Below are 135,039 nucleotides of genomic sequence, written 5' to 3' on the forward strand. Positions count from 1 at the left end.
TTCCACACCCAAGAGCCACAGACCTCCAAAGAAACTAAAAAATGACTCTGCAAGAGGCATCCAGAACTAGACTACACATGAGAGCAGAACAACTGGCTTAAGTTAACACCTCTTCCCTGCTTGGGGCGCTTTTCTCAGTTCCCAAAAAGAAATCTGAGACCACAGACTGATAAATAAAATAAATCAATAGAAGAGGGAGGTATGCCTAGTCCTCAGAGACTTCAGCTGTCTTAAATCCAGTGTCACACAAAGAAGTAATTCTCTCTTCTGTGTCACCAAAAATAAAGAGGGGGGAAAATCCACAAAGAACTGCCAAATGTGTTAAATACATAACTTAGAGCATTTTAATTTAAAAAAGCAAAATACATTTCATTATTCATCGGCTGGCACGACGTATAAAAACTTTTAAATAGCAACTTTAATATTAGTCACAAAATACAGCATGTTTTATAAAAATAGCTATATGCACTGATATTACTGATAATGTAAAACCACTCTGAATAGGCCATGCAAAGACACTCAGCTTTGACCTTTCAACTTCCAAGTGCTTGTTGCATCTGCTACTTTATTCCTTCTCAGTCTGCCTGGGAGGGTTTTGTGCTGGCACCTGGAGGTCTCCTCCTCCCCCCCTGCACAGAAAGCCCTGGAAAAAGATTTCAAAAAGGGCTGACAAGTTAAGGTGCATCATGGGCATTTCAGTGGCCCAATTTTCACAGCTTATGTTTCACAAAGTGCTCAACATCTGTGTCCTTCTTCATGGACCTCCCTTTGGTCACTTAAAATCTTCAGCTTTTCAGCCAAAACCCTTCCAAGTTATTCTTGGCTGTGTTGCACCACAGTATTGAAACTGAAACCAAAATCTAGACACAGCCTGAGTTTACTACAGGAGGCAGAATTCTGTGGCTGCAGCACCATTTTTGTACAGCTGTACTCTGCTTGTGACATTTCTAAATTATTCACACACCAAAATTCACTGATGTCTGTCTGTTCACATTAGGAAGTCCAGGTAGGACACATAAAAGGTCATGGAGAAATACAATTTTACAGAAAGGAAGGTTTAGCTGAGGATAGCATTGGTATAATAAAACCCCACATTAGTATTGAAAAGCCTAATAGTAAATATAAACTGTTACATAAACAGTCTGTTACACTGCTGTTATCAGATTTAAGAATGTAACTGTTCCAAGGGGACATAATGGACATCAAACTCCAGAAAATTAAAAAAGAGATGGTATGGAGTACATTAGAGTTAAGGGCAAAGATATGTCAGATAAAAACCCCACCCCTCCCAGTTTTCACTCCACATGCTGACACACAAATTATCAACAACATAAAAAAGCTGCAGAGCTCTCTCCATCTCTAGAAATAGGAGCACCTTTACAGTACCATCTCATTCCATATAAGCCCAATGAATGCAATGGAGACAGAGATCCACCCAGTCATCACCTTCATTCCTGAGTCTACAGAAAGAGAGGAGGGCACTGCTGGTTGAGAACAATCCCTACTGCTGGCAATAACAGCAGCACCTTCAAAATGTGCCACCAAGGAGAGCAGCCATCAGCAGGGAGAGACTTGATGCTCTGCCTGGCAAAGTCTGGGCTCTTCCTGATATATTCAAGTTTGCATTTTAAACTGTGCTCTTCTAAGAAAATGAGGAAAACTTAGTGATTTATCATCTCAGATAATAACACAGCAGCAAACTCATCTTCTACAGTTTAAAAAAAAAAAAAACGTTAAATTCTCTTAATGCATTAAATCTGACAGGCAAAAAACATTCCCATAAAAGCTGTCCCCTTTAAGTTACAAGTCACATCGCAAGAGCAAGCTCCTAATCAAAGTGTCGGAAGCAGAGCAGCTTTTATCAGCGCTGAAAATCCAAATAAGAACACAGACTCATCCTGCCCCCGCCACAGCAGCGAAGAACTTCAGAAGGCTTTATGGGGAACTGGCTGGAAGTCGCTGGTTTTGGTGGCGTGTGCCATGGCCCTGCGGCGGGCCAGGCGGGATTTGGAGGGAGGGGACAGTCTCATGGAGCAGACCGTGTGGGCGGCGCTCTCCTGCTCGGCGCTCAGCTCGCTCTCGTGCTGGGACAGCTGCCGGTTCAGGGCGATGGCCTCGGCAGCAAACAGGGTCAGGTCCTTGGTGCTGCTGTTCCTGGCCAGGGGAAGAAAAGCAGGAAGCAGTTTCAATACAGGCACTTCACCCACTTGCCCTCACAGCAGAATATCTATTTCCAGGTGTGTTTATTTCTTCTACCAAATCACTGAGACAGCAGGCAAAATGATCAGTAAATATTTGCATTTATCCTCACTCAGAGGACCAGCAGTGCATGACAAAAGCACTCTGGGATTTTGGAAACAACCACAGTTCTACTCCTCTTTCTGCTAAGGACTTCTGATTATAAACCCAGGAAGCCAACTCAGATGTCATCCTTAATTTCTACCTGCTCTCAAAGGATGGGCATATGGGACCATTCTGCTGTCCTTCTCCAGACAACTGCACCTGTGGCTTAAGGAAATGCTTTTCTGATGGGAGAACCACCTGAAATCACCAGCAGCAGACACAGAAACAGATGTGTGACTCAGGCTCTCTGGCATACAGAATCTCCCATCAAATCACCTCCAATGAGGCTTGCCCTGCTCACAGTAAATGGATATTGTGAGTGCCACCAACTACAAGGAAATTCAGATCCAAGTCTGTGTTTATGATGATTATTCACCCATCAGAAAGCAGTCTCTTTGGGTAACACACGCCTTCATGCCTTTTTCTGCCCCTCCTGGGCAGCAAGCTGACAAAACCATCATTATTTCCTGTCTAAGATGAACACTGCCCTGCAAGAATTCCCTCTAATGCTTTTCCCACAAACAAGCAAGATTAGATCATAAAGAAAATTCAGAGCTTTAATATTTTTGATGTTCTTAACAAAATTAGCGTGGCACATTTATGAAGCTCCATTCTCACCCAGGGATGTTACCTCCTAATTTGTCAACTCCTTTCTCCCACCCATTCTTTCAGGAATTATTCTTGGCCTAGTTTACAGATGTTTAGAAAATAAACCCTACCTTTGAAGGACTTGAGGGGTGGGCAATCCCCTTTCAGGAGCCTGCTAGAAGAAGCATTGAAGAGAAGTTAGTTACATATTAGCAGCTGGGAACCAAGCTTTCCCAAGAGTGACAAAAAGACAAGTGACTGCCCCAAATCTTACAGATACTGCAAATAAACTAATTCACTGTGGGCAAAGCATATGTCATAATCTGTCTCCCCTCACAAGAAGATTTCACAGCTTGCAGGTATAAGACTACAGCTTTGGAAGTTCTCCAGAGGGTCTATTCCTTCTTTCCTGAACAGAGAACTGAAACATAAGAGGACACTGCTGTTCTTTTACCAGCATTCTGCATTACTGTAATAGAACAATAATTTGTGTACTGCAGTACTTGCTATTCACAAGAAAGCCATTTAAAATGCACAAAGCAATAATTACACAAAACAAAACAAACACTTAAAGGCTGACATATTCATCCAAATATTTACCACGCAGAAAAAAATAAAGCCACTGTGTATCATTTAATTAATCAAGATAGAAACACTGAAACACACAAGGACTCAAATAAAAAGTTCAAGACAGGGAACAGCTTATTTGTCACTCTGGAAGAAGAATAACTCTTTATATAAAGGGAGATACATACTCCTTGAACCCATGAATGTTGCAAAACTTGAGCAGCACTAAGTCGTTCTTTGGCATCACAAACCAGAAGCTTTGAGATGAGATCTTTGGCCTCAGAGGAAATATGTGACCAGTCCTTGTCAGGAAATTCATATTTGCCTTCCTGAATGCTCTCAAAAAGCTTGTTCTGGTAAAGGAAAAATTACTCAATTGAAATATACTGCAACCAGAAGGTTTCTCAGGTAAGAGTTCCCACTCACTTTTATCCACTAATGTGGAGGACAACTGAAACCATCCAGTGTCCTTATGCAGACAATGGAGAGTGACAGGCAGCTCCCCGAAGTGGCTCAGTGCAGCTTAAGATGGACACAATACACTGTCTGCTGAAAACATTTCCCCCCACCCCTAAGAGGGCAGATAAAATACTCCATTTTTAGAAAATAAATTCAGGCCCTGCATGGCAAACCTTTTTGCAGAGTGGGGAAGAGGGTGAGGAGAAGCTCTGAGATCTCACAACAGGAGGAAGGAGAGTTGCCCAACCTTACTTTAGAAACTGGTATCACTCACCTTCTGTACTGCCACCCTCACTTCTCAGTGACAGCTCATCCTCCCAGCTACCTGCCAGCATCAGGCACAGCTCTCCACTGCTTACACTGCAGCACGTTCTACACCCAAAGCCCAGGGGAGTGTCCCCACACACCCAGGACATGCACACTCACCTGGCAAACCCTGCAGACTTCTCCTCTGTCCCAGCCACAGTCCGTGCCACAGTTGCCCACGAAAGGGGGGTAACCACTGAGCATGATGTACAGAATCACCCCCAGGCTCCACAGATCACACCTCTTGTCATAGAACGTGGCCTCCTCCATGAAGACTTCCACCACTTCAGGTGCCATGTATTCTGCAGAGCCACACTAAGAAACCAAATTCCATCAAGTTTTCAAAGGGAGAGTCACATCGAAACAAGAATCAGGTTTATCATTTTCCACTCTACACCAAGTGGCTTGGTGAAAAAGCAGAAATTAGGCATCAGTGAATACTGAAGTTCCTACAGTTCTTTAGCAGCACCACAAGCTGTTCTATGTGGCTGTGAACCTTTAATCCAAGGTCAAAATATTAATTTGCACCTTTCAGGTTTTTAAATCTTATCCATTAGCTATCAGACAAGTGTATCAGAGGAATAGATTTCTCTAAGACTTCTGCAACACTGTCAGATTTTTCTTTCACAGTAATTGGCAAAAGCACAGGACTGTAGCTTTTCAAACTAATGTGTATTATAAAGCTACACACTGATTACAGAGCTTGCATTCTCCTTAGCTCATTGGCTTGGCTACAGAACCAAAACATGGGGAAATTAACACAAAACTAAGGTTCAAAGTCTGTCCATAAGCACACAAAAATGGGCACAAAAAGTTTCTCCATTTGATTGTGTAAGAGATAAGCAGGATGAATGTGTCATGTGCTGGCCAACTGGAGAATTAACACTGAGCTCCTGTGCTTTTGTGTATTTGTTCTGTGATTGGGAAAGCAAGACAGCATTTAACAAACATACACTTGCTTGAAATGAACTGCCCAGCACTGGGTGTAGTGGCAATAAGCTCTTTGGAATGTCTTCTCTGGAAATAAGAAAAATTGCTTTATAGTATAACAAAGAAAGCACAAAGCCACAACAAGTCTCTCACCGGCGTTGTTAATTCGGGAGTAGTTATTGGAGTACACGCACTGTTCAGCTTCACCCCACTGCCAAGATCAAAGTCACATATTTTTACTGGTGATATCTAAAAAATATAAGAGGTCAGGAAGACTTGGATTAATGCAAAATTTATGAATATGCAAATACGTGAAGTAGAAAACCCCAGGACAGAACACAAATCCCTAGTGAGACCCAATCCCTTACAGCCACCTTCTACTCCTTGCATTCACCTGCCCCAGCTGCACCCACACCACCTGCACCTGATCCTGCTACATTATTCTTTTATTTGGTTAGGCAAGCGCCAGTACACATCAGGGCACTTTGAAAACTGGCCATATAATGTGACCAGCTGGCCTCTAAATGCTGCTTGTCTATCTGGGTACCGGCTCAGAACAGATGAGGCACCAGGGTGTCACTGCTGTCCCTCTACAAGGCCAGCTGGCTTTTTATCTCTTAGCCAGATGTTGACATTTTCACAGCTCAAAGAAGAATTTAGTCTCTTTTAAGCTTCAGTTCTGTTAAATTTAGTTGAAGTTCACTAATGGGTTCAAAAGTTTTCAAGAAGAGAAAAAAACACAAGGACTGTTTTTGGGAACAAAGTTTAAAAAATTCAGTTTGGAAAGTTAAGAGACCAGAGCAGCACCTTTTCTGGAGATTCACACAGGATGTTTTCAGGCTTCAGGTCCCTGTGAGCAATACCTAAACAGAGAGTACAAATGTTCATTAGAAAGGATACTCTGCTGTTTTATTTCTCATAGCTTCTCTTTATTAGAAGGTGGCCTGGAAAATATTCTAAGTCTGAGCCTGCTACACACACCTGCCCCTCTTAAATATAATAATTTAGTTGTAAAGTGCAACTGTTAAATGTCACTGTTGCATCCTGCTATATCTTTATCATCCTTAACTGTAAGAGTCTGTCAAGCAAGTAAGAACCTAACATCAGAACATTTTGTTAGCCCAAATTAATTATATTCCTTAAAACCAGCTTATTGAGAGGACTTACATGTAGGAAAGTTTAATTCTTTACACAGCTTAATAATGAATAACAATGAAATTATTTTAGTCCCTTTTACAGTGAAGTTGTTCTTTCCAGATGGATCAACTGGCTTGCTGAACTCCTACCAGCACAGACAGTACTTGAGACACTCTCCTCTGCAAAAAATCCCCCGACTCCCAGCTGAAAATATCCCTTTCAGGTACACACTCATTGCTGAAGCAAATGAAAAATTAAAGCTTCAGTTAGAGATGCAAAAGAAAAGCTAAAGGAAAACAACCAAAAGGCTTCTTCATTTGACTCCTATCAGAACAGGCAAACCTAACAGAGAAGCACAAAGTTATCTGTGTAATCCACATGCAAGGTGGTTCTCTGTTGTCAAAGAAGTTCTTCAAATGCCTAAAAACACAATTTCTGGAAGTTTTTTGTTTAATATGATCAAACTCAAATGGAAAGTAGAAAATGAGAGGCAAAAAAAATCAAATCAAATTAGCAACTTGTCTGTAATGTAACTGCAGTCTAGTCTTGATTTAGAAACTTACACTCCAAGAACACCTTCTATCACTTCAGAGTACAGGAAAGAAAATTTCCCCAAACTCCAGGCAAGGGAGCTCTTAATGTAATTTCTTCAGCACACTCCACAAGATGTGGCTTAAAATATAACAGCAGAGCCCCAATCTAAAGGAATCAGTGTTCATAGTGACACAGTGCACATGGCTTTGGCACAAAAGATGGCACAATGAACCCACTGAGGTGGCCTGTGCTGACATTTACAACAAGGCTGACCAAACTCCCAGGGGTTGGCTTGGCTCACAATGGGAAAGCCAACAGTGTCTTTTTGTGTTATTGTGTGAATTCAAATGTCTGATTATGTAACATTTGATTTTGCAGTTGCACTGAGAAAACAACTGCCTTTAAACACCTCTCCAGTAGATTATTAGCAATAAAGCACACACATCCCAAGTGGGTGTAAGACAGGATTATCATCCAGCTGAGTTTTAAACTACTCCTGTCAAAAGAATTAGTTGTCCTCATTCAAATTTTTTTAAAAGCATTTAGCTATAGGACTTCACCATTAAGCTGTGCAATAAAACTGCTTTAATTTCCTGTTTACTTTAGTGTTCTGTACCCTACTTACTAATTATTTTAATGTCACACGGAAGAACCATAAAGAGAACAATAAAATGAAAAGGGGATGTAGCTGATTCTGCAAGCTATATCCCTGCTGTCCCAGCTCACAGCAAACAACAAGAAAGCAGAGTGCTGCTCTACAGCTATTTCAATCAATCACCCTCCTCTTGTTTGGGAAAAGGGGAATTAAAACTAAAAGCTGAGAGAGACCTACAGAAAGGTATTAGCTCAGTTGATGTTAAACCTCTTGAGTGGAGTACCTGGACTTGCAGCTGTTAGGAAATCCACTACAGCCTTGCACATCAAAAAATATTTTTCCATGTATTCAGCCTAAGCTCCCTGCTTCTTATATGTCCCATTTCTCAAAGTCAAAATCTTCTAAACACAGGTATTCAAGAAGCACATTCTCTGAAGGTTTAATGTTGAATTATCACATTGGCTGTGAAGATTGCAAAAACTCTTGATCCAAACTAAGTTTGGTTTCACGTTCAAATTAACTTTTTCCAACAGTCAACATGTGACAAGATCCACATTCATCAGGTTTACCCCTTTTACTCCAACCATTGATACAATTTTCTTTTAAATGGGTTCAATTTGTTGAAAAACCAGCACTGTGATTCCAACTCAGCATATAAACAGTCCTGTGACTTGAAAGTATGGACTACAACTAAACCTTTATTGATCCAGAGTCAGTACTAAGCAATTTAAGCAGCAAAAACAAATCTGCTGAGATCTACCAGGCTAATCAGAACGGCAGAAAGGAAAGAAAAAATGTATCAAAATAACCCATAAACAGTCTTTTCAGAGCTAGTCACTGTAACAGTAAATGAAGCTGCAAGGCCAGAAAATCACAACCTAGGAAAAATTTCAAATGCACCCATAATATTGAGCCCAGAAATATACTCTGGGATGACCATAATGCAGAGAAATTTTTGAATTTAAACCAAAGTATTCCCAAGTCAAAAAAGCAGCAGAAAGACACTAATGTAAAAAAAATAAAATCTCTATAAACATACTGCTTTAAATCTAAGCAAATTCCAAAGGAATTGAAGACACCTTCAAATAAAGACACTGGTTCACTTAGGTCTCTCAATTTAACAGTGAGAGTCTAAATGTGGGGGGCCAAAAGCTACTGCAAACCAACAGGTCTTGTGACCAGCAGAAATCCTGAGTAATTACAAAGAAGTAATTACTTCTGTTGACCTGAAAGACGAGGAAATTAAAATTTTATTAGATTCCTTTTGAGTAACCTTTATATGGTGGCTTGTGTAACAGGAACAAATAGACTCAACCCTAATGTTAATTCTCTCTGGATGCTGATTCAAGTTTTCTTCTTGGAATGCCTGTACCATCTTAACACTCCAGTTACTGAAAATACTACAATATGAAAATAGCATCATAGAGGAAAACAGTTTAAGTCATCTGGCATTGCTGTAAATGGGAACACTAGCAAAAGGTGGCTACTTAAGATAAATGAGTGTACAGTATTAACCAGTAAAGATGGAGGCAGCCCTCTCTCACCTTTTGTATGAAGAAAGTCCAGAGCAGAGGCAATGTCTCTCACCACTTTGCTTGCTTCTCGTTCATTGAAGTGCTTCCTCTTTTGTATATGGGCCAGGATTGAACCTGTCAGGGTAACAGGTGAAAGGGAAAACCTCAGTCTGAATGCTGAACTAGTTCCAAGCATCATGAATCTTTAATCTCATTTTCACACTTTATAGAGGCCTTTCACAGCAGGCAACTTCTGTGGAGCAAAGAGGGGAATGACTAAGAAGAAAAGGCACGTAAGTGCGCTAGAACATAATTTTCAAACAGTGCAGCTGTCTAGTTTAAGCACAGCATGAGAGGCAATCCCTTTTTACTGCCCCAGGACATGACTGGCCTGTTTTCCACACACTGGGACAGTAGAGATTTGCCAACAGTACCAGTAAAACTCAAACATCAGCTAAGGAGATCCATAAACACTTCAGCAAAACCCAACCTACCCCACGCCATGGGTAGTCATACTCAAACTCTCCTCATTTTCTATGTCACCACTGAAACCCTGCACTGAAAGTCAAGGATACATGTTTTGTGCCTCTACACCATCAAAGTAGAAAGAGCTTTGACCTTTAAATACACATCAGACTCCCCACAGGCGTCAAGGCAAGGCTTCTGCACTGACTTAAGGCAAAATTTGCCCAGGGATATAAAATCTGACAAAATACCTCTAAATTAAAACATACTGAAGGACTGGCAGCTTGCAGGCAGAGCCTCACTGGTATCCCTTTAACAAAGAATAAAGGAAGGTTTGATTCCTCCTTTTCTTAAAGTGAATTCAATCAAACCTCTCAAAAGATTAAAAATGTCTATAAAAAAACCATGTAGTCCACAGAGATCCCAGCTCCCTAAGGAGCCTTACTATTGCCTTCTATTTTCATATTCAGAGATGTGTATTTGTAAAAGCAAGCAGGCAAAGAAATTCAAGAAGTAAGTACCATTTGTTATTAGCCCCAGTGCACTCAATATTTTGTCATTTTGTATCTCAGGTGATTTCACTTTAGTTCTAAATGTGGAAGGAAATTTCCTACAGGGTAATTCCTATTCTAATACCATCAATGCTACTGCCACTCCTCCACAGTGAGCATTCAGAGAGGAAAGAGGACATTCAAAAAGAAGAGAGATATGCTCAGATATGCACAGCCAAGCTGTGTCAGCTGGGTGGAGGAAGGCCACTTTGGACAAGGCTATCATATTTCAAACACAGACATTTTCCCTTGCCAAAACCAACACCACCTAGTTTGCTACAGATTTCTTGAGTGCATGGAGTTCAAAGGGGTTTCTTGGTGTAGTTGTTCTTTGTACCTTTAGAAAACAGTAGAAGTTCTTCACTGTTTCCAGTCCTGTGGAAAAGACCCCACACTTCGCAGGAAACAATACTGAGCCAACTGAAGTGCTCGTTTCACTCAGCAGGTTTATCTGAAATTACCTTTCTGAATAGAGCTGATGTTCAAACTCTCTCAGATAAGAATTATATCAATATCAATAAAAACACACTTTAATGACTTTATATCCAGCCCACGTAGAGAATTCTCATGAAGAAAGAATAGCAGGGCACTAGTTGTTCCTACCTCTCCAGTACTCAGAGAGAAAGCATCATACAGCACCTCTCAAAATGCATTTCAGAGGAGAAAAAAGAGAGGAAAAAACTCTTAAATCATGCCAGTTCAATCTAATCAGCTCAATTTTAACTCAATTACAAAATGCTGTCAGACAAGGATAAAGGGACTCTGGACATCACAGTGAACTGAAAACAGATAAAACAGGAGCAGAGCTCCTTCAGTTACCACAGCTACTGGAAGGCAAAGTTGAAAATAGAAAGCCCAAATTATGCTCCAACACTGCAAGTCAGAGCAGCCTCTGAGACTGGAGTTACTGAAGTAAGACTTGCATTGAAGATGAATGTTCTCATTCTTGCCAGCCTTGCCACTCACATCAGAATCTGCAGTGCATCAGATCTGACCCTAATTCCCATTCTTCAAACCACATATCTAACCCTTTAAATACTGAATTTTTTTAAAGAGAAAACTAGCCTCAGCCCTAGCTGAGCCTGTAAAATCAGTAGCTAAGAGGGGAATATCATTATTTTCCTCTCAGCAGCCATGCAGGTACAGTGACAATCACAGACTCACAAAGAAGAGGGTTAACTAATGGAAGAATGTGGAGATGAAAAAAAAAAGACAAATGCAGATTCTTCATCTCAATCAGGCCCTATTACAGCTAATTTGTCAGAGACATCTGTGCATTAAGAAAAGTGTTATGGGAAAATACAATAAAATGATGCATAATTTTGAGAAAAGTTAAACAAAAGCTTTTACTCAAGAAATATACACATCCCTCTCCTTCAAAAATAGTTCTGCATCTATGCAGAAAGATTTTTTATTCCTTGCACATACAGTTTTCTCCTGGAAACCTTCTTGACCAGAGACAATAGATGATGTTCTCTGGGCAGCAGGACAGTCCAGATGCTCACTTTTCCTTTGAAGGATTGGCCACACTAATTCCTGGTTTTGCACAGCCATGCAATTAGCATGTACTGTAATTATATTCCATACAGACAAATGTGAGAAAGTCCATGAAGTGCTTGCTGCAGCTTTCTCATTCCCCAGGTGAGTGGGAAGTGCTGGAGCCCAGTGACCACTCAGGCTCACTTGATGGGCTCTCAAACACCCACAGGCACAGCTGGGGTGTTTAACATAACAGCAACCCCAGGCACAGGCAAGATGATTTTCATAACAGAGTTCCACGAGTTCCAGGCAATGAAGTCAATCCTACATCAAGGGAAAGCTCTGTCAGAGTACACAGATGCTGCACTAAATTCTCAAGCATATAAAATAAGTTATTCAATTACTACTTTAAAACAGAGGCAAATAGGAGCCAAAATGATTCAATGAGCAAAGGCACAGTTTCTGCACGGTACCTCCTCGCAGCTTCTCAAAGACCAGGTAGTACCTTGTGTCATCTTCAAAAAATTCTATCAACTCCAAAATGTTCCTTTAAAAAAAAAAAAAAAAAAAAAAAAAAGGGAATAAAAAGCATGGACATGGAGTGTACACACAGCAATGAAGAGCTTCAGCATGGATAACCAGGAAGTGCCAGAAGTAACCAAAAATACAAGTTCTAGTTAAACAAGTTGCTTTGGCTGTCTGTGGCATTAAAACCACATTTCCAACTCCCACTGAAATTTAAGCATGGGAAACAGGCCAAACACCACACTCAGGTGAGATTGTGAGAGCTCTGCTACTGCTCAATTGACAGGAAGATAACTGGTAGTAGGTTGTTTTTAATAATTTAAAACACTGCATTTGTGCTGAAGGCAGAAATAAAGAAAAAATAATTAAACTGGCATTCTTCCTCTCTGGAAATCACAAAGCAAAACACAGAGGGCTCAAAGGAGACAGGCATCTGTCAAGAAGATATTAAATCCAGCTCCTTAGTTGCCATTTTTAGACAACTCCTGTTTAGCTCATGTAAATTCTTTGCAGCACAAATATCCCAGGTTGCTTTGAGAATGTCAAACGTGTAAGTCAGAATTTTTTACATTTAATGGTACACCCAACCCTCGAAATTCTGAATGTGGTCATGTGAGTTTCTCACCAGTGGTGCACTGGATGACCATTTACTCTTAACCTCACAAAAGAAGAAAGACATGGTCTACTCCTCTACAGCACAACATAAGCCCATGAGTTTGGTAAACAAGTTGGTTTCAAAATTATTTCCGTATGTTATATTAAGTATTTGTTCGAAAAATTCAATATAAGCTGCACAATTGTAATATATATACCATCTGTTGTATATTGTATACATTCTAGATTAACAGAAACATCTAAAAGTAGCTTCAGAACTGCCTCAAATCCATCACAAAACTCCCAGAGCATGCTGCCAGTGCCTGCACAGCTTTTCTTCCTCTTCAGTCATGAGTAGCAGCTTTACAGTTGCCTCATCCTGTGGCTGCATGAAGTCAGCACCCAACCAAATGAGAACTATGTTAGCTTTCTGCTGATCTAAGAGTTCCCGTGCAAAAGCAGGAAGGCTGACACAAGGAGGAGGACAAACCACACATCAGGGAAAGGAATGGTAAGATTTCCTTTCCACAGCAGCTGGTATCATGTCAGCTTTTGCTGATGGTGAAATCACAGGGGAGAGTGTCAAAATGTTAATTTCTCATCTGGACAAAAGCCATGCATCACTGAAGCACAATCAAGCTACATTGACCTGGCTGCTAATTGAGTTATGTAACTATTAATTTGTAAATAGTTCCCCTAAATTTCACAGGTAAAGAAGGGGAAATTCTTAATCTGAATAAGTCAAGTCTAAATTTCAAAGTGGTTTTGAGGAGACTAGTGCAAAGCTTCTAACCTTGTCACACACAAAAATTTCAAAACAAATAATCAAAACACTTTAAATAAACAAAGACAAGACCATACTTACTTGTTACCCTGACACTGGTACAGAGTTTCTATCTCACGAAAAACCCGACTCCGACTATGCCCAGCATTTTTTTCAATGATCTGTGAAAAAGAGTTTTAAGAACTCATATTTGAAAAATTACTGCAGGATGTATGCATATAGCTCTGGAATTAGGTAACTGTTGCAAGGTTTGAACTAGGCATGCCCACTGGAGAAAAATACTCCACCTTTGTTTGTTTGTTCAATTCCTCATCTAGCATTTGTTTACAGAGCAGTGTCAGCAGAGCTCTGGAAGGCATTGAGAGGACAAGAGAAATTAGGGCAGGAAGAGAAGAAAGGGATTAAGTCCATATGTTACACAGCCAATGGCCAGTTACCACAAGCGTTTTCTTGCATCATTTTAACTTTGCAATGTGCAGAACAGGATATCCTCTTGAGTTCTACCAAGAATAGATTTGAGTCACATCACACTGAACAGTCAAAAAGAACAGATTTGTCATTAGAGGCATCTAAGCAACAAGTACCAAATTCAACACAAAATTAAAGTTCATAGTGTAAACTTTATGGAGACCCAATAATAGAAAGAAAGAAAACATACATTCATTCTCAGAGCCATCAGAAGTCACCTTGCTTCACACCATCCTCAGGCTGAGCCTGAATGATTGCTGCATAAATTGAAAGCTCATGACATTACCAAGCCATCACCACCATCTGTATCCAGATGGTTTCTTATTTCTGCAGCCTGAGCTCTCTAGTGCAGAACAGGCAACCATTCACCAGAACTACACAGGTCTCTGCATCTGATCACGTCAAATTCCTAATGCAGAGCTCTGTTTATTTCAACCTTTAAACTTCAACAATTTTACAAAGTACAGAAAAAAATTCCAGTATCTGTAGAACTACATTTTTAAAGGGGCTTAAAATTTTGTGCCTATTTTTGAATAGAATCAAACACAAAGCTTCCCTATTGCTGTTATTTGTGTTTGCAATTAGATGGGAGACTCGGGATAACAACAAATTTGTAAATGGACTTTTCAGTGATATTACAAAAAGAAGATTGGCCTTTATCAAAAAATAAAGACAGTTTGACATGAATCATTGGCAGCACCCGATGCTCTCTGAACAGCACCCAAAAGCTTGCACTATTTTGGAAGGCCATGCTGTATAATGACTCAGCCTCTTCTTTCATAAGAGGAGACAAAGGTAACTAAACTAAAGCAGGGCATGAGAGGAAAGCTTGCCCAGAGATCCAATCACAGTGATTTACTGTTTGTGATTTCTATCTGCAGCTGATACACCAGTTCACTCTGGAGGCACAACACTTAAGATGACAGGTTTTCTCAAGTTATAAAACAAGCTCATTTCAAGCATCAAAAATTTCCTAGAAGGATTTCCTATTACCCACTATATTGCAGGTTTTCCCTGAGATACTCAGAGGGAGAAGACACATCACAAACAGAAGTGATGCTGCTTTTACTCTCTACTTACTTTGACTGCATATTCTTTCCCAGTTTGGAGACTGACAGCACCCTGAACTTTAGCATATGCTCCCTCACCAAGCAGCTCAGCAGTCAGCTTGTACAAGTCTGCCAAAGAAATCCAGAAGAAAGGACACATCCATCAAAGCGAATTTTGACAGCGAAAGTTATTTTAACAAATAACACCAAGACAAGCTCTGTATCTATAAGCATCCCTCACATTTATGCAGTATTAAAGCAGACATGCCAGTCTTAATTACACTTCCTTTTTCACCTCCCTCTTTCAAGTTCCAGAAAAACTAAGAAGTAAACTTTATTACAGCATCAAAATTGCTGAGATATAAGACATTGCTAGTGTGAACAAATGTGTAACCTCTAGGATCTCAGCCACTATACCTGTCTTCATGTAAAATTCAGAAACCTTTTTTCAGGTGGAAGACAATTAATTCTTTGATCAGAAATGCCTACCATACACAATCTACTCACAGACATGGTGTTTTAAGTATAACAAACTTGAACATTTAAACCTAGAATGCTACTACCATTTTTATTTGAAATATACCTTCCACTGCTACTTGCCCACTAAGAAGTTTTATACTGCTCAGTTTTCTCACTGAACTATATTTTACTTACAAAACTTCATAGTATTTTTGCACACATTCATTAAATAAAAACATTTTTACATCAGCACTGTTCCTACTAAAATAATGCCATGTTTAGCTAAGAAAACCGAAAAACAGCAGAAGCAAAGTAGACTGTAACAATTAAAAGCTTTTGAATTGTCACCAACCTTCAAACTTCCCAGGGACCTGATCTGTGGCTCTGGTTCTTTTCTTCTTTTTCCTTTTCCCACTGTCTGCTATGGGGACAGGCTGGCTGCTGACCATCTCTGTGGGGCAGAACAGAGAGATGACTTTAACAATCAATTACTTCAAGAGAAAATGCACATGCTCTTGTGGGTTTATGTTCTTATCCAAAAGTTTCTCTGCTTTTCTTCATCAAAGGCTGCCACCTCTTTTCTAAATATCAGAGGAAACCTAAAAAGGCAATTCAGGTGCCAATTAATAGTTCAGGGGGTTGATAAATAAATGTAAAAACAGGAGGGAGCAATAATGCATCTATACTGAATCCTTATCTCACAGCAGAGTAAGGCAAAGCACAGAAATAACCCACAACAGAACACGTGCCCTGATACCAGACAGCACTTGCAGCCCTCACAAAGGCACTCCTCTGAGCTATTCTACCGTTTTACAAAGAGATTTTTTCCAAATCAGCTCAAGGAAATGAGCCCCCAAAACAGCAAGAAGGTGTGGGGAGGTTTCAAATCACTCAGTGAAACAAAGCAACCACAGGAGTTAAAGTATCACAGGAGCAATCTAGGTCAGTTGATGCTGCCAAAAGGCCATAATGAAAACCATTTCTCACAGAACCATAATGTACCTTTCTAAAGCACAGATCAGTGGGTAATTTATGCTCCAAAGCAAGAAGTGTTTATGGCATTATTTTTCCCTACCTTACTAGCTGCAGATAGTCCAAGAGCTTAGTCAGAGGTAACAACTCACTGATGCAACATAATACAGCAGAAAAAAACACCTGTACATTGTTATTGAAGGCCTAAATAAAAACATGGCCATATTTGCACAGCTGACCTATCTCCAAAATGTTAAATGATTCCACACTGAGGTTCTAGGCAGGAGCACTTCACACCAATCACATCCAGCTAAGTTTGCCTCAACAGTTTAAAATCTCAGCTGAAGATCTTCAAGGCAGCAGCAAAGTGCACTTAAGACATTTTACAGCCATGAGGAATTCTGAGTAAATTCACTTTTAGTTATCTTGTACTACAGAAAAAGGTAAATCAATAGAAATAGTGTAATTATGAGAATGCTGGTAATGAAAGAGCAAGTCCCAAAAACTTCTGTCAATTCTCTTTTAACAGAGGTTGTGATGAGCAGTTTTTCTGCCTTTCACTGTTTCTTAAGTACTCAAAACATGGGAGAAGCTCCAAGGCAGAAAACATTCCACAACAATCTAGCAATACATGAAGTACTTTTTCTTTGCTTCATTACATTTTTCTTGTTCTTATCTGTCAGCAATAGCTACTGTGACACATGTCTGAAAATTCAGGATAGGTGTTATTTTGAAAGTCCTTTCTCCTTAACAACTTAGTGAAACACTTAAACATACATCACTCAAAGCCTCAAAACAATAGTAAATCCTCATTTTCAAGTCTTAGGCAGAGTGTTTTCAGAAATCATCATGATGGATGTTCTATGTGACTTCTTAAATACAGTAGTATAAAGAACATTTTACCAGTTTCTGAAGAAACATATTCCTTTTAACTCAAACTGACACACATACAGCTTCAAATTTGAACACAAAAAGAAGGCGAGCCTTTGGCAGCAAATTCCAGCTCTCCTCTTTTTCAGTTCTACCTGCATCAGGAGTTATTCAGAACTGGGACTAAAATGGCACACGTGAAGCTGCTCAGAGATAGGGCTGCTCAATTTCCACAAGGTGTCAAACAAGTAACTTTAATGACCTCACCTTCCTCAGAACTGGGACTAAAACTAAACTGGGCACACGTGAAGCTGCTCAGAGATAGGGCTGCTCAATTTCCACAAGGTGTCAAACAAGTAACTTTAATGACCTCACCTTCTACAAGCCATAGCTAGACAGATTCTATTCCATTTTAAATATCACAACTTCAGAGCTTGAAACTAAAAATCTAGCTTTGACTAAAAATCTAAAAATACTAGCTTTGACTAAAATACTAGCTTTGACTAAAAATCAGCAGAAATTCCAGAATATGAATCCTGTCTCTCAGCACAACTGACAGCTTCACAACCAGCTCCTGCACTCTACCAGCTGGCTCTGATATTTACAGTCAGCTGTTTATTAACTCACTACATTATTTCAATTCCCTTTAGTCTGACTGTATTCCTAAATTACAGAGAATTGCTTCCCTGAAAACAGGAAGTTCACTAGTTATGTATACAGAAACGAAATTGCTGAAAAGTTGACATTTTTAACCTATAGTCTTGACTAAATTTGCCATCACACTAAAGGATGAAACTTTAGCTGTATTAGATTCTTATTGCTGTTCTGGTCTGCTATTTCACATCATTGTGAAGCTCACTTCTGTCAACACAGCTCATCCTTTAAAGGCATCACAGCTTCACTCCCATTACTCATTTATTATAATGAACCAGTACTTAAGTAACAGCTGGTACTACAAGAAAATGCCTTTAGTCCAGCCAAACACTTTAGAGATTTTTCAAGCTTTCAAAGAAATGCTTTTTTTTTCCTGCAACTGTACAACCAAAAAAGTTTCTGAAGACACTGAAGGACAGTGTGCCTCAACCATCCAAGCAATGCTGAGGTGTTCTGCGTACTGCAGGAGTGCTTCTGGTGACAGGCACACCGTGGGCTCTGAGGCAGCTCACCCTGCCAGACAGAGCTCAGGGACTGGATGGACTGCTCTGGAAGGTGAGTGTCTTCAAATTCTGATCTGTCCTTCACCAGTCAGGTTAGGATTATTACTCACAGGGTAATGTTACCAGTAAAATCCACACTGTAAGTAAAATGAGAGCAAGTTTCTGTCTTAGCTGCAGTTTTGTTGAAGCCCCTGAATTTTATTATCATCATAACTCAGTGTTGAGGCAATATTTAACACACATACTATTCAGAGCCTGTGTGGGAAGGTAGTTACAGCCTTTCTCTTTTGCTGTAAAGAAAACTTGCAAACAAAGCCAAGAGAAGAAGAAAGGGAACAATTACCACAAGTTTCACTTCATTCAGACCTTAAGTCATCTTTCATCTTGCTTCCTAACGCTCTATATATGAACATGCCAAAATCCACTACCCAGACCTAACTCCCCTCTCATTTTAATCTGCTTCCCAAAGGAAGGAAGAGTATATTTGGAAAACAAGCACATGTGTGTAACAGGAAGCACTTGGAGAACACAGAAGAGGTGCCTTTTTCTACTATGAACAAAATACCTTGTTTGTGCTTTTGAACTCAGTGGAGAGCAGAGCCACTGCACCAAAACTGGGTCCTGCTTGAGCCAAGCTGTTCTGGAGCTGAAAAGAAACACCAACACATTACCACTCAGAAATCATGAAAATGTTTTTTGTTTTTCCACACATTTAGGTAGTGCCCAGAGCCTAAAGACATTGCAAGGACCTGTTGTGCTGGGCTTCACGTGAACACACAGCGAAAGCACACCCCTACAATTTCACTGGAACAAAATGAAAACAGACTTCAGTCCAGTTTTCCTCCCAGCTCAGTGTCTCACACTGTTCCTGGACCCTTCCTCCTCCATCAACACTGATTGCTACAGATGTGGCTCATAATGAAACTGGACACACTCAGCAGGTGCTGATTCTGCAAAAACCATCTAGTTGCAGGAAGCTCCGAACAACCCAAGCTGCCTTTATAAAGCAGCTACATAGTGATTAATTGTGTTTGTAATGTTACACATCAAGAGATACAATTTGAAGAGGAAGAATATGCAAGGATGTATGACAGTCCTGTGTCAAATCAGAGATATTATTTTATACTCATTCTGTATTAAGTATATTAATTTCAAATTGTAAGAAGTGAATACTCTTACTTGATTTTTTGCACTAGTTTTCCACAATTCATTCTTATCTGTCAGAGTTACCTTCTCATTCCACCTACAATACAACTTTTTGTTTCATTTAATCTGAGTTATCCATGAAGGGAGAGGAACTTAAAAACATTCCATCATCTTCTCAATAATATACAAGAGCATTAACATTTCCAAATGAACACCTGAAAGTTCACAGGAAGCCCAGGCAATCCAATTTCATGAAAGAGCAAGTCTGACAAAAATTATTGATCCAGCCTTATCACAGCATTACTGTAACAATGCACAGTGTCACAGCTGACACCACCTGCCTGAAACCCTTCATACTGGGGAAAAGGTTACAGCAACCTTTCTCTTTATGTCCATGCTTCCCCCTGCCATTCCCTCTGTCACATTTCCAGAAGATCAGTGCCACATCATCTCCTGCTAGAGCAATTTGCAGAGCAACTTCTTGGTACTTTCAGCTAACACTTCCATTGCAAACTAAGAGGGGTTTTCTTACATTCCCAGTCAAACCCTCCAGCAATGGGTGGATCTCACTTTTCAGGATAGCACATCAAGTTATTTCAGATAGATTCCTCCCATCTCAGTTTCTTACTTCACCAGGATTACTGCTGGGGAAGCAGGGAGCCCTTGATGGAGAGGACAGCACACAGATCTCCTTTCCCTCTCGTGTTGGAGAACCAGCATATTTTAACACACATGCTGCAGACATGAGACTTGCTGAAACCAGCCTGTGTTTCCCCAGGCACACCTGCATTTCTTTAAAAGCATTAGTTACCATTCAGAATGACAGCAAAAGCACTCTTATCATCCCCACTGGACAGACAAAGGCAAACAAGAGAAATGTCCTGATCCATATAAGACATAACAACTAAGGAGAACATCTTAGACTGAGCGTGGCTTAAAAACACTGTAATCTTTTTAATTTCTTGTTCAAGGACAAGGTGTCTCCAAGGCAGCCAGCCACATGGATGGGAGGATCTAATAGGGCTAACAAATAACTGGGAATGGTGAGCTCTGTTGGGAACAACATGGCACACACGCTGCTTATTGCGCTAAAGAACCTCCTCTGTCCTTCCACACCCAGCAGAACAGGCAAACAGAATATTTTCTGCTACTGACCACTGATAGATAGCTCATGTTTATAACCTGCCATCACAGGGCAGTAAGAACTTAGCAGCAAAGTTATTTTAAACTCCATCACACACATTCTAAATGAGAAAACTCCTAGCAGTAGTGTGTTGACTCAACTACTTAAAGGTTCTCCAACCCCTAGAGCACTTTTAAATTAAGGAGATATCCAATGTAAGTAGGCTCTGAGGGGCCCTTACTAAACAGCAAGGTGTTTACTCTCTTCTGCATCTAATGGCATGAACAACTCTCAGAAGACTGTCTCTGCATCACCAAGTAGCTCCTTTAATCCCCCTCAGCTCCCTTGTTAGTGTAAACCAAAGAGAAAAACTTCTTCAAAGACAACTTTTCTTTTCATACAGATACAAGATAAAAATTTCCTGCTCTTGCTCCACACCCCACAAATGATCAATCAGATAATCACATTTGTCACTGGAAAAAAAAGCTACACAACATACACCTACACCAGCAAGCAGCCTTGTTGGAGAAGCTAATCTAACTTAATGTTTTTCTAAACCTTGAAGCAAGACTGATTTTTTTTCTTTATTTTCCCCTCTCTGTGCTTTCAACTCTAAAATTAAGTCATTAAACTCCACTGCATTGTCACATTTGATGTCACATAAGATTTCTGCCAGTGTTCTAACATTTGTTACCAGGAAGGTACTAGGAGAGAGGATATTCCTCACAGCAGTAAATATTTTTTTTTGAAAGCATTACAGAGTACTGGTACCATGAAATAATGTCACAGAAGCATTTGGTTGAAAAAGACCTTTAAAGAACCAAGAAATTTTCAAATTCACAAGGCACCCCACTTTACCTGGAAGGTTGCCAATACAAAACACCTTTAGAACTGAAGTGAAAGAGGTTCAGCTCTGCAGGAGCGTTTTGCCTTGCTTCCATCCGGCATCTGGGAGGCATGAAGAGGAGCTCTGTTTAGGTTAAAAAAAAAAAAAAAAAGAGTCAAACAATAGTTCTTAGAAGTTATCAGAACGTACTCCAATCTTCCCAAGCCCAGTTGTGAGTCATAACATTGTATGACAGAAGCTTTTAGAAGAGGTCAGCTTGTAAATGGCAAAAAAAAAAAAAAAAAAAAAAAAAAAAAAAAAAAAAAAGTGGCTTATCTTCCAACAAATCTGACACTTCACAGACAAGTGCCAGCGGTGTCAGGGAATGGGCTGATTTTTGGCTATCACAAGTCCTGCTGATGCCAGCAGCCGAGCTGTCACCCAGGGCTGTCCCGCTGCTTCTCTCGCCTCAGAAGGTCACCCTGCTCGAACTAATGCCACAAAGTACACATTAGGCAGATTTTCAGTGTTCCTCGGGGTTCACAGCTCTCGTTTTATGCCAGAGGAAAAACACAGGAACGAGAAGATTTCCCGTGATCACACCTAGAAGTTGGTCCGCTCGCCTTTGCCTGCTGTTTTCCCACTCCAGCAATGTCCTCAACAGAAAGCAGCTGCCGTAGGAGAGTACACACTTACCACTCTTTATTGAAAAACGCACTAGGTATGAAACACAGCACTTTAAACCTTCGGGGAATAGATTTCCAGCTCCAGACACGAGGAAACTCCCGCATTCCCTGGCGAGGGCCCCCAGACCCAAAGCTGCCAGCCGGAGGGCTGAGGCACCTTCCAGCCGCCCCGAGCAGCCGGGGCTGCCGCCGCTCCCGCGTCCGAGCGCTCAGCCGGACGAGCCGCAGGAGCTCCTGCGGGCACGGACCGAGGCCCTGGGGACTCCCCTCCCTCGCCTCCCCTCAGCTGGCCAGCCGGGAAGCGCCGCGACCGCAGCCCCCCGCCCTCACCTCCATGGCGGCCGCGGGTCCCTCCTCGGCGGGGCGGCACCGCCCGCCCCCGCCCTGTGCCTGGAGGAGCGCCGGGAGCGCGCCTGCGCGCGGCACCGCCCCCTGCGCGCCCCCTCACGGGAGCGGGGCCGCGGCTCCTCTGAGGGGACGGAGCGGGGAACGGAACGTCGGTGGGGCACAGCGGGGAATGGAACATCAATGGGGCACAGCGGGCAGCGGACCCTGCTCCCCAGGCTGGCTGGCTGCTTGCCGTCCTCTCCTTCCCCCATGAGCGATGTCACAGAATAGCTTCGGCTGGAGAACCGAAGATCGTCGAGGCCGGTCTATGAGCGAACACCGCTGTGTCCAGGGAGTGCCGCGTCCCGGCTTTCCTTAAACACCTTCAGGCAGGACAAACTAAGAACGGAAAGGAAAAGTAAGACAACAACCAAGCGCTTGGATAAAGCTAGGGAGGCACAGCATGGAAACCCTGCTGTTGGACAGAGAGTCCAAAGGACTCGGAGAAGGAGCTGAAAACCTCTCAGCAGCAGCTCTGTGTCCCACCCTCGCTTGCTCCCATCCCCTTCGGGATAACCAAAGTCCTTCTGCATTTTTTTTCTACTCTTCCTTGAATAATTTAGATACAGTCTATTTTTCTCCAACTAATTCCTTACCTCTCCACAACTGATCTCTTTTTATATTAGCAGTGAAACATATGTTCCCTCTGTGTCCAATACAGCTACAGAAGAGAGACAGCAGTGTAACAGCAATGAAGGAAAGACAAACATGCCACTCAAATACTTTAAAAATATTTTTTTTAACAACTACGATTGAATTAGGCTTTTAATCTGTCAGTTTTATCCTTTTTTAAGTTGGTATTATTGCCAGAAAATATATTTGATTGGAAAAACAATCAGGTTTTCTCAGCAGAGACACAAGGCACCTGCCTTGTACAATAACTCCAAGAGAAAAAATAATAGCAGAAACCTTACTTTGGAGTTCACAGATGAGTACAGTCTTTCAGTCTTACAAAGAAAAGTTCTGATTTACTTCACAGGTATTAAAAAGGCTCAGGAAGAGACAGCCATCAGTGCTATTTTCCTCTGTAAGGCTGAGCAAGAAAGTGGATTCATTTATGGAGAGGATGACAAGAAATAGCTCATTTACACGTTAACTCATATTGGCATTTTATAAGGTTATTCACAGTTTGGATGACATTTCAGCTTTAGAGTTTGTGTTAAAAATTTTAAAAAAAGTAGATGAACTCCTGTGCGATACTACTCACTATCACTCGTTTGTGATATAGTATCGTTTCCATAAGGATTTCAAACATCCATGGAGATGCTAGTTTTGCTGGGAAGTGGGAGATGTTGATGTCTAGAGACTGCAGATATCAGAGCAATAATGGGAAACTTTGAAGCAGAACCTGAGCATGCCTGGAAAAAAAAAAATCAAAGTAAATTGCAAGTTATCAAGTTATCAGAACTTTGGAAGTCATGTATAGATGTTCTAGCTCATTTGAGTTTGCGCTTGTGAATATCTGGGAATTTTCACACTGTGTTACCCCATTTCACCTGGGAGATGGAAATTGCCAAATAGCAAAAATCCTGTAGGAAAATGGATGGCGAAGGGAAATAGCCCTTTACACCTACAGAGCACCAGGAATCATCTTCAAGATGCCACAAAGTGAGAACAACTTTTAGCTATACTGGCCCAAACCTTTCAACTCTGCTGCCACACTGGGGGTTAGTAACTTGTTGATTACAGTATTTTTCACCCAAAGCTGTTCAGTTCCAGTAGTGTTTGCTGTTGTTGAGGTGGCTCAGGCTGAAACACAAAATTCAGGTTAGTTAATGAATTACAGCTTTAACCCATGAGCATCCCAGCGCTGCACTGCTTCTGGATATGCAGCTTGATATCCTCAACTCTCAGAGCCACAAGCTCAGCAAACCCAAGGCAAGTTCAGGTATGTGTTACCTACTCTTGCTGCCTTCTCTGCCAGGGGGCCAGGAAGATGCAGCACAGTTTGAGAGAGCTGCCAGTTCCTCCCCTGGGTTCAAAGGACACAGCTGAGAAGCAGAGCAGTGCCTGAGACAGCCGAAGCCCACAGGTCCCAGGGTGGGATGGGGTTAGTGGCCATCAGCGGTTCCTCTGTGGGATCCTCTCCCAGGATGAAAGCATGCTTTGTTCTTGCCTCCAAGCTGGCAGTATAAACTGCAGAAGCATTGAAGCCTGTTTTCTGAGGGATGCACTCGTGCAAGTTGGTGCAGTATCTGATGTCTAACAATGTGCAAGCCCAGGAATATTTCTGCACAGCAAAGCCAGCCCCAGCAGCTGTTCCCCACAGGAATCTCTGGTTGCCCATCCAGGCTAAGGATGCTCCTGTTTCCCTCTCTCCCCTCAGGGAAGGGATTAGTAATCTTTGCTCTCCACTAGCTGCCCACCTATTTCCACAACACCTCAAAACCTTTTATCCTTGTACAGGTCAGGACGCAAGTCTGTACAACTTCTCATGTTAATCTCCACTTGAATAGAAGTAAAGGGTAGACTGTGGTAAGACTGTGGGAGTAGCTCAAATCCAAGCAACCACATACAGACTCTCAACATCTAGAACTGTATCAATTCAGGAGAAGTAATGTCAAACTTTTGTAGAGTATTTTCAAATTGAATTAATTGTGGTTTTTAATTCCCATTCATCACTTCTCCTTCCACCTTTTTCTGCTGGGTTAAAGGGCTCTTACAGAAAACAGCATCTTCTTACTGTGGGAGCAGATGTCTGTTCTCAAAGCAAGGTGTATATATTTGAGTTTTTGTTTTTCTGTCCCTTTTGTTCTTTGAAAGATAACCCAGCTGCACAACACACTTAACCAGAGGGCAAATCTTGTTTCAATCTAGTCTGTTATAAAGCAGGAGGGGAAAATAAAAAATGAAAAGTGTTTTGGCTTTCATTTTGTTGTTTTTAATAGAATAGGCATGGTATTTCTGGGAAATGTTTATGCTAATATTTTAGGGGTAACTCCCATGTAAAGTGAAGAAGAAAGCTCCTCCTCAAATGGTATAATTAACTTATTAACTACAATAAGTCGTTCTTCCACGTGACTTTTCCTTTTATTTTTTAATGGCTTTTCAAGTGCATGGCTGCTTTTTACCATGCAGCATATGCAGCATAGAAGAGAAGGAGCCATCTGTGTTGGCTGTTAGGTAAAATAAGAAGTACTTACCAAAGCTACTTTTGATTTAGCAGTTTTACAAATGGATCACAGTACTCTGGCCTATGTTTTACTGCTGAAATTATTTCAAGCCTTGACTAGAATTATTCTGCTCTTATCTGCCCACAGCCAAGCACCTGAATCTATATTTAAGCACCTGCCATCTATTCTGATTTTCAGGACACACAGAATGTACTGTTCCCTCTGCTGTTCAAGGAATCTGTACAGGCTCAGTTTCTCTGAAAATTTAGGCAGTTAAACCCAGAGAGGCTTATGCAATCACATTTGCCAGGATCAAGCTTCTGGCTCATTCCTTTGTTGTGAATGTCCCTTCTTCACCTCCACCCCCTAAAATACACCAGAAAAAAGAGATAAAGCACTGTTCCTTGCAGGAAACCTTATGATTCACATGTAGTATATCAGTAGCATGGGATATCTCTACCCCTAGAGACCAGGTTCCAGTGTTCCATCTGGCAAAGCTCTTCACATCAGGGTACAAGGTAGAATTCTCAAAAAGGGAACTAAAAATTTCCATGTAGATGTGAATGCCAGGCTGAAACCTGCTTTTCCTGTAGCCAAATCCATGAGGAGTACTCACAGCTTCACACACTGCCACCCCACTGCCATTTGGGACAAACATCCTGAATTGACTCTGTTTAATGGAGAGTAACATGGGACCTGGAAAACATGTGGCCTTCTGGAGAGCAACAAATCAAACCTCTTGGACACAGGCAGCAAAAAGCTTCTGTCCACTGTACAGGCTGCTCATCAGAAGCTGTTACTGTGCAGCCTGAACTGCCCCATCTACCCCCAGCAGCTTCCCAGCAGCAGCAGGGACTTCTACCAGTCCAGACTGCATTTCATCCTCAACAGTTCCTCACTGGACAAAAGGGTTGAGATCTGCTGATGTTACAAGTGGTGTTTGGATGATATATTCCTATTAGAATGAGCAGGGCTAAGCTGTCTCATGTCCTTGGGCTCCCTGGGATATTACCCAGATGAGTAACAACCTCTTTGGCCAATTTTTTTGGATGCTGCAGTATTATCCCATGGCACTGTACATGCCACATCTCTGAGCTATCCAGAGGCTTAGGCAGTATTTGTACATAGACAGAAGTCTTGGGGCCAGGGATGACCAACAGTCCAGAAAGTCCATTTGATAAGTGAGGGTTGATAACTTCATCCTTCCCAAGTGGGTTCCTCAGATGGGAGAGATGCTGCTGTACAAGTGATCAGCACTGAAGAGGGAGGCTTTCAGAGTCTTCTTTTTTGTGCTTGTGCAGGAGAAGGAGCTTCTTTAATCCTCCTATTGCTATGGTCTTGTTACAACATAGTGTAATATAAAAGTGTCTGTGAGTTTTAATGAATTTGTAAGTCATAGCACAAAAAGGGTGTCTTGGGAAGAAGATCGTTGTCACTGCTGGAAACAGAAGTGGGAAGACGATTTTCCCTCTGAGTGGTGACATTTTCAAATGCAGAATCCCAGTTTCATCTCATGTTCCTCATCTATTTAGGTATTTATTTTTGCATCTGAGAGCCATAATACCCAGCAGATTGCTGCTGGAGGATTACCCAAATAGCTTCTCCTTCTAACACAGGCTGAAGAGTCGTGCAAGTTGAAGAATCCTGGAAATATGGATCCTCTCTCCTCATAATTATTGTTCCTGGCAGCAGATTATTAAATGCATACCAACACTTGCTAAACATGGAGTAACCTGTGTCCAGCAGACAGCACCTGGACCCAGCTGTTCTGTAAGAAAAGCCCTACAATCCACGATTCCTACAAAGTCCCGAAATTCCTTTGGGTTTACGGCAAAAGACACGATTCTGGAGAACAAGTGCCAAATCCATTTAAAAGCAGCAGTTGTGGATCTGGTGTACTCAGTATCCAATGGGTATTGCCTGAACAGTGCTATCCCAGTTATCCTCGATGCTGCCAAGGAGCTTGTGGCTGGCACCACTGGTGATTCTGCTTGGATGGCTTGGATGGCTGGGTGAGCTCAGGCGTTGGGAGAGACCGGAGATGATGGGGCAGTCAAAGTGTGGCCAGCACTGAGTGACTGCACAGGCAGTGAGTCCCGCCCTGGGGATGTCAGTAGCAGATGACATCACCTGGAATCCCCAATGGATAAACGTAAGGTGCCTCATTGGAAATGAATGGATTGTGCTCCACTGAAACCTTCAAGAAATTTGCAGACAGACCACTCTTTTGTTTCCCTCACAGACACCTCTACAGCAAGAGATGCCATGCAGACATGACATTTCAGGGTCTCTTCACAGCAGGGACCTGGCAGACCACTCTTTTGTTTCTCTCACAGACACCTCTACAGCAAGAAATTCTCTTGTGTGAAAGACCTCATGGTGCTCTGTTCTCCGTGCAGACATGACATTTCAGGGTCTCTTCACAGCAGGGACCTGAACACTGTACTCTTGCTTCAGGGTTTTGCTGACATTTATGAGTTGTTTGTTCTTCCCTGACCTGCATGAGGGAGCCTGGCTGACCAGGCTATGTTAGCAAAGCCATCACTCTCCAGAAAGTAAAAGCTGTACACATTCAAGAGAAGCACTCTTGTACTTAGTTGTGAAAGTCCTTTGAGTCATGTTATCTCAGTTCCAAAAGAGTGAGCAAGGAATTAGTAGTGTAGTAAGTGGAATTAACCTTACCTAGGTGTTATTAACCCATCTCATCCCTTTCTGATCCTGAGTGGATTCATGGTCATCTTCCAGCATGGATGGATTTTGAACCCTTGGAAAAAACAGACTCTAACTGTCTCTTTTTTTGCTCTTCCCCAGACTTCTCTTACATTTCACAAACTTTTACCAGAAGAGGAGTATCTCAGCCCAGATCATGTCATGGTTATTGTGAGCATTTATTCAGGACTGTCCAGCCTTAGCTTAAAACTCAGGAGCCACCACTCAGACCAGCAAACTCTCCACCACCACCCCATGTCCTGTCAGGGGAGGTCAGCCTTGATCCCTGCCTATGGCTGGCCAAAGGCAGTTTGCTTCACTGGCTGAGCCCAAGCCCTCTCCATGCCTGTGGCAACTGGGACAGCAGCCATTATGTTCCACAAAGCTCTTTTTCTCCCATCCAAAGCTATTCCTAAATTCCTTAATGTCTGCAGATACTGCCTAGCACAATCTGTCCCATGCCAGCCTCTACCTGACCTGGTGACCAGCACCACAGCCTTTTGATCTGTTCCAAGGGAAATGTTGGCTGCAGAGACAAAACCCAAAATCCTGGCAGTAGCACATCTGCCCTTCATCACAAGAATCCAGGAATTCTGTATAGGGACAGATGAGTCCAAGCACCTGGCAGGCAGCTGAGAAGATGAGTCATTTGAGGAGCTGGGGCTGACAAGTGATATGTGCATATTTAATGTGTCCCAGGATTCCTGTCTGCTTTCAAATTGCTCAGGGATGTTTGTTGAGGCTCTTGGGGATGTTGGAGCTTCACAGGCACACTTGAGACTCCTGAAAGGAGCCGTTTGACTCTGATACTTATCTCAGCACTTTCTGCTTCATAAATATCTCAGGCCTTAAAGTCTCCAGGCTGGGAGGCACTCAGATGGATGAGGACATTGGGAATAGTTCAGTGTCTTGGAGAGAAACAAAAATATCTTTCTAGCAGTGAATGATCTCCCTGTCTCCTTTCTAAACTGCTTCCAGAATTACTGAAGACAGTTGTCACAGCATAATCATGAGCTTTATTTCTTTGGGTAAACCAGATTAAAAAGGGAGAGAAATGAACAAAAAAAACACAACAAGACCTTTGAGATTCTTTGTAAATTGGTGCTTGAGATGAGCCTGTGAGCTGATCTTTCAAAAATAGTGTTTTCTGTTCCACAGGAATCTATAGGAGCTTCATGGTGTGGAGGAGATAAACAGGAAGCACTCCCAAAGCAGCAAGGTTGAACTCCTCAGGCATGGGTTTGAAGCATACTTCCCTTTTGCAATTCATAGTGAATAAATTACTTGGTGGAACTCATTGCCTCAGGACTATGGGAAGGACAAAAATAAAAGCAGGCTTCTGTGCTTCATTTATTTATGGAAATTATTTACACCAAGTCTTGTCTAACCAAGGAAGGTTAACACTTTCTCTCTGGGTACCTGTTCACCGACGGCATCATTCCCTTGGATTTTGTTTTCCTGCCTACTTTGAACCTCCCAAGCTGCAAATTGTTGCTCTTGGTCACCGTCTCACAACATTCCACTGCTGAGAAGAGCTGGACTTTGTCATCCTTGTACCTCAGCTGGAAGTAGCTGTAGGCTGCTATCAGTTCATGCCTTAGACCCTGCTGTTGAAACAGCTTTTCCATAATTCCCAACCTTCCCAGCTCCCAGAGGGTGTTGTACATTGAGTCCAGCCAGGCTTCACTCCTCAGGAAAGCAGAAGTTTCTTGACAGAGCTGCTGTCGGCTTGTGCCACACAAACAATTTGTGCCTGCAGTTCTGATTTATGTGAAAAGGCAGGAACACGGATTCCAGGATCTACAAAAAATAGTGATTGAAGCTCACCACCATGAATTGCTGGGAAAATGCCTTCAGGGGAATTCTGGTGCAGAGCCTGCAGGGGGAGGATGCTGGCCAGCAGCACTGGCCTCGGTTAAGCTGCTCTCTGAGATGCAAGCTGGGGTCTCAGCGTGGCACTGAGATCCATCAGTGCTGCATCTCTCAGGGGAAAACCACTCTTCAAGTTACCCTTGTTTATTAGGCCTGTTTAATACAGAGGGATCAGGGAAGAATCAAGTACAGCAGGCTTATTAATGTTTCTTTAATTAGTAACAGAACAATTATGTTTGGACTTTGATTATTTTACACAGAGAATGTTGGAATGATGCATCAGGTGGTTTTGTGTCCATTTTGCTCTGTTTTATTACCATGTAAAAATATACATCTGGTACACAAGATTAAAAAAATATTTTCACAACAAAATAAGTGCTTTGAGCACTAAAAATTCACTTGTGCACTTTAATGTTGGTCTAAACATTTACATTTTCTAGCCACATCCCCTCCCTACCCCAAAAGTGGGCAAACCCCAGACTATAAATATTATCTGTGTCAGATATAGAAAACTTTCCCAGAAAAAGAACAGGAAACATAAACATAACAATTCTGTGGCTCAGACACATTGATTTTCACTCCCCCAAAACAATAAAAAAGGAAAAATAGAAATATTTTTGTCAAAATTAAAATGGCAGAGGGAGCACAACACTAATTATCAGACACTGCAAGGAGAAGGGGAGGAAACTTTGTGACATGATACCTTTCAGGGGAGTAATGGCACAGGAAGCAATAGTATGCTTGCAGATGGTCAAAAAGACTTAAGAGTCACAGAATATTGGGTTGGAAGGGGACCTCGAGGACAGAGTAGAGGAGATGTCTCTTATGAGTCCTTGTTCACCTGCTGTAAGGTTGGGTTATGGAAAACCAACAGTTTCTACAACCAGCATTTGCCCATCTTGAGCCAAGACAACACCTCAGGAAATGCCGACGTGTTGAAAATAGTTTTTCTGGCAAAAGTTTCTTTTCACCAGTTTTTGAGACTTTCTCAGGTAGTGTGTGCTGATCACACTGAACAGTGACCTAGTTCAGCTCTTTGGTCATGGGGCCACTTGCCATTAGTCCAAGCAGTATTGGATGCATCTTAGAACATCATCAAGTCCCCTCTTCCAAATGTGAAAAATCCCTTGAAGGGAAAAATGGTCCCTTTGGTAAAGCATGAATTAGGGCAGAAGGAGACATTCACAGCTCATGGTTAAAAACAGCACATTAACAACTAACCCCGTGAAGGCAGTGGGCTGAAATGCCACCAGCTTTGCAGGGCTGATCTCAGGTGTTTCCACAAACCTGTGGGAAAGGTAACACCTGGTAGCCAAAGTCACACCTGCTCATGCTTATGGGCAGGAATCCATAACGAAATATTTGGAGATCAATATAGCTGAGGACAAAACAAGAGGGAAGATTGCTGAAAATCTGATGTCAGATTGAGTCTTAGAGTGTGCAAAAGTAAACCAGACTTGCCTCATTCTCCAGTACATCAGTGGCTTTCTGAAACAGGAACCATACAACAGAGATTGGGATCCATTAAAAGAAGAAATATCTGTCCAGAGGTTCTTGGAAAACTTAGAATTCACTCATGACCTGAAGAGCACTTATGCAGTGTTCATAGGTCAGTGAGCTGGAATGCCCAGGGCAAGTCCTAGGGAAGAGGTCTCCCACCACAGGGCGTCTTGTCCCACTGGACTCTGAGTGAGCCAGCTGAGTTTGTCTGCCAGAAGTCTTCAGTGGCAAATTCGTTCTGTCATTTCTTTCTGCATTGAAGGGGGAGAGAAAAGAAAGAAACAATAAGTGCAAAAGACAGGTTGGAGTAGCGTGACGTGCCAGGCAATTTGGAAGGTGTCCAAAACCAACCCAGGGAAGCAACCGTGGGAGTCCTGAGGAGCCTTCTTCTGTTTCCCATGACAGTCCTCCTGGGAACTCAGCTGCCTCAGCAGCTCTGTCCTGGCACTCTCCCCGGTCTCTGTGGCACAAGGTTATTTTGGCTGTGCCCTAGCCTTGAGAGCAGTCCAAGGAAAGAGCTTCGGCTGAGATATTGAAAGATGAAGGTTCTGCTCCTGGCTCAGCTGCAAAGCAGCCAGACAAGGTGATGACACTCTCAGAGCCCCTCTTTGCATCCTTAGGAGATGGGACATGGAGCAGCTCCCTGCTGTCACTCCAGGAGCTGATCACAGCTCAGCCAGAGGACCTGTGGTTTCAGCAAGGGATCCCACAGTCACACTGCAATGCAAATGCGTGCTAATAACAGGGCCACAGGAAACCTCCAGCTCTGTTTAGAATTACAGACTTTTCTTTAGCCGGAATGGCATTGTGCCAGCCACATTAGGAAGGTGTCCACCTTTCAGCTGGTGGAAGATGGTATTTATCCTTGCCTTGAAAAGCTCAACTAGCATCTTATAAATCCTGCAGTGAGAAAAGTGTGATTCTGGCTCATTGGGTTCATGGCTTGTGAATCTGTGTGCCCACAGCTCCCCTCGTGCACCCCAGAGGAAGGTTTGCACATTAAAAGGTACTCCCAAAATAGATTGGAAGTAGGACTGGTCCGTGGAGAAGGAAGAATGTAACTCTGAAAAAAGAAGAACTAGGAAAGGACGACGACCCTTCAGTAACCCCATAAAAGGCTCTTTAGTTATATAAGCAAGGGAGACAGAAGCAGCAAACTCTGATCTTCAGTGCTGAGAACTTTGTTTTTCAAATCCATCAGGGACAGTGGCTAAGAGAGGGTTTTCCTGTAGGAGTATCATGCAAAATCACTTGAGTGCAGAACGTGGGCACCAAATGAAAAGTTGATGCTCTGCCACAAAATCACATTGCAAACAGGAAATGTTTGCAAACATCTTGGAAGGAAAACAAGAGGGTGAGAGGATTGTGCACATCCTCTTGCAACAGCATTGCACCCACCCCACTAGCACAACACCAGGCACAAAAGCAGGAGGGACTGCAGTGACCAGTGAGCTGATAAGTCACCAGTGAGCTCCTCCAACCGGCCCCAAATGTCCAAGGCTTTCCTCACATCCAGGAAATCCCCACAGCTCTGCTTTAGTGTGTAACCAGTGGACCCCTGCCAGTGCTGCAGCTCTGCACCACAAGCTGCCCTCGTCAAGGAAGCAAGTGCATGGCTTTTCTCTGACCCCATCTTCCTTGATTTACTGAGAGAGTGAATCACTGCCTTTTGCTAGTTCTGCTGTACAAAGGATCTCATTCTCAGTTCCCCAGATTTGCTGCTAAGAAATCACATCCCACAGAAGCTTGACAAAAGGGAAATTGAAGCAGCAAAGGGAGATTCAGCCAGAGGAAAGCTTAGAGGTCTGTCATGGGATTCATGGGGACTAACTAAAGGCAAGGTTAGGAGAGCTGACTGGGCTGATGAGGCAGCCTGGTTGCAGGACACTCATACACGCCTAAAGCAGCTCAGTGCCTGAGGGAAGGAGGCCCTTCCTCCTCCCTGGCCCTTCCTCTCAACCCTGTGGTTGGTTCTGCTTGAGGCTTGCATGGCAGGCAATGAGACACAGACAGACCAGGGGCAAATGTGTCTCATTTCCTTGTAGATTCACAGTGCTGGCATCACAGGGAAAGAATCTGTTCACCTGAGATTTATGGAGACCCATCAGTCATCTCATGCTGCATGTGGGTCACTGGCATTGAAAGCCTATTTAGCAAAGTCAGCCTCTGCTTTGGCTGCCAGGTGTTAATTATTTACATAATTAAGCAAGCAGCAGTCCAAGGGGATGACACTACTATGGACTGTATACCAATGCTGAGGAGGTTTGTCACGAGGAGCACCAACAGAGGACAGGCTGATGCTGAGCTGCCATTTTCTGGAGCTGAGGGCCATTGTGGTAATATGTGTTACAACTGAATTCTACAAAATAATTAAAGTCGATACTGTTGTCATTCAAGTCTCCCCTGATTAGATCATCACCTCTTCATCCCCTTAAATCATAATTGGAGCAGATAGGCAGAAAATTGACTGAGACAAATGAAAGCAGAGGAGCAAAGTGCTCAGCACGTAGGGGCAGGGGCTTGCAATGAACTGGGACTCTTCTCAGCTCATTCTTGGATTGTATCCTCTTGGACACTCTCTGCTGCTGGATATGGCCTTTTCTGTAACCCAGCCCTTATCACAGCATGCAAACTACTGGGTTTCCTATTAATTCTTTCTCCACTGCAACATGTCCTCCCTAGGCCAGACTACACTCAACCTTGTCTGAGACAAACTTGCTTCTCTTACAAAACCAACTATGTGCATTTTCTACTTTATGAGACCTGGGCTGTTTGGCCTCTGCTTCCCACAAATCCTGCTGTTGTCAAGGACTCTCACCTTCTGCCTGGCTAACTGGTTCTCAAGGGAGGCTGTAGGGAAACTGGGAGATCCAGTGAGGCCTCTCCAGCATGGTCTTGACAGCTGTTGTCTGCAGCTGTGTGTCCTATCAGGGCTTGCCTTCCCACAGCCTCAGTGTAAATCACACTAGGATCTCAAGGAGGGAATGCTAAAAGAAAAACTGTGGAGAAGAGACTTTGGCATAAATCTGACTCCTGAAAGCCACGTGAGCACAACTGGCTGGAAACAGTTTGATGTGCAAATTGCATTAGAGCTACCAAGTCACTATGGGGACACTACTCTGTGGTGGTCCTAAGGATATTGAAGTTCAAGTCACAGACATGACAACAGAGGCAAAGGTTAAGAAAGGATCAATGTTTTCCTTGGTGCTGCTGGGAATTTCTCTCTCAGACCACCAAGGCTGATGGTCCCAGGCCAGAAAACATGACTGTGTGTCTGAGGTAGGGTGACAAGAGAGTCCAGAGAAGGTCAGCCCTGATGTGACCAGCACATACCACTCACCCTCCACCTCCCCATCCCAGGGCTATCCTTACCAAAGGCTCCAGCTCCCTGTGGTCAATGAGGCTGAACTCCCTGATGAAATAGTAAAAGTGCTTGTAGCAGGTGTTGACGTGAGCCTCAGCACCCATGCTGATGATGCTGTCAAAGTGGTGGATGTAGACATGGACAAAGACACGGAAGAGGCGGGTGAGGATCTTGGTGCAAACTTGCTGGAACTGCTTGGGGAAGGGAACACCTGCAAAGCAGAAGCAAATTGGAAGCCATTTGAACATTTCAAAAAAACCCAGCATTTAAATGTCATGCTTGACAGGCAGTCATAGATGACAAGGAAGGACACCCTTGGCTAATGCCAAGAGTGACACTGGGGCAGTGTGCCATTGAGCTCTTCCCACATATTCCCTCATTGCCCAACTTGCAATTTCACACAGGCATGGGCTCAGGATTTGGAGAGTTGCCATAGGAGAGAAAAAAGGGTTTTTTTTGAGGAGGCTGCAACTCTCCACATCTGGCTCAATCCAGAGCAACCTGACAGAAGATCCTTCTGCCCTCTCTCCCTGCCTTTCCCCTACAAGCCTGCCCAGGCACGATGTCAGTCAAATTGTATTTACCCAGGTCCATGAACAAAGCCAAACCATCTCCCACCAGAAAAGACACCTTCCTCTGAACCCAAAAGCATGGCTTGTACTGTTTCCCTTCCTCCTCACACCCTCAAACATCACTTTGGATGCATCAGCAGAAATGAGTGGGGTTTCTACCGTTTTCCTGATCCTTATTTCAATAAAATATCTCATTAAATCAGGAAGAGAACTGCCCATCTTAATGATGTTTGGGTTTCATTGTGCCTGTACAATCCTGAGATATCCTCATAGGATGGGACCCACCACACCTGGCTCTGTACTTTCAGCTTTGTCCTGCACAAGGACACACAGTGTGGGATATTTCCATCCTTTTCAAAATACACTGCTATCACAATGAAAATGTCAGGGTGTGATACCATCAGTACCAGCAACCTTGGGGTAAATCTCTAAAGGAAACATGGCTTTGAAACACTAAACTTTTTGAGTAGGTTGTTGGGTTTTTTTTTTGTGAGCAGGGGAATGAAACAACTGATATTTGTTTTCCTGAGGCTTCTTCCTCTCCCCAGAGCAATTCAATGCAAATACACAAAGAACAAAATAAAAACCTCCCTTCCCACGGTTATACCAGCCTCCTCCCTTAGCTTCTTATTAATGCAGCACATAACCTCTTGAAAATCCTTCCAAACAAACTCTGCTCAACCATGGCCAGCTCACACATTTTGTGCACAGGAAAGCATCAGCAAATCTCTTAGCTAAAAAATTTAAAATGGTAATTTTATCTTTGAATCTTTCTCACCAGCCTTGCTAGGCAATTAAAACTGGGTTGTTTATTGGTTTTTTTTTTTCCCAAAGGCTCCTGGCAGTTTTGTTTCCCAGCAGCAGTGCCAAGCCCCTCTCCTCTGTGGGTGGCAAACGCAAAGGTTCCGTCCTTCCCACATCACGTGTGGAGCCTGTTTTCAATCACCAGGGCTGGGCAGGTGTCGGGTTTGGAACTCATAAAAGAATATTATTTTTGTCTAAAGCAGAGTCACGCTGAGCACAGCCCAGCCTCCCTTTCCTGCATGCACAGTGTTGGAGCAGAGGGCAGGGCTGAAGCTCTGCGCTCGTGCCACATCTGGATGTCCCAGCCACCCCTTGGAGCAGGACACAGATCTTGGCTCAGTGTCACACAGAGGTGGTTTTGAGATTGATTTGTGGCCACTGCTCTGCATAACCACGAGCACACTGCAGCCCCAGGGCTGCTCCTGCACAGGGACCTCAGCATGACCTGTTTCACCACCAGCTCTGACAGATCCCATTAGGACTTTTCAGGAAAGGTGTTCACATCTGGCAAAGTACAACCAGGCTGTCCCTATGCCAACATCTTAGAGATGTGACTGCAGATCTGCTTCTGCTCAGCACTCTTGGCTACAGAGCTCTCCTTGCCTGCTAGTCTGACACAGGCAGGGATCAGAGAGCTCTCCAGGCTCCCCTGCAGGCAGGAGGGACACAGCACTTTATCATTGGCTTCATTTGAGCTTTCTGCCCTGAGTGAGGATTTGCTGAGCAAATAAAAGCTGGAATCACCAGCTGGGGACTCAGGCATGCCGTTAGGGTGGTCCCTGCAGACCAGCTTTGAAGAACTGGTTAAGAAACTTTTTTTTTTTTTTAATAAAGCTCATCACAGCAAATAATTGCTGGTGAATGCACATTTCTGGGCAGTGGCTGGGGAATACACATTGTTATGGACAGCCTGTCATCTCCCTGGGACCAGAGGCAGCTGGGATCTCAGCAAGTGCCCAGGAGCACAGGGAGGCATTTGCTGCCTACAGTTTGTCACCTGTCCCAGTCACCAACTGCCTCCCCAGTCAAAGCACACAGTGAGGGAGAAATCTGAGCTGACCATGACTGGGAATTTATTGCCAAACTGCAAAGAATGATAGTGAAGGAAAGCAGCAACCCTCAACCCAGTCCTGAGCTGAGAAGGAAATAAGCTCAGAGAGTGAACAGCAGATCAAGCAGATCTCAGGCTCCCAGGGCTGACAGCACCTATGGTGCAGATCCTGCTGTCAGATGGGCCACCTCCAGACATGGCAGATGGTGACAAGTGGCTTTCCACAGCTTTTGTCCTGAGATTAGCCAGGAATTGTCCTGTCTCATACATCTGTCACCAGAAGTCCTCATGGACATGCTGGCAGCTGAGAGACTTAGAGAAGAGACACCTCCAGCTACATTCTGGGTTCTCCAGAAGCAGCTTTTGTATCAGGGAACAGAGATTTAGCTTAAATCACAGAATCAAAGAATTGTTTGAATTACAAAGAATCTTTAAAGTTTAATTAAAATCTCACAGTCATCAGCAACTATGGGAGTTGTTGAACTCCTAAACCTAATGATGTATGGAAAGATACCACCAGGCTGCCAGGACCTCCAAGCTCACTTGTGGACTAGTCAACCACTGTGTTTCCCATGAACCAGGATCATTGGAAGCTCCCGGGAGCTGGGGCTGAGCTGCCCTTCTTTGTGTCCATCACCAGGTGTCAGTGTGTGGCCGTCCCCTCCAGGCATGGCCCGGCTGCAGCGGTGGCTGCCTGTCACTGACGGATTTCCACAGGTCCCATGCCAGGACAGCCCCCTCACCGCGGTCCTTTGGGATGGCTCGGGTCCGGCTCTGGCTCTTTCTCCCCGCAGCACCCTCGCTTGCACACCTGCCCAGGGAGGCACAGCAGGGTCCTGCTCCCTCTCCCCGTGCTGCAGCCATGTCTCTGTCCTGTGCCAGCACCCTCGATACAGGCCAGAGATGCTTGACTGGACCCTGCATCTGGCACAGGGCTCTGTGATCAAAGCACTTCCCCTCGGGAAGGAAGCAGGGTGGATATCTGACATGCAGATTGCCTCTGCCAGCAGTGGTGCCTTGCTGCTGATCTCCAGTGACTTGGAAAGAAACCCACAGCAGGCACGGCAGGCACTGGCCATGCTGGTGGGGAGCTGGAGAAACACCCCACCCCTTGCCCAGAGCTGAAAGAAGAGGCTCTGCAATAAAGGCTGCATCTGAGAGCAGCAGAAGGATCTGCAAGGATCCAGCTTGCCCTGGGTCAGTGCTGCTGGCGCAGCGGATGTCCAGCAGACAACACATGTGACATCCTCTCCAGCCCGGGAGGGGACACAGCCAGGGCAGGCTGTGGCTGCTCCCTACAGCCGGGCACACACTGCAGCCAGCCAGGGGACAGGGATCTGTGGCCACAGGTGCCTCTCCTGCCGCTGCAGGGACTGAGATTCCATTGACCTCGCTGCCATTCCCACCCGGGCTGTTCCTGCTCCTGGGAGGGGTCACTGCCACAGTGACTGCAGAGCGATGGGGACCCTTCCCCACACATGGAGGGGGGCAGCTGCGCCCCCCAGGGCTCCCACCTCCATGCCAGGCTGGGCCAGGCTGACTATGGGACAGGGATCTGTGGCCACATGTGCCTCTCCTGCCGCTGCAGGGGCTGAGATTCCATTGAGCTCGCTGACCTTTCCCACCCAGGCTGTTCCTGCTCCTGGGAGGGGTCACTGCCACAGTGACTGCGGAGCGATGGGGACCCTTCCCCCCGCATGGAGGGGGGGAGCTGCTCCCCCCAGGGCTCCCACCTCCATGCCAGATTCAGTGAACTTCGTGATGAATTGTTGTTGTTATTTCTCAATTTCATTTTGGCCACTGTGGCGTTCAGTGATTCATTTTTCCTAAAAATAAGTATTTAAAGCCCTGTTTAAAACTAATGGCATGATGGCAGCTGCAAGCTGGTGTGGTATTAATTTTGGAAGAAAAAAAGCAGGGGGAAAAAAACTCAACAAATTATGTTAAAAAGAGCCAGCTGAGAGAACACCAATAATTAGCTGAATTCTGAACATTTTTCTCCTGTTGTTATGGCAAGAAAGTATCAGATAATTTCGCACCAGGTTTTCTCTGGTTTTTATAATTGTTTTGGGACTATGCTTGAATGACAGGCTTGAGTTTTGAAAAGCTTTCCAAGAACTGTTATAAAACCTCCTGTGGCCGGTGCTCTCTCGAGCCACAGGCAAATCTGGCAGAGAGCACGGGGCGTTTCCGGCGCTGGGGCTGCTCCAAACCCTGCACTCACCTAACACCAGCCAGGCTTCAGCACCTGATGCTGCCGATGCAGCACACCTGGCCTTGTGCAACCTGCAGCCTGATGCTGGGCTGAGCAGTGCAGACACAGCCATGGAGCCTGGAGACCCCAGCCAACCATCCTTCCTCCTCAGCACGGCTCTGCCCAGCAGCAGCTCCCTGAGACCAGGCACCACAGGGCAGAACGATCACTGGGAGGAGAGGATATTTTCCAGGTGGTAATTTGTTCATGGATGTCCACTCACTGAATAAATCTACTGATATAGTTTTACCAGCTGGTGCAAGTACACCTGTAGAATCATTTATTCTTCTCCCTGCATGGGAAAAATGCTTACTCTCCATTTAAATGTATTTTTCAGGACAGCTACATTGGTTGGAAGAGTGGAAACAAAGCACTAGCACACACCAAATGATATGGGTTGTCTGGGAAAGCTGCTGCTTCTGTAGATTTATAGCCATCAGGCTGGCAGAGCTCATGCCATGCAGGGATTTATCTCATCTTAACTGGCTGACAAACAGGTTCCCACTCCAGAGAAAGGATTAGGCAGTGGGATGGAGCCCTGCAAGTAGATTTCCCTGGGCATGGAGAAGACACAGCATCTCTCCCAATCCTAGCTGCGGAATGCAGGGGGCTGGGCAGCCCCCCCAGACCTGCTAATAATCTCCACCATAGGATTTTCTTCTGGTGCCATCTGAGGGCTGCAGTCCTGCTGGTTAACCCTGCCAGGTCACAAACTGTCTGCTGGTGTCGGGCTCCCTTCCTGCCGTGTCGGATGCCAGCTGTGCCTCTGGCCTCACTGCAGAGCTGGCAAGAGCTCTGTATCATGCAGCTTGGCCAAACCAAAGGTGTTTGTCACTCTGCTCCCCTCCCACCTCTGACGAGCTGGAGGAGCAGATGCTTCAATGTGCACATCAGCCCAGCTCTGCTCTGGCCGCTGCAGCTGTGACCATTTACCCCAGGCAAGGTCTCCCCTCCCCTGTGATGCCTAAGGACCCTGTGAGCCCACAAGTCAGTGAACCATCTCTGCTCATTTCTAGCTGAGCCTGTCACCCCAGGGTGAAAGATTTCCCCCCTGTGACCCATGAGATACCTCTCAACTGTCAGGAGCCTACCAAGCCCTGCTGAATCATGTGCTGCTTCAGCCTGTGTAGCTCTTGGATGGAGGAGGATGCTGAGGTTAGCCTCCAGCAATGTTTCTGAGTTTGGGGAACACTTGCTGCTTCTAAGAAAAACAAATTTTAAAAAGAGAAAAGTCTGTTTTGTCTGTTGGTCAGGTGGCCTTAGCCAGGGAAATCTGTGCTGGGACAGCTTTACTGCACATGGCAAAGAGGGGCCAGGAGGGGAGGCTGAGATGCACACAGCTCATGAAACACCCACTGAGACAGTGGGCAGCTGTGCCCAGGAACCTCTCCAGCACAAGCAGGAGTGAAACAAACCTTCAAGCTAAATCCTATCTCTACTGTTAACATCCAAGAGTCTCACCACAACTCCAAAGCATGACATTTGTAATTTCCCCTCATCAAGCTCCTTTCCCCTCCTTAAAACAACTCACATATCCTCTGTGTCCTCTCAGTGCCTTATTCCCCTTGTCCTGGGTCTTTTCCCAAGGGCTTGCTCTTCAGGAGAGAGGTTAAGCACCTCTGTTTGGTCACCCTGGCCACTGTCCCTGAGCCCCACATCCTGGCCCGCCTCCCCTGTCATCCAGTGCATTTCCCTTCAGCCAAACATTCCATCTTCTGAAATGCCAGAGCTGCCAAGCAATTACCAGTGAACAAGGCAGGCCAGTGAAAGGCAGATAATCGGGGACACACTGATGACAAAGTGCCACCAGCTCCCTCCTCCCGCTACCTCCCCCAACAGCCTTTCATGTGTTTTAGAGTGCAACCTCAGCCTGAGTTCCTTTCACTTGTGTGAGGCCAAAACCACCAAGACATGTTGACAAAGGGCCTGAAGTCATTCAGGGGACACAAGGGTCCCCACAACAAACAGGTTTGGAAAAGGGACCCCAGGAACAGCCTTGGAAGAGAAAAGAATGGATTTGACCCATATTCACCTACGGTCATCCTGGATCTCACCCAGAACTGCCCTCACGCTGAAATGAAAGGAGAAATGGAAACCAGCCATCCCTCCCCACATCAGGATGAGCTACAGCTCAGAGGGAGAAGTGCCAAAAATGAAGTGAAACCACCAGGACCGTGACTGTATTCAGGTTTTGCACCTCAGAGAGAGAGATGTGGGAGAGCAGAGGATGCTGCACTGTCCCTTCCATGGCTGGCAGCTTTTTGAGGTGTTAAAAGTCCCTGTACACCTTTACTTCCCAGAGCAGAGTCAAGCAGCATCACATCCCAAATCCTACCTGAAAGGCATGAAATTGGATCAGGATACTCCTTTCTGGCTGGAGGGAAAACAGAGTAAATCCATGCTTTTAATGGCATGCAGATCTTCTCCTTGGGGACAAGTCACCTCAGGAAGAGGAACACCTCCCCTGCTCCTGTCTGCTGTCTCACCCCTCAGCAGCAGCAAGTCTGAGCAGCCAGAATGACCAGGGACTTTGCTGTGCCCAGGAGAGCTGGGACTGCTGGCCCAGGGTATCCTGCACTGACTGTCAGCCAGCCACACCTCCAGCCTCCTCTGTTCACCAGAGGGCATGGACACCACTGTGCCCACGAGGGAAAGATGCCTCCACAGCACAGTGAATGCCCTGGTGAATCCCAGGGACTGCCTCTCCCACACACCCCAAAGGCATCCTGCCTGTCCTGCAGCATGAGCAGCTGGCACTGTGCTACCCTGCCTGCCCCAGGCCACCAGCAAGGGGAAGAAGGCAGCGAGTGCCTGCTGGTCTTGGTTTCAGGGACTTGTCCCACCTCAACTCCAGGCAAAGCCAGAGCAGACAGATCAGGTCAGGGGTCTGGGGGAGTCACCCCATCCCAAAGCCAAAATAGTTTGGCACAACAAGGCTGCAGGCACTGTCTCCCCTCTTGCTGGCAGAGACCCATGACCCCTCTCAGACTCCAAGGGCCAGAGACTTTCCTTAAAAAGAGACACAACTACATGTACAGCACAGCCAAATGGGGCTGCAACAGTCAGTAATGCCAGTAATCCCACACAGACCATTTTCCTCAATGTTTCCCAGCACATTAATGAAAATCTTGACCATAAGCTGCACTGATTTCATAAAGTTCTGTCTGCTTGGCAAACAAAAAAGGTCAAGCAGACTCGCAAAGCTATGCCTTTCCAGCCCCAAGCTCCTTAAATCTTTTTTTTTTACACTCAAGTAGTTTCATGTTCCGTCTGAAAAACAACCTCTCCAAGGCATGACCTGAGACTCTGGAAGCCCCATCAGCTCCAACCCTTGAACTCATCTCCCCAAATGACAAAAAGCAGCTAAGTAGCAGCTAATATCAGCCCTGGCAGCTGCTGAGCATTGCAGGTCAGCAGCAGAGGGGTTAGCATGAAAGCTGTGCTACCTTTGGCAGCTGCTGCAGGCAGCTCTTTTTGAAGAGGTGTATCATACACCCTGGGCTTTGGCAGTGGCAAGGCCACATCCTAGGGACATCTCTGCTCAAGAACTGCCTCAGCTACCTAGCAAAATGAGAGCAATAATCAGGGCTGAGATGGAAAGGGGCTGAGGAGCAAAGCAGCAAGGATTGGATCTTGGGACCGTGAACCTACATGGAAAACCAGAAAGAAACTGAGTTGATTGGTTGAGAGAAAAGCAGGGATGTGATAACCACCTCCAACCAGCTCTGCAGCTCTATTTCTCACAAACCTACCATCCTTCATTTCTCACAAACACAGAATAAGTTCATGCACAGAGAAGAACATTGTGTTCCACATCCCCTAGTAGTAGGATGAGAAATCCCAAACTCAGTTTGGAGCAAAAGGGTGTGGGACAGACACTGAGAAACACCTGGAAAGGGAAATGCCACAATACTTTGAATCACAAAGTTCACCAATACCAACCCTGAGGTGCAGCTTGGGAACCTGCACCAGTTACTGGCCCAGCCTTCCTGCAGGGAACCAGAGCCCACTCACCTATCCTGGTGGGGAAGACGTCCTCGTTGTTAATGAGCATCTCGATCCAGTCCATCAGCATGCACATGTACTGTGGGGCCGACAGCTTGGTGGGCTTCTTGTACTTGCTGTCATCCTGCCACCTGTACTCGTACTTGAGCCCCCCGGACATGATGGGGCAGCTCCTCTCGGTGCAGTACTCCGACATGGTGCCGTAGATGAGGTTGATGCGGTTGAAGAAGTCCACCACGTGCACGGCGATCCAGTCGTTGATGCTCTCGCCAGGCGGCAGCTGCACCACTGCCTTCAGGTCCAGCCCGGACTTGAGGGAGGCCTGGGCTTTCTTGTACAGCTCAAAGCGCTGCGTGCCCGGCTCAAACTTCTTTCGGGGACGGAACGTCTTGTCTTTGTTGAAGACTTGCTTGAGACACAGGGCCATTGCGGGCAGGGCCAGCCAGGGTGAGGACAGAGGCTCAGAGCAACATGAAACCCAGGGCTGGGGTCTTCAGGGGTGGAGGGTTCTGGGAGGAGAAGGAGACACATTTCAGTCACACGTGAGGACAGCTGCATGCGTGGACACACTTGCAGGGGTTTGCACCACTGACCCCAGTGCTCTGACAGCACATGGGGACACAGATTTGGAGTGAGCTTCTGGCCCCTTCACACCCACCAGGGTGACCTGGAGCAGCTGCTGCCACCTCACACAGCAGCTGCTGGCACTGGAGAGGGTAAGCCCTGCCACAGGTGCCCCATGCAAGGCTTGACGGCAGACAGAGCCCTTCCTCCCTCCTGAGCACCCCAGGAGCTCACCAGGCTCCAGCCAACTTCTTCCTTCCAGGCTTTTACCAACAAGTGCTGCAATAAAGTGAGAGCCGTGACATCAGCAGAGGTCACCAGTTTGGGCAGTCCCACTCTGGTGGCCTTTTCTTCTCCTGGCAAAGAGGAAGCATCTCTTTCCCAGGGACTTGTCAGTACAAACACCCCCTGACCCTGCAGCAGCGGCTGGCAAGCGAGGCCCCGGGGACCACGCTGCGACCGCAGCTGGCTGCTGGTTCACACAGCCCCAGCGCCAGGATCAGGGGGAAAAGGGGGGATTATTTTTGTTGTTCTGCCTGGTGTGTTTGTCCAAAAGAACAAAACCCACATCCGAAGAAGGGAAACGCAGCCCAGCACAGCAGAACAACATTGCCAGGATGCTGCCGGCTCCCCGGCATGCACACAATGCACACGGCAGCCCTCGGGTGGTGCAGCTGATGCTCCGGGTGACTCCAGGGCTCAGCAAAGTGCTGAGCTCACCCCTTCCTGCCCAAGAGTAGCAGCACAGATGAGGGCTGTATTTTCCTTTTCCTCCCTGAAATCCAGTGCAAATCCCATCCGCCCAAGGCTGTCCTGGACAGGCTGGAATTGTGCGTTTTGTCACCTGCATTAATCACCAGTGGTGTTAATGTGGAGATCAAGGCCTCCTTGTGCTAAATGCCTTGCTGAGGCTTAGGGAAGAGAAAGTCTTCCAACAGCCTCCCCCTGATGGGAAGAGATGGAGAAGCAGTTAAGAAAAAGGAAGGAAAATATTTATGGAAAAGGGAAGTAACTGACCCAAAGTCACAAGCAGGAGGCAATGGTACACTTTGGATGGACATTCAGCATTAAAAAGACAACCTTAGCCAAAAGCTTAAATTCTATTTTCTAAACTCAGTCCTGAGCCCAAGGCAGGTCCTATTTTGTGATCAGCTAAACATCTATCAAGTTTAGCTGTTGAGAGAGACCTTTGCTCCCCTTAAGGCTCCCCAGGTCACTGGGAGGGAGCAGGACCTAGTGATCATCCTAGTGCCTGCAGGATCTGCCTGGCAGGGATTTCTGCACTGCACGTGCAGAACCCTCTCATGGATGCAGACCCTGGTGTGGGTGGGAAGCCCAGCACGAATGCACAACCACAGCCTTTCCCACAGGCTGGAGCCAGAGCTTTGCCACCCTTACACAGCTCACAGCACAGTGTGAGCCCCACCACGTTCTGCTGTACCCAGGTACAAAAACCTGTGTGTTTTAGGTGTTTTCTGCCCCACAGAGGGGGTCACAGCCAGCACACATTATGCAGTATGACTTCAACACCAGGGTATCTGCAGACCTTCCCCATCTCATGTGGCTGGGTGGGATTTTAAGGGCCACATTGCTGTCACCCTCATTTATTTTTGGGCAATGACTGGGGGCTGTTTCTTGGATGCTTTTTCTTCCCTGCTCCAAGCAACTGGCTCCAACTATGACAAAGAGCTTGTTTCCCACTGCAGAAAAGAGCACGATCTCTCCAAAATGCCAGCCAATGAAGCCAGCATGATGTCACGACTCCTATCTGTCCCTCAGGAATGGCCTGTGCTACAGCAGTCCTTATGGATCCCATGGGAGTCCAGGGGACTCTGGGCACAGTGAGGCTCTAAAGAAAAGCCCTTATCCAGGACTTCCTGGATTCCACATATTCAAGCACATCCTGTTGATAACACCTCTAAAAAAAGCCTTCTGGGGAGTTTGCTAACACATAACGCTTTCAAAAACATGTATGCATACATACATATATATTTATATATAACCACTGCAAGAGGGTTCCTAATTTGGTAGTGTAGGAAGTGCTGGGATATGCTCAGGATGAGGCACTTTGCAGGCTTTGCCCGTAGTGCAAAGTAGGAATGGTGGGGCTGAGCAGTGCCTGGCCCTGCAGCCAGGCTTCCCTGGAATTTCAGCAAGGGAAGTCACACCAACAAACTTTTCTCTATGTCACCACTTCTGCTGGCCTTGGCTCCATCTGCTCTGCTTCAGGAGCTGTTGCTGTTTGCAGACTCCTCCATGCAGAGCCTGGGCTGTTCCATGGTGATGAGCAGCCACCCTGGCAGATGACATCCCATCAAACATGTCACTTGCAGGGGTGACAGCAGTGAAATCAGTTCTGTTTTAGTGCCCACACTGCAAGTCCTCTGCAAATATTGAGCCACTGGGAAATAAACATCTCATCTGCTGAAGCCAGACCTGTAACTCATCTACAACTACATCCCTGCATCACCCACAGCTGGATCTCTGTGCTACCCTGCAAGCTGCTCTCACTCATCAGGCAGGTGGGAATGTGCTTTGTGGTTTAGCACCATCTGAATAAAACACCAATTCAAAAAAAAAAAAAAAGAGCAATAAAATTGCTAAACGTCTGCCAGGTGTTTTTCTACCATGCATCTATTTGAGTGGGAATGGAGAGTAAAACCCATTGCTGCCCAAGTGCTTGCAGCTGACCTGTCCCTGAACCTGCAGGATGCCAGCACGGCACCGCAGCCTCTCTGCTCCCCAGGCAGCAGTTTTCTTTTCAGGATCCTCACCATCACCACTACCAAATCACCAATTCATTAAGAGACCTTGTTAATCTTTACTGGAGGAAAATGTTCTCCAGAAATTACATTTAGCACAAAGCCAAAAATACACCCTGGGATTTATGACCTGAAGAAGCAGAGAGAGGCCCTGAGCCAAAGAACACATTTGTTCTCTACCTCGCTTCAGAGCTTCCACTGCCCAGAGAGATCGAGGTAGAGGGAGCAGTGGTGGCCAGGACCAGGACATGGGATCCCAGCTCTGGCCTTTGCAGATGGGGCACTGAGATGGGATGCACCAGCTTGGAGAAAACAGGCTTTGCAAAGTCACCAATGCCTCAGATTCCCCTTAGGCAGAGACTCAGCACCCACCTGTTTTCTGGGAAGAAAAGCAAAATCCTTTGTGAATGGACCCGGACACATCCAGAGTCTAACTGGTGGAAAAGGGCTTCAGCCAATGCACAATCAGATTTTCCAGTTTCCACCTTTATGCATCCGACCCGACTGGTGCTCTTCCATCATTGACTAAGTATTTGGGGCAGATCCATGTAAAGAGATGGAAAATGGGAGATCTTCCAAGGTTTATGGTGCAAAGTTCAGCTGAGTCTGATGTTCAGGGCTGTCGTGTTCCTAGAAATCACGCCGTGGTCCGCTGGGGCTTGGGGTGGGGCAGGAGACTAGTCCAAGTCCTAATCTCTGCTCACACTGCCTGTTTTGGGAAATCCTAAGGGCAAAGTGTTATCCAACAAGCTTAGGCAGCAACTTCCTACAACATGATCCTACAGGTCCCGCCCCGGCCGGCGCGGCGGGGCCTGGGCCAGCGCCATGGCAGCAGCCTGCAGCTCTCTGCCTTCAGTTCCCACGTGCAAAATCAAAGCTTTCCAAGAGGAACCTTGGCAAAGGCTGCAAACCCTCTTCCCCACGCCACAGTTCCCATCACAGGGCGCTGCTGGCACTCCAGGGGTCCACAAATCCCTTTCTGAAGCATCTGCAAACCCCCAAATCAAACCTCATCCTGCGCTTGGGAGTGCACAAGGAGTGAAGCAGGTGGAGCTGGGGACTTGCCCCGCTGTCACCCTGTGTCCCCACAGAGGATGGTTGGAAGAGGATGAGCGAAGTTTCTGGGAGGAAAGAGACTGACATTTCCCATGGGACATCCATGCTGTGCTGTCCTTAGTGCTCACCCCCATCCACGCTCCCAAAATAGCCTTGCCTTTGAGGAGCTTGGCTACAAACCCAGCTGAGTGGCCACAAATCCCACCCCTGTCCATGAAGGCTGCTGGGCTTCAGTCCTACCCCTGTTTTTGCTGCTGGCTTCAGTCCTGCTGGTTTTAAAAGCAGCAGCAGAAGCAAAACTCAGGAACCAGAAAAGCACAGGGTTCAGCTGGGCAAGGACAGGCAGAACCACTGCTGGGGAGGTAGCAGGCACAGACATGTGAAAAACTGATGTCCTAGATTGCTGGCAAGCCCAGAGATGAAAGGAAATTAACTGGATGGGAGGGATACAAGTTCAGGGTCAGACTTAGGCGCTAATTTCAGGTCTGAGGGTTGGTTTTGTTTTTTATCTAAACTAGCTTGCTTTCTTTCTTACTCTCTTTCTTTCTTATCATTTGAAAACCACAGAGGAACACAACAAGGCAAAGGCTTTGTTGTAAATTAAAAACAACTCTGAAAGATTTGTTTAGAAACGACAAAACCAAAAGGAAGAGCAGGCAGAGCTGTGGGAGTGTGGCTTCCTCCTCACAGTCCTGCAGGCGTGGGGGCAAGGTCACCAAAGAAAACCTCTGGTTTTGAGCCCAAATAAGCTTTAGTCAGAAAACCAGCAGGAAGGATCAGACAGATGCACTGCCAGACTCCAGGATGATGGTCACAGTGCTGCTCCCTGCCTCAGTGTCCCTGGTTTAAAAACTGATCTCCCTCCCCAGGCTCCCTTTAAAGTGCTGCAACAACAAAGGCTTCAGGGGGAAAAGTGCTTTGTAAGGGTCTCTGGGAAGCACTAACAACCATGAAGGGCAAGGAGAGAGGAAAGCTCTGACACCAGCACCTCCATGCTCCAGTGCCAAGTGCATCCTCCCTGGATCCATCCCCAGACAGTGACACCCTGGCAGAAGCAGCTGCCTGGAAACTGCTGCATTAGCAGCACACCCCAGCCCTCGTGGGCAACCACTGGGGAGCACAACGAGGGGTCCAGCACTGTGGCAACCTGCAGGGAGACCCCAGCTCCCAGTGCTTTGGGAAGAGGCCAAGGAGGCAGAGCGCAGACCTGTGCAGCTCCAGGCACCTTGGAGCAAAGTGCAGGTTAATTACCACCAGCTCTGCACATCCCCCTCGGGCTTCCCTGGGGGATCTTGCCTTTGGGGCACCCAGATATCTACTGCTTCTCTGCTTTAGGGGATTCCCTTCTCCCCAACATAGGCAGGGTCAAAGTCCCACCCAGCCCTATCCCAGATGGAGGAGAAGGACAGCATCGTGTCAGAGCCCTGAGACAGCCAGGCAGCCTCCAGATGGACAGTCTGCCCAGAAACCTGTGGGCCACAGCTGGCTTTTCACTGCTCTAGGAAGCCTCACTGCCTGGCTGAGGAGCCAGCAGCCCTGTCTCTGAGCTTCTCTTCAAGCCCCAGAGAAGTCCAGATGCAGTTTGGTCTTCAGCCTGTCCTAGAGCATCTCTGCAACCAGGGCTGCTTCTTGGGACTCATGTCCCAAAGACTTCTCCAGACAACCCCAAAGTGCAGATACTGCAGCCCTGACCCAGGGAGGGACTGTGGGCAAATGGGGCTTCCAGGGAAGGGAGCACATTCCCTCTTTTTTAAGCCTTTCCAGCCTTGGAATCATCTAAGGAAGGGGGGGGGCTGCAGAAGGAGGGTGCTGGAGAGCAGAGTCCTGGGGCACTGGCCCCACTCCCTCTGTGCTTCCTGCTGGAGCCAAGCCCCAGCTGGGCTGTCCGTGAGAACGGGGTTATTGGCTGCTGGTCCCAAATATAACCTAAACGATAGAAAATTCCAGGAAATAAGCCAAGACAAAACGCTGGGAGGGGGATCAAGGCCCAGCACATGGGCTGGGGGAGCTTCAGAGAAGCCCTGGGCTCTCAGCAGCATCTCCCTGCTGCCAAACCTTCCTCGTGCAAACTACCCTGGTGCTGCAGAGACCCACGAGAGCATCCATGAGCACAAATCCCTGGAGCAGAGCAGGACTCAGGCCCCACGCTCCAGCTGGGGACAGCTGCCAGCGGGAAGCTGTGCTGGTGCTTCCCCCAACTCACATGGTGCTTGGAAATCCCCAGCTCGTGAGAAACGGTCCTGGATGGCTTCCAGCAAGGGGACTGCTTACACCCGCCCTACAGATGTCCCCTGCTGTCCCCCTGCTCTGTCCTGCTCCCTGCCCTGCCCTCCCTGCCACACAGAGCAGCAGCTCTCTGGCCCAAGGGCACCAAAAAAAGCTTTTCCCAGATCACACAAGACACCTCCAAGCAGAAAAGCAAAGCAGCATCTCTCCAGGTTAGAGGCAGCACGTCCCGTTCATTTTAGGTGTGATACCCAGTGGGGCTGGGGGCTTTTTGGGGGTACCTCATTCCTGAGAGCTGAGATCTCACTGCTACTAGTGGTAACTTGCTGCGAGCCCTGAAAAGAAATGTACAGTGGCCTCAGTGGTGTCCAAGAGCTCTGGTTCAGTCCCAAGGGTGATTATTCCGTTGTCAGAGCAGTAATTCCAAACACCGGGAGCTCCAGCCCTGCGAGCTCAAGGAAGAACACGAGAGGAGATAAGCCAGCTGCGCAAAACTTATCTCCACCGCTTGCTTTCACCCAGTTCCCCCGCCCACAACTTTCCACCCTCCCTCCGACACCGGCAGAGCCGCTGCGGGGGCTGTCCCGGTCGGGAAACGCGTGTGCTGCCTTCCCCTGCCTGTCCCCTGCCCCCGAGGGACCCCCTTTCCCTGCGCACGGACCCCCCTGCCCCGCATCCCAAAAACCGGGGATCCCTGGTATTTACACACTGGCTGCTGAGCTGGGACACCCCGGAGGAAGGGGAAGAGCCTTCTGCAGGCGTCCATGGCCCGGCTGGGTGAAGAATTGCTCTTTCCTAGGCTAATGCCAACCCAGGTCTCGCCCATCCCGTGCTTAAAAGCACCCCAGGAGCATCCTCAGGAGTGCGGTGCTGGCTTTTTACCTCCCAGGACTCACCTCATCCCCCGGCACGGCGGCTTCCAGTCTCAAATCCCTCCGCTGCACTTTCTGCTCTTATTCAGGAAAAGGAAAAAAAAAAAAATTTAAAAAGATACAAAGTCCAAGCCAGGCTCTCTGTCGGGACTATTGGCAGCTTGGGGATCGCAGCAGCAGCAGCGGCGGCAGGGAGAACCGCCTCGCTCCAGCGCCCACGGGGGTTTCGTTAGAGAAGCCGGGGCCGAGGGTTTTTCTCCGGTCAGTGATGTCACATCCTGACCCTGCCGGCAGCTCCAGCTGTCCCTGGAAAACCCGCTTGGAAGCGGGCCTGCCAGCCCCCACCATCCGCCGCCGTGGGCTCGCAGGCTCCTGGGTGGGCGCTCACTCACACCCGCACCCACGCTCCATTCCTGGATGCTGAGATCCTTCTTGGCGAGCAGTCCCGTGCCGCTGGCTGGCTCCGGCTTTCACAGGACAGCAGGGAGCTGGGGAAAGGAGATGAATTCCCGGAGTGTTTTCCCCTCCTCCCCCCATCTTTTCACAGTCCCTCTCCCTTCATCCTTCCCCGCTCCGCACACACGCACAAGAACAGCCGGGGTTTCCATGCCAGGCCAAGCTGGATGCCATCCAAAATACGGGAGAGGGGAAAAGAAAGAAAGAGAAAAACTTTCTCTGCACAGAGCACTTACTTTCCGTTTCTGTCGGAGGTGGGGTGAGTTCTGAAGCGCGCTGCGGTATTTAAATCCTGCTCAGCAAAGGCAAGCCTGAGCCAGCACGCTCGGCGCCGGCAGGAGCGGCCAGCCAGCGTGGGACGGCTTGGCAGGAGCCGGGAGCCGCTCTGGGGTCGGAGTCCCGGCTGGGGCCGGGACAGCGGTGTGCACCCCACGGGTGATGCTGGTGGCTGTCGCGCAGGGGGAGTGTCAGGCCCGGCCACTCACGGTGCCCTTCCCGGCGCGGTGACGTGTCGCTCCCCGGGGATGAGATGTGTGATGCTCTGGCCTTGCTGAAACTGCCAAATTGTTTGGCACCGGGACAGTTCTATTGAGGGAAACGTTTCTAGCCCTTCTTACGTGTGTGTTAAACTCGGGTCAAGCCAAGCGTTTGCGGGTGATGGGGTGAGCTGGGGAGTGGGGCACAGGGCAAGGAGGATGTGGCTGATGGGCACGTTTGCATAAAGCTGGAGGGTTTAGGATGAGGGTTTGATTCCCTGAACCCTGCCTGCATCCCCTGGTGCTGCAGCTGTGGATTTATCTCCCAACCCCATGCAGCCTGTGCATCCAGCAGGACGCATCCCTGCAGGATCCATAGTCCTTTTTCCAGAACACAGCTTCTCAGCTGCAGGTGATGCCAGGGTTTGCTCTTGAGGCACAATGGTCAGAGGCAGTCTTTAAAAATAAATTCATCAAGCAGCCTCCCAGACCAGCCAGCCACGAGGGAGCTCAGCCTAGCCCTGCAAGGCATTTACTTTGCTTTCCTCCCCATTTCTGTGAGGTTGGTTTGGTGCAGGTGCAATAGGAACTCTGGCACCTGCAGCAGCATCTTATTAGAAGTGAAAAAGACACTGTAGGGCCCATTTCATCAGGCAGCAGCCACTGGTGGATCAATTTGACCGGAGCTGAAGGGAATTGGAGCCTGCACACCCCAGGAGCCCCTTGCTTTTCTGCCTGTTCCCATCTGGGATGTGGCTGAAGGGCAGGTCCTGACCCAGGTGACAGGAGAAGGACACACCAAGGACATGCAGGATTCATCTGTGCTCTCCATCCACTACAGCATGAGATGGCTGAGGTGCCTCACATCTGCAGAAAAGGTAAAACCTTGAGGTGAAGTGCCCTGCACAGCTCTTGAGGCAGGGGGGAAGCACAAGCTGTGAAATTCATCTGTCCAGCCGCTTCCCACCACCACCATCATCAGCTAACCCAGTACAACAGCCATAACCTCAGAGCTCAGCTCTGTGTGTGCACCCTCCCTGCACCTGCAGGCTGAGCCTTTTCCACATCAGCCTTGCCCTGCTCATGAGTAAATCTCTCACAGTCATTGCAGGTAGATCCAAGTAACACCCCTAAAATCAGGATCAAGCTCAAGTAATCCAGCAGACTCTTCCTGGTCACCAGCAAACCAGCCACATTCCTGACTCCAGCAGGTTCAGGCAAAGTCTTTTCTCATCCCCAGTGCTGGATGCTCCTTAGGTCCCAGCAAGGGCTGAGCAATGCTGCTGTCCTCCATCCTGGGGACCTGGGATGCAGGAAACAACAAAATGTCCTCAGACCTTGTGACCGGGAAGTGGAGGTCTGTGAAGCAGATGCAATTCCCAAGAGCAAATGCCAAGCCAAGAGGAAACTTTCAACTGAAATCCCTGCAGAAAATGGGCAGAAATCCAAAAGTGAGGGGGCTTGGCCAAATAGCAAAGATCCCAAAAGCAATCATAGCCAGGATTTACATCCAGGCAAGATGGAGCCAAAATACTTGGAGGGAAGATGGGGTCCTCCCACCCTCAGCAGTCTGGAGCCAAAAGAGAGGGGCCAGGAGAACAGCAGGAGGGCTGGAATTACATCAGCTGCAGCCCCACAAGTCCACAGGGGTGAGCAGCACCCCTCCTGCTCAGGGACTTCCCCCTCACGTGAGGTTTTGGAAACCTCAAAATGCAGAGAGCCCACAGTCCCAGAGCCACCCGGTATTCCAGCTGTGGGGAAGGGAAGCAGGAGTCACTTGGGAGAGAGGAAAAGCTCCGAGGGACAGCTTTGGGGAAGGAGGGATGCGTTATTGTGAAGAGGGCATTTGTCTGCCCTGGAGGAAGGAAGAGGGGAATGCTGGCCTCGCTCCTGAAGGCAGGTGCATGGCTGAATTTATCGGGGGAAGGAAGCAGGGAAGGAAGCAGGGACGGAAGCGAGCCCGGAGCACTGGGCGGCTCCAGCGGAGCTCAGGGGCAGGCACGGGAAGAGGCCCAGGGCAGCGAAGCAGCTTGGCAAGGCTTGTCAGGACACGGCTGCACCGGGGGGAAGGGGGAGCCCCCTGCCAGCCCCCAGCACTGCGCTGGGCTCTCACACAATGCCCGGCACCTCGTGGGCACTGCCACTTCAGCAGCCGGGGAGATGCTTGTTCCCAGACAGGGCTGGAAGGCTGTGAATGCCTGTGCAAACCAGAAGACAAAGCAAAGGGAGCAGTGGGTTTGCTCTGGTTATTCCCAGAGGGGAACAGGACGTGTCCAGAAAACAGCTGTGCAGTGTCGGGAACAGTCAGTTCCCCTGCTCTGCCCTGCTCCACCACGTCCTGCACAAACTCAGAGACAGGGAGTGAGAGCTTCTTCAGCCGTGGAGGGCTTCTTCAGAGGGCACTGGAGTCTTGCCATTTTCTAAGGCAAAGGGGAAAAAGCGAGGCACAGATGAAAAAGCACTGGAGTCATCATTTTAAGGGAGGGTAATATGTCATCCATCAATCTGCACTTCCTTGATTGCCTCGACTGCCACCTCCTCCCCTGGGAGCAGGACGGGCTCTGTGTTTATCTCCCCAGGGTGACAGGGCTGGATGGGCAAGCCAGAGGTTTGGGATGCTGGAACAAAGAGCCTCTGCCTGCAAAACTTGCTCCTCCACTCCCAGCGGGAATTCCTGCCACATCCCTGGTCCTGGGCTCTCCTCCAGCAGGAGGCAGACCACAGCCAGCACTAAGGGGGCTCCTACAGCACCTTGCTGCAGGATGCTGCAGAGGCTGAAGTTCACATGGAGACACTGGGAGTCTTGGACTTCTCCTCCCTGAACGCGCCCATTTGACGGCTATTAAAACCAGACACATCCATCTTGGGAAGGTGCTGGCCCAAAAAAGACTGGCGAACAGCAAAACATGCTGGGAAACTACTGCAGGACGTTTGCCCTCCCGAGGCAGCTCAGGTGGGATCTGGGACACGGGGCTGGTGGAACCATGGGCTAAACTCAGCACAGCCCAGCTCGTTATGGATCACACAGGAGCAGCCTGAGCATCTGTATGGTTCTCAGCACACAACTCACAAAGTTCACAGAGCTGAGCAGACAGGCTCAGGCAAGCTGTGTGAGTGCCCAGAGCTCAGAATCAGGAGACAAACCTTCCCTCTAGTGGCTGCATGGCACATGAATCCCACAGCCACCTTCTCCCCCTGTTACCTCTCTCCCCATGCCAAGCCTAACAGCATTATTTTTCACCAGCCCTAAGGCTCAGCACAGCTCCTAAGGGCATCAAATCTTACAAACTCCATGTGAGGTTTTACTGGCTTAAAGTTGGTGCAGCTGCTGATTTGCACAAAGCCAGACAGCCCCGGGGGTCTGTGCCTGCTCTGCAGCTCACAGTGCCCATCCATGCCCGTGGCCAGCCCGTGCCATGGCCGTGCCAGGCAGCACAGTCCATGCACAAATGTGTCCCAGGCACTGGAGAAGCCACACAGCCACAAATCACCGCTGGTTTCTGCAGCGAGGGTGGTTTGTAGGGGCAGTTCTTCAGCTGGGTTACTCCCCCTTGCAGCACTCATTCAGTGGGGCAGAGGATGAGATTCTTCTGGACCTTTTTATTATGGGTCTTCATCCCAGTTTTAGGCTCATCACTGGCCATTTCTGCCTTTTTTAAAGCCCCAGAAAAGTTCTTAGGAAAAAAAAAATCACATGATGGGTTTAGGAAAAAAATACCACTGAAAATTACAGATAGATCACTACAGACTTATACCTGAGAATTTGATCTTTTATGCTCAGAAAGAGGCTGAGGTGTAGATTTGAAAGCCTTAGATTTCACTCTCAGGGATGTTACATTGTAGCTACATTAAAAATGAACACAGCAACTTCGACTTTTTCAAAGCTAGAAGTAAATTATTAATCAAAACAGCCCTTCTATCAGCTAAGGAAAAATGATAAATGGAGCAGGAACACCATAAACCAGAAGTAGAAATGCCTTTTAATAAAGGTGATTTGCTGTTCAGATTATCACAGCCCTATCCATGCCTCCTCTGATACATTATCCCCCTGCTCTGCAGACTACTCTGTACACAGTGAACAGAAACCAAAAGACATTACTAGGGAGCAGGACCATCTCCTTTGGGCAAGGCCCCAAGAGATCTGCCTCTTCTAGAAACATCCTGCAATTTCCTGAATGGACAGGAGTTCACGCCCAACATCTAAGAGTTGGTGATAAAATAGACTTCAACATAAAACTACACTGTGTAGCTTTAGTGCTCAGCTGAAGTATTCATGTCATAAAATCAGAGAATGGGCTGGGTTGGAAGGGACTTTCAAAGGCCATGTAGGGCAAAGAACAGGCAGAGAAAATAGAGTGACAGTGGGCATTACAGCAATGGGCTCCTACAACTACACAGCAAAAAGATGCTGCAAGAAACCTTCATTACTCATCACAGCTTCATATCAGGTTGTGGTTAATGAAGACAATTTATACCAGCCACACCCTCCAACAGACAGACAAACTGCAGGTCCTTCTTTCCCCCCAAAATGCTTGCCAGCTCCAGCAGGCTGACAAGGCGCAATGTGGCCCAGAGCTAATTAGTGCTAAGGATGAGTTAGTGCTGGGGTCTGATGTAGACATGGGAAGTATTTCAGAGTGGCTCCTGGAAGCTCCTGGCTGTCCTGTGTCCCCCTGTGCAGTGGTGGCAGTGCTGATAACCCCCACAGGCTGCACATCACACCGCTGCAGTGTCCTTGTCCGTGGATGTGCTGCCTCACAAGTTTCTGAGCTTCACAAGAGAAGCTCAAAGCATCAGTTTTGGGATTCTTTTGCTGGGGGCAGGTTTAAAACCCCCAGCCTACTGCAGTCTGTAAAGCCAGGCTCTTACCAACACTGCTGTGTTAAAGCAGCTCTGCGTGTTCATACCAAGACATTTTTTTCACTTGACAAACAAGAAGCTGGCTGGTGACTCTCTCTGTCACTATGCCAGTCCGTCTTTCTTTTATTATGGATAGTGCCTTTCCTGAAGTGGGAACAAGAGTTATTTTTTGTTCCTTCAAATGCCATTTGTGAGTTGGTTGACTAGATGCCAGCCTGAGAAAAAATAATTCTGTAAAATAGGCAATGATTCCCCTACACTGTTAAAAATATACTAAAAAAATAAAACCATGTTCAAACAACATCTCAAATACAGAAACATCACAACAGGACACAATTAATAAATCAGTTAAGAAGCAGAAAATTCCCAGAACAAATCTAGTGACTGTTTTTTTTTAATCCTGAGAAAAGCTCAGACCACAATATACATCTGTGTAAGAAACTTCACAAAGAAACAAAGAGGTGTCTGTCTTAGACCATTGCTCCTATTCTTTCTTCTTGATGGACAAGCCTGTATGAATTCCACAGATTAAAAAGCACTGAACCATGCAATTATAATGGTGGAGGGCATTTAAAATGTGTTTACTGAGAAGAAACATTGGTTGTCATCTCCTTCCTGATGTCAGCACAGCCCGTTACATAGCTCCCCTTTTGTCATTTTATTTCAGATTTCCACAATCCAGCAGGCAGCAGGAAGTTACAAGACTGGGAGAATGGCTCTTTCTGATGAAGTTACACTGAAGTACTGGGCTCCATTTTTCAGCAATTAGTTACTGTTGTTCAAATGGCCCAAGTCCTCATCTTGCAGCAGTGCCAGACAGGCCTGACTGTCACTCCCAGGATGTCTGCAGACTCCTTCTGTGGCCAAATCCAAGCTGTAAAACAGAAGACACTGGACCACCCCTCCTAGGACTCCCTGCTTCTGCTGGCTCCTTTCACCACAGGCCAGGCTCTATGACTTGTCAGAAGCCTGCCCTGGTCTCAGTTCTCTTCCAAGCCCACTTTGCTCAAGCTCTGCTATAACTGACATGTATTTGAATTCACTGGATCTGTGGTTGAAGGTCTCCACTAATCCGTAGGTCTCGGAGCGATCCGTGGCGTAGAACAGCTGCACCTGGTTGGCCAAGCACTGGGCATCATGGACCACCTGGAGCGAGAACAGAGCTGTCACCATCGGGTGGGGCTGTGCCAGTGCCCCACTGGAAAAGAAATGCCACACTCCTCCTCAGCACGTGGCTCAACTCTGAGTCACCTTACTTCAGCAAATCTCTTAACAATCCACCTCCCAGTGGCTCCTGACCTACTTAAACACTCCAGCACCGTGTGTTTTAGCAACTGTCCTGCTGTGCATCTGCCTCAGAGGTCAAGTGTGGCTTTTGTCATCCCTGCCCACTCCAAGATGTACCATTTTTCCCTTCTTACAGCTGACCTACTTGCCAAGATTGATTGTTTGCTCTCAGATCCAACAGGGAAAAAGAAAAGCATTACCAATTACTGCATTCATTGTTTCAGAAGGGGTGTCAGGAGGTCAGCTAGAGGAGGGCCATTCTAATCATTCTGTTCCACCACTACAGTGCCCAGTGCCACCAGTCCAGGCACTGGCACAGTTATGCCAGTAATGGTGTGCCCACACAGAGGGAAAGAGCACAGCTGTGCACAAACTGAACACACAACTCTGCAGTCTCCTGCTTTGACAAACAGGATTAAGCTTCAAACACCGTTTTAACTTGTTTGCAGGTAGCAAGAGCTTTCATTTAAATTTGCTTCTGTTAGAAGGGAAAACAGCAGCTTTATTCTTTTACAACTATCACCTGTAATACCCAAATTAAAAAAAAAAAGAAAGCATGAACTGAAATCACCAAAGACTGATGATTCACTTCTGACTTTCCCTAGCCTTAAGTACATTAGTTTAAAGAAAGAGAGTGGGACCGCTCTTTGGCAAAGGGTCTTTGAAAGGCTTCACTGCAATTCAATTGTAATTCAAAACTGTAGGAGGAGTTGCAGCATAAAATGAAGGAAGCCAATGAGCAGACTTCTCTTACCAAGAACTTGGAGTCCATTTCTGCTGTCATTAGTACTATCCCTTTCTCCTTCTGCAGATCAGGATAATGGTACAAGACCAACTGGCTTGGAGCAGTTTCACCCTGGGTCTGAAGGAGAGAAAGAAACCTGTCAGTATCCCATAAAAACCTTCACTCCACTGCAGATTTGGGTGCTTGATTACAAAACTTTGAGCATTGACTGCCACAGAGGCAGTTCCCAGGGCTTAAGGGTCAGTTCTAATTAGAAGTTCATTATTCTTGGTATTTACAGAAAACAAGGGATTTGCAGTAAGGTTGTTTTTTAACTTGACTAAAGACCATTTTGCATTTAAAAGAACCCACAATTTTTAGGAAGATATTTAATCTTACAGCATATATTACTATTTTAAGTAGCTTGCACAAACAGTTCTAAAAAGCTTAGCCCTTGCTCATGTTTTGAGTCTACTGAATTTCTACCTCACTATCCTCTACACTACAGAGACGCTTAATACCCATAACTTTACTAATTTACCTGTAACTAATGTACAATTAAACCATAATTAATAACAGCTATTGTCATGAGAATTCTTTTCAGGTTAAGCTAGACAACCTGTTGGCTAAACTACTTAGTAAATACCATATATTGCAATATGCTGATACTATCTATTTCTGGATCATAAGTAAATTTTGAACTTTTTATCTCAAACACTTACCTGAACATTTATCAGGGAAGTGAAGTGTAATTCTGTTCCAGACCACTGCCCCACAAAGAACTCATAGCCCTCTTTTCTTGGCAAAGCATACAGAAACTGCAGAGGAATGATAAAAACAACAAACAAATTTTCCCTTACATAGAACAAAATGATGCCTGTGTCACACTGGCCTCCAGCATTAATGCTTTAGTGAGAGAACCACAACAGAAAAAAGAGTTTCTTTGCCCCACCACAAGTGACAGGACAGCAAGAATCAGACTTTGAAGCACACAATAAAGCAGAATTCTCCTATCAGTATTAATTCATTAGCAAATATCTTGACAAATACTTTTGTCAGTATTTTGAGACATAAAAAAGAAAGGAAAGTGGAGAATATTCAGACTCTGACCTTTTTTTTTTCTCACCTAGGAAACTAACAGCAGAAATGGTCAAATACAAGGTAAGGAGCAGAGTATTTAATCCTGTCATTTTATCAGCTGCTCCAGAAGAGGCAGCAAGCATCTCCTCTCTAGACATTTACAGCCTATCCAGCTCCACAGGCTACAGACTTGCTGGTTTTACCCTACCAAGGGAAGGACAACATAGGAGCAGAAAATCTTGCAGGATACCTGACTCAGTGCCAGTGCAGTGTACAGAAATGCACTTCAGGCTATAAATAACTTCCCCATTTCCAAGTAGCTCGGGAAGCCAGATACATTTGATCTTGCTCTTGGCAAGTGAAGTAGGTAGGACCTACCATCAACCCAGTAAAGTCTCCATTCCCTGGGAGATTCTGTGCTGCTGCTCTCTCAACCCTCCATCTCTTCTATCTAGATCAAACTGTTTCATACATATAAATACACACTGAGCACCAGGACAAGTGTCTGAACACCTGGATTTTACTAATCAGGCTGATACAATGGGTACAAACACAGGAGGGTCAGAAGTTAATGGATCGGGCTCTGAAGAGAAGCATTACAGCTCTACAAGCACACACTGCTGTACATACCGATGGACACGTCTGGGCTCTCTTCCACATCAAATCAAACTTGTCTGCCTTTGGGGAAGGAGAAAGAGAAGTTCAATTTTCATAACACAACGTGGATGTAGAGCTGTTCACAATCACCTCATTAACCTTTAGTACAGCTTCCATCTGGAGAGGTCCCACTGCGGGGACAGATGGCAATGAGTGCCTGGAAAGCTGCATTCAGTTCTTATTTACCAAAAAGTCATCAGCATCCTGTTTTAACAAGGCTGTCTCTAAGATGCAGCAGCAAAATCCTTGGATCCAGAGCTTCATGCCTTGGATGTGGGGCCCCAGGCCTGAGGCTTACATCCTCTTTCAGTAATTGCTCCACTGTATCATGCAGTGTCAACAGCTGAGCGAGACAACACTTCCCTGGCTCCAAACTGTGGATTTACATCATTGTCATCTGTTCTTAGTATAAAAATGCAGCCCATCTATACACTCAATAACACACTTATTGCTGAGGTTTAAATTACAACCACAACCCTATTTCAGCCCTGATGAAACCTGGCAATTTCATTCATGTGTTCTCTGTGTTTCCCCAAATGTTTTGCCTAATTTTTTTTTGCTTCCTAGCACTGTATTAATATCTACTCTTAGGTGTTCAGGAACGAAAACATATGCCATTCATCAAGAAGAAATTCCTTCATGTTTTGAGCATGGGAGAATTATGCAAGGCCTTTCTTTCAGCCAACAGAAAGCTTCTGGCAAAAGACAAAGGGGATTTTTTTCCCCTCGATGACACCATGAACTGCTTCCTAATGTGCCTGGGGTCTGGTTTGCACTGAAGTCTTAAAAAGCTTCCAACACTCCTCCTAAAACAGTGCACCAAAGCACACTGCCAGCCCCACTAATGAAAGACCTACATTTTAACTGGAGTCCCTGGCTTTGGCCCTCTGCTACAGTAAAAGTGCAAATCAAACTATTTTCACAACATCCACATGTTGGGAAAACTGAAACACGAGGCTGACTTCAAATCCCACACTTCCACTTTCAGAGCATTCAGCACATCACCATCTAGAACACTGCCTCCCACTGAGTTCAGCTGCACCAGAAAGGGCCAAATACAACGAAAAATCAGACCCCAGATCTAAATGAGGCTTCGAGAACTCAAGGAACACACAGTTGTGAAAAGAGATTTAAGAGATCGCAATCACGGAACGACCCTGAAGAAAAGACTAAAGAGAAATCCCCAAAGTGAAAAACGTCTCCTTCAGCCTAATGCAAACTAAGAACAATTAACATCTGGAAAAGTTATCAGGAGTAAGAAATATGATCTTATCTCAGGAAACACCCTGCAATCTCAAGAAAGACAGTGCTGCCAATAACTGTAAATGTATGAAAGTAAGTCCTAAGTGATCAGCCACATGCAAGTTACCAGCCAAGTGCTCTTGGACTGCCACATTAACCTTGAGGCAGCTGCCTGTGCTGCGGGGAAGAGGGCAAAGAAACAAGCAACTCTGACAAAAATAACTCTAAAAATACAAATGCTACTTAATAAACACTAGGGCCTTGCAAAAAGTGTTGGAGGCTTGTATTAAAATAAGCCTGTAAGTTCCAGCCAGGTGTGCAGAAAAAGGTCCTTGATTTATTGAGACTCCTCTGAGTGAGAAAAAAAGGACTATGCATTTCTGAAAACAAAGGCCTTTGTTTGGGGCAATAAAATCACTCAACCTAGAAAGTAAGCTTGTTCTTGAAACCTCACTTTCCTTTAATGACTGCTTTTAAAAGCAGCAGAATCTCAGCTGGAAAGAAAAGCTTTGCATGCTGGCTTTTCAAGGGCAGAACTATGGAGGAACTACTTACAGGAATAACAGCATAAACTGTGTCTTTCGCAGAAAAATACTGATTCCAAATCTGTAGGAAACAAAGAAGGTGAGATACAGTTCAAGTCCAGCATTTAGCAGTAATGTTAAATGCTTTAAAACGTCAGCTAACCTTTGTAAGCACTTTGGGAAGTCATTTTTCTACCAAGCCTGACAGACTTTCCTGCTAATGCAACACACTTCTGCACAGGCTCCAGATGTACCAAAGGACAGATTCCAACCAGGTAACAGGAATCAACAGTGGGCTCAGAGATGGCTCAGTATTTATTAACCACCAGAAGTGCTTCTCACACCTTTCCCAACAATCACACTAATGATTTTTGGTTGTGTTTTTTGGTGGTGGTGGTTTTTTTTTAATAAAGAACATACAAAATATTTTCAAAAGAAGACAAGTCTTTGCACGATGCTTCTCTGTTTTCTTCACCCCAGCAGGATGGCAATACCCAGTGTACCTGTACCCCTCCTTCCCAACAATCACACTAATGACTTTTGGTTGTGTTTTTTGGTGGTCGTGGGGTGTTTTTTAATAAAGAACATACAAAACATTTTCAAAAGAAGACAAGTCTTTGCATGATGCTTCTCTGTTTTCTTCACCCCAGCAGGATGGCAATACCCAGTGTACCTGTACCCCCTAGCACATCCTAGGGGGACTTACCTAGATGGAGAAAACTATCTTTTCCTATGGATACCCATGTGAATATGCTTTTTGCAAATATACATCCACAGCTGTGTTTTATTCTTCAGTCTAAGTAAAATTTCCATCCTTACATAGATTACTATTAAGCACAGATGTGAAGCAAAGTTTATTCCATTTAAATCCATCACCTGTGTTATCTCCTCTGCTGATTTTTCTTTCACCATCTCAACATTAAGAATTGAATCAAGTGTCTGCAAGACAAAGCATAAAGAATCTGGCATGAGGGCAGTTCTCTGACCTTGTAAGAATCCAGAATGGATGCATGCAATTACAGAGAACAAAATCAACCTAGAGGAACTCTATTCAATTTATAGTGTTACTTAGTCCCTCTAATTGCCAAATAAAATACAGCAGCAACACACTGAGAAGTGGATTCACACACTGAGGCAGAATAGATTCTTTCAGGACACAGCACATGCTTTGCTCCAGTTGTGCAGATCTCTGCTGAAGCTGCAAGAGAAGCTGCAGCCTTTTGCCTTCAGCCATCTCAGAGACATGCTCTTTGGCAGATTTACACTGAATATTCACCGAAATAAAAGAATGTGAAATAGAATTCTCTTGTCCCTGGGCTGGCTGATCACTGCAAATGTATTTCCATACTGTAAAAGGAGCTTAACCCTTTCCATTTAATGTTCAGAACAGATGCCCCAACTGGAAGGAATTTCCAGGGTGTCACAGAAAAAGGACAGGGCAACAAAAACCCAGAGTGCCAGGAGTTTTAAGGTTGAATGGGATCCCAACAGTAAACCAAGATCTTACACTCAAATGCAGCATAAGGAACACCAGGTTTATATCAAAGTGCTCTTGACTGAAACTGGCAATGCACCCTTGCCTTGCCACTGTCCCCTCCTAACACTTGGGTTCATTTCTTACCTTATCCTTTGTGAATCCTCCCTTTGATGTCTTGCTGCCCAAGCCTTCTGCCTGCAAGAAAACATTCTTCTTTAGTTTTACAGCTAATACCACTGATTTGCCTTCCCTGCCACACATAACCTGCCTGCTGACAAAAACTCCCGAGTGGGAGCTCAAGATACTTGAAGATCACTGCAGTGCATTTTTAAAAAAATAAGTGATTGATTAGGTGAAATAAATAAGATTAATAACCTAATGTGAATTATGAATTTTAAGGCTGCAAAGGATTTGTCAAAAGGAAACTATTATGCATTTTGGATCCAATATTATTGAACAGTTTTATTGCTTTCACTGAAGAAATAATAAATGCAGGATTGTGTCACTCTTCTGGCCAAACTAATCTGGAACTAATTAAACTTAAGGTTTCAAGCAGGGAATTCACAGTCTAAAAAATAATAGAGAGGAGTAGAGAACAATGCTTTTAGCCATCACAGTGAAATTTCAGAGCTCCTACTGATAGGGATACTTCAAGTTTGTAGCATTACACTGATCCCACAAAAATAACATTAGAGCTTCAAGGTATGTGATTTACACAGAAAATGGGCCTTGCCTTTTCCTCCATGCATCTGATAAACTCTCCTTGTTTGGAATGTCCCACGGGCTGCTTTTTCACTTCACTTCTTTTTTCCATACGGGATTCAAACACATCTGGATTGGACCTGAATTGGAACAGGGACTGTTAACAGTACAACAGAGCAATAGAACAGCTCGAGTTGGAAGGGACCCACAAGGATCATCCAAGTCCTCCTCCCTGCTCCTTGTCCAACTGGACATAAATTCATACAACTAAAACATTCCAGTTTGCTTTTAAATAACCTCAAGTTTTTAATTATGACGACAAACAGGAAAAATCAATACACAGTTAAGAAACTGTGAAAGCTGTTGCACAATATCTCCTATGACCCAAGGCTTTGGATTTGTTTTTGGCACTGCATTCCAACAAGACCAGGCTGGATGGGGCTCTGAGCAGCCTGTCCTAGTGGAAGTTGTCCCTGCCCATGGCAGGAGGGTTGGAAGTGGTTGATCTCTAAGGTGCTTTCCAACCCAAGCCATTTCATGGTTCTGTAAGTGAGTCTGTGAAGCCTTTTGCTTCACTGATTTATACTGCTAAGTAAGGTAATCCATCTTTATCAGAATAATTCAAAACCATGATTCTTCTATGGGCTGTTCTCATTGTGGCCTTGCCAGCAGATGGACTTACACCTAAAGTAAGCCTCAACTTCTGCCTACTCATTTTCTGTTCAAATCCTCCTTTATAATACGATGAAAGACCATAAGTTGGAATATTCTTTGCCTGCTCCAATGGTTTCCAAAATTGGAGTACTCTTTGCCTGTTCCAAAGGTTTACAAAGGTGGAGAGCCTTGCTGGGTGATTAACATCCTTTGGCCTTTTAAAATGTTTACTATGATACCGATTCATGTTCTTAACTTAAAATTTTAATTTAATCTTCGCAGAACTATCTCTCATCAAGCTGAGCACGCTGGGAGACGATCCTCACTGACCTGGTGCCAACTGCTCGTGAATTTCAAGGCAACTGGCCTAAACTAATCGAGTTTCTCAAGAGGGTGAGAAGCTGAAATAGAAGGACATCCTTCCTTCAAGAAAGCGCTCCCCAGACCCGCCCGCTTGGCAAAACCCAGCCCGCCCACCCCGGTCCCGCCGCCTCCCTCCCTCAGGGCCCACCTCCGCAGCTCCTGGATCTTGTGCCGGTACTTCCCGTAGAAGGGGTTCTCCTCCAGCGCCGCCTCTCCCGATCCCGCCGTCGTTCCCGATCCCGCTGCCGGCCCCAGCACCCCCCGTGCCGGCGGTGCCAGCACCTCCCGTGCCGGCGGTGCCAGCAGCCCGAGCGGCCGGAGCGCGGCACGGCTCCGCAGGGCCGCCCCCAGGCCCCAGCCCTGGCACAGCGGGCCCGCCATGGCTCCGCTCCCCTCTGCCCGCTCCGCCCTCCGCTCCGCCCTCCGCTCCGCTCCCCTCAGCCCGCCCCGCGCTCCGCCCTCCGCTCCGCTCCGCTCTGCTCCCTTCAGCCCGCTCCGCTCCGTTCCCCTCAGCCCGCTCCGCCCTCCGCTCCGCTCCGCTCTGCTCCCTTCAGCCCGCTCCGCTCCGTTCCCCTCAGCCCGCTCCGCCCTCCGCTCCGCTCCGCTCCCCTCCCCTCAGCCCGCTCCGCTTTCCTCTCAGCCCGCTCCGCCCTCCGCTCCGTCCCATCTCCCCTGCCAGGAACCGGCCGGAGGCGCACGCTGGAAAGGAGCTTTTATTGAGAGCAAAGCCGCGTTACATGCGGAGCGAACAAGCGCGGTGGGCACGGCCCCGCTCCCGGCGCAGGTCGGTAACCGCAGGGGAAGGGACACAGTGGTCACCCAAACCCACAGGTACAGCCCGATAGCGAACCCAGGAATCACGGCACAACAGCAGTCTGGGCAGGGCAGAGCTCTTTTCCTGTTACAGTTTGCTCTCACAGCGTCATTGCTTTTGATTTCACTCAGATATCGCATTTTTCTCAAGGACTCGCTGCCCAGAGCATCCAGCCGCCCCTCTGGTACCCCACCAGCAGCTGCACGAGTTAGGGGATCCGTGTTTAGTTACTAAACACTCGTGTAGTAAATAAACGAGTGTTTATTTACTACACTCATGGCTTTTCATCTGCACTGTGACTGAACACGGGAAAGAACCCTGCCCACACCTGGCATCAGGGCTTTGGGAAGCAGTGGCGTAGCAGAAACCTCACGGGACAGGACCGGTGCGCCCAGGCTGCAGCACAGAACAGACCACTGTACTTAGGGATGCTCGGATTTTGTCTGACTGACAGCACAAGCCCATCCTACAAGTGACCACAGCAATTAGCCATCGACTGTGCCCTCGACATGCAAGTTAAGAAGCAGCCCTGGGCAGCTGTGTCCCAGCAGTGACCAGCTGAGCTCCCCGGGCACAGGCAGCGAACAGCAACATCAGGTCTAGCTGCCATTTTCACTACTGCTGCTTGCTGAAAAGCCTTCTAAAAATAAAGCAGACTGCAACAAAACAAAACACTAAAAGATTCACAAGGCGGTACTATAATCTTTTAAATTTCAAGGTAAATTTCATACAAACTTCCAAAAATATTTTGCAAACTCTGGCATATGGCTATGATACAGTATGTACAAATAAAATATCAGAATGGTTACATTTTATTGCTTTTTTTCTTTATTTGGTTAAGGATTTATACAGTAATGTATAAAAGGGTATGGGAAGTGGAAAGAAGCAAGTGTTGGCTTCTTCTTGTCCTCTCTGAAGCCAAGGGTGGTTGGTTTTGCTTTGTTTTTAAATACGGCGTTTTCAAATGTCACATCAAAAGCATTTTGGTACTGGGTGGCATCTGCATTACCCAAACAGGATAGAAGAGCAACAGTGAAAGAAGCCTAGGAAATGGGTAACAGGGCTCCAATTTGTACATTCCTTTGCTGATTCATACTTCCAAAATACAATTATTGATAAAACATCCAGTCTAAAGTTATATAAAAGTCAACAATTATGAACTGACTTCCTCATAAGCTGATGTTTCAGCGAGGTGGGCAATTCCAACTCACTAATCATGCAAAAAACTCTTAACAAGATCAGTGATATTTGTGAGCAAAATCACCCAACTAGGCCCTGATCTAACCTGTAAGAGAGAATCCCCTCTGCAAAAATATTTTTTTCTATGTTCTGTGTTTAGATCCACTACTATGAACAGATCTTTAAGTTCCTCCAGTAAGGAAACCTCACTTACAAACCATGTGTCAGTACAGAATGATGATGCGATTGCACATGCCTACACTAGCTTTTTACATCCTTCTGTTGGCAAGGAGACAAAAAATAAAGGTACCAAGAAGGGATCACGGTCACAATAGTCAGGAAAGAGCTCACAAGTGTTCTCTGGGCCTTCCCACCCGCTCACACTCCTGGAGTGTAGCAGAGCACCGCTGAGATATGAACTGCTCAGGTGCTGCTCAGCAGGCTGCACTGTAGGCTTTTACCTCTTAAGCATCTATTAAAGCTATTAAATATGTTCATTTAAAAAAAATAAATAGACAGGCTCATCTCACAAAATATAATCTGAATGCAACACAGCAAAGCCTAAACAACGCTGAAGTGAAAACTCAAGCACTCGGCAAGTTAATTGCTCCTGTAGGCTCATGATACAAAAACACTTTCAACTCTTCCCTTCAAAAATACATCCTGCTATAGATGGGCATGACTTACCCCTCCTGCTCTCCTCTGATTGAGGCCAAATTTATTCATGGATATAGTTAGTAAAAATCAGAAATTTAGCTGAATCTCTTAAACCTCATTCCAGGCTCAGTCTCTCATTATAAACAGCTTACTACCAACGCAGCCCCTGACACAACTTGTCCTTAAATATGCATAATTTACTCTATCTCAAATATTTACAAGCAGAAGCAGCCCATCTTCACAAGACAGATTTTCCTTCTGCTCTACATAAAGTGCAGCTCTCTAATTTAAGGCAAATTTCAGTGAAATATAAAACCATAGTTTTATTTTAGTATGTACACATTTTAAATTATAAGCAATAACTCCCTTGAAAAGGAAATAACGAGAGGAAAATGTTTCCAAGTTTGGGAATTTTCTGGATTTTAAAGTCCCAATATTATGTCCTATCGACATATAAATTTGTAAATTTCTTTTCAATAAATGCAACTGAAAAAAAGAGGTGGCAATGTGTACAGTAATTTAGCTCCAAAGATCAGTAAAACACTGGGAAAGTGCAGCCATAGTTTTTCATGTCCTGTAGCTTCCTTTAGCTACAGTAACATCCACCAATATCACATTTCTAAACATATACCCTATACACCTAATGCTAATCTCAGTTCTTTTAGCGTGTATTTCTCATCTCCATCTGTGTCAAACTCCTTAAAGCTCTGTGATTCTTGGGCTGTGGAGCCAAACAGCTTTTGAAGGTCTTTGTATGAGAGTTTTCCATCAGCATCCGCAGGTGCTTTTTCAAACAGTTTCTGAAGATCTGCAAAGAGAACAAGGACTGAGAAACGGCTCCTCTAAGTACCCAGGAATATCCCATAAGCTGCTTTCCCAGTTTTACAGCACTGTTTCTTGGCACCCAGTAATTACATACAGCATCCCTGAGTGAGGAGTTTGCCTCCTATGTTGTCACAAGCTGCTGGTAACAGTTTAGGAGAGAAAAGCATGAACATTTCTGGATTAAATGACACTAAATCTGAAGAAAGTAATCCCTATTTCTGGCTACAGCTAACAGCCCATTTTACAACCACTAACTGCATGCAGATGCAGTTATCCCCCACAAAAGCAAGCTCTGAATGACTGTTGCTATACCAACAGGACAGATGATATAAAGGGAAAAGTGTCTATTCACTTCCTGAGTTGCCCTTTCAGGAGCTGAAGGGACTGAACAGCAAGATCCAGAAACCATTCATCTGACCAGGCAGTGTTCTCTTGGAAAAAGAATACAGAACAGAAAAAAAGCCCCAGAACATACACACTCATAGCTACTACTTTATCCTTCAGCATGTTAATTCTGCCCTTGACTTATCTCCCAGTCTCTGGGGCACTCAATGCAATACTTTGGTACTCAAAACAATTACAATTCACTAATAATGCACACTCCTGCTTAAATAACACTTTCTTTTCGTTTACATGCTCTTCTTTCAGTTTTTTTTCTTAACTGCTTTTATTTTTTTAGGAAAAAAACCTTTTGTCCTCAAGCTTTTAAAATTGACCTCACACCTCCCAGAATGTTTATACTTATCCTCTCCTAAACATTTACATGAAATACTCAGAAGAAAAGGTCAGCCTAAAGAGGACATACCTTCAATGCTGGAAATTCCTGGTAAGGACAGATGGCTCAGCTGCCCATTTCTCTCTGTGTTGTCACCAGCTGACCTTGAAGCCACCCTTGAAAGGTCTGTGGGCTTTGCCGTAGTACTCTGACTACTCTCAACTGTTACAAAACAATTTCTATTAGTCTCACTGATTCCACAGAACTACAGCTATCAAAATGAAACAAAAAATCCAATGAAACTGATTTTTTTTAATCACAGTAGCTCTATGGGATAAGAATATGTAAGAATGTAGCAATACTGTAGCTGCCATATTTCAGACCGTAGTGTAGCAGTGTTGCCTCTTTTTACTCGAAAGAACAGTTTTGGGACAGTCACACAGCTTTAATCTTCCATTCTGTACTAGGAGGTGTGTATTTATAAACTCCCATACTTGGGAGTGTTTCCCCACTCTGAGGGTGCTGAAGAAGCTTCATTAAGCAAATTACATCTGCCCACCTGGGTTGCTTCCACCTTATCAGCACCAATATTCCCCAACAACAAGGTATAAGTTTCCAAGCACCTGCTTGGAATGAACAAGCAGCACAGTTCTATTGTAATGAAGTATTTAAAAATCTGATGTTCAGCAGAAGTGCAGAACTGAAGTCAGCAGAGGCAGAAACCTTTCCTCTCTGGTACACTTATATTTTGAAAAAGCAAAACCAGATGTTACTGGGTATAAAGTTCTACAGTTAATCACTGCCTGCCTTCAAACACCAGATACTGATCCATGTGAATCCTTCCATGCACGTTTTAAGTCACCTTCAAACTTTTGGAATCATACACAGTTTTCTGTTTTAGCAACATCCATTTCCTACCACTTTAACTAAAAAAAGCCTTCATCAAAATCTTAAGGAACAGTCTAACTATCCACCTTAATTAGTTACTCTTTGAATTACACAGGGAATCTCCAGGTTCATGGATTACTGTTACAGGACATCCTTACCATTCTTTGATGCCTCAATAGGTCTGTCATTTTCTGACTTGCCTGTGAGAGCACTGATCAGCTGAAGAGTCTCTTTTAGTTTTGATACCTGAGGATCTCTAGTTCCTGCTTCCTGCATATGTACAAAAAAAAAAAATAAATCTTAAAATGCACCCCTTCAGTAGATGTAGAAGATCAGAAAAGGTAGTAATTTAAAATATGTCAGCACTTCTGACTTGAGTTTGAAGTATCTAGGCTGATCAAGTTTAAAATTATAAACAAGATTTTAAAACAATAAACAAAGAAACAATCTATAGGAAGATACAATGAATAAATTCACATGGTCTGTAAGAAAACAACAGAATCAGCACCTCATCCTGAAAAACAGGCAATTATTTTGCATATACTCATTTCAAAAGAATCTGATGTTTACTTTCTGTATTTCCTACAGAAAAGAGAAAGACACTGGAAAGCTACAATATAAAACAGTAAGGACACTGGGAGTGAACACTTATACATTAATTTAACTGCCTCATTGCTTCAAAGGTTTGTCTGCGGTAGTAAATACCTTTGTGCAGAAGCCACTGCATCTCTGCTAAAGTAAAACTCCCAGATTTTTTAATCTGCAGCTCCCTTACTCTATTCACTGGTACATTCCCAAGGACAGGTTGAGCTCACATCAGTACAAGCCCAGAACTGACAGTGCAGCCTGTTCACTCACCCACCTTCTTTCCAGCAGATGGATACTAAACTCAGCAGCATTCCCTCCTATCCCCAGCCCCATTTGGCCATTCAGTTATACTCACTCCCAGCCAGTGATGGACCACTACTGAGAGGGGCTTTCAGCAAGTCCCTCACTCCATCACTGCCTCTTTGCAGACCTTTGCTCAATTAAGGTCCATTTAAAACATCTTTAGAAAAACAATTGCATACTCTAATAACCAGTGTAATTTGTATTTCCTTACTTTACCTTCAGTTCTTTATTTGACTGAGTTTCACCATCTAGTTGATCTTCATTTTCCATTTTTAGAGAGGTAGTTGCATTATTCCCCTAGAGAAAAAAGAGCAGAGTTTATTCAGGTGCTTTTTATTTTCTACAACAGTTTTGTTCCTTCAAATTTGGCAGACATTAAACAGAGATAAACCAGGGCAGAAACATTATAGAATAAACATGAAGTCATAAAAATGGGCTATATAATTTACCACAGCAACGTCAGCATGTGCCTTTATTGTTAAACATACAGAACATGTTGTCACAGACTTACCCCCTGTGGCAAATAGAAAACACTGGAAGAATTTATGAACTTATTTAGAAGGTTTTTTTAATTATTGGTGTTTTTTTAGAATTTAACCACTGTTGAACAAATGCAGAGTCCCACTTAGCACCTCGGTGGGTCTTAAGAGATCTATGCCAGAGTGATTCCTAACGCATAGCTCGGTTTGTGAATCCTGCCTCATAAAACAACCTCCCAGCTCTTAAATGTCACAGTGTTTTGGACACTTTCCTGTAGATACTGCAGGAAAGAAGTGAAATACTGCTTCTGAGACACTCTTAATGCTGGTTATCTGATGAGGAACAAACTCCAGCCTTTTATAAATGAACTCCCAAGTATCTCAAGTTTCCCTCTGACATTTTCTTGAGTTAGCTCTGAAAAGCTGTATCTGCAGTGAAAGGGAAGTAGTAGCCTGAGGAAACACCCTGAGCCATCAAACTCTTACCAGGATGGTGGATGAGTTCTCTCTTTTGTCAGGATTTTTCACAACCAGGGGAGAGTTTTCCAACAGTGTAACTTTCCGGCTGAGGTTGCCAATGGCTGAATCCACATTTAGAAGCTTGATGTCATTCAGCTTTTGGTACACCACCACAGTATTATTTAACTGTTCCAAAGCTGCATGCAGTGCCTGGCTTTCCTGAAATATCAACAGGGCACGTGTCAGTTTACCCAGCCTCTGCAGCAACTCCTGCTATTAACAACACGACTGACCCAGTTTAACTGGGCAGAATTTGGGCTGGCTCTCCACTGACACCACTGAAAACATCCAACTGGGAGCTTCCAGAAAGTTATTCTAACTTTCTAAAAGTTTGAAACTGAGATTCTTCCCCAGGGCTAACCTCTTTGTTGCTAATATAATCACTTCAGCTGTGCAGTGAACACAGAAAGCCTATTCATCTCATTTTCCAGGTCAAGCTTTGTAAGCACAACGGTTTTTCCCAAGAAAGCATGTACTGGGCATATTTATATACAGGATTCATTTTTGAGGAAGATATTGACTGTATTAAATGCAAATAAGTGCAGTCATTCTGTTCCAACCCATTCAGCTAAACACCTACACATTAAACTTTTTATTTTTTTTTTGGTTGCTGAATTACTGTTTTCCACACCTCATTACAGTGAGAGTGACTCAGTACATGCCACTCCCAAGTTTGCTCAGATTAGCAAGTACCTACCATAAAATCCACTCCACTAAAAACCTTTAACTTATTTCCATTTACTTTAGCAAAGCACACCTATAATTTGTCAGATATTGGTTTCACTGTTTTTACTACTCACCCAGCCAGAACACAAAAAAAACCCCTCTCTCAGACCAGGGCACTTTCCTGTTTGCACATACACAGGAACAAACTAGGGCAAAATTATCTTATTATTTGCTTTAAAGCATGCTATCTACATTGTCTTGATAAAAAAACATTTTTTTTGCACACTACAGTACTGCAAAACACATGGGTAAGTTACATATCCATGACACTTGTACCAAAATTCCTTATGCAAGGGAGAAAAATACCTTTTTGCAGTATTCTGTCTGATTTCCCTCAGTCTTTGGCACAACAGTGGAGGGAAGTGAAGGCAGCTGTTTTAATTCCTTCTAAGGAAAGAAGTAGAAAATTGTGTTACAAAATCCCTGTGAATAAGTGTCTGGCAGACTGCAGCTAAGGATGTTTTGTTACAAGTACAGTCACTCAGGTCTGCTGTGCATGCAGTATCTAAACTAGGCTAATAGTTTTCTCTTTCAAACACATAAGGTCCAAATTTATTTTCATTAAACCCTCCTAATTAACTCCTCTCCATTTAATGAAGTATTATGATACACATTTCACTGCTACCATACACGCTGCCATATCTGCAATGTTTTTAGAGCACCCGCTGACTGAATCAAGCTTTATTATGTGTCTAATTTAGATATTATCTGCAAGAATTCTTATATTGCAATTTAGCTGAAAAACTGTAATTATTGGTTTAGTTTGTTAATCCCAAGTGAGAGGTCAGGATAAATACAGTGAGTAGTTTCTGCTGAAGACAGTCTGTAATTTCATCCTTATATAGGCTCTTAATTCAACCAACAAACTATATCAATATTCTGATATCCCCAAACTTCAAGCATTTCTTTAACTTGCTTCATATTAGGCAGTGTTAAAGCAGTGCATTTTTCTTACCACATCATTCTGGAGTATTTCTATGGATTTCTTGTATTCCTCAATAGCTGTCTGTATATTTTCAACATCATGAGCCACACTGGTAAGGGTGCTACCTATGTTGGCTACAGTCTGCAATAAAAGAGATGACAGAAATCTCAGCCTTCCCCAAACTGCACTGTCCCAAAGTACCAATCAGCTAAACACAATGTTTTGTTAGTGAAACTGCAGGCAGATTGCCACAAACTTTCAGACACATGAGTTTGAAGAATTTTTTTCAGTCAAAACTGCAAACTACACCAAATGCAACCTGTGCCCTGGAGGATGTCAGGACACCTTCAGCACCAGGAACAAAAGCCACTGCTCAAGAGGAATTCCCTCAGTAATCCTTCAGGATTTTAACACCAGCAGGCATCCTTACTTCTAGTAATAGTACCTACAAGGAAAAAAGGCTCAAGAAAACCAAATCCCACATAAGAAAGGCAATCTTGTCATAGGATCACTGAGGTTGGCAAGGACCTCTAAGACTGAGTCCAGCTGTTAACTCAGCAATGCCAAGTCTACCACTAATCCATGTCCCCAAGCTCCTATCCATGTCCTTTAAATACCTTCGGGGATGGCAACTGCAGTAGCTCCACGTGCAGCCTGCTCCACTGTTTGATACACCATTCAGTGAAAAAATTTTTCCTGTAATCCAATCTAAACCTCCGCTGGCACAGCTTTAGGTTATTTCCTCTTGTCCTATCACTTGTCACTTGAGAGAACAGCCTGACCCCCCACCTGGCTGCAACCTCCTTTCAGGGAGTCGTGGAGAGTGATAAGTCCCCCCGAGCCTCCTCTTCTCCAAGCTAAACACCCCCAGCTGCTCCTCCTCAGACTTGTGCTCCAAACCCTTCCCCAGCTCCACTGCTCTTCTCTGGACACTCTCCAGCCCCTCAATGTCCTTCCTGAATTGAGGGGCCCAGAACTAGGCACAGGATTTGAGGTGTGACCTCAGCAGTGCCCAGTACAGGAGGACAATCACTGCCCTGGTCCTGCTGGCCACACTCCTCCTGATAACAACATCCCTTCAGACTTGCTTCTGATCAGGACACAGTGAAAATCCAGCCTGTTCGTAGCAGCAAGTAAGGAGCTTAGGAAACAGCTTTGTACTCCTCCCAGAAAAAGAAATGCTGGCAGCCCCATCAGCCACACCACACTCAGTGCTTTGCATATCTCTACCTTGTTAATTATACATTAACTTTATAGGGATAGGAAATGAGATGTGGCAACCCATAATGCCACAAAGACTGGACTAACATTAGGTGTTAGCCCAACATAAATGTGTATTGCTGAATAAACAGAACTGCCATGGAATAACCAGGCATGTTTCAAAAAGCCATTCTTTTAACCTAAATAAACAGGACAGTTCTTTGATAAAGAATGCTCAGTAAGGCACACAGTAAGACATCATATTAACAGAAAGCAATACATTTCATTTTCCAATTAAAAAAATTAAACAGGCCGCCTATTTGCATGCAGTTATAAAACTTTTTCCAAGTGTCTCACATGATATTAAGATTAGAAACTTGAAGGAAAGTAACCAGAAAGATCAGCTCCAAGGTACACATGGACAGCACAATACAAACAAATGCATCTCCAAAAGGGATAAACAAAGCCTTTAAATTTTTTACCTACTACACATTACCATAGGACCATACAATTTATGAAGTCAAATTTTAAAGACAAGAGAAGCAAATATGCCTTGCAACTCAGGTAGCTCCTGCTGTCAGTGCTGTCCCCAAGAGCCCAGCTGCAGCTTAACACACAGAACACATTTAGTAATAGCCACATTTACACTACTTACCTTCTGAAGTTTCTCTACTGTGAGAGGAAGAGAAATCAGGTCAGCAGCAGATTTTATATTGTTTTTGAGATGATTTACTGTTGAGGTCAAGAGTGATATCTAAAACCAAAAAAGAGTACTCAGAATTAGGCAACACAATCCTGATTCTGATCTCCCCCAATACTGATGGCTTAATGTGTAACATTAAAACATAAGGCAATACAAAATTATACATGTACACACAAAAACCACCCCTGTCTCTAGGTTAGAAATCCTGCCTAAGCTACATTAAAAATATTCTTGAAAAAGAGCAAGTTTTTGTTTAACTATTTTTTAAAACCAAATGAAGGCCACAGAAAACCCTCCTTTTCAGTAAGGTACCCTCTGACAGTTTTACATTCACTCTCTTACAGAGAGACACTGTTGCCCAAAAAACACTTTAAAAATTGTGCAAGGAGTCTTCATGTGGAGGAAACCATCACCCACTTCTGTATTTAGCAATGAAACCTGTCTGGCAAAACCCAGCAAAGCCATGCAACCTCTCCAGCTGAGTGATGGGCAAAGTTGCACCTATCATCCAAACCCTCTGCTACATGGAACAGAGACTAAAATTCACTTTCTTCTGGTTAAAAAACAAAGTTGTTTTGCAAGTTGAGGAAAAGATCCTAATTTTACATTAGGTCAATGTAAACCAGCTGGCATGCAGACTCTCCAGCTCACAGCTGTGAACATCAGCTGAGATTATTCCCAGCAGCACATCCCAACAATTCACAGATAAAAACAACAGCAAGAAAATTTTGATCCCCTGAAGATCTGGTTCAGAGTGTAACCAGACCCTGAAGTAACCTGAGGGCCTGCAAGAACCACGTGCAAGTATCTTTAACAGCCAGGTGCAGATAAGAGCATTTTAAGTCTCATGAAGAGCCTGAGTAACCGTGGCTAAAACAGTGAGATGCTAAACAAAGCAAATCAAATTTTCAGATGTGCCCCAGTAAGCACTTCACCACCACAAGGGACTGAAGAAAAATCAATCTAAGCAGGCACCTCAGTACTCTAACAAATTAAACCAGAGCACCTGGGTCAAGAAGAGTTCCTCACACATACCCCTCCATACCATTCACTGTGAGCAGCTCTGAACTTTTACCCTCCAGGGCAGAAATCTCAGTAAAAGCCTTGTGGGATGCTTCATTTGCAGTGTGAGTTAATAGAGCAGCTGAGCAAAGAGCTCTCTGGTAAGTGGCTTAGCTCTAGCCCCATCAACAGAGCCAAGATTTACACCAGCTCAGAGGCTAGCAGGTTTTATATTCACAGGACACCAAGCCTTAGTTTGTAGCAACAGGAGCTTGCTCTGAGTCAGGTAACTCTTTTCCACACTTAAAAAACATTCTCAGAAATTTTAAATGTCAAATCTCTCATCATGAACATCACAACTATTCGGCAGGAAAATTAAAAATTGCACAGTTCTCGGGTTCTTTTAAATTCTGCCTGAACTGCCTCTGGTTATGCAATTTCTCCTCTTATGATCAGTTTCCAGCCCAGCTGGATCCTCAAGCTGTTTTTTGCTTGTTTATAATGAGGTTTATACTCTATTTGAACTTTAAAAATAAAAGCTATGTATATGGCCACAGAAGTCCTTAGATAAAATTAACTTCCATTAAAAAGAACTGAATGGGTATTTTATTATTTTTCAAAACCAAGGACTGATTCCCTCACCTGTTTATTGATCTCTGTGATATTTATCCAAATTTTACTCAGCCCCAGTTCTCCAGTCTCAATTTGTTCTAGCTGCTTTTGGTTCTGCACCAAATCTTCATTCAGTTTGGGAATTTCTTGGAATGATGTCTTTTGATTAGATTCCACTAAAAGAATGAAAAAACAATTAAAAGCAAATCAAAACAAAAATCCAGGTAAACAACACTAAAAGGCATAAAGCAAATTACAAACAGCAACATCTACAACAGTAAAAGAAGGCAGTAACAGTTTCTACATACAGATTTATTGCCAGTCTGGATTCAGTGTTTGCTCAGAACGACAGCTCTTTTTTGTTTTAAGAGTACCAATATCTGCAGAGAGAACCCAGAGAGACTGTACTAAATTTAACACTTTGCATAGTCCTGTCATTCTGGCAAACCTCAGCAGGTCTTTATTTAGTGCAGTTATTCTGCATTACCTCCACAGGGGAACATGAAATAGTAATGGGCCTGTGAATAAAGAGTTGCCAAGAGTCCCAGGGCAAAGGAAGCAGGTGAAATGAACCTCAGTGCCCTTTTTCAAGCCTGCAGAGGGGCTGCTGACGGTGAAGTGAATTCCAAGGAGATTAATACAATTAGTTGCTCTGTGTGACAGAAAGACGACTAAAAAAATAATGTATAAGCTTATGCACTAGTACCTGTTGGTAAACAAATCAGTAAACAAGGTGCTTGGAAATTAAGTCAGTTATTACTGCAATTAATATTACAGGAAGGGGGAAACATGCAGCTCAAAGCAATTCCAGTAAGCCTCAGAAATGCAGCTCTTCCAGATCTGCAGTGACTAAGCTGTTTAGCTGTGCTGTGAGGCAATCCTAAATCCCTAGGTCTGAAAAACAAATAAGCAAAGGTTTTGAGATGAAGATGACAGTTCTCCAAAATCTGCTCATCCACCCTGTAAGGCAGCACTGGAAGGCTCCACAGCAATCGGCCCTCGTTCAGAGCAGACTGCCAAGAGCAGTGCGACCTGTGTGATGTGTAGCTGGCACATCCCAGAACAAACTTCCATGTGTGACCCATCCAGTCAAAAGGAGAAGCCCAAACACACAAAACTGGAAAGCTGTGCATATTCAGAAACCCACCTCACTTCTCCTTAAGCAAGTTCTAAAAATACTTCCTAGGTGCAAAGAAATCTGCACTGGATCACCCAAGGTCCAAATGTTTCGGATAGGTAAAGACCTTGGAAGGTGTACTTTAGCCAAAACAGACTGAGAACTAATTTGTGCATTTGACGCAAGCAGCTCACACTAGATCTCACGTTTTCATAGGCTTTTGTAGACAAAATATTTTCCATTTTGTCACTCTCACTGTGAACAGTGGGACTCCACTTGAGGAGTTTTTTGGAGCACTAGGAAGGTTAAATGCCCCGTGCTCTTAGCATCATTGCTGACAACTGAAGGGAAAACACTACATGACTTCCTCCTATTCCAAAGATACTTGATGCAAAGATGTCTTGTTTATAAAAAGCACTCATCCCATGCCCACTTTGTGCAAAGCGTGGCAGAACATACCAAATACTGTCACAAACACCTGCTCTTATGGGGAAAAAAGTCTGGATGAAGAGTCAGAGAAAGATTCCTTTCCCAAACTTGCTGTATGACAGATGGGTCACCTGCCTTTGTTTCTCTGTTCACCCACACATTTCACCGAGGCAAAATGTTACCTTTGAGAACCAGGCTGTTCTTGCTGCCTGTTCTTTTGTTGTGGTATTTAAATGCTGTGCCTCATTATGAGGCTCCCATCCAACTCCTAGGCACGGTATTATGATGGCAAGGAAATTTGACACATTTATCACCAGGCAAAGCCTTTAATGCACAGCTTTTCTATCAGATCTATTAAGAGGAAAACAGGGCCCTCTGTAATTGCCAAGCAGGGAGAACAGCTGCTTTAACAAAGAGCTCTGTGTTGAACAGGAATGATGAAACTTAACTACACCAAAGCCAACAAATGCTGTCCTCTTGCAAAACTTTTGCCACCAGCACACCCTTAAAGGGGAGCAGTACATGAAGAGCAGCAGTTCCTGACCCAGAACACAGAAACAGCCACTGCTGGGAACACTCCCAGCCACAAAGCAGCACCTGGAACTGAAGGTATCCTCCAGAACTGGTGGACAGCAACTACAGCTAACTTTTAGAGTTCACTATCAGTTAACACAAAAGCACACCTATCAGCAATTCTCTCACACCCAGCCAGCCTGTTCCACCTTGGCAGACAACTCCCACCGCACATGCCTGAACAGGAACACCTGAACACCAACACCAAGAATTCCTACACGCACTTCCTCAACACCTCTTTTATCACAACCAAGACAACACCTTTGCTTACCTTTTTCAATCTACACAGGATTTCAAACACTACTAACATAAGGCACCAAAACACATCTTGTGCCCAGAGGTGAGGTACAGAGAGCCAAGAGCATACCTTACATGCACATATCACCATTTGTTCTACCTCAGCCTACAGAAGTTATTATACTGAAAATCTTGGCATGGGAATCTTGACATGGACGGACAAAACCTGAGCTTTACAAACAAAACACTTCATCTTGACTCCACACTTCAAAGTATTAAACATATTAACTCCACACCACATGTAGCCCAATGTAAAAGTTGAACAAAAACAGGCAAGTGCAAGCAAAATAAACATTCAGAGGATACAGAGAGAAAATATAGTACAACATTCAGGCAACATTCAAATTGCAGTAATTCCATAGCAAGGATCAGAGGTTTTAAAAGAGTTCAAGATAAGACCATCATTTTTCTTAATTTTTTTTTTTTTTTCAGAATTACTTAGACTGCTTTGACAGGTCTGATCAGAACTTTTTAAACAGGGTCTTTCTTTGGAAGAGAGCACTCTGAAGACCAAAGTCAGGAATTTTAGAAATGTATATACAAGCAACTACAGGCCCACCCAGCCCAGTGTCCCTGCTCCTCAGAAGATACAGAGCAGGCAAGAATATCTAGCATTCACCTTAGATTCACTAAGTCTCTGTGTTCTTGGCTCAGAGCACTCCTCAATTCAGATGTTATCTGTCTGCTCAGTATTTTCAGACTTGGACTGAGCAGGAAAGCAACTAAAGCTCTTCATACTGCCCAAAGAAAATGTGAAATAGTAGTTACATTCATACTTACTAGTTCGAAACTTCTCCTTTATTGCATCCAAATCCTCCTTGAGAGCCACCTGCATCCAGACTAAGCCAACACACGCGACCACACAAGCAGCGAGAATGACAAACGCACATAAAGGGTAACAGAACCTGCAGCATCGCAGGTAGTCTCCCCTGCAGAAAACAAAGTAACAGCTTGTGAATATACAGCAGCGCCTGGAAAAGTGTTACTTTAAATGCTATTCTAGCAAAGTAAGGGACAGCGCTGTAACAGCACACATTTTGGCTGACAAGGGCTAACAAAGAGCATTTTCAGGAATAAATAAGGCTACAAAGACAGGTTAGGGCTGTTACTCTCTATTCAGTTTATCCTCAGTAGGCACATCTAACGTATTTAAAAGCAGCTGCTAGGTTTCCTTCACTAAAATATCCTGCTCTGCTGACATAAACTTATGTCAGGCACATCTCCTTGACAGCTTGAAAAACATGCTCCAAGACAAGGTGTTACCATAATGTTATGGACAAGTACTTCTAGAGCGTTCTGAATTGTGAAAGCCTAGGCTTCCCTGAGACATGCCTACTTTCAGGTATGCACAGAGGCCCATTATTAATGCTCTTACTTAACTGAAAAGCTTATTTGCTGGCAAAAGCACAGCACGTCCCCGAGAAAACCAGCACTGTGCCAGCTCGCAGGACGGTGCCACGCTGAGCACACACACGGGTTAACTGCGCCCAGCATCTCCAGGAGCTGCCCCCAAGTTTATTCCACAAAGACTTGTACTGCGTGGAGCACAAAACAGAAAAATAATAAAAAGCCAGAGGAGGGTCCAGTGGGAGCTGTGCCTGGCCGCGGCCAGGGGTTGGAACTAGGTGATCTTTAAGGTCCCTTCCAGTTCAAGCCACTCTGCGACCCGATATACTTTTATCCCCAGACAGGCGACCTGCGGGGTCGGACACGCTCCGAGCAGCTCCGGTTGTCCCCTGGCAGTCCCCAGCCCCACACACCCCCTTCAGCCCCAGCAGCGAACCCGACCCGCGGAAAGCAGCGCAGCCCCGCCGCGGAGCGGGGCAGGACCGTCCGAGCGGGGCCCCGCAGCGCCCGGGACTCACTTTCCGCAGCGGCCCCGCGCCCCTGCGAACTCGTCCTCCTCGGAGCTGGACTCGGAGTCGGAGGCGGGCGGCTCGGTGCGCAGCAGCCGGTGGCCCGAGCCCTTCTTGGCGGGCTTCTTCCTGCGGCCGTCGGCGGCCAGGCCGATGAGGGCGTTCAGCTCCTTCCGCTTCTTCATCCTCTTGTGGGGCGGCGGCGCGGCCGGCGGCTGGCTCCCGCCCGCCTCCTCCTCCTTCTCCTCGGCCGCCGCCGCCGCCAGCGCGCCCCGGCTCGCCAGCCTGCGGCCCGGCGNCCAGCAAGCCGCGCTCCCACTGGCCGCCGCGGGACCGCCCCGCGCGGGCCGCCGAGCGCGGGCAGGGCCGCGGGTTCGAGTCCCGCCCCCGGCGGGTGGGACGGGAGGGGAAGGGGGCGGTGAGGCGCGGCGGGGCCCGCTTGGTGCCCGCCGGGCTCGCAGAGACGGCGATGGCACGGCAGCGGTGTTGCCCGGCCGTGCCACCAAGCCGTGCCAAAGCTGCCACGGTACCCGGCCCTCGGCTGACGAGCGGCATCGGCAGCCCGGCGCGGTGCGGCATTCCCCGCGCTCGCTGCCCGGAGATGCTGTCCCGGCCGGCGTTGGGATGCGGCTCACAGTGCCGGCAGCGGGGAGGGAGACAGGGAAGGAGAGCGGGAGGTGTTAGCCGGGATGCGGATGGGAATGGGTGGAGATGAGGGTGAAAGCTCGTGAGGTAGGAATAAGTGATGAAGACCTCGGGAGGAGGAATCCCAGGGTACGCTCTTTCCCTCTCTCTTCAGCCTGACGTCCCGGCGCGGAGCCAGCCCGTGCCGGCAGAAGGGACTCGAGGCGGGCAGCAGCTCCCCGCCGGTGCGGCGGCGAAAGGAGCGTTCCCGCGGGATGCTCCCTTCCCTTCCTTTCCCTTCCCTTCCCTCCCAACAAGCGCTGCCGTGATTTGGCAGCCGCTCGGACTCTGGACCTGCCTCTCCGCCCCGCATTGGCTGCCGCGGCCGGTGCCGCCGGGGCGCTGGGGGACACCGGAGGCAGCGGCTGGCGGCTCTCACCGGGACCATGAAGCTCCTGTGGCTGGGCGTGGATATCTCCAGGGTTCTGCACCTGGCCGCCGTGTTCTGCCTGACCTGCGTGCTGCTGAAAGCCATCCAGCTGTTCCACCGGCGGCGGGAGCTGCTCCGGGCGCTGGCCGACTTCCCCGGGCACCCGACCCACTGGCTCTTCGGCCACGTCCACGAGGTGGGGGAGAGCCGGGGCTGCGCTGCCGGGGCGGGGGGAGTGCGGGGAGCAGCTTTCCCGAGGGGCTGGGAATGATGCTGGTGGGACTTGTCCCCGTGATCCGGAAGAATTGCTGGGTGGGTGAGAGGTGGGCATCCCTTTTCCCAGCCAGACCAACGTGCTTTCCCTGTCTGTGATGCTTAGCGAGAGCATGGCTCATGCAGAGCTCCGCACGCTGCTGCAGACTGCACGATGGAAAAGGGTGGTGGCTGGCTCGCAAGTAAAGAGGGAGGTAACACAGTGTGGCATAGGCAAGGTCATGCCGGGATGTGAGCCGGCATCGGTGCTGGAGGGAGCAGAGCCACACTGCTCTGTCCCGGGGCAGGCTCCACTGTCACCTCTGCTCCCTGACAGCCGGGGCAGGGCCGCTGCAGCTCTCCCTGCGGCGCTGAGCTGATGAGATGCTGGGCAGATGCTCGCTGCTCCCATTATCCACAGGCACTGTCTCTCCCCTGCCAGCTTGCCTCGGCCTCGTGGCCAGGTGAACCTGACAATTGATCATTCCGAGCTACTTTTCATCCGCAAAACACATCGCAGGCATTGCATCCAGCACAGGGCCGTGGATCTTCTTACAATTGCATTAAGGTCATGAGTAACTAAACCCATGTGCATAGGCGAGCCTTGTTCTGGTCACTGGTGTCATGGATTATTATTTCCTGAGGTATGCACTTGCCCACACAGATCACCATGGCTGCCTTGGCAAACAGATTTTCACAACTCATCAGCAGCCTCACGAGCTTGCCTGATGCAAAAGGTTTTTCCATATGTGCTAAAGGCTGCCTAAAATCACCTTGCCCTCTACTGGACTCTGCTGATGTCCTGCCGTGGCACATTAAATAGCTGGCACCCTGACAAGTGTCTGGGAAATCAGGAGACCTCCCAGGACTTGTCTCTGTGCTGTGGCACTGCCAGTTTTGCTGTGCTGAACAGGACAAGCAGTATTTTGGCAATGTGAGCATGAAGATGGGCCAGTTCAAAGCTTTGTTACACTGCCAGTTAGACTTTAAAACTGCAATTAAATAAAGTATGTTCTTCTGTTTGTTAGTTGTGACTATTTGTCCTGGAAGGAAATTTAACCATTTGTGCCAGTCACTTGCTGTCATCATGCCTAGGTTGCTCATGCCTCAACTTTTACCTCAATGTTTGTATGAGAATTCCTTTTTTGAAGATTTAATAATTTGCTGATTAACACTGCTGAATTCCCCAAAGCCTAACAGCTTTTCATCAAGCCAGCAAGGAAACTGGCAATGCTCTGGGCACACACTGAATACAAAGTTTGCACACACCTCGAGGAGGACCTGTGAGCTGTATTCAGGGAGAGCACTGACATTTCCTGTTCTGCTGATTTAACTGTTTGCCACTTTTGATCCAGGCCAGTTTAGAAGCTCAAACGCATTTGTCATGCTCTGGGTGGATCTCCTGGGAATACATCACTTTGTTTTAAAGCATTCTCTGGGTATTAGTCTCTGCTTATCCAAATCACTCAGTAGAAATGACATTAAAATATCAGGAAGAGGTTGTGCAGAGCTGTTCAGTCTCACTGCAGCAGCACGACTTAGTTAAACCCAGACTGCCAGCCCTGAGCTGACCAAAATAACTCCCCATGGCCCGGCTTGGTGGGAAGCAGAGGAGAGCAGGGTGACTGCCCTGCTGGCCCAGGGAGGGTGTCAGTCCCTCGGCAGCCCTTTGTACACTTCTGCCCTGTGTGGGGAGGAGCCAGCCCCCTCTGGCTGCAGGCAGCTCACCCTCATGCTCAGATTTCAGCTCCTGTCTTTGCTCTTCCATTTGCTGTCAGTGTGTAGTCATTTAAAGTGCCCTTAAGCCTCTTCCCGGATGCTTTTAGTGTTGGATCCATTTCAAAACTTGCATTTCAGCATGAGATCAGGCAATTACCTTTCTTTCTTAGAACCAAGTGGGGTTTACGCTTTTGTTTTCAAACCCCATGGGGAAGAAGAAGGAGAAGTAATGTTCTTGCATGCAGAGCTGGTAGCTGGAGCCATGATTAAGGCATGAGAACTTTCTATTCCTTTGCAGCTCACAGAACTTCACACTCTCTGCTCCAGAAGTGCTTGGTGCAGCAGGTTACTCACCTTGAGGGTAACCTCTCCTCTCAAATAAACCCATTCAACCCTCTGCCAGCACAGGGATGGTTCTTGATAGCCTAAGCCAAGGGTGCTGCTCCAAAACAAGGTTGGATGCCAAGGCTTCTAGGATTAGGACTTCTGCCAGCGAGACTTGCTCAGCATCTCCCAGTTACTTTCCATTATGTTTATTGTGATTCACAACAGGAGAAGCACAGGCAGCTGTATCAAAGGGAATTTCACATGTTCAGGTGTCACTTAGATAAAGGCACTGTGCCAAGCACTGCTTCTGCTGGCATTTGCTGAAGAGGTGGGTGCTGAGGAGAGCTGCCTCCTTTTGCCCTAAAACTTGATCCCTGAAGTCAGAGAAATTGATGGTTCTATTTATTAAGTTCCAAATTCTGAACTTGAGTAAGTGGAGTTGAGCTTTCTGTAATAACTGGTTGCAGTTCATAATTCTGCTGAATGTGGGAGACACATGGGATGTGCTGCTGGGATGCCCCAGCTTGTGAGGAAGGGGGGGCTCAGTCTTGGAGCTGAACCTGAATATGCCTCTGGCAGATATCCTCTCCAAGACAAGCCACACATGGCTGAATATTTGATGTGGGTGATTATTTGAGTACGAGCCATGTCCTGGGTTGAGAAACACCAGCCAGACTAAAAGCTGAGCTGAGCTAACTCAGCACTAAAGCAACTCAGCAAATATCATTTGAAGCAGCCAACAGGGTGACTTCGAGGCTGATTTCTGCACCAGTATGCTGATTTAATTAATCTTCAAGCTTCAAGTCAAAGCAGCAGCAGCTATGTCAGACCTAGGTTACCAAAATCCTTCCCCCTCCATATTGGCCCAGAGTAGTTTCTCTTCAAAGAAAAAAGAATCTTACATGGTTTTTCTCTGTGATTTTCTTCCTCTGCCTGTGATTGTGGATCTTTCCACTTGTCCTTTGTCTATTTTCTGTACGTACAACACCAACTGTAAAAGCAATAAAGCAGAGATTACTTTGGAGTGAACCTGCCACTGCTGCTGATATGAAAGCTGGTGCTCATGCTGCTCCTCAGATTGCAGCTTCCAAGGACAGGAGATATATCTTTCTAGGTATCTCTAGGTATATCTTTCTAAGCTCTTCCTTGCCTGTAAAATTAAATTCCCAGATATCAGTGAATTCTTAATGTAATGTTATTAACCAGTGTTCCCTTCTCTGTATGATCCATTGGTGACTTTGGACTAATTCTGTTCAGTTTTTCCTGGACACTGGCCTTCTCCATCAAAATGTCTGGAGGGGGCTGTGGTTCCTCACAGCTGCACTGGGGCAGACCCAGCAGTGATGCTGTTGGCTGCTCTGTTTTCTCCCAGCTGCAGGCTGCTAACTGCTCAGCCACATGCAAGTGAGAATGTAGTTGCATGCCACAAAATGCAGATGCTGTCTGGAGTAAATCTGTCTTCTATGGGGTGGCCGTGGAAAAAGAGCAGATAACACTCTGATAGGCACCACCACGGTGCCTAAGGATGTTCTCTAGTTTAAGGTCAAGTGATAAGGAAGAATTATTTTACAGGAGCTTTAAAAGTAGCAAATATCTCTACTTCCCATGCTTTGCAAACATGAAGGAAAAACACCTTGTTTATCCTCATCTGGTTTTGTGCTCAGAAAGACATTGAACTTTTAAGACAGTGTATTGGGAGATTACATATTTATTTTTTTCCCTCCAGATCTGTATATTCTTTCTCTTTTTTCTTCTCCTGAACTAGTTTCTCAAGGAGGAAGAGATGCTGGACAAGGCAGAGCTCTGGTCACAGAAGTACCCACATGCTCACCCTGTGTGGTTTGGGAGTTTCTCAGCATTCCTGGTTGTCACTGATCCCGACTATGCCAAGGTTCTGTTGAGCAGAGGAGGTGAGAGATTATGGCTTCAGCTGGGGAGCAGCAACCCCAGCCTGCAGATTTCCCATGCCAGCCTCAGAATTTACAGCAAGGCAGGGTTTCACAGAGAGGTTTTTTTGCAGAAATCATCTAAAGGCATGGAGAGATACCACTCCTTCATGCTGTGCCCTGGGTGCTTCAGGCACAGGGCTGCAGGGCTGACTCCGAATCCATTGCTGGAAAATCAGACTTCCTCAAGTGCTCCTTGAAATTTAACTACTCAGTGCCTGATCCCAGCAAGGAGAAGACACTTGCGAACTTTTTTCTAGGTTCAGAGTTTTGGCTCCTATTGTAGAGTAGTATCTTTGGTGGATTGAGAAGACAAGGTGCTGAACAGTGATGTCTGAGAGGGTTAATCATTTATCACACTGCACAGACTTTGGACTACCAATATTGTTGTTTTTTCCAGCGTGAGCATCTGCTTTTATATGTATTTATTGCTGCTGGCAGAGACAAAGTTGTTTTGTGTTGAAATATTGGGAGTTCTGCAGGGATGCCACTGATTTTGCTTCATACCCAACCAAAAGTGAGAGCCCAGACGGAGCTTTCAGCTGCAAACCTGAATTCATGCTATTGAAACATTTACCATTTTATTTTCTCTTTCTTTATTTTTTTTTTTTTTTACAGATCCCAAGGATAACATCAGCTATAAACACCTTGTCCCATGGATTGGTAGGTATTCCCAGGGCTTTGCCTGCAAGGAATGATTCTGAAGTTAGTCAAAATCATGCTATAAATAAACAGCATTGTACCTGTTCCTTGATGGAGCTATAGGTAAAAGCTTTCTGAAATTATTGCATTTACTGAAAAAGGTGCTAAGTAGTTCTATTTATTTTCAAGGAAGGAAAGTTGAGACATAACACATAGACACATATGTTATATATATATATATGTGTGTGTGTGTAATATATATGTTACATATGTAACATATGTAAGTACAAATACTTACATGTCCATAGGTAGCAAAGACTGGTGATGGGGGAAGCTTAAATTCATTGGAGGACTGGTGAAAAATACATCTGCTGTTCTGAATTTCTCTTTTCCAGTAGTCTTGGTGTTTTTTTCTCAGAGACACCACTGTGCCATTTTGGTGAGCAGGGCTTTGCTCAGCTCTGGGAACCCTGGGGCTGATAGCAGCATTTGGAAATACCCTCTCACAGCAGCTCAGATAGCAGATTTAATCACGCTCTGTGCAGGCTGAGAGCAGCCTGTGCCCAGCAAAACATGCCTTGCCTGTGTTTCCCCAGGGAATGGGTTGCTGATCTTACATGGGCCCAAATGGCACCAACACAGAAAACTCCTGACCCCAGGGTTTCATTATGACGTCTTGAAGCCGTACGTGGCCCTGATGGCAGAATCGACAAATGTGATGCTGGTAGGACTCATGGTGCTCCTCTCTCTGCCCTGTTTGCTTTTCCCCATCCTGTCTGGTTAGGAGGTAAATGCTGCAGCAGGGTTTTCTTTATCTGGTAATTTTTAGGACATGCTGTGTCCTGGTGGTCAATCTTTCTGAGTCACCCCAAATCCCTGCCCTTGAGCTGGGAGGGATGAGCATCCCTTGGAAGGGATGGGCAGGTTGAGCCTCCCTGCAATGACACTGTCTCTGGTACTGCCTTGGGATCTGTGGCTGGGATTTCAGGATTGATTTTACTGCCATCCCATGCATAATCTCTGTTCCAACAGCAACTTCTTATAGGGTGTTTGTCTAAATAAAGAATTGAGATAAATAAACGTTCATAATAAATCTGCCAAAAATAAAGGTTGGAGCAGAGCTGTAGTGTTACCTAAGGTTAAAGGGTATTATTTGCTGTCAACATACCCATGACTGGACTGCAATCCCTGCCATGGCTCATAAACAGTAAAAATGCACTGTTCTTCAATCCACTGCTGCTGGGCAGGATGGAAACCAGCAGGAATTAAGAGGAGAAGGGTGCCAGGCTTTGTGCATGTGAACTGGAGGAGTCTGGATGCTGGATCTATTTCTCCTCCTTCACCTCCCTCACTCCAACCTCCCTGGCAGCTTCAAATAGATCCTGGCTGGATTCCTCCTACTGGCCCAGGGAGCAGCCAGGAGCCGGGGGCTGGAGAGCCAGGAGAGCTTTTGCAAGGCTCAGGAGTGCCTGGGAGCTTGAAATTCCTTGTGCACAACGCCAGTTGTGTGAGCCCGTGCCACCAGGTGGCAATCGCTGCATGTGCTACGGACGTGCATCTGTCCCCATAAGCCTGGTTTGGTGCTGTGGAGCTCTGATGTCACTGTGCTCCTCCCTCTCCCTTTCTCAGCTTTGAAGTCCACTCGTTCCTTACAGCCTCGAGGGAACAGAGGATTCATCATCACTTCATGTCTGCTGGGGAAGAGGCAGAATTTATCGTTTCTGTAGGGGTGCCCTATGCAAAGGGTTGAGCAAGAGCTCCTGTATTACTTGCTGGCAAAACACACTGGCACTGAGATCATGTGACAGAAAAAACCTTGCTCCAGAGTTTGTGTCTTGGGCACAAAGCTCAAATCTGCTCAAGAAGGCGCCCAGTGAAGCCCAATGCCAGCATATGCTGCTCCTGTACAGAAAAACACACTCTATCCTAAGAAAGATTTGGGTAACTGCCCATCACCCAGAAATGCACCTGTCCTGGGCTTCTTCAGGGTGCTCTTGCCTCAGAATGGGCTGTAGCCAGGCTCACCACCACCAGGATCCAAGAATAGCAGCTGCCTGAGGCAAATCTCATATTAACTATCCCGCTTTTGGCTTCTCTTCTCTGGGATTTTGCTGGCAACTAGTAAAAAATTCTCTGGGATGGGTCTCTATCTGAGCACTCAATTAACCAGGGGGTGACTGCAGATCATGCAGAGCTGCCCCTTGTCTTCTCATTTCTGTCTCCTTTGTGCCCTAGGATAAGTGGGAAAAGCTGATAGCAGATGGGAGGCCAGTGGAGCTCTTTGAGCACGTCAGCTTGATGACTCTCGATAGCATCATGAAATGTGCCTTCAGTTGTCACAGCAACTGCCAGACCAACAGGTCAGTGCTGGCTGCCCCAAACCCTGGCAGGAAGTTTGCATCTCAGAAGGGAAGTGGGCAAATTACATGTCACTGTGCTCCCAAATTTACAAGCTTCCTATTCCCCTCTCTCCAGGAAAAACACCTACATCCAGGCTGTCTACGACCTCTGCCACATGGTGCACCAGCGCCTCCGCATCTTCCCCTACCACAATGACATCATTTACTGGCTCAGCCCCCATGGGTTTCAGTTCAGGAAGGCCTGCAGGATCGCTCATGACCACACAGGTATTCCCCGCTGGCATCTTCTCCCAAAACTTTGGACAGAGGCAGTCAGGTTTTCTCCTTGCCTGTGCAGTGAATCCTGCCCAGAGGCTCAGATCTGAGATCCAAACAGGGCATCAGCTTGCAGTAGTGATCTGATCTAGAAAAGAAGCAAAGGGGTCTCTCAGCTCCTGGGTCATTAAACAGGACTAATGGAGGAATTGCCCTCTGGAAATGCTCCTGTAAAATGGCCAATGATGAGACAAGGAATGGGCACTGCAGGCAGTACCAGTGCAAGGAATGATTTTCTTTTTCAAGCCAGGTGTGATTTGAATGCATGAGGGGTGTGTAAAGTAGGCTGAGAAGTCCATGGTGAACAAAGAAAAGGATGCCAATATCCATGGCATTTGTTGCCATGCTGCTGAAAAAGCCAAAGTGCCTGGGATGCAGAAGAACAGGTCAAATGCATCGTGGACTGAGCAGTGCTCACTCCTTGGGTGAGGTCTGCATTCAAACCACAAAGTTTGAGATGAGTTTTTGAGACGCAAAACTTTGAGTTTTGCATTCAAAGTTTTGCAGCTTGGCATCTCCTGGCTCTGCTGAACCTTTAACCCTTTCTCCCCCAGACAAGGTGATCCACGAGCGAAAGGAATCCCTTAAAGATGAACGGGAATTTGAAAAGATCCAGAAGAAGAGACATTTGGACTTCTTGGACATTCTGCTGTGTGCCAAAGTGAGTGGCAAGAAGTGTTTTTGTGGCAGGGCACAGAGTGCAAAAGCAAGTCAGTCTTTGCAGGGGTGTCACAAGCCCCCAGAGACCTTCAGGACTGCACAAGCCCTTAAAAAAAAATTAGCCCAGTCCCACCCAGCTGAAGAGAGGCCAAGGTGATCCAATTTTCCATTGTTGAAGTGTTGACAGTGTCTTTTTGGGTATACAGAATGCAGAAGAATTCTGTAGTCCTGGTGGCTTAATGTGGGGACATAAAGAGATTTAAAAGTGAAGAGAAAGGAGCTCTGAATTCAGTGTAAACAGACATTCATTTTGTTTACATGTATCCCACAGGCATCATCACACCCCTTTTGCAATAGCTGAAAGAATGTAATAGCCCCTACTGGGATATTTACATATTTTATATATATGTGTGTGTGTTACTGTAATATATATATATATATAAATTTTATACATATATATGGGCCACTGAGAGTGTCTCTGGACTGTTAGGATGAGAATGGAGCTGCGCTGTCTGATGAGGACCTGCGTGCTGAGGTGGACACGTTCATGTTTGAGGGCCACGACACCACAGCCAGCGGCATCTCCTGGCTCCTCTACTGCCTGGCAATCCACCCTGAGCACCAGCAACGGTGCAGGGAGGAGATCCAGGGCATCCTGGGGGACCGGGAGACAATCCAGTGGTAAGGGTCCACCATTTCCTCTGCTGGTCACTCTTTTCCTGTCGCTGCCGTTTCCAAGTGAGCAATGTCTTCGAGGCTCAAAAGCTGGGGGTGCTAAAGGTTGCTGCATGCACAGGGACTTCACAGATCCTTCAGCTAAGTCTGCCCCCCTGGAAGGGACATTCTGGACGCCATCCCAAGCCCTGGGCCACCAGCACTGCTCTTTGCTCTCTCCTGTTTTCTCACCACAGGACATCATAGTTGTGCTTTTCACTTTTCCCTGTCACTTTGCACTTGAGCTTGTTCAGTGGTTGTTCAGGTTGTTCAGCCTGTGCCTGGGCATGGTGGGTCCCTCTGTTCTGTTGCAGTCTGCTCAGGGGCTGCATGGCTGTGGGTGAAGGAGCCTCCCAGCACAGGCAGTGGGGGGAGTGTGGGGCTCAGCCTGCCTGTCCCAACAGGGAGGACCTGGCCAAGATGACTTACAGCACCATGTGCATCAAGGAGAGCCTGCGCCTTTATCCCCCCGTGCCAGGCGTGTCCCGGCAGCTCAGCAAACCCCTCACCTTCCCCGATGGACGAACTCTGCCCGAAGGTCTGTAAATCCCATTCCTGTAAATCCGATTCCCGTAAATCCCATTCCTGCTGCACACAGCTCTGCTCTCAGGCACCAGCTGCATCCTCGCTGGCACAGATGTTCAGGCAGGGCTGTGCAGATGTTGGCTTGTTTCTTTGTCAGTGAGCCCTTTTCTCCCCCTCAATTGTCTTCCAGGCAGCATCACTGCAATAAGCATTTACCTCATTCACAGAAACCCTGAAGTATGGAAAGATCCTTCGGTGAGTTTTCTTTTGATCTCCTAATAATTCTTTCCCTTTGTGATGTGCCTCTTCCCATGTACCCTTCACCTATTAGCAGGAGAGAAGAATTCTCTCTCTGCTATGAGGTTCTTCATAAATGTGTTCTTTAAATAATCACTTTTTCTTGCTGCATATTCTCCATTTCCAGGTGTTTGACCCTTTGCGTTTTTCCCCAGAGAATGTCTCTGGCAGGCACTCTCATGCCTTTCTGCCTTTTTCTGCTGGAATGAGGTAAAGGGAATTGAACACTGAAGGAGTAGTGGGCAGAGACCACCACCTGCAGTCCTGGCCCTGCAGAATTACATGGTTAAATAGTTAAATAAGGATATAAGTGTTTGCAACAGAGAGGTTCTGATACCAGCAGGCAAAATGGGAAGGCATCATTGCCAAGCCCCTTCTGGGGACAGGGAACTGGGTCCCAAAGCTGTGGAACATCCTGCTGGCGTCCTGCAGGGAGCCTGCAGCCTTCTGAGCTCACCTGCTCTCCCCTCCTTGATGCAGAGACCCCACCCCACCCTCCTGCCCTTTGATTCTCCCCTTTCCCCCTCCTCCCAATCCTTTCCTTTGCCCTGTGCTGTCTCCTTCAAGGCAAACACCTCGTAGACCTTCCCTGCTTGGAGACCCACCACCTCATCCCTGCTGGCCTGTCCTTTGGCTTCCCCATCTCCCTCCTTCTCCCTGCTCTTTGACCACGGATGAGTTCCTGATGTTCCTCTCAATTCCTCCTGCTCAGCCCATGCCCCTGAGCTGCAGAGGGGGAGGATGTGTGCTGGTGTGGGAGGGCTGGGATGGGCTGTGGGGTTTGCTGTGCCCAGCACAGGGATGGAGCTGGCTGAGCTGCTCGGTGTCCCCGCAGGAATTGCATCGGGCAGCAGTTTGCCATGAACGAGATGAAGGTGGCGCTGGCTCTGACCCTGCTGCGCTTTGAGCTCCTGCCCGACCCTGCCACGCCTCCCCTCAAAATAACTCGGATTATCCTTCGCTCCAAGAACGGGATTCACCTGTATTTAAAGAAAATCCACTGATGCTGGAAAACATCCTGCCTTCACCAGAGGGAGGGACCAAGCAGATGACAGACGGTGTTTCTCTGGGGTAGAAGTGCAGGGCAGGATTTGGGGATGAGGATTCCTGATTTCTGTGCTTCATCCACCAGCTGAAAGCTCTTTTCAGGCGAGGCCCAGGTGGCTGGGATGCCATTGCACAGCCCCATCTGCTCCAGGGCACTGATCTGAGAGCAGCCAGGTATGGCCACGCTGTCTGTCCCCTTGCACTGCCATACGGGCGGGTCTGGCCTGGCCTGGGAACATCTGCAAGTCCCACCAGCCTCCTTCTTACCAAATCCTGCCTTCACACTCGTGCCCTGGCCAAATCTGTGACCATTTCCAGCCCTGCTGCATCATCAGCACCTTCCTCAGTGCCTAGAGGTCAGCCCTGCTCTCCTGCAGTGGGACAGCCTGTGACAGACCTCTGTCTCACTTCTCACATTCAGTGAGCCTATAATTTGTTGAAAGCACTGATTCTAATTTGGGCTCTGAAATCATGCCCAAACTGCAAAATATTCTGTAATTTTTGTCTTAATAAATCAATAATTTTTCCTGCAACAACAGCTGTGTTGTTTATATTGCTGGTGCTTGCCTGCTTCATCACAAACGCAGTGTAAAACTCCTTTAGAAATGGAAGATGTGGAGAGGAAGTCCATGAGCAGCAAGAGACCACCCTGGACAGGCCAGGAAACTGCCTGTGGGTCTCCAGCCAACACAGCATCTTCTTCTATGGGCAACTCTTTAACAAGGGTCCAATAATCAATAATCAATCAAAGTTCTCATAGTTGGAAAGTGTGTCTGGGGGGGGGGGGGTCCCTCTTTTTTTTTTTTTTAAGTATTATTTTATTTTCTTAAGCTGATAAAATTATGAGAATTGGTACACTGGAGGACACTAGTGAGCTGTCCTCTGCCTCTGCAGGAATCATTACTGGGATGGAATATCACACATCAAACTGTGAAATCCCAAAAGTTGGGAGGAGGCTGCTGTGCAGTTGGGCAGCTGCTGACTTCATACAGCCTTCACCTGCAGGGTCCGGTTTGCAGGGATGTGCTGGGACAGCCCAGGAGAAAATCCACTTGCTCCAGCTGCCTGTCCCCTCTTCAGACACGAGGTGCAGCTCTCGAGCTGAAATCAGAATTATGCAATAGAGAGAGACAGAGTATGCTTATCAAAATGTCAAAAGTTATGAAACTATAAGACACCACAAGCTCTTTGGAGGGCCATGTCAGGATAAAAAATTATTTTGATAAATTGAAAAACTGCTGCTGTGAATGGAAAGCAAGTCCATAAGCACAAGAGCAGGCACAGGCATGGCACAAAACCAAGAGAAAAAATTACTGACAGGCAGCAATTTCTCCAGTGGATGTTCTGTACATGGAGAGATAGAAAAGGTAATATGAATCAATAATATCCTGCTCTTGCAATCACAGCAAACATCATACTTGGATGCATAAGCACAAATATTTCTCAAAAATTTTTCACTTGTCTCTCTTTCAGCAGATGAAATGAGAGTGTCCTTCAACTCTGTTTGGAGATTTAAGTATAAAAGCAACAGCATCTACTCCAAGCTTACATACTCTAAAGTGCAAAATGAGAAAATTTTTAATCAAAATAACTGAAGTTACCAGAAGTAAATTACATACATCTCTGTATTGGATGCAATTTTCTTACAAAGACAAGATTTGAAAAAAATACCATCTAAAGAGGAGTGGATGTATCTTGGCATTCCAATGTGAAAGATTAAAGCACGAGCATCTAATGAGCAAGAGCAAAGGCTGAAATCACGGTGTACCCACTAAAAGAGAGTAGGTTAAAGGGGATCACACCAGGGGAACTTGACATACCTCATGTAGATAAATGGCTGCTGCTAAATTGCATTTGGTAGATAGATTGCACAACATCAAGCACTCCCTAAGATTTCTACAGCCCTGGCATAGGTTATTTGGAGAACCTGCAGAGGTTTTAAGAGTTGGTGACTGGCTTTACTGAATACTCCAGAAGCCCAGAGGAGGTAATGGATGTGGTAGAAGGCTGGGGCAAGTTTGGTTTGGTTTTTGTGAATGGGTTGAATTGGGGATACAGGAAAAGCTGCATTGTAGCTGTCCCAGCTGGACCATCCAACATATGGATGTTCCTGGCCCTGGGATGGAAAAGCCTGACTGCTTCTGTCTTCATCCTGTTCAGCCATTGTCTCCCTCGTGACTTTTAGGATTCATTAAAAAGCTGCCTCTTCATATCTGAAAAGGGAAGATGCCCTGCAGCATTCTCACTGTCCTCTTGGAGTTGTGCTTGTGGCTTCTTTGCATGAGAAGGGAGCAGAGCCTGGTTTCCCCTGCAGCCCCCTAAACCCGCATAAAATCTGCTCACAGATCTCTCCTGTGATGGTGCTGTCGCCCCCTGAGGCCAGGAACTGGAAACACTCTGTTAAATAAGACATGGCAGCCCTGCTCACAATTTCCCTGAGCCACATGGGCCAGCACATGCCAGGCCAGCTCTCCATGCCAGGCCAGCCAGCCTGCACCCCACATCCTGCATCCCACGTCCCATATCCTGCATCCTGCATCATCCCATATCTCATATCTCATATCCTGCATCATCCCACATCCTGCATCATCTCATGTCCTGCACCACAGAGCTTCCATGGCTGCCCTGCTTCTGAACTGGAGAGCTGGGCTGAGGCTGCAACAGGGCTTCTGGAGCTGCTGTGCCCCAGTGCCGGAGCAAGCCAGATCTTTCTAGACCCTAATTCCTAACAGCAATTCCCCAAATCTACCTTTCCCCTACCAGGTATTAGAGATATGGTAATAATAAAAACACCTGATTACATGGGATTTATTGCTATAAAGACAGTCAAGGTCCAGCTGCAGAGATCTTACCTCCTTCTTTCATCCTTCCCTACTTTTTGCAGAAAGGGTAATTGCAAAGATGGTGGGCTGACCTTGGACTGCGTCATTCAGACCTTCAGATAACTATTGCAACAAGAGCTCCTGGTGGTGCCTGTGCAAGAAGGGTCAGTCTCGGTTTCAGTTAAAAACATCTTGGTTTTTCTCATTGCAGCTTGGTTTTTCCACAGCAGCAGGGCAAAGATGCCACCTACTCCTGCAGTTATTCCCCTCCCCACAGACTGTCACCGGCGCTGTGCAGCCACATCCCGGTCACGGGAAGGGTGTCTGTCTATCTCGGTTCCCCGGTGGCACTTTTTGGATGCTGCCAGGCATGTTGGAAGTGACAGGACCAGCAGGGAGAGCAGTTGGCTCGCAGCACCAGGAATGCAGTCCCTGCACAGGACCCATGCTGCTCTCTGGGCAAATTTACTGTCAGATGGCACCAGCAATTTCCATCTAAACTCCACTGGGATTTTACACTGGAAGCAGCAGTAAATTAAATAAGTATTGCTACATATTTGTCAGACAGCTGTATTAAATGCTTCCAGATATACATTCATCCTCGAGACATGTGTGGTCAGATGGGATCCAGGCAGCTTGCATTACTCTGCAACACTTGCTGGGCTCTTGCCATGATTTTCTCATCTATCATGTGTTTGGAAGCTTGAAATGTTATTATTTTTTTTGGCATTACTGCTACATTTCATCTGTCATCACTATGTGCTGCAGGAACACACAGGGACAGATGGGCCTGGACTCTCCTTCCTATCTGAATAAACACAGGCACAACCAGGGAAAGCAGCTGCTGCAAGGTCAGCCTCTGGGGCAAAGCACCCATTTGCCACCTAAATTTCACCTGCTCAGTAAACCACTTTTTCTGCAATGAATTCCGACCATGGGAGTTAAATCAGTGAGGAAGATCCTCTCCTTCTTCTGCTTAGGTGTCTAAAGGGAATGGAGAAATCCCCAAGACCCAGAAAGCAAATTCCACAGCCTGCTGTGTCCATGGCTGTGGTATGGGATGGAAATTCTCCAGTGTAAGTGGGTTGTTTCATGCTGATGGCCTGAACTGTTGTGACACCTCTGCCATCACGTGGACATCCACTGAGATAATCCTCCAGAGGCTCTCTGCAAATGTTTAACAACTTTCCAAGTGTCCTTTAACACCCAGCTGCAGTTCTACCAGTCTCAAATGTTCAGAAGGTCAAGCCAAGCCCTGCCAGCCTCCCCAAACCACTGTGGCTAGCAGAAAACCCTTTTACCTGCTTTTTCATTCTGAGATCTTCTTCTGGGGTCCTCCATCACCAGGGCTGTAGATTCTCTGCTAACAGATGGTTCTGGCCTTGTCCCAGGCCCTTACAATGATCAAACCAATACTGCCCCATTTCACTTTTCTTCACTTGCAGCTCTGCAGCAACTTCACTTTGCCTTTTGAACTTTCATCGTTTCTTCCCCAGCAAAACCCCCTGAGTTTTCTTCCCCAGGCTGTCAGTGTTCATGGTTTGTCTTGCTGTGAAACCTCTGAAATACATGAGAAAGGTTTTTGTCTCCCCTCCATCAGTGAAATATAGAGTGCAGAGGCTGGAGGCTGGATTAAACCCAGTTTTGCTATCACCAAAGATCAGATTCTTGCTCCAAATCCCCATAAATGAGGGTTTAGGCAGTTTGTCCCCTATGTTCCCTCTATATCATATGAACTTCAAGACAAACCATATCCCTTACCTTCATACCCTACAGAGTTTACTGGTTAATTTATAACTATAAGGAAGCCAGCTTGGTAAAAATTGACCCTGTTCATGGTCAACCTCACTCTCCAGGGACGTCGTCAGCACGGAAAATTTCTGTGTTATTATAAAAGTTTCATCTGAAGCTGCACCAGAAGCTTCATCCACAGGCTTGGCCCCTCCACCTCTGGGTGTGGGGTATTTATGTGTTATTTTGCAGGGGATTTCTGAAAGGGGCCAGCCAAATCCAGACTGGTCAGTCTGGTAATGATGTAGGTACCACAGCACATCCCAAACAGCTCCACTGGCACTGAACAAAGGCTCAGCCATCACACCTCCCTCTTTTCCTTGCACAGATGTTGTGAGGGACCCAACTACACAGCATCATAATACTTATGAATATTTTGCAGGTCTTCACATGAGAGTTTGTCATGTCAAACTGGGTCCCTTATGCTCTGGCTATACCCAAAGCCCTCCCTAAGAGATGCCTAACTTGATTACAGCTTTCTGCCTCCTAAAGATCAACCTTTAACTCTGCCCTGAACTTTCACACAGACACAGCTGGCTCAGTATAAAAAGATACACGAATTTACATGAGGATGGCCAAGTGTGTGAAAAGGTAACACTGCTCAGTGTAGTGCCTGTCAGGGATGTTCTCCAAGGCAATGACCATGAACCTCAGACAAACAGTGGGTTTTATCAGCAAAATGACCCTACAAGCAGAAAATGTGGGACATGGCATATTTTGGACTAAAAACTAAAGCGAAGTACCCAAACATCAGAAGTCCTCTGTCTCAGAGATGTGTTACATTGAGAAGAAGCACTCACAAAGTTCAGCCCTTGTGTTGTAGCCCATCAGACTGTGAGCCTCCACAGCTGATAACCCAGTTGATCCTCATAATATTCCAAGACACAAATGGGACATTATTTCAGCCCATCTGGGGATCCTGCTTTTTACGTGGAAGTCACTCACACATGTCAGACTTCCAGCCCCAGCTCTCCACCTACTCCACATTGCCATTCCAGGTTTCTGGGCTTATGGGATGGGAACCCAGGTAAGCAGCAGGATCTGCACAGGGATGGCAAAGAGAGCCAAGCACTGCAACCAACGAAGCACTGCATTGGAGAGGTAAATGCAGAGATGCAGAGCCCTTTTGGAGAAGGTGAGATGCCATGTGGACAGAGGAAGGAGGGCTCACCAGACCTGTAGAGGGAACATGGCCCTGCCATCACACCTCCCCATCATATGCTCTCAACCTTGCTGCAGCTCACTTCACTGCTCTGCAGCTTTTCCTCTCCTTGTCTCATCTACTGACCATGGTAATTCCCCTGGCAGCAGTTTTGTCTTCTGGCTTGTCTGTGGAAGGAGTCCTTGGGGAGCAGGGCCACATCCCTCGTGTGCTGCTGGAGTGATGCCCGTTCTCTGGCTTACAGCCCAGCAGAGCTGGGTGGTGCTGCAGGCACCCAGGGCACTGCTTTCACAGGTGAAGGTGGCTGACTCCATGCAGCCCACTCATGGAGAAGAGGTGGCCTGTGTGCTCCTCTTCCTGTGGGCACATGAACACCTTCTACACCTGAACTCTCTGAGGACAGCACGGAGATCAGCTAGAGCCCCAGCCTGCCTACATCTCACCTGCTCCCTCCTCTGGCTTCATCCACCTGGGCATGGAGGACTGTGGGTGGGTGTGACAGTGCTGCTGGAACTTCAGCAAAAGCAGGAAATATTCAGAGGCTGGTTGTTCTCCAGGTTGCAGGGACAGGCTGCAGAAAGCAGGTCAAAGGGGAACTGGTGCACAGGCTGCTGGCTGAGCTGACGCAATGTTTGCCCTGATGTTCCAGCAGCTATAAATTTTGCTGTCAGCTCCACTTCACCAGGCTCAGCTCCTGCAGAGTAGGAGGGAGAGGATTTTTACCTGCTCTGAGCTCCCTACCGGGCTCAGGCGTGCGAGGAGCAGGTGAGAAACAGGCAGGAGAAGGCAGTGTCCCGGACCAGCATGGCATCTCTGCTGGACAGCATAACCAGAACTTCTGCCACCGTCCTGCAGCTGTCTGCGCTGCTTGGTGTAACCTTTGTGCTGCTGAAGGTGCTCCGGTTGTACTGGGAGAGGAAGAAGATCGTCAAAGCTCTGGAGGCATTTCCTGGGCCCCCAAAACACTGGCTCTATGGCCACAATCACCTGGTAAGGAGTAGCTGGGCTCAGTCAGGGTGGTTTGTCCCAACTGTGCAAGGTATCAGTCAGGATGGAGAAGGGCTGGATGGGGTGTGCGTGTGCCCTGCTCCTGTCTCTTCCTACAGGAGAGGACTTCTGCATAGGGAGTGCCAAGGCTTCTGCAGGGCAGGAGGAAAGGGTGCTGGATATGTGGTGTGCATCATTTGGCAAAAAAAAGGATCGTGCTCTTTTCAATCATGTTGTTAAATGAAGAGTCATGGGACTTCCATGAAGTTATTTAAATATGAGCAACCATAATGAGCGATATTAATCATAATTAATGTCTCTTTGCTACATTAAACCTTCTACCAAAAGGAGCATCTTACCCTATAGTTGCTGAAGAAGACATGGCCACAAAAGCAGGGTGTTTATTGCAGCCATTTTCACCATGCTATAGTGCAGATGCTTTGCTTTCACACTGTAAGCCCACCTTGCACTGCTGGAATTGGGGAGCAGGGGTGTGGCAGCCTTGGTCCTCCTGGCCTGGCCACTAGACATCCTGGCATTGCCTATGCCAGCTGTAGCTCCTAAGTGCAGCATGGAGCTGCTCCATCCAAAGGTGTCTCGGCTGCCACCAGCCCAGCAAGGGACTCTCCATGGAGCTGTCTTGTGCTGCAGGGATTTGGTGGCTCAGGCAGCTTTGCCTCTTGTGCACAGTCCCTTTGCAATGCTCATCCTCTCCTCCACTTGCAGCATAAAAGCCCCTGTGTGACAAGTCCACCCACTCTTCCTTCATTTCCCAATAAAGAACTTCTTCTCTCCCTGGCATGCCCCTCTTTTTCTGCCTTTATTAATCCATTATTAACTCTCATTGCAGTTAAAATCTGAAAATTTTTTACACCAAGTAGTATCATGGGGAGAAGAATATCCCTATGCCTTTCCCAGATGGCTTGGACCAGTCCTGCCAACTATAATCATTCACCATCCTGAATATGCCAAAATCATACTTGGCCGAGCAGGTGAGTCTCTGCCTCCAGTTTTGAGAAGTCTTTGACATTTCCTACCAAGAAAATACTGGGAAACTTTCCTGGAGTTATCCCCTCTGCCAGCTTCCTTCACAGCTATTGCAATTCTTCTTTTGCTCCTCTTCACAAACTCCCAGGCTGTCCCAGGTTTCATGGAGCAGTGTGTATCCCATTGCAAAACAGAGACCAGGTACCTGTTCCTTCCAGTTTCCTGTCAGTTCCCAGTTTGAAAGTCATTTGTCTTACTGTCTTCTATGGCTTCTACCACCACAATAAACCCAGTAAACCACCAGTAAACCCAGTAAAAATGTGAGTTGTCATGGCAATGGCAAGAAGGCATTGGCAAATGGCAATTGTCTTTTTTTGTCTTGAATTCATCAGTTATTCATACATTTCTGATATTTGTTCCCTTTTACAGATCCCAAGGCTAGTGCAGTCTACAAACTCCTAGTTCCCTGGATTGGTAAGCCAAAAGCAGTAGTAAGGCTGTCAGAGCTGTGATCAGAGCCTGCAGGAGCTGATTGTGCCTTTGCTATTTGTGCTTCAGGGAAGGGGCTGCTGATCTTGGAAGGAAGCAAATGGTTCCAGCACAGGAAGATGCTCACCCCAGCCTTTCATTATGATGTGCTGAAATCTTACGTGACCCTGATGTCAGACTCAGTCAAAGTGATGTTGGTAAGAATCTCCACTCCTGCTACTTTTACCTTTCAGCTGTGAAACAGTGAAAATAAAAAATTAGTAAGACAAAGAGACAGCACTTAGAGAGTTTCTACTTTCACTGAATTTTTGGAGTAGTTTTGAAGATCTAAAATTGCTCTCCTCACCTTCCTTTGGACATTCCACTCATTCTTTCTCTTTGTTTGCCAATAAAATCAACCACTGCAAGAATATCCTTTCATACCCTCATATGTATCCTTTCATACCTGGGAAAATAAATGGGCAGAGAGTTAGATTAGGTTCACAGAATATATCATGAGCTAGGGTCCCTGCTTCCAGAAAAGAAAGCAATTAACAGTGTGGATCTGGGAAGAAAGACAGGAAAATATGATCTGACCACAGAAGGTGGTCTGTCTCTCCTCACCCTGGCTCTTCCTCTAGGATAAATGGGACAAGAGAATCACAGAGAGGAGGTCAGTGGAGCTCTTTCAGGATGTCAGCTTGATGACACTAGACAGCATCATGAAATGTGCCTTCAGTTTTAATTCCAGCTGCCAGACTCTGAGGTCAGCACCTGAGTTTCCAAACCCTGGGAAAGCAAGCGCTCCTGTTTCACCACTCATTTTGCTAACACCAGCTTTGACCTCGGTCTCCTTACAGCAACTCCCACTATTATATTAGAGCTGTTTTTGACCTGAGCTACCTCCTGAGCAATAGGATCCGGAATTTTTCCTTCAAGGATGTCTTCTACAACTTCACTCCCAGTGGCCACGCATTTCAGGATGCCTGCAAGCTGGCCCGTACCCACACAGGTATTCCTGCCCCTTTCTCCCCAGTCCTGTCTCCCAGCTGAACCTCTCTGCTACTTGCCCCTGGAGTGGCTTAGGGTGGGGTTACAGCATGGAATGGCCAGAGGGTTACAGCTTAAACAGAGTCCAAGCTGATGACTGAGCAGTCAGGTACATGCGGGTACTCTGGAGGGACAGGATGCACAGAACTGACCTCTCCTCTGTGCAGATCAGGTAATAAAGGAAAGAAAGATGTTGCTCTCCAATGAGAAGGAGCTTGAAAAGATCCAGAAGAAGAAGCACCTGGATTTTCTGGACATTCTTCTTTGTAGCAAGGTAAATGTTTGAGATGACAGTACCAAATGCCAAAGAGCAGAACCATGTGGCACCGAGGGTGCATCAGCACAAGAAGGGAAGCACAAGAGACACCAAATCATACAAGTCCTTTGGGTATAAAAATAAAAGACCTGTGTGCTTAGGAATGACACGCTCTCGTCTTTCTTAGGATGAGAATGGAGTTGGACTGTCTGATGAGGACCTGCGTGCTGAGGTGGACACCTTCATGTTTGAGGGTCATGATACTGTGGCCAGTGGGCTCTCCTGGCTCTTCTACTGCATGTCACTGCACCCTGAGCACCAGCAGCGGTGCAGGGAGGAGATCCAGGGCATCCTGGGAGACCGAGACACCATTGAGTGGTGAGCTACAACTTACTCCTTTATCCTGAACTCTTTTAATTTACCCTTGAAGGCCTTCAACATAGTTCCTCCCAACATTCTTCTCCCTAAATTGGAGAGAGAAGGATTTGGTGGGTGGACTGTTGAGTGGTTGGGGAATTATTTGGAAGGTGGCATCCGGTGGGTGGTGGCCAATTGTCCAGATCAGTGACAAGTGGTTTCCGTCGGGGATCTGTACTGGGACAGACCAGTAACACCTTTGTCAGTGACATAGACAAAGGGGTTGAGTGCATCCTCAGCAAGTTTGCTTTCAGGGAGGATCTTGGGAAGATGACCTACACCACGATGTGCATCAAAGAGAGCTTACGCCTGTTCCCACCAGTTGCTGGTGTGTCCCGAGAGCTCTCCAAACCCGTGACATTTCCTGATGGACGCAGCTTGCCAGAAGGTCTGTTGAGTTTGTCTGTCTTTCATGCTGCTGTCTGTGACAAGCAGCACACTCTGTGTGGAAGGGCTGAAGGGTCTTCCAGACTCCCTTCTCCCTCCTGTAGCTACCACAGCTTGCTGCCACAGTGAGCCTGGAAATGGTGACCAGACAGAGTCCAAGGATGTGCTCCAGAGCTCAGAGGGGACTTGTGGAGTGCTGTTCCTGGCCAAGTAAAAGTGATACACTGATAGATGAAAAGGGACCCAGCTCTGAGGTCTTTGTTTTTGACATGTGAGATTTTCAGGAGATCCCTGCCAGATCTCCTGCAACAGCCCCTGCAGAGCCCAGGGAGGGAGAGCATCCCAAAAACACCTGTCCTGCATTTTCACTCTGAGCTGTCATGAGCTTTTTCTCACTTTTCTTTTACAGGCTGCCATGTTGCATTGAGCATATTTGCTATTCACAGGAACCGGGAAGTGTGGGAGGACCCTGAGGTATTTCACCTTGATAACAAGAAAGGGAGGATGGGCTCTGAGCCCAGACATCCATTCCCCTTGAGGAAGGCAGCCTGTGCCTGCCTGCAGTGGTTTTTTTTTTTTCTCTCTATGTCATTCCAACAGTCCACATCTAAATACAAAATTCAATCGAGTTACCAAACACCCCAAAGGCTTTGAACATGACAAAGGGCTGGGAAATGGTGTTCAATAGTCTCTCTTTGTGCATGGTGACAGAGATGCTCTGACTGCTTTCAGCTGCCCTGCACACACTTAGAATGGTGTGAGAAGTCCCAAGCCCCACAAGAGAGTGTGCGATTTGAAGATGATATTTTAGAGGCTTCAAGAAATAACTGGAAAGTTTGAAGAAGGCTGTATAGCTGCCTCTCTCCAGTGGCTGTCTGGAGAACAAGGATCAGACATCTCTGGAATGGAGGGATCCTGGCTTGATCCTTGCTGCCATGGATGAGAAAACACCTGCAGTCATCTTGGGCATTGTAGTGGGTGACCTGGGTATGTCCAAGGGGAAGATCCACTCAATGGCTTTGCAGAGAGATGACTGTCATCTGCAGCTCCCCCAGGAGGAGCAGAGGCCACATCCAGCCCTGGGGACCAGGGAAGAACCTGGTGCTGCTCAGATCACACCAAACACTGACCAGATGGTCTTTGTTGCTCCCACAGGTTTATAATCCCCTGAGGTTTTCTCCAGAGAACTCAGCACAGAGGCACTCCCATGCTTTCCTGCCTTTCTCTGCTGGATCCAGGTGGGAGATCCTTCATCCCTCTCCTTCCTATCAGGCTGCCTTGCATGTGAGACCTAGCTCAGATGCGAGCTCCTAAGGTTAATCCTTCCTCAGTCTCCACAAGCCAAGCTGGCTTGGCCAACTCAAGCAGGCTTTCCGTAACAGGATCTCCTATTACAGCATCTCCTGTAATAGGATTTCCATGCTCCATCAGCTCTGTGGTCACTGTAGGATTTCATACATTTTTTTCTTGTGGCTTTGTGGAGATGTTTACATTTTCTGTTGCCTGTGTTGGGAACACCAGTCCCTTGTTTAGAGGTGAGTCCTAGAGTGCCTCAAAGCCAAGAGGGCCAAGTCTCCATGGGTCCCATACTGTATCAATGGATAGATGTAGGATACTGAGGTCTCAGTAGCTTGCAAGAGGATCACCTCACAGAGCCAGAAATAACCTTTTGGAGGTGTCTGGGTTTTTATCTGGATCCTGGCTGCACTTCCTAGTGAAGTAAGCCCCTGTTCTCTCAATCTCATATCTTTCTTCAATGTTTAATAATAAGTAGCAACACCCCACCATTGGTATTGAAGAGCTAGGTGCATCAGGGGCTTACTGGATAAGCTGTGGTGTCATCCTCACAGAAGGTATCTTTCTTCAATGTTTAATAATAAAATAAATAGCAACACCCCACCACTGGTATTGAAGAGCTAGGTGCATCAGGGGCTTACTGGATAAGCTGTGGTGTCATCCTCACAGAAGCTGGAGGTGCCCCAGCTCTCACATGGGGTGAGTGCAGCTTGGGGTGGCTGGGGATGAAGGCAGCAATCAGAGCACTTGTCCCCCTCCCCACAGGAACTGCATCGGGCAGCAGTTTGCCATGAATGAGATGAAGGTGGCCCTGGCCTTGACCCTGAAGCGCTTCGAGCTCTACCCAGACCCTTCCAAGCTTCCCATAATGATACCACAGATCATCCTCAGGTCCAGCAACGGGATACACCTGCATTTGAAGAAAATCTGATCCCACAGGGATCAGAGCTCTCCCAAGGGACACCCTTCACCCACAGGTTTAAGAGGGGATCACCAAACAGACCCACAGTGGACCTCTCCCATATTATCCCCTGTCCTACTGTCATCCAGAGGGGACTGCTGAGCCCACAAACACCAAACCCAGCAGGTTCAGTTCCCCTCCTTGCAAGGGGAGCAGCACTGCCAAGGGGGTTCCACAGCATTGCTGTGGCTCATCCTTCACCTCCAGGGGCATCCTCCATGTCCTGCTCATCTCCACATCTCCAACCTGCCCTCACACACTCCCTGACAGGACTTCTGTCACCTGCCTCTAGATTTGTCCCATTGTCAGTTCCCCTGTGGGCTTGGCAGTGAACAACACCCAGCGTGGTTGGCAGGGATGCCCAAAGCCTGGGCACTGCCCCAGCACAGCCCCTGCCCTGCCTCCAGCCTGGGTGTGCCTGGCCAGGAGGGCCCTCCCAGCATCCTCCCTGCATCCCCACACACTCCCCTCCCAACAATTCCTGTTCTGGGGCTGGCACTGTGCCCACCATTACAGAGATGAATGCTTGTGGTTGTTTTCTGCCCCAGCTCTGAACTTCCTTGAGCTCAGGGTGCTCAGGAGCCAGCACAGAAAATGCCACCAGCTGACCTGAGGAAGCACTTGGCACACTGGAAACAGCGTGTGATCGGCACTGTTCTCCTCTCTGAAATGAAAATAAAGCCTTGTGGGGATGATCTCCAAGCATGACTTTGGCTTCCTTCACATTTGGGGGCCCAGCAGGGTACAAGAGGAGTCCCAGCAGGCCAGAGGCAAGGCTGCGCCCAAGGGTGCAGTGCTGTCAGTGTTTTCTCAAGCCACAAGCACTGCTTCCATGCACCCTGTTGAGCCTGTTTCCACAGATCCCACGCCATCCATCATCCCACCTGTGACTCCAGGCACTTCAGTGGTAAGGAAACAACTGAAATGCTCTGTGGTCAAACAAAGCAAAACAGAAATACACACCACACACACAAAAGTGCTGGTGGTAAGAACAAAGTCAGCTTGCAAAATAAAACAAGAAGAGATGTGAGTCTGCCTCAAACTCTGTCCTGCAGAGGCTGAGAACTGGCTGCTCAGTTCCAGGGTGGCCTGCCAAGGGGTGCAGGTGAGCACGGGCCCTGGAATTGGGTTTGTTGTGGGGGTACAGGGAGCCTTTCCCCAGCACGAGTCCAGGTGGACCATCTGGATGAGCTGCAGGTCCAGGGCGTGAAATGGATCAGTAGGTGGCAGTGGGAGACACAGAAAAAGTTCTCCCTGGTCCCCGGTAAAACCCCCAGGCCAGCCATGGCAGACAATGCGTCCTGTCCCTGGGGACATCCCTGTCCCCTCCCTCGGCAGAGCAGCCACTCTGTCAGAGTCCCCCGTGTGTGTGGGGCATTACCCACATCCCAGGGGAAATTTGTCACTGCCAGGGCCCGGGCACTCAGAGGGCCTCAGGGCAAACAAAGGCACCAAGGCCTGCATATGTGCCATGCCACGGTGACAGACAAGGCTGTGCAGCTGTCACCCCCAGCACTGGCACCACCAGGATCACTGCGGGCTCCAGCCTATCCAAACCGTGTCTGTCTGCCTGTCTGTCTGCCTGTCTGTCTGCCTGAGCAGCTCTCTGCTGATGGCCAGATCAGGACAGTCAGACCTGAGCACCTCCCCATCTGACAGAACTCCTGCAGCCCTCCTGCTCCCCATCCCTGCTGCCTGCTGCATCCTCACTTTGAGAAACAGAATTCTCCTCGGTCTCGATCCAGACCTTTGTTTTGGCTATGTGGGTACCAAAAGGGACGGGGATGCTGAGATTAGCCAGCAAGGTGCAGCTTGTGCTTATTTTGCAAGGCAGCTGAAGACCAAGTTCCTCTTCTCCCAGCCCTCTCCTTCTCACATGCAGAAGGAGGCTGGGTGCAGGTTGTGCTGATGCCAGTGCCACCACCCTGGCACCACTGGTGGACTCAGGTCTGGAAGGTCAGACTCCTGCTGTCCTCCTCCCCAGCTCCAGCACAGCCAGGCCTTCAGAGGACAGTAGTTTAAAAACACCTTTTTGTTACTGAAAAATCCTATTTGTCAGACATTTCAGCCACCCATCTGGGAAGAGGCAAACCACCTTGAAGCTCTGCTCATCTACTCTCCACTCTAGGTGGTCCAAGAAATGAGCTTTGGGTACCCTTGGCCACACAGACCCATCCCAGTCTCCTTGGTGGTGGGCTCCAAAACAAACCTGATGGCACTTAGAGGTGTCACTACAGCATTTTCTGGTTTGGGAATGGAGGGGGTAGGACCCCCAGCTGCTGTCCACCCCATGGACTGAACAGTGCCCTGTGTTTTGGGGCCATCACCCTATTCACTGCCATGACCAAAGCTGCCCATTTGGTTTCCAAGTGTCCTTCTGATTGCTAGATTATGAATGGCCAACCCCAACCACTTCCAGCAGAGAAGTTTCCCTTTCTCCAGGGAAACTGCTCTTGGTAACCTCTTTGGAGAGGAGAAACTGCTGACATTTTTGATGCAAAAAATGGATTGCTATTCCAGGCAGCTATGACAGTAATTGAGGTAAGCAGAGCCAAACACTTTAAAATCTCTTCCTGTTAAGAATTGTGCTTAAACCAGGTTTGCAGTTTGAAGGGCCAAAGCTTTTGAGGGAAGGACTCGCAGCACCGATGCACCGTGAAGCCCTAATGCAGCAGCAACCAGGAGAAAATTCTTCCCGTTTTCAGCTTAGCCAGGTCAAACTGAGCAGCACAAACACCCCCCCACCTTCAAACCGTGGCAGTTTCTGGACAGCAGCTTGTACAAGATAACCTCCTCTGCCAAGCCACCGCCAAACGGCTGGGAGAGCAGCAAAGGAGCTGTGTGAGGAGCCGGGCAGCAGGCAGTGACACAGATCTAATCGCCCGTGCATTTGCCCCAAGTATCTCCCTGGCAGGCGGTGACATTTCTGCGCTGTCTCAGCTCGCTCCTCCGTCACCATGGCTACAGCAGCCGCCAATCCAGGGCGAGTCCTTCCCGAGTACCAACAAACCCTCTGGGAGATGCTGCGAGAGCCAGCCCCTTTGGCACAGAGACACCTCGGGGACCCCGGGACAATCCATAGCACCAAAAATTTCCCTTTTCCTTTTTTCCCTTCTCCTTTTTATTTTCTCTTTTTCTTTTCCTTTTTTTTTTTTTCCTCTTTTTGAAGCACAAACAATGGAGCTAAAAGGTTGGGTATCAGGCCGATAATCATGAATGACGTGTCGTTATTACACACCACACATTCATTATCTCCCACTCCAGCCATGTCACAGGCGGCTGGAGGAGGGCAGATAACGGGGTGCCTTCATGCAGATGGCTTATTATCAGGATGTTCCAGGAGGGGCTTTAAGACAGTTAGTGATGCTGTTTGCCAGTTAAAGATTAGAGACCCCAGAGAATAATTAACAATCCCAAAACCCAGTTTTTCTGCTGGATTCTTCAGCTTTCTCCCTCCTCCCCCGTTCTCTTTAATCTATTCACTCTAGCAGGTGTAATAAAGTGATAAGGACAGGCTCCGGGGATGTTTGTTTGGCTACTACGGGTGTATAAACCAACAATGGATGGTATTTTTCTTCTGGCTTTCAGTGGCTTGAATCGAGACCAAAAACTTTGCAGCCCCCTTGCCCACACACAGCCACCCCTCCATGCCACCCCTCCTGGCTTCTACCTGGGTGGCTGGGCTTCTTCCCCACCCAAAGGACCTCGGGGGTGGGACAGGCTCCCTCTTTTCCTCTGGAGATCCAGATCACACCTCCTGGGTGTCAAGGTGCCCAATGCCAGGAGATAAACCCCAGGTTTGCTCAGGTGCAAGGATAGAGCTGGTTCTGCTTCCAGCCGCAGTTTACCTGAATACAGCAAATCTGCAATTAAACTACCTTGGGATAATTTATGTTGTAGGTGTCCACCTGCCCAAAATGCTCCAGTTACAGCTGGAACAGAAACACCTCAAAGCTTCATAGCTAAAGAGCCTCAGGAGAGATCAGGGAAGCATCAGAGTAAAGGTGGCTTTCAACAAGATATCTCATTATCTGGGGTTCCAAGAGATGGATTGCACCCTCCTAGGTCACAAAGAAAAGTCATGATACACCTTGTAACAAAGTGGGGATGCAAACCCCCCCCCCCCCCCCCGAATATCTTCTCCCCCAGAGGAGACTATCCTGTCTGCAGCAGAACACAGCCCTGGACATCTTCCTGAAGCCCAAGGCTTCAGAGATAATGGCATTATGGAATGGGGGGTGGGATGCAGAACTCGTGGTGTCCTTACCCTTCACTGGTGGGTGGGGGGAGGCTTGTGAAGGACACTTTAACCCCACTGTGCTGTGTGGAGAGGTGTTGGAGGGGATTTGGCCCTCAGGCAAGTTGGCTTAGGGCCCTTCAGAGTTGTCTCTGAGGCCGTGGGAGGTGCCCCTCTCCCGGGGGTCTCAGGAACAACCCGGACTCTGGAGGACATTCCCCAGCTCATGGGGGCTGTGTGGAAGGCACGAGCACTGGCACGCCAGAAGTTGTCTTCCCAATCACGCTCATTCTGCCAGGGAGGGATGAGACAGCATTGTGCTTTAAAGAGCATCCCAACCCTATCAGCAAGAGATGAGATATCCTAATTATGGCAGTACAGACGAGGATCTGGGCTGTATCAGCCAGTACAGAAAGGTAAACAAGAGATATAACAATGGACCCTTAACACTCATTAGCTGTGTCAGATAATACCTCACTTTTCTCCCTTTGGGGCTTAAAATCTAATTAAGATTTTCCAACAATAAATTTCATTTATGCTTGCTCCCTTTTGTTCTTTTTAGGATCACACTGAGAAGCATCTGCGAGCAACTGCACAGCTCGCGGGAAGGCAGCTTCCATCAGCCTCGGCTTCTGCTTCACACACAGACGAGGGAAACTGAGGCAGGACAGCACCCTGGGCAGTGCAGAGGTGAGATCCTGCTAGGACATAGCACTGGCCCTTGCACAAGGCACTTTCCCCAGCGAAGAGGACTCCAAAGGGTAACTGGTTGTGATAAGACCAAGCAGGGAAGCTCCTGGGCAAGCCCAGCAGTGAAGAATTGTCCTTGCTCGGACTTACAGCCATGGCAGGGATCCGTGGGGAAAGGGACACTGAGACCCTCTGAGCACACCTGCACTCCAAACCCACATCCAAGCATTGCAGGGTGAACAGCTCGGGCATCTGTCACACATTCACAGTGTACACAGGGCAGGGAATGAACTCTTGTTGTTACTCATTATAAGGATGACATTGTTACTGTCTTTTGCAACTGAGAGGTAAAAAATTAATGGGTTCCCTTCCTCTTGCCACACCCCCAGCCCAAGTGCTGACAGAGCAGGAACAGGCAATGACTAATCCTTAAACCCTGCTGAGTGCAGCAGTACCACTGAACCTTGAGGAGCTTGGTTTTTTCCAAACCCACGTGATGTTTGGCACCTGTGAGAGGAAAGTCAGGGGAGCAGCATCCATCACGAGCACAAGTGGGGTGGTCCAGGACCTAGCCTGGGGCTGGCTCAGCCTCCAGCTACCCAAGGGTGGGTGGTAGATGGAAAGAGCTCTGATGTGATGCTGGGGATGCAGCCATCCTGCCTTCACATCTGAGGGCTTGACCCCTCTAACCCTTCTGCCTGTTTTCTTCAACTCCCATGCAATTTTTCAGCGAGAGCTGTAATTTCACAATGCCAAGTCTTTGAGGGCATTTTCAAAATACTCACCTACCTCAGGCCCTAGAGAAAATGCCTTTTGAGGTGGGGCTGTTACTGGAAGACACCTGTCTGAATTTTTGTGTCTCCACTTGCTAGGGACATCAGCAGCTTCAGCTGTGGGAAGTGCACAGCACAGCTCTAGAAACACCTCACTCCCACCAAAACCAGGGGCTGCCAAAAATACCCTCTTATAAATCTCCCACCCCAGTGCTGCTCCAGCTGGGCTGCCCTTGGTTGTAGAGTCCCTTAATCCTTTCTTCACTGGTCAGGAAGAGGACTCTTCATGCCACTGGAGTAACTGATGTTCCAGGAATGACTGAAGCATCAGAGGTCTCTCATTTCAATCTACCAAATCTACAAATGCCACAGCTTAGAACAACAGCTCATTGTTCCCATGGTGGCCCTGGCTTTGTCCCCTCCACAGCGAAAGGCAGACCCTGGTTAATGAGCAGCCTGGCAGGAGCAGGTTGCACTGTGGCCGGCTGCCTCAGGATAGCCAGCACTGGCCAGAGTAGCCCCTGGCCACTTCCTGGCAGCACTGATCAATGACTGCCTTTGACAGCCTCCAGCCCTGGAAATGGCTCCCGGTTGGCTGCAGGGCTGCACATTGGGGTCAGTGGGATTCAGGGAGTGCTGCCTTTCACCTATAAAGCAGCACTGAGAAGTGCTGGATTGTTTCTGTGGCTCAGTAACCCCACCTGGCAAACGGAGGGGAATGATGCTCTCACTTCCCTGTAAATCCCTTTGAGGCTCCGGGGCAGTCCAAATGCTGAGCATTCCCTGATGTCCTTCATTCTCCCAACTGCCTGAAGGCTGGGAGAGCTATGAGATGCCAGAAAGTCCTTTGGCTGATTAGCAGAACGACTCTCTTTGCTGTCATAGGCAACAATTCTCTTTATTGCTCACCAGGAAGATATGTACAGAGGGGGAGGTTTGTTCTGACATTAAAATGCATGGTGTAGGTCACAAAAAGGAGGGTGAACTGGGGAGAAAAGAGCAAGTTTTCCATCAGCAGCTCCCTGGAGGGCAGCTGGGAGCGTGGGGATGTCCCAGGCACCCAGCAGGATCCCCTCCATGTCTTGAACAGGTCAACACCCTCCTGGGACTTGGGACACCAACCTCACCAACCAGGCGGGGTGACCACCAGGCGGGAGAGGTGGCACCTCCAGACCTCTCCTGGGGACCGATGCCCATGTGGACACCAGCCCCAGAGGGACAAGAGCATGTCCCATGGGTGGAAAAGGAGAAGATCAGGAGGTGGTGGTGCCCTGGAGACGCCAGGGCCCCTCACTCCCAGGGGGTGCCAGGGCAGAGGGTCTCTGTGAAAATGCCCATCGCAATAGTGGGAAGCGAATCGAGAGCAGGAGGAGGGCGGCGGGTGGGTGCTGCTACATGGCCGTGGTGATCACCTTCTCCTCGGGCTCCACGGTGTTCTCGTAGGCGTGCTGGTTCTCTTTGGACCTGCACCAAGGGGGACAAGCTCAGCTCAGTCCCAGCAAGACCAGCATTCCCAAAGCCACCACTGGTGTCCTGACCTTGCTGGTGCCAGCTGTGCACTGAGTGAGGGATGAGATGGGGACCACAGGAAGGGTCATCCTGAAAGGACCAGAGCCAAGTGTGGTGTGGGAACTGATCTAATTGTTAGTGAGGGCTGTCTTGGCTGTCGCCATCTATGTGGTGACTGGTGGTCACTTTTGGTGGTTTCTTCTGTTGGAAAGCTGTGATGTAGGCTAAGAAGAATGTGGTGTAGCAGGTTGTGAGGTGGTGCATGGATCGTGGGGCTCAGCTGCAGGGATAGGGAGAGATGAGGAAGAAGGGGATACTCCCTCACTGCCTTGTGCTTAGCCCCTGGAAAGGTTAAAAGCCCCAAAAATAGGTGCATGGGATGTGTAAGACCCTGAGTGGGTGAGACCATGACTCTGCATGTCTGAGCTGTCCCCAGGGAAACAGAACAGAGCCTGGGAGCCATGGGGAAGAAGTCTGAGCAGGTCCTTCACCTGAAGTCAGCTGCAGCTGATACATATCTCCCTTCATGGCCGTTGGATGTGACAGCATCTGGCTTGTCCTCCACACTCACCACGTTCTCAGCATTTTCCCTGGAGGGAGAGAAGAGAGGAGTTTGGACAGAGCAGCAAAGGAGCCATGCAGGGGAGCAGCCTCTTACTGGTGATGACACCACAGAGACAATAAACGACCTGGATGTGATTCTGTCCTCAGACACCCCTCAGCCTCCTTCCCAGCAGGACAAGGACAAGGAGGAACACCCTCACTGCAGGTTTGCAGAGGCTGTGCCAAGTGCCAGCCCCTGTCTCCACAGCGGTGATTCCCGGCACCGTGCTGGCAGTCAGCAGAACTCATTGTCAATACCTGGGATTGTTTTCTCCTGCTAACTGGTTTTTCCAGTCTGCTCCTGTGTAATCTGTTGCAAAATAGTCCCTGTGGATCCCAATGGACACAGAGAGAGCAGTCAAGGCTCCTCTGGTGCCTCAGCCCTGGCGCAGGAGGGCTGTCCTTGTGCACATCCATGTGAGCAAAGCCAAGCTGCTCTCTCTCAAAAGTGAGCCTGGATCAATTGTAGAAGGAGCCCCTGGGCAGGGATGGGGTATTTGGAACCAGACTCCAGAAGTCGGGTCTGGAGCGAGCCTGTAGCCTGAGCAGCAGCAGGGGGATTTAGCTGCAAAGGGTGGGTGCAGTCCACCCTGCATGCACGGCCCTGCCTCCAGCACTTGCCCAAGGGCAATTTCAGAGGCTTTTCCAAGGAACAGCCTGTCATAAACAGGCAGTGGCTTGAGCTGATAGCTGCTGTCACAGTGACAGCGCAGAGCTGGCAGGGCTCCAGGCTGCTGAGCCTCGCTCCTGCTCTTCTGAAGAGAGGCCAGATTAATTAAAACAAGGCACCTTCCCTCCTCAAGCCCTTCTCAGCATCCTCTGCCTCCAGGCTGGGAAAAGGCAGCCAGGAACAGCCAGCAGTGGGAAACACCATCCCTGCCTGCCACCCCATGGGCTGGGGGTTCCTTCAGTTTGAGGACAAAGGTTCCTTTCTTTCTGGGAAACAAAGACCACAGTGGCAAATCAGACCATATAAATATATACATATATATATATATATATATATATATATATATAATATATATATATACACACATGCTGTATCATGCATTGGCCCAGAATGCATGCCAAAGGACGTATCCCAAAGGGACCTGTTTAAAATGCCTCTGGGGCTAAAGCTGACCTGCTGATGCTCAGAGGATAAACCAGCTGCCCACCTGCCCAGCCTGGAGGGGCTGCAGGAATGTACAGGTGCAAGAAGGCTCCAGCCTAAAGCAACCACACCAGTGCAGAGGAACTGGGAAACAGATGTGGCATGTTTTTGGTCTTCATCCCTGTTAGCCAGTTGGCCTTGCTGGGCTGAGCAGGAGCAGCAGCCTGTGACTCTGCTTGGCCAGCATGAGGTAAGAGTTAACCCACTCCACAGAGCCTTTTTCAGATGAATAAAGACACCACATTTGCCTGCGCCATGGGCTCCAGGTGGAAAGCACTGCCACTACTTGACTACCTCCCTTTCTCCCAGCTCCTCTCAGTGTGTTCTCATGACTTGGCTCTGTCTGCTTTGCAAAAAAAGCTGGTTCAGGGTTATTACCCAATGGATATAAGGAACATGGGAACTGCACCCCCAAAATCCACAGAAAACCAGGCTGGGTCAGCCCCCTGAACACGTTCCCATGTGATCCAGCCACGATGCTGTGGCTTTGCCATTCCCAGCATAGCACTTTTCTCATGGCAGAATTTGTGTGGTGCAAGCTCCCACCTGGCAATCAGTAACAGGGATCAGAGACCAGGACAGGGACAAAAGGACAGGAAGATGAGGACAGGGAGTCTTTGCTCTCCCGGCCCATCTCCCGGCACAGCAAGCACGGTGTTCCCAATGCTGGCACATGCACGGAGGCTGCTGGAAGTGACACGTGCCACAGCAGCTGAGCCCAGCTCAGAGCCACCTCCCACACTTACACTTTATCCTTACACCAGAACCTGTTGACCACGAAGGCGATGGCCACCAGGACTAGAAACACAACCACTGCGATGACGCCCTGCGACCACGGCTGGAGGCTGCCCCGCGCTGCAGGGAGAGAAGAGACACGGGTTAGGAATTCATCCTCAGGTTTATCTGCCCAGCTCCTCCCATCCAGCTTCAGCAAGGTCCAGATGAGGGCTTGATCCTGCAAATCCGAGCAGGACGTTGCTGTCGGTTCAGGCAGGCTTACCTGGGTGATAGCAATGAAATAAAGTACAATTAACAGCGTTTTCACTGGTGTTTGCATGTGGAGTGTGGTGCCTGCAGCTTTGGAGCCCCATGTACACTGACATCCACACACAAATACATAAACGTGCACCTTGGGGGGCTGGTGACCCTATGATGGGGGAGAAAAGGTCTGGGGGACATGGAGGAAGGGAGTGAAGGAGAATGTTTGCCAAAGGAAGGAAGGCAGAGGGGTTTCATGAAACTGCTTATTTTCTGTCCCCAGATGCCACAGACATCATTCCTGGGATATTTTTCAAATACTGACTGGTAAAATAAGGACTCCATAACAGGGAGAGTGTAAGATTTGGTTGCCACTCCCACAGCAAAAAGTTGTCATTGTGGATTTTGGTAAAATGCACCATTCAACAAGTTTCCAGAGCAGCAAATGATTTATGACAGAAATTGAAGGCTGAGCCATTCAGAGGAATAACCTCAGCACAAAGAACAGGTGGGGCTGTCAGGGTCCCAAGCAGCATTGGGGTGGAGGGGTGGGAGCTGGCTGGGATAGCCCCATTTCCCCCAGGGATGGAACAGACTGACAAGTTCATTTTTCTCTATCCAGACCTAAGCAGGAATCCAGCCACAGGTGGGAAGGCTGTGAGACATATTCCTGGATGTGGGCAGGATGCAAGGGCAAGCAGTGAGAAGAGGAAGCCTTGTCCCAGCCCTTGCTGGGATGGCTGCTCCTTGCCTGCCACTGGATTTTGGACAATGTAGCATTCAGAGTAGTCAAATCCATCCTTAAGTGCCACTTAAGCACTCACATCAGCACTACAGGACACCTTGTCCATACAGCCTTTGAGATTTAATTACTATTTACTCAGACCCAGTTTTTCCTCATCAAAACACCAACCCCTGCACATACTGTGGTCCCTCTGCAGGGGCAGCTGGAGGGTGACACCTGCCAGCCCCAGCATCAGCCCCAGGACACCCAGCCCCAGCCAGGGACACCTGCAAGGCTGAGCTGCCCCAGGATGAGCACTGGATACTTCAGTCTCCCTCAGGAACTCTACACTGAACACTTCCTCTGTCTCATAGGAGACAGCCCTCTGCTATAAACAGAAAATAATCTTTACTAGCAGTGGTAAGAGCAGGCTGTGTGCTCCACGCGTGCCAACTCCTAACCCACAGACAGCTTCACACTGGCTCTGCTGCTAACAGCTCTCCTCTCCTCCCTCTGATTTTGGGGAGGGAGACTGTCCTTTGGTAGCACCCCCAGCTCCTGGAGTCTTTACTGCAAGAGACTTTTAAATAAAAAATAATAAATAAAACAACAGCAAACCTCAACCCCCAAAACACAGCTCTTTTTTTCCTCTTGGAAGTGAATCAGCCTGGCCAGCTGTGCCAGTCTGGAAAGCAGTGGCACTCCTGGGCAAGGGGCTGTGAGAACAGCCCTGAGTAGCATCCCTCAGCCCCCTCTCCCCACAGAGACATTTGTTGTGTTTCTGCAAGGTCCCAGGGCAAAAACTCAAGCAGGAGGAGCTTAGACGGAAATTCCCTCTCCTATCAGCATGTTTCCACTGAAATACCATTGTATCAGCAGGCTGCCGCTGCTGGCAGCCAGGGGTGGTGACAGTGGGGAGCAGCAGGGCTCGGTCCCCTCCTGCCCTGACGGGTGGTCAAGGATGCTCCTGCCCTGCTGCCCACCGCCCTGTGAGTGCAGCCCCCAACACACCTATTGCCTCCTGGCTGAATTTTGGCTCGCTCTGCATCCTCCCTCACTCTGCCCTTGGCTGCTGGCCACATTTATTTATTAGTTGTAGTTTATTTTTCCTGCCAGATCCAAGGTTTCCAGCCTAAGCCTGCGGGGGGGCGGGGGGGGGGGGGGGGGCGTTGGTCAGGTCCAGCCCTTGGTGAGGTTCCTGCTGGGGTTAAAGGAGTTCAAGGGCAACCAGGGAATGAAGTCAGCAATGACTTAAACTGCCAAATTTGCATCTCGTGATCTTCCAGGAAAGGAGAGGGGAAGAAAAGTGGTAGCAGACCTCCTTGGAGCAAGCATGTTCAGAAGGTACTGGATGGTTTTGCCAGTGAAATCTCACTCCTGTGGCTGTTTCCACCAGATTCCAGAGCATCCAAAGCCAAAAGGGAAAACACCAAACCAAAATCAAGGGTTTCTGGCTTTGAGAGATCATGCGGGTCCTGGCTGCAGGGGGAGATAAGGATGGTAAGGGAATGGCAAATGCCTCTGAAATACCCGCTGGGAAACTTGCACGGGCATAAGAAAGGAGGAATGGGGATCAGGCAGAAGCAAGAGCTTGATAGGATCTATTCAGGGAGAAATGTTTGTGTCCCAGCCCTCGGGGGCACTGCCTGGCTGCAGTCCCACCAGCACACCTTGCTGCCCTGCCGGGAGGGATGGCTGAAAGGGTGAGTCTCACCTGTGCAAACAGGACTGTGTTCCTGGAAAAATGCTCCAGCGGGGATGCCCCTCCTGGGTCAGCCTGTCCCTCGGGCTCTGCCACCTCCTCTCTGTGTTGCCCCATGGTAATGATGGGGTTTTCCCCCACAAACAAGATCTCCAAAGCCAAGCTAAGCAGTGTGGAATCTGCAGCTCTGGCAGATGTGTCTCCTCACAGCTGCAGCTACAAACCAGACCAAGGGAAGTGCTGGTGCCAGAATAAGCCTGTGCACTTGTTGCAATTCCATTCCCATACTCAACAGCTAATTTGAAGACACAGACCTGCTTTTTAGTACATCTTCTCTGAGTGTTTGGAAAGCTTTGGCTGGCCTGTCTTTTCTGCTGTCTAAGGAAGCTGTACCAGGCTCTGAATCCTCATTAAAGGACTTTTTTTGTTCAACTTTTTCCAAGCAAAACTTTCAACCCTGCTGACAATGGACACTCCAGACTGTTAAATCCTCAGCAAGTTGGTAAACAAACACAGGAAGAGTGGTCAGGGCTGGGGCATCAGGAGGAGAAAGGGGGAGGGAATTTTCTGGGACTTTGGCGGCACCAGATGAGTTTTAATTACTACTCATTATTTCTAGCACTAGAGAAGCCCTTAGTGAATTTCCTAAAAATATTACCTTAGCATAGGAAATTTCTCTGTTAAGTCTTTGGGAAGAGAAGAGGAGATCAATTTGCTGAGGAAAATATTTGTTCCCTCTCCTCAGCAATGATCAAAATTACAGATTAACAGAAGGATCAGAGAGCTCAGGGAGCAACCCAGAACAACACTTGCTCAAGGATAAGAGTGAGAAAAAAAGAAAGAAAGAAAAAAAAAAGCCTTACGAAAACAGATTACTCATGTCACTGCACAGTCCTGCCAGAGGTAAAGCAGAGCAGTTTATCTCTGTGCAAGCACCTCAGATAAACCTCCGGTGGCAGATTCAGCCTTCTGCAAAACAGGTAGAAAGTCTCTATATCCCAGCTCCTGCAACACCCCTGAACCCACGGGCACCCACCCATCCTGACGTGAAGCCAGAGCTAAGCTCAGGCAGGAGCAGGAAGGGAAAGGAAGCTTCCCAAAAGCTCTTGCACAGCTGTCCCTCGTCCCCCACCAGCAGCTCCCACCTGCCCGGGGCTGGCTGCCTTTCCCTGCCTCTATTTCCCGGGATGTCAGGCAGCCTCCCGCCCTTACCTTCCTGGCAGAAGGCAGGTTCCAGCTGCAGGAGCAGCCCCAGGAGCAGCAGGCAGCGGGCGGGCATGGTGGCGGCGGGGCCGGGGCTGCGCGGGGAGAGCCGGGGCTGCGCTTGGGCACGGCGCCCTGCCGCAGGAATGAGCCCTGGTCAATCATCAAACGCCCTGAGGAGGAAGGCCGATGCTCTCACCTGCTTATTCAAATCCTGCTGCGTGCGGGAAGGAGGTGCCTCTTTGCCCCGTCCCGCCGAAGCCGGAGGGGAATTTGGGGCGCGGTGGTTTGAACCTGACAGTTCCCTGAGGTAGGGCGTGGGAGGCAGCTCGGGCACAAAACATTTGGAGGAAAACAACGAGACCGAGATGGGTAAAACTCTTCCCCAGTGAAGCTGTGGTGCCTGGGGAGTGTGGTGTCCCCCAAGTCCCCTCCCCACAGGAGGGGAACGGGGGGAGCCCAGCAATGCCCCAGCTCTGACATCCCTTCCCACCCTGTGGGACCCCCACTCACTTCCCTGCTTTTTCTTTTCAACAAGTGTCACTAATAACCCAGAAAAACACATTGGTGACTCTAAAACATCCAGTTAATAGACCAGAATACATGCTGGGTACTGCCTCTCACCTCCCACACCTTGTTTAATGGTGACACTACTAAACAGAACAGACCCAGCCTTCATTTTATTGAGTCACCAGGGCTGTCCCCAGAATTTCTTCAATACCAGAAGAGGTAGAGACAGCCAAAGAACTGCAGCAGGCTGCAAGGCTTGCTCTTCACAAAAGCTGCACAAATGCTGCAGGACAGAGAGAGTTGCAGGTCCCAAGTTAAGCAGTTTTCCAGTCCATGTCAGGTTTGGATGACTGGCAAACCCACCCCACAGGAAGAATAAAAGATATTTGGCTTCACAGCTGAGAAACTTCAGTTGTTCCTGATGGAAATTATCAAGTTGTGAGCCAGGGGTTCTACTGTCACTAGTCTTGTGATGTGTCACAGCATCTTTGTAACCCCTCAGCAGCATCTCAGCCCCTGACCTCTGGGACTGGTGGTTTCCCCTGGATGCTCCATCCTGAGAAGCAAATCACACTTTATCCCCACGGGACCCCTGTTCAGGAATGTGCAGCACCCTCAGGAATGCTCGCTTGCTGGAGAAGGACTGCCCTCCTTCATCTCAACTCTTTACCCTGTATTTACAATAATATCATTTATCCTGAAGACAAACCAGATCTGACTTTGAGCTGTACAAGGCCAGTTCCCAACTCTTTCCCAAATTCCTTCCCATGGCCAGGCCCGCAGCTGCAGTGTGGGGTAACTCCACTGCCAACCCCACTCATTTTTGCTTGCAAAATCAGTGGGGCAGGGACTTTCCTATGCACCCAGCAAGGAAGTGTCACAACAGGGGCCATAATTAGGCCCTGTAAAACAATCTAATCATATTACACAGGAAAAGGAATGGCTTGTGAATAAGTAAAAACGAGAGTGAACTTTGGGTTCCCCAAGACCTGGGGAAACCCGGTGGGAGAGTGCAGATCTCTCCATCTTTGCTGCCTGCCTGTTGCTTTTCTCTGCAAAAGGCCAGCAAAAGCAGCCTGGCTGGAGCAGAAGGCTTTATCAGCAGATCAGAAGTCCTAGAGAAGCTGGTCCTGCTGCTGCCCCCGGGAAATTCAAGGTCTGGGACATTCTGCTGCTGCTGTCCACTCCCCTGCCACGCCTGGGGCTGGGTGCTGAGGTTCCTTCTCCACGTACTCTGCGTTGTGTAATCACCCCAGGGCTCTGCTCAGCACAGCTCCAGGGACTTGGGGCTGATTTCCCAAAGACAGGGAGGTCTCAAGGATCCATCCACGTGCTGTGGTGAGCTGGGGTGACAGCAGATGACAGCCCAGGCCCTGGGATGAAGGCAGGGCTCTGTGCCTTTCAGACAGCGCTCTTGCTGTCAGCTCCATCCTGAGGAGCAAATAATTCTTCACCAATTGCATGTTCCCACATTTATATGACATTTAAGACAAGTCAATGACTTTTGGCTCACTGGTGAGGCCAGGGAATCACTCAGTGCTTATCTGAAAGCTCCCCTGTGCTCCAAAGCACGTTTAGCCCCTGCAGCCATTAGGAAGGAAGGTGCCTGTGTGACAAACCTCCCGTGGCACCTCCTTGGCTGCATGTCCCTGGGTCTGGCCTGGGGCGATGAGAAGCTGCAAGTCACTGTAGCAGCCTCACTGCAGGGGCAAAGGCTGAAATTTCAACAAATTATTTGCCAGCCAGGTTTTCCTTTTGGCATCCTGGCCATGTCTTGGGACCTGCAATGACAAATAACTGTGTGTTTCTGCTGCTGGATGATGGAAATCTTGCTGTCTCGCTCATTTAAGCCTACAGCAAAACCCAGCCATGGTGAGACAAAGCCCTACAGGCCCATTTTAGAACTGAGGGAAACTGAGGCACAGAAGGACAAATCACCCTGGCAGCATTTGGTCAGAGCCAGCTCATTGCTCTTTCAAACACCCATGCGAGCAGTTGCCTGTATAACAGATTTTACACAAAGCAGGGATTGGAATTTCAGCTTTACACTCATATACACCAAAAATAGGTAATTATTTTCCCTAAAAATTTCATAACTTTCAGGAAAAATTAATATTTGCTCAAAGCAACATTCCTGGATGATATATCTCAAAGCACAGATGCCAGTTCCTCTTTGACAAACATTGTAGGACTCTGTGTTTTTTAATGGAAATCGTTTTCTTTCTTCTTCACCTCCTTCACTTCCTTCCTTCCTCCCTCCTTCCTTCCCTCTTTCATCCTCTCCATTTCCTCCCTGCCTCCCAGACAGAGCCATAAAATTAAAAAATACTGTATGACAGCAAACCTGAACATTCTCCAAAGAAGAGACTGTAATTTGTTTGTAAAGTAATTATAAATTTATTACATTTCAATAGCTGCTACGAAATATAAAAACCCGCATGCAAAAAAAAAAAAACCTCTTTCATCCTCTCCATTTCCTCCCTGCCTCCCAGACAGAGCCATAAAATTAAAAAATACTGTATGACAGCAAACCTGAACATTCTCCAAAGAAGAGACTGTAATTTGTTTGTAAAGTAATTATAAATTTATTACATTTCAATAGCTGCTACGAAATATAAAAACCCGCATGCAAAAAAAAAAAAACAAAAAACAAAAAAAAACCCAAAAAAACCCAAACAAACAAACAAAAAAAAACCAACAAAACAAAACAAAACAAAAAAAACCAAACAAAAACAAAAACAATAACAAAAAAAATGAAAAAACAAACCCAAAAAAACCAAAAAACCCCAAACACAAATCAACTGTAAAATTTCTTGTTTCTTTTGACATCTACCATCCAAACCAAGTATTCTTTGCTTGTGCCAGGGTTCTTTCATTTCCCATTGACACTTGCCTTGCAAATCCTGCCTGCTCTGGATGCTGCCAGGAGAGAGCCAGGGGCTACAACCACTGTGAAAAGGGCATTTTCTTGGCTCAGTGTGCCACTGTGGGTAAAAGGCAGCAGAAAAAAGCAGCCCTTGCTCTGGGTTTTCATCTATCACAGCTCTGTGCCCCACTTCTCCTCTTTAAAAATGCCTTTAGACTGCCATGTATTTTCTTATTTATGTGCTGTTGAAAACCCCAGTGTCAATGGCCTGGCAAAAGGCATCCGTGGCCCTCACTGCCCTTAAGGTCTGCTCAGCAGCCCCTCTGTGGCCCACGGGCACTTCATGGGATACTCTGAATGATATTTTTTACACCAGTTGATTTTGGGATGGATCTCTGGGCAGCGTTCACGCCCTCCACTCCCTGTGCCTGATGCTGCTGCTCCTACATCTAAGGGCAGCTCTGGGGCCTCTCCTCCAGCCACTGTCCCCCCTGAGCTCCCTGCTCCTCTGTCCCTGACATCAGGAGCTGCCAGGGCTCTGACAGCACGTTCACATCAGCCTCAGGGCCCAGAGCCCTGGAAAATTAGAGAGAAAACATCTACACGTCCCACCCTGCCTTGGAGGGCTGGGAGGAATCAAACCAAAAATCCCTGCAACAAGAAGAAACCCCACCTGCTTCTGCTTTGCCTTATTGTTGGGGGATGAGCCTGCATCTGTGATTCCCCCTGGCTTTTCCATCTGCTCAGAGGGAATTCTGCACCCCTAATCAGCTCTGAGTGTGGGGGGGAAGCGCTGCTGCGTGGCTGGAGTGGCAGATAGGAAGGTTCCCAATGTGTGATGCTCAGAGAGGGAGAAAGGAGCTGACTTTGCTCTGGATATTCCCTCCTGCCCAGGGATATCGAATGGAATGAATAATTTGCTATCCGATCATCTCTAATCTTCATCCCATAAAATCAGCAGCAAGCTGGGAGGGTTTTTGAAGCCTCCAGCTGCATTTGCTGATAAGACATGAGGCAGGAAAGATTGGAAGCCCATAAAAATGATAATCTCAGGCTTCAGTGTAACTTGGTGGAAGGGTTTTCTCCTGTCCTTTCATTAAGGATGGATTTCATGATCTTCCTTAAATAACAACAAGCCTTCTCATGAGGAATCTCCCACCCGAAAACTGATTGCATCGTCATTAGGAAATAGGAGACCAAGAAGCCACGAAAAAATAGATGGAGCACAGCTGAGCTCGAGGCTAAGGCCGAGGGTGGGAGGAAAAGAGAGAATTGGAAGTAATTTCTGAGCACAGAGAGGATCTTTAGGCATTGGGGCTCTGCCTAGAAGAGTCAGGCACTGGCGCCGTGTCAAGCTGCTGGGCACAAGCCTGACCATGAGCCTGGATGTGGAGCAAAGCCTTTCTTCCTCATCTTTCACCTCCTTGGCATGAAGAGAAATATCATGTCCCATTTCAGTGTGATTTGATACAGCATCCTCAACACCAGCCCCAAATTCAGTGAATCTGGAGAGAAGAAGGGAAAGGAATAAACTCAGCAACCATTTACATTTGAATCTCAACTATGATGGACGAAAGGAGGAGAAGGGAAAGGTGGCTGGTTTGGTGAGGGTGGAAAGTTTCAGGAAATAATTACCTCAGATGCCAGAAAATTAGGAAAAAATAGAGGAGAAATAGGAGAAAATTAAAAGTGTAAACCATAATCAGACGTCAAATTGCTTTTCTTCAGCTAATTGAAATAATGTTTTCTCTGCTACCCACCACTCTACCCCTTTCAGATGCTAATCCCTATCAAACATGGACTTACAATTACAAATTCATAGGCATTTTTCCCAGGAGCAGAAATTGCTTTGCCCTGTAACCTCTAAGATGAGGTCTTAATAGGAATTCACGAGCAGTCTCTGGTAAAGCTTCATTAGCTGGAGAGAATAGACAAGGGCAAGTTGCAGTGCTCCCTAACCACTCTAGGGAAAAATTAATTTAAATTACTTTGTAAAGTAACAAGGCCAGATAATGTGTTTCCTTCTTGGATTATTGTTTTCCAACACCCTAATATGTGGGCAGATTAGGTTACTTTGTCTGTCTTGATGGTGGTCCGTGCTAAATTGTGATTTATGGCGTGCAGAAGCCTTTGGAAACACTGACCCCTTGGGCCAGAGCTGGATGGAGCTGGGGCATGGACCTGGCTGGATCTCACCAGGCTGTGCTGGCTGGGGGCTGTTGGGGGGCAGGGGAAGCCACCTCCAGCACTTCCACACAGCCCAGGAGAGAATCTCAGCTATTAAAGGTGGCATTCCAACATTTCCCTGGTTGGAAACTGATCCAAGAGTCCTGCTGCTTTGGGGCAGCTTTAGATTTGTTTCCTGGAGGCCCTATCCTAAGCAATGCTGAGTTCTGCGTTTCCAAGGGCTGGACCAACGTGGAAAACCTCTTCCAGAAGTCCCTCAGCAAAGCTGCTGCATGGAACTGATTCCCAGCCACTAAAACATAAAATGCACTAAAATATCCTGAAAATCAAGCCTGCAGCCCCAGGAGGGAGAGGCTGTGATTTCATACACCCCCTCCAGCCCTTGCCAAGCCTTCCCAAAAAGAGCTGTAATTCTCTTCCCCTGGCACCAGGCTGGGTGCTCTTCATGCTGGTGTGGGTTTATGGAGCTTTGCAGAGAGCCAAACGAGAGGCCACGGGAAGATGTGGAGATAAAGCCTTGGCAGAGGGGCTGGGACTCCTCTCAGCACCCTGGGCACTGCCAGCTCCAGGCATTATTCACCTGAGCCTTGTCACACAGAATGGGCCAGTCTGGCTAAACCCCCAGGGACTCGAGCATCATTCAGTGAGAGACAAAGAGTTCAAAGGGCCTTTGGGCAACAGACAGCACAGATCATCTCAGTCGATTAAATAGGTTCCCAGCTGATGTGGGAGTCCTAGGAGACCAGCCTGAAGCTGGGAAGATTTATGGACAGCTACCTGAATTGGAGAGGCCATGAACTGATTTTATTCCTGGCATCTGAAGGGATCGCTGCTGTTTCTCAGAGCAAAGAGGGCTGGTGAAAGATGCATCGAGACAGAGGGATAGATAGGTAGGTAGAGGGAATCAGGGACAGAAATCCAGCCCATCTAATAATGTTTTTGTCCCCACTTACCTGGAGGAAGGTACAAACCCCATGGCACTACTTTGTGTCATTCTCCCATCCAAAACTGCAACACTTCAAAACAAGACCATAACCCCCAAGGATGCAGGTTTGTACCATCCCAGCTTCTGCAGTCACTCGAATTTTTTTCCTCCCCATCAGCAACCCACTGCTGTCCAAGCTCTGACAAATTCTGGACCACTTTTGCTGCTGACAAGCGCTGTGTTTTGATAGCTCCAAGCACAATTAAGTGTGCTCTTGAGTCTTCTTAACTTTGCTGTCTCACAAGAACAGGACCAAGCACCCTGGAAGGTAGAGGAGCACCAGGCAAGGCCATGTCCCATGAGCAGGACACCCCTGCATGACTGTCTAGGTCCCCAAGGGGTAGAGAAGAGCCTGCATCTATTAGGGCAGCCCTGCTCAGCACCACCTGAGGAAGGTGATTTCCTTCCTCCAGCCCCACATCCTTACCGGGAAAAAGAAATGGACCTGGTCAGAGGGAGGAGCATCCCTAAGACAGGAAACCATCCTGAGCATCCTTGGACTCTGGGCTGCAATCAACCAGAACCCTGCCAGCAGGCACTAGCCCTGTTTCCATGGTCAGCAGCAGAGGCAGCAGGTTTCAGGTGGCACCTCTCTCCTCTTCCTTCTCAGAACCAGGGCAAAAGCCTGGAATATGAAGGGGAAAAAATAACAGGACCATCGGCAGTAAGTGAAACGAACCTAATAACCTCCACTTCTTTTCAACGAGCTCCAGTTGTTGCTTTACAAGTGTACTCCAACCCTGGCGAGTGCCAAACAAAAGCTCCCCTCTCCTTCTCCCTGCCTGTTAAACAGCCTTTTTATTTCAGCGAGCTGCATCTGCTGGGTGGCAGCCGCGATTATCATAACACAAGGACAGGATTTGGCCGGAATGCTTCCCCCTCGACTCTATAACAGGCGGGAGCCTTGGGCTAGTAGGAAAATAAAATGAAAAATAAAGGGCAGGGGAAAAAAGACTGAATGCATGAAGTCACTTTTCTGGCTGCCACCCAAGCAAACAGATGCAGGTAATGCAGGAGAGGGGGAAAATCGTGTCCTCATCTCCTCAGAGCAGTGACTTCTGCTGCTGGGAAAGAGAACGGGAGGGACATGAAAAGGCCAGAGGGATTTCATCTGAGTCCAAGACCTGAAAAAGGCATTTCTCACGGTATATTGAAATTAGGAGACATTTTTGGGAACCTTAACCCATTCCTGAATCTTTGGAGGCTGCTGGCCCCTTCAGGATGCTGCTGCAGACACGCTGAGTACCCTGAGAGGGGGACAGGGATCCAAGGCTCCTGCAGGAGGGACAGGATTGATAGGAAAGGGCTGAACAATGCCAAACTGTGCCGATGTGCCACAGCAGATCAGAACAGGCTCCTCTTGGATCCAGCCCTGAACAGGTTTTGAGGACAAAAGGTGAAGACCCCTGGGAGATGCCTTTGCCTGGGACTGAGGAGAACAGGTTGTTTCCAGGGCTGGCGGGACATTAATTAGAACTCAGTAATTAGGGCATCGGCACAGCCACCGGTGCTCCCTCTGGGAAGTGTGAGTCTCCACAGGGTCGCCTCACCTCTGCTGAAATCCCAGGGGGCTCGGCTGCCTGTGGTGCTCTGGTAGAGCCAACGGGGAGCTGGTGACCACAGGCACGGACCCCCTGCCCTCACGTTCCAGGGATGGGGACCTGCAGACAGCACTGAGACCCCCAGAGCCTGGCCGAGCTGGGGGAACAGCAGCTGCCTCAAGCTGCCTCTCTACCTTTCTACCCCAGAATACAAAATTCTGCCGGAAAGTAGCTGCAGTGTTCAGATACAGCAGGTTTAACACAGCGAATGTTGGTCTGCGGTAACCCCAGGAAGACCTGCAGAGGGTGAAGAGCAAAAAAGGACAGGGAGGAATGGAGAAGGGGAGGAGCAGAGAAAGGGAGAATGGGAAAGGATAGTCTTTAACACACTTTATTTGGAAAACATGAGAAAAACATTAAACGCCGTTCCTAGCAAACCCCGGGCCGGGCGCTGCTCCCGCGGGGCCGCTCGGGCCGGGGGCGGCGCCCTCTGGCGGCAGCGGCGGGGACGGCCGGGGTGGGTCCGCTGCGGCTCGGCTGCGCTCCGGAACCGCCCCGGAACCGCCCCGGTTCTGCTCCGGCTCGGCTGCGCTCCTGAACCGCCCCGGTTCTGCTTCGGGCCCGCTCCGGCTCTGCTGCGCTCCGGAACCGCCCCGGCTCTGCTCCGGCCGCGGTTCCGCTTCGGAACCGCCCCTGTTCCGCTCTGGTTCTACTCCGGCTGCGGCTTCGCTTCGGAACCGCCCCGGTTCTGCTGCGGCCGCGGCTCCGCTTCGGAGCCGCTCCGGTTCCGCCGCGGCTCGGGCTGGCCCCGCGGGCAGGAAGCGCTGGTGCTGCGGTGGCATTGATGTGCCGTTTATCTGCGAGCGGGGCTTCCCCCAGACCTGTTCAAAGGAGGCGCCCGCCCGGAGCAGGCGGCCCGGGGAGCGCAGCGCCCGCCCGGTCCGGGGCTCGGGTGGGACCCGCGGGGGACAGCCCCGCTGCGAGCCCCGGGACACGGCTCCGGGGAGGCGTCGGCTGCGAGCTGCTGCTGGAGAGCGGAGCAGCGGGCAGGGCGGCGGTGTTGTGGCAGTGTCCCCGCTGGAGGGGACAGACACGCTCCCGCTCTCACCGCCTTTCTGCCCATCCCTTGCGGTGTGTGGATGTAGGGCCTTATCCCCATCCCGCGGCACCTGCACGCAGCGATAGAGGGGAGCAGCTCGGAGCAGCATGGAGCCAGCTGGAGGGTGGTCCCAGGGATGGGCAGAGAGCCGAGATAGGAGCAACGGCTGCCGCGGCTCAGCTCAGCCTTCCTGCCGCCCTGGAAACATCCCGGGAAAACATCCAGTACCTGCCTTGGGTGGTTTGGTGCCACCTGACCCAGAAAGGAAAAAAAAACAGCTCAAGGTTTGCAAGGATGAGGCAGGGAGCAGCCTGTGAGTGATTTCTGCTGATGACAGCCAAAAGCAAAACCACCCTGGAGTTTTGTCTGGTGGGGACAACAAGCAGGGCAGCGTGCATGGGAACACATGTGTGAGCATGTCATGGGCTTGGGTGGCTTGAGGACACATGCAGGACTGTGTCCAGTGTATTTAGGACTGTCCGCAAATGTGTATCCATGGATGCACCCACAGGAATGGGATGTGCAGAAAGGAGAGTTTGTGTTTGTGCACCATTCCAGTGCAAGAGCACACGGGCTGTGATTTGTGAGCAGGTCAGTGCACACCCACCTGTCCTGTGCCTGCACAGGTATTTGGGCAGTGTGTGTTTGTGACTCCTTGTCGCACAGGTGGCTGTGCCAATGTGTCACTGCTAACCCACCTCTGTGATGTCCCACATCGCACCCTCACCCAGGCTTGTTCCTCACCCTGGCCCAGCACAAACAGGGCACCAGTTCACCAGCAGCAGCCCTGGCACGCACAGAGATTTCTCCACCTGAAGCAGGCGCTTCCCACCCACAGCATCCACAGTGGCACACTGCTGACTCCATCCAGGACACCCCTGCCAGCCTCCAGCTCCTGTTTCAGTGCCATTCCTGGGGATGGAGCAGGCTGGTTGCTCAGAGCAGCGGTGCTGAGATGCTGGATGGTGGCAAGACACAACTGGGATGGTGTGGATGTGTTTTATTTCAGCTACAGCAAAGTGTGAAGGGATGTATCACAGCAAGCACAGTGCTCTGGAGATGGGACAGCTGCTGTAAAGCATCCCCTTGCTCCCAATCCCCCCAGGCAGCCTTGGACGGGCAGTAGGTGAGACCACAGCAGTAGGTGAGACCACAGCTGGACCCTTCAGACATGCAGGATGACTTCACCTCTGGTTTCTGTGGGCTCTGGGCAAGCCCTGCCAGCAGGGTCCTGCCTCAGGGGCTGTGCTGCAGGTGGTGACAGTGGTGGAAGCAGAACAGCTGCAGGATTGGACACATTCCCTTCCCTTCCCTGGGCTTTGGCCATCTTCCCAGATGTACATCTGGAGTGGGACACTGTTGTTCCCTGACACAAACACAGGCTGAGCAGGGCGTGCAGGCAGCACGCTTCCCCAGCCACTCTAGCTCGATGCTTGGCATTTTTGGAGCCATTCACTCCTGACAAGCCCAGCTCCTGGTCCTACACCAGGAAGGATCACGGCTTGACAGCCCCTCACACAAAGACCTCCAGCCGGCTTATTTCACAAGGTGCAGCCATGCCTTTCCTTGGGCATGCCCTCAAACCTCTCCATGCCCAGCCAACAAGTCACCTCCTCCCCTTCTTTCCAGCACTCCTTGAGCTCCACAGCAGAAAGCCGCCTTTCCCTTTGCAGTGCCTGCGCTGAGGATCGCCGTACCACCGCGGCTTTGCCGGCCCCTTTGCCAAAAGCCCTTTGCTGCCACTGGCACCTTGGCACGGCCAGATTAAGCTGGTGCCATGCGGGATTTGCCGGAGGGATGGGCAGGCAGAGAAGCCCCCGGCCCCAGCACGTTCTGCCGGTCGGGTTCACATCAAAGCGCCGGGGTTTTAACCGTGCTCCAGACGCTCCCTCCCATTTCCTGCTGGATTCCCGTCTCGCTCCCTGTGCCCGCATCAGCAAAACAGAGTGTAAAAATAGAGGCTGGGCTTCACCAAAACACAATAGTAAATTGTTCCCCGGAAAGGTCACTGGTGAGGCTGAGAATAGCTCCAAGAGCAGGGGAAAAGGAATGTCTACCGGGGGGACAAGTTTGAAAGTGCCTGCTGGACCCACCCCAGGAGGTTTCCTGCATCCTCATCAGTGGTGCAGGTCCCTGCTGTGGCCCCTGTGGTCTCAAAGCATCCTCATCCTCTCCCACCCACCTCTAGCCTTCTCTCCCATCCCAGTTTTGGGATGGAAACTGAAAAAAAAACAAAAAAAAAAAAAAAAAAAAAAAAACAAAAAAAAAACCGGACCAAACCAAAACTGAAAGAAGAGGCAGGAGGACCAGAGAGAAAGAACAGGACTGGGAGGAGAGACAGGATCCTGCTCGCTGCTCCTCTCCTTGCTGCGTGTGACAGCGCGGTGTCCCCTGGGCACCACTGGCCGGCTGCAGCCTTTGTGTGGCGCTGGGAATGTCAGGGATGAGCCCCGGGATGAAGAGCAGACCGAGCAGTCCCAGAGAGCCATAAATTACTGCCTCCTGTTGTCACTTGGCCTGTCACAGCGAAGAGGAGAAGCTTTCTCATCGGCTGCCGGGGTGGGAATGTTTGGGTCCTGTCGTTTCCGTGAGCATATTTGATTCAATTATGTGGGAATGCCCTTAATGAAGCAGGTCCTTGCTCCTGGCTTCGGCTGTGTTCCCAGGCAGGGCTGCCAGTGCAGGCTGCCCTCAACATGGCTTTGCCAGAAAAGCTGTAATTAAAAACAGATAATGAGGCTGGAAAATAGTAGCTGCCCCTAATTTGGGCATTTGTGATTTTGAGGCTTTGTGTTTCTTCTTTCATCATTTTGGATATATGCAATCCTCCCACCTTCTCTCTGGTTTTTAATTCAATTTTATCTCAATGTCAAGTCCAGCTGTTCTCACTTCCCAGTGTCATCCATGCACTTGTAAGGGAAATTTCCTGCCACTGGAAGCCTGAATGCCACTCAATTCCTGGAGCATTACAAAACTGGATGAACAAAACACCTTTAAATGCATCTGTTTCAAGTTTGTGAAGAAACTGCTATTTGTCAGAAAATTTCCTGCCCTGCAGATCAGAACCCCTTGTGGTGCCATCAGTGAGAGATGGACCCCAGCACTGTCCCAGCTGAGGGCAATGCCACCCATGACACCCAGGCTGTTTCCTTCCTGCTGCACCAATCCCTTCTGTGCAGTGGCAACCAGGATCTCAAGGTGCTTTCCCCAACTTTCTTTTCTGTTTTGCATGAACAGAGGAAAAAAATGGGTTGGGCTGGGGTTTTCCTCCATATATTTGTATCCACAGAACATTGCACATCACCCTTTGCAACAAAACATGATTGTAAAAAGAAATTACCATTTGATGAGAAATGAATTAAATTTTCCATTAAAAGACAAGAATGGGAAGGGCTTTTGAAAGTTACTTTAAAAAAAAAAAAAAACCAAACCAAAACACAAAGGCAGGTGAATGTCTGCTACCTTCTGTGACATTTGAGTTTTGGTGGCCAAGCAGCAACAAGGTCCAGATGCTCAGGAGAAAAAGATGATGGAAGAAAGATGCTTCTTCCAGCATGGCCAGCACGAAGCCACCAGCTGTGGACACAGCCCTGGAGCCAGCAGAGCAGCACTCAGGGTCTCCCCACCACCGGGGTCAATCAGGAGTGATGCACACTGACCATCCCACCACGGAGCAGGTGGCACTGGAAGCCTCTCAGCCCTTTCCATAGGTTATAGAACCCATAAATCTGCACAGGGTTGTTTGAAGCCTTCACCCTGCAGGTGTTTTTCCCTTAAGGATGTTTTTTCCTTCGCTGGTTGCAAAATACTTGTGGCCATCAAGGATATTTTACTTGAAGAAAGCAAAAAAGCAGAAGGGGGAGGTGAAAGGAGAATTGTCCAGGCAATGGAAGGAGGGAGGGAGGGGGGCAGGAGGTGGGAAGCAGAGATAACTGTGGGTGAGCTATCAGCTCGTGCTGGGCTGGCAGCAGAACAGGAGACAGGGGTTAAACCAGACGTAGAGCCACCATCTCCCAACTGCAGATAAACACCCAGCAGCCACACACTGCCCACACCTGCCCCACGCCTTGTCCCAGAGCCTGGGATGAAACCAGCCCAGCCCTGGCTGCTGGGGCTTTGCTCAGCCTGGCTGTGGAGGGGACATCCCCATGTCCCTCATCTGGGGCTCTGGACAGTGCTCCCTGCACCCCCAGGGTGGAGCCTGAGAAAGGCTCTCCTCTTCCATCTGGGGGAAATTTCACCTAGAAACCTTAAAAGCAAGCCTTGGCTCCCAGGCTGGTGTGGAGGAAGGGTTAGCAGCTAAGCTTTTGTGGGGAGGCTATAAAAGAGCAAGGGATGCTTTAAAGGGTCTGTTGAAAAAGGCAACCATCTGTAATTCATAGAAATTAAAGAGAAGAAAATACTTAGGGTACCATTCCTGCTCATCTGCTCCGTACTCAGTGTGGTGTCAGCCACCATCAGCAGCATGGTGCTGTATATATATAATATATAAAATATAAAATATATATATATGTATACATATATACATATACATATACATATACATATACATATACATACCAAATGTATATGATATGTATATACACGTATAAATATATTTATAGATAGATACACACACACACACACATATATATACATATATATATATATATAACACACACATGTTCAATGGACCACTTAGCCTGTAAACACTCCCTAATTAGTGCTGTATATTTTTAAAAGCACTTAAGCACGTGGCTGTGATAATTTCTTTCTTTAAAAAGAGGAATTACTCTCGCTGCCTGTTAGGTCGTGGCCGAATGCCTGCCATGGTGCAAAGGGAAGTAGCGTGGCCCCCAGCTTGCACAGCCAGCCTCGCCAAAAGAAGGGAAAAGGCCGCTGGAGCCTTGGGGGGACCTGCAAGGGACAGGCTGGGGTGAGCTGGGGGTGGCTGGTAACGCTCGCCTGCGGCGGGGCATTGCTTCACCGCCCGCCTTCCTTCCTGCCGGCCCTGCGCGCTCTTCCCCCCGCCCAGGCTGGACCGTGTGAGTCAAGCAAGTTTAAAAAAAAAAAACACAATTGGCAGATCCTTTTGCAACGTTTTTCGCTGCCCGTTTATGTCTTTGGCTGGCTGGGAATGGGCCACCCTGGTGTCTTCACCCCACGACACTCAGGGATGGAATTCTGAAGTAATGATGGATTCGAGTGGTGAGGTGGGACAGAGGCAGACAGCGAGTGGAGGCTGCTTTGTAAAACTTTATTTAGAAATATTCTTGATATATTCATTATATATATATATTTATATATACACACACATTACAACAAATGTGTTTGCTAAATAGCACATCCACAGTGGGTTGAGACTCAGGGTACCAGGTCTGGTTACTTCATTTCTGCAGAAAAAATGCAGAAATCCAAGGGGAGGGTGGCAGAGAAAGGGATGGGGCTGAAAAAATCAAAATTCGTAAGGCAGGAATTCACTCACACGGTACGACATTGCCCCAGAGCGCTGCTCCCAACAGGAATGGGGGTGATGGTCCACACAGCGGGAGATGAAGCAGGCAGGAGGAGAGGTGGGCAGAGGAAATGTACCATTCAAATCACAATTAAAGTACAACTGTACATACCCCGGGGCACCTGCGGCACTCCCGGCAGGAGCCCGGTGCCTGGGGGCGTTTGGGGGTGCTGACAAGGTTGTACCATTTCCCCAG

At 47.4% G+C, this 135,039-nt stretch overlaps 7 protein-coding genes across 18 annotated transcripts; 2 read left to right on the plus strand and 5 right to left on the minus strand.

The window, feature by feature from the left end:
• Window positions 1-321: 321 nt before the first annotated feature.
• MKNK1 (MAPK interacting serine/threonine kinase 1) lies at window positions 322-22,550 on the minus strand. Of its 4 annotated transcripts, none has more exons than XM_041483246.1 (14): window positions 22,458-22,550; window positions 21,474-21,585; window positions 18,912-18,992; window positions 15,700-15,798; window positions 14,920-15,017; window positions 13,453-13,532; window positions 11,942-12,015; window positions 9,004-9,108; window positions 6,001-6,056; window positions 5,347-5,442; window positions 4,384-4,578; window positions 3,687-3,851; window positions 3,063-3,103; window positions 322-2,154 (listed from the first exon to the last, which is right to left on the minus strand). In XM_041483246.1, exons 4-14 carry the CDS (start codon window positions 15,794-15,796, stop codon window positions 1,926-1,928), a joined length of 1,236 nt encoding a protein of 411 aa, XP_041339180.1. In that variant the 5' UTR covers window positions 15,797-15,798; window positions 18,912-18,992; window positions 21,474-21,585; window positions 22,458-22,550; the 3' UTR covers window positions 322-1,925. The 4 variants fall into 4 exon arrangements, with proteins under 4 accessions (XP_041339180.1, XP_041339178.1, XP_041339179.1 ...); XM_041483244.1 differs by having other exon boundaries at window positions 3,063-3,106; XM_041483245.1 differs by lacking the exon at window positions 22,458-22,550 and adding an exon at window positions 22,138-22,433 and having other exon boundaries at window positions 3,063-3,106.
• A 7,553-nt stretch (window positions 22,551-30,103) lies between these two features.
• MOB3C (MOB kinase activator 3C) lies at window positions 30,104-52,165 on the minus strand. 7 transcript variants are annotated; one of them, XM_041483473.1, is made up of 7 exons: window positions 51,931-52,165; window positions 51,263-51,726; window positions 50,648-50,818; window positions 47,457-47,808; window positions 43,768-44,267; window positions 35,081-35,283; window positions 30,104-31,959 (listed from the first exon to the last, which is right to left on the minus strand). In XM_041483473.1, the coding sequence occupies exons 5-7, from the start codon at window positions 44,183-44,185 to the stop codon at window positions 31,930-31,932; spliced, it is 651 nt and encodes a 216-aa protein (XP_041339407.1). In that variant the 5' UTR covers window positions 44,186-44,267; window positions 47,457-47,808; window positions 50,648-50,818; window positions 51,263-51,726; window positions 51,931-52,165; the 3' UTR covers window positions 30,104-31,929. The 7 variants fall into 7 exon arrangements, with proteins under 7 accessions (XP_041339407.1, XP_041339413.1, XP_041339411.1 ...); XM_041483479.1 differs by lacking the exon at window positions 47,457-47,808 and having other exon boundaries at window positions 50,648-50,701; window positions 51,263-51,318; XM_041483477.1 differs by lacking the exon at window positions 47,457-47,808 and having other exon boundaries at window positions 50,648-50,811; window positions 51,263-51,318.
• Window positions 52,166-57,406: 5,241 nt separating this feature from the next.
• Window positions 57,407-66,163, minus strand: ATPAF1 (ATP synthase mitochondrial F1 complex assembly factor 1). Its single transcript, XM_041483298.1, has 9 exons — window positions 65,889-66,163; window positions 64,755-64,863; window positions 64,166-64,216; window positions 63,421-63,483; window positions 62,576-62,626; window positions 60,752-60,799; window positions 59,764-59,859; window positions 59,072-59,179; window positions 57,407-58,176 (listed from the first exon to the last, which is right to left on the minus strand). The coding sequence occupies exons 1-9, from the start codon at window positions 66,119-66,121 to the stop codon at window positions 57,982-57,984; spliced, it is 954 nt and encodes a 317-aa protein (XP_041339232.1). The 5' UTR covers window positions 66,122-66,163; the 3' UTR covers window positions 57,407-57,981.
• A 272-nt stretch (window positions 66,164-66,435) lies between these two features.
• On the minus strand, window positions 66,436-82,441 carry EFCAB14 (EF-hand calcium binding domain 14). 2 transcript variants are annotated; one of them, XM_041483163.1, is made up of 11 exons: window positions 82,157-82,441; window positions 81,072-81,220; window positions 77,906-78,051; window positions 76,214-76,312; window positions 74,389-74,499; window positions 73,740-73,820; window positions 72,675-72,866; window positions 71,926-72,006; window positions 71,019-71,088; window positions 70,021-70,152; window positions 66,436-69,198 (listed from the first exon to the last, which is right to left on the minus strand). In XM_041483163.1, exons 1-11 carry the CDS (start codon window positions 82,330-82,332, stop codon window positions 69,023-69,025), a joined length of 1,413 nt encoding a protein of 470 aa, XP_041339097.1. In that variant the 5' UTR covers window positions 82,333-82,441; the 3' UTR covers window positions 66,436-69,022. The 2 variants fall into 2 exon arrangements, with proteins under 2 accessions (XP_041339097.1, XP_041339096.1); XM_041483162.1 differs by having other exon boundaries at window positions 70,977-71,088.
• Window positions 82,442-82,580: 139 nt separating this feature from the next.
• LOC121362065 (cytochrome P450 4B1-like) lies at window positions 82,581-94,528 on the plus strand. Its single transcript, XM_041483272.1, has 12 exons — window positions 82,581-83,397; window positions 87,265-87,409; window positions 88,064-88,108; window positions 88,684-88,811; window positions 90,323-90,447; window positions 90,563-90,714; window positions 91,317-91,423; window positions 91,913-92,103; window positions 92,541-92,674; window positions 92,852-92,916; window positions 93,086-93,168; window positions 93,794-94,528. Exons 1-12 carry the CDS (start codon window positions 83,218-83,220, stop codon window positions 93,960-93,962), a joined length of 1,524 nt encoding a protein of 507 aa, XP_041339206.1. The 5' UTR covers window positions 82,581-83,217; the 3' UTR covers window positions 93,963-94,528.
• A 5,974-nt stretch (window positions 94,529-100,502) lies between these two features.
• LOC121362066 (cytochrome P450 4A4-like) lies at window positions 100,503-106,559 on the plus strand. Of its 2 annotated transcripts, none has more exons than XM_041483273.1 (12): window positions 100,503-100,770; window positions 101,618-101,759; window positions 102,184-102,228; window positions 102,313-102,440; window positions 102,864-103,000; window positions 103,083-103,234; window positions 103,440-103,546; window positions 103,716-103,906; window positions 104,200-104,333; window positions 104,742-104,806; window positions 105,488-105,570; window positions 106,394-106,559. In XM_041483273.1, the coding sequence occupies exons 1-12, from the start codon at window positions 100,585-100,587 to the stop codon at window positions 106,557-106,559; spliced, it is 1,536 nt and encodes a 511-aa protein (XP_041339207.1). In that variant the 5' UTR covers window positions 100,503-100,584. The 2 variants fall into 2 exon arrangements, with proteins under 2 accessions (XP_041339207.1, XP_041339208.1); XM_041483274.1 differs by having other exon boundaries at window positions 102,864-102,988.
• Window positions 106,560-113,204: 6,645 nt separating this feature from the next.
• On the minus strand, window positions 113,205-120,237 carry PDZK1IP1 (PDZK1 interacting protein 1). The gene is made up of 4 exons (XM_041483499.1): window positions 120,171-120,237; window positions 116,301-116,409; window positions 114,290-114,388; window positions 113,205-113,753 (listed from the first exon to the last, which is right to left on the minus strand). The coding sequence occupies exons 1-4, from the start codon at window positions 120,235-120,237 to the stop codon at window positions 113,681-113,683; spliced, it is 348 nt and encodes a 115-aa protein (XP_041339433.1). The 3' UTR covers window positions 113,205-113,680.
• Window positions 120,238-135,039: the final 14,802 nt, after the last annotated feature.

Source organism: Pyrgilauda ruficollis, unplaced genomic scaffold (assembly GCF_017590135.1).
Source record: "Pyrgilauda ruficollis isolate IOZ18807 unplaced genomic scaffold, ASM1759013v1 scaffold6, whole genome shotgun sequence".
In the NCBI taxonomy this organism is placed as follows: Eukaryota; Metazoa; Chordata; class Aves; order Passeriformes; family Passeridae; genus Pyrgilauda; species Pyrgilauda ruficollis.

Coding starts and splice junctions, on each gene's coding strand:
- MKNK1 (XM_041483244.1), bottom strand. CDS start 15,796: ATGGTCAGCAGCCAGCCTGTCCCCATAGCAGACAGTGGGAAAAGGAAA. Junction 15,018..15,699: donor GGTCCCTGGGAAGTTTGAAG/GTTGGTGACAAT, acceptor TTTCTTTGGCAG/ACTTGTACAAGCTGACTGCT. Junction 3,107..3,686: donor AACATTCATGGGTTCAAGGA/GTATGTATCTCC, acceptor TGCTTCTTCTAG/CAGGCTCCTGAAAGGGGATT.
- MOB3C (XM_041483479.1), bottom strand. CDS start 44,185: ATGGCCCTGTGTCTCAAGCAAGTCTTCAACAAAGACAAGACGTTCCGT. Junction 35,284..43,767: donor CGTCTTCCCCACCAGGATAG/GTGAGTGGGCTC, acceptor TCTGCTTTGCAG/GTGTTCCCTTCCCCAAGCAG. Junction 31,960..35,080: donor ACAGGGAGCTGGAGCCTTTG/GTAAGGATAGCC, acceptor CCTTCAATGCAG/AAAGAAATGACAGAACGAAT.
- ATPAF1 (XM_041483298.1), bottom strand. CDS start 66,121: ATGGCGGGCCCGCTGTGCCAGGGCTGGGGCCTGGGGGCGGCCCTGCGG. Junction 64,864..65,888: donor AAGATCCAGGAGCTGCGGAG/GTGGGCCCTGAG, acceptor GTTCCAATTCAG/GTCCAATCCAGATGTGTTTG. Junction 59,860..60,751: donor GAGCCCAGACGTGTCCATCG/GTATGTACAGCA, acceptor ATTCCTCTGCAG/TTTCTGTATGCTTTGCCAAG.
- EFCAB14 (XM_041483162.1), bottom strand. CDS start 82,332: ATGAAGAAGCGGAAGGAGCTGAACGCCCTCATCGGCCTGGCCGCCGAC. Junction 72,867..73,739: donor AGACAGAATACTGCAAAAAG/GTATTTTTCTCC, acceptor TTGATATTTCAG/GAAAGCCAGGCACTGCATGC. Junction 69,199..70,020: donor AGGAATTTCCAGCATTGAAG/GTATGTCCTCTT, acceptor TTCTCTTTGCAG/ATCTTCAGAAACTGTTTGAA.
- LOC121362065 (XM_041483272.1), top strand. CDS start 83,218: ATGAAGCTCCTGTGGCTGGGCGTGGATATCTCCAGGGTTCTGCACCTG. Junction 83,398..87,264: donor TCTTCGGCCACGTCCACGAG/GTGGGGGAGAGC, acceptor CTCCTGAACTAG/TTTCTCAAGGAGGAAGAGAT. Junction 90,715..91,316: donor GATCGCTCATGACCACACAG/GTATTCCCCGCT, acceptor TTTCTCCCCCAG/ACAAGGTGATCCACGAGCGA.
- LOC121362066 (XM_041483273.1), top strand. CDS start 100,585: ATGGCATCTCTGCTGGACAGCATAACCAGAACTTCTGCCACCGTCCTG. Junction 102,441..102,863: donor ACTCAGTCAAAGTGATGTTG/GTAAGAATCTCC, acceptor CTCTTCCTCTAG/GATAAATGGGACAAGAGAAT. Junction 103,001..103,082: donor ACTCTGAGGTCAGCACCTGA/GTTTCCAAACCC, acceptor GTCTCCTTACAG/CAACTCCCACTATTATATTA.
- PDZK1IP1 (XM_041483499.1), bottom strand. CDS start 120,237: ATGCCCGCCCGCTGCCTGCTGCTCCTGGGGCTGCTCCTGCAGCTGGAA. Junction 116,410..120,170: donor ACCTGCCTTCTGCCAGGAAG/GTAAGGGCGGGA, acceptor CTCTCCCTGCAG/CGCGGGGCAGCCTCCAGCCG. Junction 114,389..116,300: donor TTCTGGTGTAAGGATAAAGT/GTAAGTGTGGGA, acceptor CTCTCCCTCCAG/GGAAAATGCTGAGAACGTGG.